Here is a 144,179-nt window from a genome sequence, read left to right on the forward strand (position 1 = left end):
GGCGCTCAAAATAGCCTAAGCACAACAATACAGAAAGATGTGTGAAACAAATCGGTATAGAAAAATTACATTTTGATAAATGGAAACTAAAATTTAAAGCAACAAACTAAATTCCCTGATATTCCATGACTTGGACAAAAAATATATAAAATTCCCTGACTTTCAATGTCTGGAATAGACCTTTTAAAATTCCATGACATTCCAGAAATTCCATGACCCATGGGAACCCTGTGAATGCTTAACTGGTGTGACAGGTGTAAGAATTGATAAATTAGGAAATTCCAGACAGTCTGTTTCGGGGGGTGACCAGACCCTGAGAGGACAAAAGGACCTCTCTGGAGATCTCTCATGCACCATCAAGACGAAAGTCTCACCTCCGAGTCATCCGAATCTACATCTCTTTCCCTCTCCCCTCACCCCCTCTCTCTCATACTCAGATGATCACCTGAAGTCACTCAAGAAAATGTATAGTTTAATGTGAATGATTATCACAGAGTATTTTCATGTTTGGTATCATTTAAAATGTCACAGTGCGACTGGTACAAATGTCCTATTTCCAAATAAGTAAAACAAAAGGTAATAAGGTTTTTGAAGGTTTATGGATAACTAGCATACAAGGAGGGGTTGGCCTCTAGACAGATGGTCTCCCTACACCCAGAGGTGCAACCTCTGAATGCAGATTTCTTTTGTTAGCACATGTTTCCATGTGAAAGAGGTCTGGCTATTTAAAGGTGGGGTATGTAATTCTCTTTTTTGGCCATTTTTTCAAAATCACTTAAAATCCTATTCCTAACCCACTTACAGCCACTGAGTTAGAAGCACTGAAATAAAAATTAAGCAATTTAATCATCTGTGGAACGGGCAGGACTCGAAAAACTCCAGCCAATCATTTCCAAGACCACCTAGAATCATTGGACAGTAAGTGCGTCAATCAAACGGTCGTACCATCCCCCCCTCCCCCCATCCATGTCCATGTTCTTTGAATGGGTGGAGTCAAAGGAAAGAAGGTAGGACCATTTGAGTTGTGTATTTTCAAAATCTGCCGGCCGTTTTGCAAATCACATACCCCACCTTTAATGAAATTCAGCAGGGAGTTCGGGGCCCTTTTCTGTACTTCAGATTTGCCCGTGAGGCTGAGAGAGAGATCTCTTAGCCTCACGTATTTCTTAAAGTTGGGTTTGCATCTTCTCTCTATTCCAGAGCATTTGATGTTTTGTATCGATTATCTTTGAATTGATTATGAAATTGGCATGATACATTTACCTGACATAATAAATTGTTACATTTGATTATTCTAACTGACTTTGATATTATTTTCATTGAAGAGTTAAACGGAATAGTCAAACATTCACTCATGATTAATGATCCACAGATATCATTAAAACCTTTTCATTTATGGAGTCAGATGAAATAACGAGAGAATACATAACTAAATGTATTGTAAATTTAACCAACCAATACTTTGCATGAGTGAGGACAGAACACGTGATAACCTTCCCCGTGTATTGGCGAACCGGCGTTGGACCAATATAGCGGGACTTACACAGGGTTCACAGTCAACAGCAGGAAAGGCGAAGACTACTCTGAACATTTACAACAAAATCACATACAGAATTATAGAAACAAAACTCAAAGTTGTTTTTTTTTAAACAAAACTTGTGAGAGCTTCAGGTCCTCTGAACATTCTTCAACTGAGACTGGAGATATTTCGACAGAAAAAGTAAAGCAACAAGCCCTGGGTCTGTTTACTCACACTCTCACACACTCACTCTCTCTCTCTCTCTCACACACTCACTCTCTCGCTCACACACACACTCTCTCTCTCTCTCTCACACACACACTCTCTCTCTCTCTCTCACACTCTCTCGCTCTCACACACACACACTCTCTCTCACGCACTCTCTCTCTCACACGCACTCTCTCTCTCACACGCACTCTCTCTCTCACACGCACTCTCTCTCTCACACGCACTCTCTCTCTCACACGCACGCACACTCTCTCTCACACGCACGCACGCACACTCACACACACGCGCACGCACACGCGCACGCACACGTTTAAAATGTGAACTAATGGAAAAGTCTTTAATAAGTGTTTAGACACTATGCAACATCTTAAAATGTGGCATTATTGTGTGAGACACGAAAAAACAATTCTGTCCATGATTCATGAAACAAACACCAGACCACCAGACTCGGGACCACCGGAACTGGGACCACCGGAAACGGGTCCACCGGAACTGGCATGGAGGAAGTCTTCCTTCTCCTCCTCCGTTTCAGGACCACCGGAACTGGGACCACTGGACTCGGGACCACTGGAACTGGGACCACCGGACTCAGGACCACCGGAACTGGGATCACTGGACTCGGGACCACTGGAACAGGGGCCACCTTCCTGGCCTCCCGCTCCTGAAAGCGAGCGAGACCCTCCACCATAGCCTCAAAGGTACACCCATCATACGCCCTCCTGAGAACCCAATCCATTGGCTCATTAAGAGCGTAAAAAAAAGGTCCTTAAGAGGCCCGTCATTAAGTCTTAAACCCTCCGCCGCTCTAAGGAATTCCCTAGCGAACTTCCTCAGGTCAGTTCCTTGTTGGCGGAGGGCACTTAATGACTGGAAACGTACAATGCGTTGGTAGTGGGGGCACGAGACAGGAGGGTCTGGTGGGTGACGTGACTCTTTCCGCTGAATCCTAGACATGGTCGGATCGTTCTGTCATGAAAACTAAGGGAAGGACTCAATTGCAGAAAAAGAATTTATTAACAAACTGAAACAGAAATCGAAACCAAAAACCCACAAGGGGGAAAACAAGAACTCAACAAAACAACAACTTTAGAACCAACACATACCAGGGTTACACATGAAGCGGGAGACGTAAACCAGACAACAATCCGACAAAGACTGCAAACACAAAGGAGCTTATAAAAGGGAACAAATCAGGCAGGATAATGAAGGAACAGGTGGGACAAATGAAACCAATAATGAGATAACAAGGAAGGGTGGGGTCAAAACAGAGACAGGAACACAAACACCACATGTGCTACACGAGACAGGACAGGCATGTGACACATCTTTACTACTCATATGAGAGAAAAGGAAAACAAACAACATGCTTACCTCACTGGCTAACCACATAACTGGAGAAAGCATGGTAAAAAATAAACAGATAAACAGGCACCCTTCTCACTACAAGGTGTTCACAACACACTGTTTTTCTTTTTTTTACATTGCCTGAACCAGTCACATACATTTAATAAGTTATGTATCAGGGAGATATTAAATACCATCTGGTAGATAAATGTAGACATCATTATGTGATTTCCTTTTTCAGAGCTTGAAGTGAATTATGTGAAGGTACTTCACCAAACGATATTCAGGCTTTTCAAAAATCAAGGGAAAAAACTGGAACAAACTGAACTACAGTTAAAGGCATCCAAGACTGACTTGGAAAGAGTCTTACGACAATTAGAAACAATCAGAGAAAAATCTGGTCTCCAAGAAAATAAAAAAGACCTTGATATGAAAGAATCACAGATGCAACAAATAGAAAAACAACTGCTACAAATAACCAAATACATTGAAGAGAAACAGAATCAGCTTGAGGAGAAAGACACACAACTGGAGGATATGAGCAAACAAATAAGCGAGAAAGAGAAACTGCTGGAGAGCGCAATCAAAGAGATGGAAACCAGTAAACAGCAACTACAGACACTGAGACAGGAGCAACTGAGACAGCAGGAAATGCTGGAGAAGAAAGAACATCTGAGGATTTCGAAATTTGATCGATATTTTACATTTTAAAATTTTATCAAGAACATATTAATATGGGTGTTTAAGGACAAAACCTTTCTGATCTAACATATGGGATTGTGTTTTTGCTTCTCTCAGAGTTTAATGAAAAATCCAAATGTCTTGAAGAAACAAAATCTCTTCTAGAAGAAAGAGATGGAAAGATTAAAAGATCTGGAGAAAGAGAAAGACAGACCTGATGAAGAACTTCAAGACAAAGACAGACGTCTTAAGGACATTAACGCCAAACTGATGCAAACAGTCAGAGAGGTTGAAAAGAAACAGAATCAGCTTCAGGGGAAACACACACAACTGGAGAACATGCACAGAATGATGAGTGAAAAAATGAGACGCCCAGAGAACTAATCGAAAGAGCTGGAAGCCAGTAAATGTCAACCAGAGGAACAGGAAACTAAAAGCACACATCTGGAGAAATAACAGCTGTGTTTGAGGCAGATTTTTTTTAAATACTACAGTGGCAGCTCTATTTTAAGGACATGCATTTGGGGTAGTGCTTTTTAAAATAATGGCAATAATTGCAATGTTTCTGGTTGTGTTTATTTTGATGGTATGTGTATTTCATTTGTGGGTTGTTTTCATATTTTATCTGCTACTGTGCCTTTCCTATAAAATCTCAGTAAATGTGGTGTATAAACATAAATGTGTGTGTGTGTTTCCCACTGATCTATATAAATGACAATGGTGCGCCTCGTTTTTTTTTACTTTTGTACATATAACAGGGTCAGATGACATTCCTGAGTTCAGGGCATTCCTGCAAGTCACTGGTTGTGTAAATGGGGTAGCTGCTGTTTAGTTTACTTATTAACTGTTTACTAGTTGACCCAGAAGTTGGCTATGCAAAAAGCAGCAAAAACTACAATTTGAAAATGGACTGAACCCTGAAATAATAATAATATTAGTTGCCAAGCATTTTATGGTGAACCCGATGAAAATTAATAACTAAGCATTTTTAAATGGTAGCACAGTAATATTGTGAAATATTATTCCAATTTAAAACTGTAAACTGTAATTTATTCCTGTGATCAAAGCTGAATTTTCAGCATCATTACTCCAGTCTTCAATGTCGCATGATCCTTCAGAAATCATTATAATATGATGATTTGATGCCAAATAAACATTTATGATTATTATCAATGTTGAAAACAGTTATTTACATTTTTTATTTCATGATGCTATGATGAATAGAAAGTTCAAAAGAACAGCATTTATCTGAAATCTAAAGCTTTTGTAACATTAAACACTATACCGTTCAAAAGTTTGGGGTCAGTAAGAATTTTATTTTTATTTAAAATAAAAATAAAAAATCTAAAATCTAAGGGGAAAGAAATAAATCAATACTTTTATTCATCAATGCACGAGTCTGTTTTTATCCTCCTTGCAGGGTCAGGTAGGATGAAACCAAATGTGCAAAATTGGAGGGTAATTCCCTTTGACCAAGTTAACTTGTTTTTAGTGTCATTCATTCCATATGTAACAGATGGCAACATCTAGGCCGATGCTTTATTATTCATATTAAATATTTCTCTCTCTATGCCCAATTTATTTAGTCTTAATAATTCATTTTAAAAATGCAGATGCTGGAGTCTGACAATCTGAAGACCTTTTTAACTGGATAAAAAAGCAAAAGCTACGTGTCAGTTTGCAATTGAAATAGTGCGTGGGAGGTGTTTAGCAGTTACAAGAAAGTGAAAGTGAAAGTTTTTTTCCTCTGCGATCAGACCAGTGTGACGGCTTGTTCCCATAGGGTTGTTCCGCTCAGAATCAGTTCAGCGCTGCACTTCAGCTGAGGCAGATTTGAAGATGGGTAAGAATGCTAACATACATGCTAACCATACACAACATGTCAATTAACAACCGAAATCTACAAGGTAACATTTATTGTAATTTATTTTTATTTTCGTTTCATCAACTGGTGTGACGATTTTAAAATACACTAGCCTACATCTGGCACAGTTTCATGGCAGCATCAGCCACTGAAGGTTTGGTCAATTAGAGAAGACCGTCCTCTTTATGCACAAATAGTCCTTCATAGCTCTATCTATCAACAGTCTCATGTAGCTGCAATGCCTAGGCCATATATGGCAATATGGGCAGCAAACAATAGGTCTAACAATACTTTCGATTTTCGATTAGCAATGTCAAATCGTTTAGATGAAACGTTTGACCGATTCACAAAACCTGTCTGAAGGATTTGTTCACGAATCGGACTGAATTATTACGAGGGCGTCGCCAGTCGTCAACAACTCAACAGTCAATAAGCGGGTCTCTGCAATGCAGTGTCTGCATGTGGTTTAAAGGTGCAGTCAGTCGACTGTTGATAGGCTATTTGAAATCGACTGTATAGTCCACATAAAATAACCCCCCAGCTTTCAATATCAAACGAAAACAATTTATCATCATCAAGTCCTTTATCACTGTATATTAATTGTTAATCATCAGAGATAAACCACTTAAAAGTAGTTTTTAACAATTCCATGTGCAATTGCATGTATTTGTTTTTATTAATTTGTTATGGGTCAGATGAGGTCTGACTGAAAATTTAGTGTCTGTCCTTTGAAAAATTAGAGTATGTCAGTTGTCAGTGTATCTGTGGCAAGTTCACATTGTTTGACTTTCACAGTGTGAAATGGTACTATTTTGATTGTTCAGTCTGTGTAACAGTAAGAGGTGCCTTTTAGAATTAGAATTCTATTCATAATAAAGCATACTGAAATTGAAACTGAAATGCCAAATCAATATGCTCATGTTAGAAATCAGGGCTTTGCACCCCTTCTCATTACCCTTCATGGCACTTAAAGCTTGAAGCTCATTCTGTGTCACTTTGTGTGTCATGTTCCTGTTTAGGAGAAAAAATGGAAATTGATAGCAACAGTAAGTTCTGTTAAAATTTATTTTATTTTATTTTCCTTTAAAATAAAAAATACAATTAATATAATATAAATATTAATTTATGTAAGTCCACATTTTTCTCTTTTTTTCTCAACACAGATGAGTTCAAGATAGTTTTGTCTGAGGCAGCTCAATCAGATGGCACCATTCTGTGTAAGCTGTCTCCTGAAATCAGTGCTGTGGACATGGAGATCAGGTGGTTTAAGGAGACAGACTGCGTTTGTTTCTATAAGAATAAACGGTTGATAGAGGGGGTGGGCTATGAGGGAGCGAGACTACCCAAGGAGGAGCTGAAGAAAGGAAATGTGTCTTTACAACTAAAGAAATTAGATGCTGGTGATTACCTGTGTCAGATTACCAGTGAAGACAGAACAGAGGAGATAACAGTAAGAAAAGGTGAGTGTTTCATATAACCTCATTCTACTGTACATAAGCTCTAATCTCCTGTCAGAATGAACTGAAATCTAGAGGATTGCTACAGTAAGTGTTGGTTTGTCACTGAACTGAGAAATGAGACCTATTGTTCGAGTTTATTTTTAAGACCAATGTGCTGAGAAAAACTAAAAAAACTAAAATGAATAAACCATCCAATCACATTTTTTTCTGATTACTCTATTACATTAAATTTTTAATTGTGATTTTACTGTGACTCAGCTGAGACTCATGAAGATCAGACTGTGCTGCCACAAACAAACAGACAAAGTTCCAAAAAGGTAACAGAAAATATACATTTTACTTTAAATACAGTATTTTTATTACAATATTTTTTATACATAAATACAGCCCCCCCCCCCCCCCCCAATATTTAAGAAACAAATAATAAATGAGCTCCAATAATAATTATTTAAATAATTTTCTTTCCTACTGTCATTGTAAAAAAAAAAAACTTCTATGCATTTCTTAAAGGAGACATATCATGCTTTTAAATTGTTCCTTTTTACATATAAATCATACATTTGTAGTCTATATAAAGCGGAACTGCAATGCTTGGGTCTGAATTCCTCATTATTATAGCTCCACAGGCCCCTTTTCTACTCCTTTTCTGATGTGCGTCTGAGAGCAACTCGTTTTGGTGCGGTCTCTTTAAATACAATTGAGACACTTCATACCCCGCCCCCTCTCCAGGTTGCAGAGGTGACACTCGATTCAACTCCACCCCGTTCGGCCATTTTTGTAGTTTGATAGCAGAGATACGATTATCTAGTGGCACAGAAACTTTTTATTCACACGTTATTAACAAAATGTCAACAACAGAAGACTTGTCCAGCCAGCCTTACATGTTCGAGCCAGAGTCGGAGCAGGAGCGAGATGAAAATGAAGACGACGAACCTGTAGAACAACGTCTTCATATGGATGTATCGCAATGGTGTGTACTGTATTTACACATGAAACTTTGGTCTTCCGACCTTTTACCACCGTGTCGATTTATTTTGATTAATATGTGCGAGGGAGAGAGAGCAAGACAGCGTCTAGTTTGGAGACGGTGATGTCTTGTTTACACTTTCGCCTGGCTCTGAACAGAGAGAGTGAGCGCGCGTGCGCGACCGGGTCTCTCTCTCTGCTCGTTCTTTCAGTTAAACATGCGCCCTGTAACAAGCGCGGCAGTTCATCTACATTAAACGGTGTAATGAAGCGTGTGGGTTACTACATCCAACAACCGAACATTTTAACTTACCCTCTCGTATCTTCTGCATCCTTTAGCTTGGACTACAAAATTGCAGCGAGAAATAAAAATGGCGGATTGCTCGAAGTGTTGGGGAAGTCAATGTCCTTATTTGGCAGTTCCGCTGCAAATACTGTGACGTAATAGTTCAAAAAACGTCATAGATAACAGAAAAATCGGAACAGGTTGAAAAATATGACCAAAACTGAATATAAAGATATCAACGAAGCACCTGAAGAGAATAATTTCATATTTTCTGTACTTCTAAACACTCCAAATATACAACAAAATGCATTTAAGGGCTAAAAAAGTGCATTTGGCATGATATGTCCCCTTTAATGCAAAACCTCAGAAGGTCCACACCTTCATTCAATGAGGATTTCTTTAATCTTGTTTTATTGTTTCTAATCATCCAGAGCACGTTAAGTACAACATTGTTATTGTTGTCCAATTTTGTCTTCTTAGTTTACTGTCAAAAACATTTGCAGTTACAGCTTACCACTAGGGCAGTACCCTTAAACGGGCAACTTTGTACATTATCTACACCTAAATGGTGCATATTAGTAGAGCTGTGTAATGGTACGCAATGAGCCTTTCAGGGGTAAAGCATTTACAAAGATGTACCTTTAAAGGTATTGCCCCTTTGACACGCTGTTGCACCCCTGAATGTAAAATCATTGCACTTTTTTTTCTGAGAGTGTTGGATCATCAAACCAAGTGGAATGTGATTTCTCACTTGTATAGTTGTTAGATTATATTCTTACTATATTCAACAATACTTGTATCATCAACCTAAACGGTCAAATGAGTATTTCACAGTTTATATTTCATAAAAGGTTGTTGGACAATGTTCTTCTCTTCAACGGAGCGACAGAGAATGGACTGATAAGGAGAGAATAAAAATGGCAAATTCTGCTTTATTGGCAGGTAAGATCTGTTTGGACTAATATCATATTTTTTTTGTCAATGATCATGACAGACACAAGGAACTCATTAGACTCCATCTGAAAAACAATAACAAAGCTTAAAGTAGTTTGAAAACAGGACACTTGATTTATTTATTCAATACAGAATAAATCAAATGTGGTTATCTTGTATATGAACGTTTATTAAACATGCTTGATTTTTTTTAATCGTGAATTGTGTGTATAGTTTTCTGTAATCTAGAAAAAAGAGATGCACAGAAAAAAGATCCTCAGAATATTAATGCTGCAGAGCTGCAGACAGAGAAAAAGCCACAGACTGAGGAGAACGACATGCAACAGGAGGATTTGAGCAAACAGATGAGTGACAACATGAAACTCCCAGTGAAAACAATGACAGGTATGGAAACCAGTAAATCAGAGAAACAGGAAACCAAACCAGAAAATAAAATAAAAGAGAATAAAAATGGCAAATTCAGAAAATAAAATAACAGATCAGAAAGAGTTCTGTTCAAATCAGAAATTACTGGAAAATGGTGGGTGTGTATGTCAATAAATCATTTTTGTGTATTCCAAAGTTAAATCTTTACATGAACATGCATATCCACAGGTCAGCCATGATCAAGGTTTCAGTTAAATCAGGACATATGGGATCATATAAAACTGATATGTTATTACTGTTAATTTAACTGATCTTCTAGACAGGGATTCAGGTAAGATTTATTTAGAACATCCATTTGTTGAAGACAATTCATCACTCTTCTGAGTGCCTTTAAATATTGTCTGATGATAATTTCATGAGGTTATTTCATGAGATTTCATCTTCAAAGACTGAAAGAAATAAGAGGTTTAAATTATAACGATTTAGAAATGCGGACTGTGCATTCAGAGTAGATAACAAACAATGTTGCAATGAATCACACATTCTAGAATGTATTTATCATATCTGGAACACTGTCATTTAAAGGGCAATCATCAGAGTAAATGATAATAGACAATGTTACAGATGTCTTCAGTCTCAGTCTTGACACGTTAACATAGACACTGATTAGCTAGTTATGTAATGTCATTTTCATGGGAAAGAAAGAACAGAAACTGTAATGTTGTTATGCATGTCATAATATAAGGTTAAAAGGCTGATACACTGTACATTTGGGTGAAAATGAGGACATGTGAAGTCAGAATATGAACTGCATATCCATAACGTGATTTTCTTGTCTCTCTCTTTTTCTTTTCTTTTTTTACTATGATATTAAATTTTCCAGATGTCAAAGTGTACATATATCGGAACAGTAAACCAAATGACGCTGATAAACAATTTACTGGCAAATTGGAAAGCAGAATTCTGAATCTGAGGAAAGTTGATACAGTGGAAGAGAGTAACATTATTTTGATTTTCTATACTGCTGTTTCCCGAACTGGAACCCGAACTGGAACTGATATTGATGAAGCACTTAAAATATTCAATGGCAAGACAGGTTGTTTGAGTATATTTTCACTTTATTTTAAGTAATAAATAATGTTTTTATTATTCAGAATATACATGAAGTTTTTATCGTGAGGACATTAGACAAATTTGTCTATTTCCTGAACAGACTCTAAGCTGGCTGTTCTAGTGGTGCTTCATCACACGTTTGACCCAGAGAAAACAGTACCAGACAGCAGCAGATATGTCAACAGGACAGACATTCTCACTGTGGACCTTCTATTCTATGAGGATACAGGATTACTGAGGTGTCAGAAGAATTCAGATGCAATTGACAAAGCTGTGAAATGGTTAAAAGATCAGGTATTTAACAAGATGCAACATAAAATATGCTCTGAACAATTAAATAAATAAAAAATGTCACTGTTTTCTCAGCAAGCTCATGTTGTAATCATTCTCTGCAGGGGTGGAAAGCAGGTGTCGAAATATCTCTACGTCAAAGTAGGTTAAAATCACTTTTTAACAGCAAATATAACCTATATGATTTAATAAGTATTATTTATATGTTGCTAATCATTTTACCTTATACAAAACCAATATCAAGCAATGGAAAGCTCACACGAATCAAATAAGGTAAATTTTAAACTGTTACATTTCTCTGGTAAACATCTTATACAGTTTTTATCCAGATACTGTGATTACATTTACCTTAAATTGTGTCTGTAGCATGAAGGTGAATTGCAGCAAGTGGTTATAAAGAAGCCGAGAACGGAGAACTACAGTTTTAATACAAGTACGTTTTTATCTTATGATGGATTACACAACTGCTTGTTTAGTCACACATTACATTCTTGACTTTTTGATAATAGATCAGAATAACTCATCTTTCAGGACAGCATTCCAGAGAATGGAATTGATTTTTAAAACTGTTGTTATTATCTTGCATTATTTTTATGATCTTATTTGTACATTCCCCTGTTTTACTTGATTCATCCCAATTCATTTTCCAGAGGGGTTCAAAGTGTTCTCCATTTTGTCTGGAAAGACAAATAACTGTGACAAGAAATTTATTGCCAGTCTGGGAAACCGAATTGAGAATCTGAAGGAAGTTGGTAGTGTGGACGAGAGCAACATTATTTTGATTTTCTGTCCTATTGTTTCTCAAACTGGAACTGACATCGAAGCAGCACTGAACAAATTCAATCACTCAGGTAACACAGGTTATAAAAATTATTTTATTTTTTTACTCAAGGTTATACATGTATAAGTATTTCAGATGAATTAATCTTCAATAGATTTGTCTATGTCCTTGAACAGACTCTAAGCTGATTGTTCTAGTGGTGCTTCATCACACGTTTGACCCAGAGAAAACAGTACTAGACAGCAGCAGATGTGTCAAGAGGCCAGACATTCTCACAGTGGACTGTCTGTTCTATGAGGATACAGGATTACTGGAGTGTCAGAAGAATTCAGATGCAATTGACAAAGCTGTGAACTGGTTAATAGTGCAGGTATTTAACAAGATGCTCTGAAATGTTCGAATATGTTACTGTTGACTAATTAAGCTCATGTTGCATTTTTTTTAGGGAAGGGAAAAAGGCATCCCAATACCTCCATTTCAAAGTAGGTTTACGTCACTTTCTATCAATAAATAAAACTATATTTAATCTCAAGAAAATGTAATTTTTTTGTTCTTCAATAAAGAAAATAGGACGCTTATGATTTTAGTTTTTTCTGCTGTATGTCCTAATTTATAGGAAAACAATACTTGTAAAACTGTTCTTTATTTAAAACAGACAAATGGAGAGTCCCCAGTCTTTCAAGTTTGTTTTCACGGGTAAGAACAAACTCACTTTTGCTTAATACTGAAATTTACTGTCTAAAAACAATTCTGTAAAACAGATCAAGTATTTCACAACAGCTTTCTGAGGTCCTAGTTTGGCATGAAGAACTGATTTGATTTAATAAGTTGTCATTTATAAGATTACATTTTAAATGAACAAAATAGAACAAATGATCTCACTAAATTAGCTTATTAATTTCAGACACTATATTAACAGATTGTGATTATGACTGAACAAAGACTGTCATAATAAACTGTCATTATCAATATCTAACTACACACTGCACAACGAATCTCTTATTTACGTTGTGTCTACGCTTTGCTTGTTATAATAAGAGGATTTATGAGCGTGTAGAACTCGATATTTTAAGATCAAAACAGCGAATTTCGCTGAAAGGGGACAAGCTTGCATCCCTATGAGAAAATGTCATGTGTGTCATCTCATTCATTTTTAAAACAAGGTGCTATTTTTTTGTACGTCATACGAGTGGAAATTCCCCCCATTACATGTTACTGAAATTTATCAAAAATAACCAATGAAAATAACTGTTCCTTTGTCTCTGGTAAGCAAAGAAAAATATCCATTTGCACGCAATGGACTTATGAGTGGTCTGAGGCTTTTTATTTTATTTATATCACACTCTTCTTCGATAACATGACTTTTGGGAAGAGATTAAGTGCAAACTTTCTAGTACAAAAAATGTCTGGTACAAAAATTCTACTTAGTGAAAACCTGACCCAGACAGGCTTCATAATAATATAGTGTGAACTAACAACAGGGGCTGTGTGAGTGGACCAGGTATGTATACAGTATTGTATTTACAGTATACTGTACTGTAACTCAGTGAGATGGAGTCAATTTGTTTAGCTCGGTTGACTATTGCATGCAACTGATATCATTGTATCATGGGTGTCTGGGGTCTTCACTGATGATGAAGGACAGTGAAATGTTCATCTTATTCAGTGGGACACAGAATTAAAAATATTTACTAGCAATTATCTGAAAAAAATCTAGTGAGGAAAAATCGAGTGGCTGCCAAATAAACAGAAATGAAATGTATGAAGTCTCAAACTTTCTACAGCAGATAAGGTGACCTGATTTTATAGAATAAGTATTACCTATTGCAGACTTTAAACATAGTATGTTTCAAATGATTAATCGTACATCACAATAACAGTAAAGTCTGTGCTTTGTATATTTTAGTGATCAAGGAGTGGGAGTAGAATGAGACTGAAGATAAATACACACCTATCGCTCCATCAACCATTCAGAGAGATCCTGTGCCTCTGAGAGCTACATACTGTACATCCTATGAAAAACTTTTTGACGAAAGAAAAAGGTTTTTATCAGATGTCATTGTCTCATTGTCTTTTGTTGACTTATAGCATGTGCTTAAAGTTGTATAGGCTACTAAAGTCCAGTGTATTGACTAGCATTTACAAACCATATATACTGCATAACGTCCTGCTGGTTACTAGTGCATGAAAATAAATAATTAGTTGAAATAAATGAGCTGACAATGACTGTACAAAAGAAGTTAAACTCTCGCCACCTTGCTGCTTGGCAAAGCTCTTGAATGACCATCAAACTAATGTTCAATTATTCTGTCAATGCAATGCTTTATGTTCATATGGAGGCAAATATATCTAATTGTTTTTGTTTTTTTGTATTTCATTGAGAGACTTTCATTGAAGTATCTCGGTGGTGTCCATTTTAATATATTGTATTTCATCTCTTTGGTGTATTGATAAATTCTATCTGCTAATGTGCATTTCCTCTAAATCTTTGCCTGTAATAATAATTAAAAAAAATACTGATCATTACAAATCACAGTAAATAAGGTGTATAACTGTAAAAACCTGTTTGCGTCTTTTGTTTAACTGTGGAAATGTACTAAGGTGTGTATTTATTGTGGTGGTTATAGTAATAATAATAATGTTTAAATTAATAATAGGTAGACCTAAAATGTACAGATATATTCTGACTTGCCATTTTTTAAAAGTTCTTTTATATCATTCTGTTTAGGAGCATTGCGTGGGTGTTGCTTTGTTTTGCCAATACAAGATGAAATTTGTAATGCAGACAACAAAAACCAAGGCCATTATTTTACACTTAAATACATTCTTGAATGAGACCGTATAGGGTGTAATTAATTAGACAATAATTTAATTTAATTTAAACCTCTATGCTATGAGACTAATTATGAAATCACAGCTAGAAAAAAAGAATGATTTTATATTTTACATACATTTAAGGCTAAAATCATATTCCAAAATTAATTTTTAAATCTGACCTAATTTTCAGAATCTTTTTTTAGGGTTTCGTCATTCATGACTTTGTCCTATTAGGGTAAATACTTTGACAAATTGTCTTAATCTTCACACACATTCAAATGCATTTTCATTATCTGAAAGGTAGTGAAAATGTATAGTGTTTCAAAAAACATTAAAAAGCTTTATTAACTGTTATGGATCTGTGAAGGAGGACTCAAATGCAGGATAACAATTAACAGCTTTATTGACAAACAGATGACACGATGAGGTGGGAGAAAATAGCAATCCAAACTATAGGTAGAGATGAGAAAATGACAACAGCTGAGCAGCAGATGTAATGAGGTATCCGTAGGCTGGAGTGTTGATATGGCAGATCAGAGAGAGACCAGAGGTTACCAGCTAAAGCCAGACAGGAACTTCTTACAGCTTGGCGCTCAGGTATCTCAGGCTCAGAACAGGGCTGCTTGGACAGGACTGGAACAGGGAACAAGACAGACAGAGCCAATGGCAGTAACCAGAGCACTAACAAACTTTTACAACAAAACAATTAAGAGAAACGATACTGAGACACAGTAGTACTCAGAGGTACAACATTTAACAAACTGGCAAATACAAGAGGGAAAGAGCAAACATATAAAGGGAGCTAAGAACATGAGGAACAGGTGCTAACACTCAAACACGGACTCAACTAAACAAGGGGGCGTGGTACCGGGAAACAAGGAGGAAGGGACAGAGGAGCACATGGCAAACACAAACAAAGACACCGCCATGTGTTTAAGCACAACATAAACATAGATACATTAAACAGAGACAACACAGACAACGCTGCCAGGGCAGAACCCTGACATTAACATTATATTTCATATTGTGCAACGTCTCGGTTATGTATGTGACCCTCGTTCCCTGAAGGAGGATAGCAAATTGACCCACAACATAATAGGAGTGTTAAGCTTATTGACTGGTAACATTCTAGCTGTTAAAACACATGCAATGGTAAAATATTTGATCAACAAAAAAAAGTACTGGTGGTGGTGGCTGTGCTCCCCCAATTTGTCCACTTCCCTCACACACAGGAGGAGCTCCAAGTGGTTGGGGATGGTTTTGCTCGCTTGGCTAATCACCAAGCATTTGGCAAGGCAGCAGGGGCAGTAGACAGCTGCCACATTAGAATAAAATGTCCCGGTGGCCCTGATGGTCACGATTACAACAACAGAAAGCTCTTCCCTTACGTTGGGAGTGACGCAAGGCCAAGATGGCGACGGCCGGCTCTGCCCACTTTAGGCTTCAAAAATGCTCTTCAGAAACCTACGGGTGACGTCACGGACACTACGTCCATATTTTTTTACAGTCTATGGTTTATACCATAGACAGTAAAAAAAATATGGACGTAGTGTCCGTGACATCACTCGTAGGTTTCTGAAGACCGTTTTTGAAGCCTAAAGTGGGCGTGGCCAACCGTCGCCATCTTGTCAGCGCGTCACTCCCGAATTTATTTATTTTTACAGTCAGACAATGAGCTGAGGTAATGTGACGGCTAACAGACAGCAGACAAACTGCTAATGATGACTAATGACCACAGCAGTGGGAATCCACTTGTCACTCAAAAGTGGACACACCCTTAACTATGCAGAAATTTAAGACATAATATAATTTAAACGGATGAGTTATAAAAAAAATTCACCCCCCTCACAGTTGTCATGAAGGGCAAAATTAGCTGTATAGACCAAAGCCACTTTTTGCTCCAGGCTGTAAACATGTTTTGTTCTGCTGTAAAGTTGGGCATTTCAACATGGGGGAGATGCAGATTTGAGTCACTTTTGCAGCCAGCCTCAAGCGGCCAGTTGATGAATTGCCGTTTAATTCACTTCCGTGTTGGTTTCAAGAGAGAGACAGGGAGGTTGCCGCTTGGTTTATACCCACGCTGCGGGGCGGGGCACGTGACGCAATTCACGCACGCCAACGTTCATTGGCTTGCTCTGTAGACACTTGAAGATGATGGGGCTCCCTGAAGTGATCCCAATTACGTCGTCACGTCGACTTAACGTCGAACATGAGCGACTGAAAGGGAACTGTATTTCATTTGGAACTCAAAAACTTGACACAAATTCAGATGCAACTTTGCTGCCTGGAAAGTAGTGAAACCATGTCTTAGTGATTTAAAAAATTGAACCTTGTTTTTTACTTTGAATTCCAAATCAATGATTGTAGCACAAGTGAAAACCAACAAGACTCTTCTTTTTCAGTGTACCCCCACACTTTCCACAAGTAACTTGATTCTGATTCTTGATTCCTGTTTAGTCATATTTTGATCATTTGCTTGTCAGTGTAGTGAGGCCAATAGGCAGTTGCATCTTTCCTGGCCTCTGGTTGTAGTATCACATCTTCCAAACTGGCATAATGTACCAAAATGCCTGACTTCCACAACAATCTATGACTTATAAGTAATATAAATATTAGAATATAGAATATAAATATTCTTCATCTCTGCCATCACAATCACTGCTTCCAGGGCCGTCCCAAACATGGGGCGCGGCCCAGTGCGAGGTAGTGGAAGCAGGGCCCCCCCTCAGTCTGTTCGCGATTGCATTCCTTGGGGAACTTATTCCGCCCGTTCACCGCGGGATCCACTGGTGGCACTGCCCTAAGGACGGCCTTCTTCCATTACCTTATTTTCTGATGCACTGCCATCACTATCATCAATACTTTATGGAAAATGTAAGTCTTTTATAAAATGTACTAACATTAACTTAAAACACAGGCAAAAAGGCTATATCCCGCCTGTCAGTATGAAAGGTAGACACAGAACACAGAATCTATTCCATTAAAGGGATACTTCACCTCTGGAAAAATGAATGTGTATTTAAAATGGGTCATTTATGTAGTAGAAATGTGAAATTATTTTTGAATTTGGAGCCTTCTAGACTGAGAAAAGCCAGAAAATGTATTTTTGGCTTATATGGATGAAAGACAACAACTCCCAGAATGCACTTGCTTCACTGCTCTACGAGGCCACTCCCAAGCCACGCCTACCGGTAAGAGCGCTCTGTGACAAGTCTGCCCGGATTTCGAGATCACCCAAAATGTCCGGGATTCGGCTTTTGTGTTCTACAATCACCATTCATTATGTTTACTGTGGCGAGCAGGACGAGGCTGAGGGCTGCAGGAGAACGGTGCGAGGCCGGTGGCGTGATTACTGATGAGCGACGGAGAAGCGAGAATTTTCTTAGCAATGTTAAAAAGCACATCAACCGATCACTTGCTTAGCGTTCATGTAAACTTTACATTCAGATTCACCAATCGGAATGAATTCAGTTAGATTGAAACAAAAGGTGTGCATGTAAACAATGAATGGCGACTGCAGAAAGCAAAAGCTGAATCCCGGACATTTTGGACAATCTCGACGGCCGGACATGTCCGGGAAAAAGTGGATGGTAACCCCTACTATTCAGCTTTCTCCTACTACTCGGCTTTCTCCATAGAACAAGAGCCTGCTAGCTTAGCTTCCAAAGAAAGACAGCTGACACTATGTGTACATTCTGTGAGTGAGATCCCACCCTCTATGGGCGGGTTGAAAACATGCAGAACAGCCCCTACTACTGGCTGTATTAGCCTCTAGCCAAAAAAATCCTTCTGAGACGAGAGATTTATGTATTTTTTGGCTGGAAAAAATCCTCCAATGACGCAAAAAACGTCATTTTGCGTCATTGGAGGATTTTTTCCAGCCAAAAAATACATAAATCTCTCGTCTCAGAAGGGCATGAGGGAGGAAAGCACGATAATTCGAAAACACTACGGGTTTTCTACTGATACAAAGCTTAATGCTAAATCCTGAAGTATCCCTTTAAGGACTTAGTCATTTAAGCATAACACACAGATTTTTTTGGTCTTTGAGTTGCTTACAGATCTAAATCAAAATGTTCACGCTTGCTTAGCCTACAGATCAGAAAATATTAACGCTTGCTTACAGATCTATCACAGGCTCAGCTCCCTCCTACTTTCACTCACTCCTACGAGTCTACATCCCTACCAGAAGCCTATGATTGGTCAACGAGCGATGTCTCGTGGTTCCATCACAGAGAGCCACAAAATCACTTTCCAGAACATTTACATTCACAGTTTCATGCTGGTGGAATGCTCTCCTCACCCTCATCCGGAATGCAGAATCCCTGACAACATTCAAAAGACAGCTGAAAACGTACTCGGTTACTAACGTAACCTCGGTTCTCTCTAGAAGAGGGAACGAGTACTGCGTTTGAAAAACGCTACGGGAAAAGTCTCTTTTCACGAAACACTGAAGCAAAAATTATCCTTTAATTTTCATATATGTAAAACGCGTTGCGGCAGCAGCAGACAGCTGAAGCAAGACGGCTTGTCCGCTCATTGGCTGCTCTGCGGCAACTGCATAAGCCTATCGAGCGCAGGCTGATGCAACATCAGACCAATGAGGGCGCTTCGCGCCCTCCTCGCCACTTCCCGCCGAGACGGGCGTGGCTTACCTCTATAAAAGGAGCTCGAGAAGGCTGATTCACTTGATTTTGATCGCCGAAGCGAACCAGAGTGAACCAAACGCACGGCAAGGGAACGCAGTACTCGTTCCCTCTTCTAGAGAGAACCGAGGTTACGTTAGTAACCGAGTACGTTCTCTTACGAGAGTTCTCTCGTACTGCGTTTGAAAAACGCTACGGGAACCCCTTGCAAAACGCCGTGCGTGCTGGGATAAAAACACTGATCACCGGAAGCTATTTCAGGCATACAGTGCATAATCACCAGATAGACTCACACAGAGTCAGGGAATAAGGGGGGGAGCCTTAATTCCCTATACTGTAGCGTCCGCGGGCTTAACATGACCTCACAGGGAGAGTCTAAAGACAGGAGGGGTTTCCTCCGTCCTTATATAGACATGTCCACAGACGCGAATATGACATCACATAGCCAGGGTAGGGAGCCTGCACTAATGTGGGAAAACGTGGGTCTTACACAGTTCTGCCCAGTATAGTCGGTAGCGCATTGCGCCTGTAAATAGATTACACCGACAAAAGCTTAGCCTGTAAGGCGGGAACCTCTAGGTTATAAAACCTGATAAATGTAGACGGAGAGGCCCAGCCTGCCGCCGTACATATATCCTGTAAGGAAATCCCGCTGGACCAAGCCCACGAGGAGGCAACGCCTCTCGTAGAGTGCGCTCTGACTCCCAACGGGCATTGAATGCCCTTGGCAGTATAAGCCAGCGCTATGGCGTCAACTATCCATCTGGATAGACTCTGTTTCGAAACAGCCGTTCCTTTGGAACGTCCGCTGAACGAGACAAAGAGCTGCTCTGTCTGTCTGAAGGCAGCAGAGCGGGACATATAAGTTCTTAAAGCCCTAACAGGGCAAAGAAAACTCGAGTCCCCTTCCTCACTCGACGCCGGCAGGGCAGCCAGGGAAATAACCTGAGCCCGAAAAGGCGTGTTGAGGGATTTCGGCACATAGCCGTGCTTAGGTTTGAGTATGACTTTAGAGTCATTAGGACCAAACTCCAAGCACGTCGGGCTCACGGAGAGCGCGTGCAGATCGCCTATGCGCTTCACTGAAGCGAGAGCCATCAAAAACACTGTTTTGAAAGACAAATGTTTGAGGCTGATTGACTGGATAGGCTCGAAAGGGGCACCTTTCATGGCCGCCAGGACCGTAGAAAGGTCCCACATAGGGACTGAAGGAGGTCTGGGTGGATTCAGTCTCCTAGCTCCCCTGAGGAAGCGGATGACTAAATCATTCCTTCCCAGTGACTGACCCAGCGTTGAACCGGAGAACGCTGAAATAGCCGCCACATACACTTTGAGCGTGGAAGGGGATCTGCCCTTATCCAACAGCTCTTGTAGGAAGGAGAGAACCTCCGCTACCTCACATTCGAGGGGTGAAAGGCTCCGAGCTGTACACCAGCCGGAGAAAACCGACCACTTTGAAGCGTAGAGCCGCCTGGTCGACGGCGCTCTAGCCTCCGTGATGGTATTCATGACTCCCTCTGCGAGACCAACGGGTATCCGTTGAGCGCCCACACATGAAGGGACCACAGTTCCGGGTGTGGGTGCCAGATCGAGCCCCTGGCCTGCGAGAGGAGATCTCTCCTCAACGGCACTGGCCATGGAGCGATGTCTGCTGACTGCATCAGAACTGGGAACCATGCCTGGTTCTTCCAGAACGGTGCTACAAGCAGCACTGGGCATTTTGTTTTCCTGACCCGTTCCAACACCTGAGGCAGGAGGGAGACGGGGGGAAAAGCGTATAGCGGGCAGCGCGGCCACCTTTGGGACAGCGCGCTGTCGGTCTTTGAAAAGAATGCGGGGCAGTGAGCGTTTTCGTGGGACGCGAATAGGTCCACCTCCGCTTTGCCGAATCTCTCCCACAACAGCCGGACTGTTTGTGGGTGTAGAGACCATTCGCCTGTAGGAACGTTGTTCCTGGACAGTCTGTCCGGGCCCACATTCAGAAGCCCGGGCACATGTACTGCTCTCAGCGAGCGTAAGTTGTGCTGAGCCCATAGTAGGAGGCGTTTCGCCAGCCTGTACAGGGATATGGAATTCAGACCGCCCTGGTGATTTATGTAGGACACCACTGCCATGTTGTCCGAACGGACTATGACGTGTTGGTCCTTGATGTGGGGACAAAAACGCGTCAGCGCGTTGTGCACTGCCAGCATTTCTAGGCAGTTTATGTGTTGGAGCTTTTCTCGTTCCGACCATAGGCCGAAGAACGGTCTGCCCTCGAGCAGCGCTCCCCATCCCGAGGTGGATGCGTCCGTAGACACCATCCTCACCCTCGAGGAAGTCCCCAGGCTTACACCTGATTGGTACCAGTCGTTCGCCATCCAAGGCACCAGGGCTGTGACACAGTCCTGATCGACCTTGAGGCGTAAATGACCGGACACCCACGCTCTGCGCGGAACCCGCGCTTTCAACCAGAACTGCAGCGGGCGCATGCGGAGCAAGCCCAGCCGGAGAACTGACGATGCTGAGGCCATGGGACCCAGCATCCTTTGAAATTTCCTGAGCGGGGTGAAAGCGCCGCGGCGGAAAGACTTCGCCGCGCGCTGAATGTTCAGCACGCGCTGTGGCGACAGCCGCGCTGTCATAGACTGTGAGTCCAGAACTATACCCAGAAACGGAATCATTTGACTGGGGTTCAGTGAACTCTTCGCCCAATTGACCGTGATACCAAGATTCTCGAGGTGATCGAGTAAAATGGCTCTGTGCTCTATGAGCTGAGATCGTGATTGGGCTAGGATCAACCAGTCGTCGTTTCACTAACACTCTGTTCAGTCGTCTTAGATCCAGAATGGGTCTGATACCGCCGTCCTTTTTGGGGACTAGAAAGTATCTGCTGTATATCCCCTGTTCGCTTTGAGCTCGGGGAACAAGCTCTATCGCCCCTTTGCTTATCAGTTTTGATATTTCGGCGCGAAGTAGGTGTGCTACTTTCAGCGGTACCGAAGTTTCGACGCGCGCTGTGAAGCGCGGAGGGCGTCGAAAAAAACTGTAGCGAGAAGCCTCTCTTTATAATGCCTAAGACCCAGTCCGAAACCCCTGGAAGCGCTGCCCATGCATCTGCATGGTTGGCTAAGGGCCGGATACAGAGCGCGCTCTGTTCGCCGTGCGACAGAGGTGCTATGGGGCTCACAAACGTAGGCGTTATGCCTGCGGCATTTGAGGCGGGGGGCGCGCTTAATACAGCGGGCGGAGCGCTCGTCCTCGACCTTACAACAGTGCTTGGCTGAGTGAGGGAGGGCTGCGCGAGTCCCGTGGGACTCATGTGTGCGAGTAGATGTGGGCTGGGAGCGGACACATTTACTGCTTTGGGCGCGCTGCCTGTGTAAGCAGCGCGCGCGCTCATAGGTCTCGTTTTTACAGAGAGCCTGTGATCTGATAGACATAGTGTTCGTGGGCACTGAGTAGTGGGCACTTTTACTATGTGGGGAGCGCAATCGACCTGAGTCGATTTTATTTGCGCGAGCCCTAAGTGCAGGGCTGTGCTTGTGTCTAGGGATGGGCACTGAGAAGTGGGCATCGACACTACATTTATAGCACCATCGGCCGTGGCCGGGACACCAGAAAATACCGTGAGTAAGTGTGGGCGCGGGAGAGCGGGCACAGTTACTGCAATGAGTGCACTGTCTGTCTGAGCAGAGTGAATGCACACAGGTTTCGTCTTTACAGAAACCACAAGGCATGCAGAACATAGTGTTTGTGGGCACTAGGCAGTGGGCACATTCACTATGTTGCGTGCGTGATCGACCCGAGTCGAATATATGAGCGCGGGCCCTGTGTGAAGGGCTGTGCTAGTGTGTAGGGATGGGCACTAGCAGTGGGCATCTTCTCTACACATATAGCATCATCGGCCGTGGCCGGGACTTCGGTAGAAGTCCGGCCATGTACCACGTGCTCGTGGGCAGCAAAAAACACGTCTGCAGTTGCCTCTCGGGGAACAAACAGAGTGATTTGCATTCGGCGGCATAATATTTTCTGCCGGCTGGCCTGGGGTTCGAACCTCCGATCGCCCGCGCGCAAGTCTAAGAATCTACCACTGGACCACAGTGAAGATACATAGACAAAGTCAGCGCGAGTATTATTCACACTGGCGTTTGCTTGCAGGCATGTACCACGTGCTCGTGGGCAGCAAAAAACACGTCTGCAGTTGCCTCTCGGGGAACAAACAGAGTGATTTGCATTCGGCGGCATAAATATTTTCTGCCGGCCGGCCTGGGATTCGAACCTCCGATCCCCCGCGCGCAAGTCTAAGAATCTACCACTGGACCACAGTGAAGATACATAGACAAGTCAGCGCGAGTATTATCCACACTGGCGTTTGCTTGCAGGCATGTACCACGTGCTCGTGGGCAGCAAAAAACACGTCTGCAGTTGCCTCTCGGGGAACAGACAGAGTGATTTGCATTTTCAGACGCCTGCAAAATGCCAGAATGTGAGAAGAGTGGAAATCGCCCAGTTTCAGCGGGGCTGAAAACACTCCATTCTCCTTTCGCCAGTGACGCGCGGGAACCGTAGAAACGGTGTTCGGTTGCAGGCAAGTGGGTACTACGCGCTCGCTGGCTGCAAAATGCATCTCTGCAGTCGCCTTCAGGGGACTTACAGAGCAAAGCATTGGCGGCATAAATATATATGCCGCTAGACCGGGATCCGAACCCCGGTCTCCCGCGTGGAAAACCTATAATTCCACCACTGAGCCACAGGGGGATACAGGCTTTTGAAAGCGGCGTCAACATGTATTCTTCGGCGTTTGCTGGCATTTCGCCGAACAGGGAACTGAGAAATGTGAGAGAAAAGAGGTCAGACCGACCAACGGTGGGACTAAGAACACTCTTTTCTCCTTCGCCGGTGAATGACGCGTGCAGAGGCAGGGTAGCTTTTCTTGTAACGTAAAGAAAAACTAATCCCGCCATCCGCTTCCAGGAAGGGCAGCCTCGGAAGGATGCCCGGCGAGTTCTCAGAGGCACCGTAGGCAATTGGCTCGGAGTGAAGGCGTTCGCCGTCAGCGAGCGCGAGCGCTGCATGAGAAGGCATCTTGAAAAAGACGCAGCTTTTTTAGGGGTGTGTGTTGCAAAGCGAACACACACACACACACATACACAGAACAAGAATGTAAAGGATATGGCGTCGGAAAGCGCAGCAGGTACGGCGGTAGAAGGCGGCGTTGGCCAGCGGCTTCAAGGGCTCGTCCCGCTGAAGTGCTTGCATCAGACGACGCGTGCTTCCTCGTGATCCAGCGATGCGTGCGCTTCGCTGAAGAGATTAAAATCAAGTGAATCAGCCTTCTCAAGCTCCTTTTATAGAGGTAAGCCACGCCCGTCTCGGCGGGAAGTGGCGAGGAGGGCGCGAAGCGCCCTCATTGGTCTGATGTTGCATCAGCCTGCGCTCGATAGGCTTATGCAGTTGCCGCAGAGCAGCCAATGAGCGGACAAGCCGTCTTGCTTCAGCTGTCTGCTGCTGCCGCAACGCGTTTTACATATATGAAAATTAAAGGATAATTTTTGCTTCAGTGTTTCGTGAAAAGAGACTTTTCATCTTTAATGTACTTTTATCATGTTGAAAAAGTTTGGTGTGAATAAAATAAACCACTTAGGAGGAGTAACTAAAAACTCAGAGTCTGACATATCCAAAAAATCCACATTCAAACCAAAATATCTGACTTCCTGTTGCTCGGAGCTAATGACTGTAAATTAGAAAGTTGTCCGGCTCGATGAGACCAATATGCGTACAGATTTTTGTAACTGTGGGTAAAAGTAACCCCCCCACTTTTGTCAAAAGCATTTTGAAAGTGACACACTTCCTGCTACCAGTTGGTGGCGCTATAACTTTGACTCACAATAGTTACATCCATCTGATCGGCCTCTTACCACGAACACACTGCTGAAGTTTCATCAAGATCAGTTAACGTATGCAGAAGTTATATTACTTCGTGTTTCTCTTTTCTCGCCATTGTTTCCTCGCCACGGCCAAACCGTTCGAGATATCAAAAATCCGTCCGGAATTTATCATCCTCAATGTCTTGACTTCATGCTGACCGAATTTGGAGGCGATTGGATGAATTCTCTAGGATGAGTACATTAAATTCCACAGCATGCATTTTTCAAACAACCCATAATAGCCGACTTCCTGTTGGGCGGAGCTAATAACTTAGAGTGCGGAAGTTGTTCGGCCCGATGAGATCTATATGTGTACCGAGTTTCATATTAATTCATGCAAGCGTGTTTGATATATGGACCAAGTTTTCAGACCGTGTCCAAGGGGGCGCTGTTGAGCCCCCCTGCCATGCCCGGGTACCAGCTTCAGCCCGGCTCTGATGACCGTGGGTTCTGACCTGTGTGGAAAGTTTCAAGAGTTTTTGAGCACGTTAAGGGCCCCAAAAGCCCCTGAAACCTTGAAAAACAAAGATTAAATGGAATAGACAAATCCCCCCCCCCCCCCCCCCCCCCCACACACACACAGACACACACAGACAGAGAGAGAAAATTCTCCAGAAAATCCACATTCAAACCAAACTATCTGACTTCCTGTGGGTCTGAGGTTATGACTGTAAATTAGAAAGGTGTCCTGCTTGATGAGAACAATACACCTACCAAGTTTTGTGATTCTAGGAAAAACTAAGCCCCCATTTTTGACTAAAGGTGGCGCTACTGAGCCATTCCACCACGCCCATTTCTGAAACTTTGCACATGTCTACTGTATAATAAATGTGATGTGTCTGTCGAGTTTCATGCATTTTCAAGCATGTGAAGAGTCTCAAAAGCATCCGAAAAGAATATTAAAGTTTGATGCGTTGCCACGGCAATAGTATCTAAGATATCAATAATCCTTTCACAGGTCTACATCTGCCGTGTGTCTACATTATACACATAAAGTTTGAAGCAAATCGGGTAAAAATAAGAAAGTGATTTCAAAGCATTTTGAAAGTGACACACTTCCTGTTGCCAGTTGGTGGCGCTATAACTTTGACTCACAAAGGTCACATCCATGTGATCGGCCTCTTACAACGAACACACTGCTGAAGTTTCAGCAAGATCAGATAATGTATGCAGAAGTTATAACACACTTCCTGTGTCCCATTATTCGCCATAAATTCGTTTCCTCGCCACGGCCAAACCGTTCGAGATATCAAAAATCTGTTCGCAAGAATTCATCCTCAATGTCTTGACTTCATTTACACCGAGTTTGGCGGCGATCGGATGAATTCCCTAGGAGGAGTATTTCACATTCCATTGTATGCGTTTTCCAAACAACGTATAATAACTGACTTCGTGTTGGGCTTTTGTAAAACTTAGAGCACGAAAGTTGTGCGGCCCGATGAGATCTATGTGTACTGAGTTTCATATTATTACATGCAAGCGTGCTTGATATATGGACCAAGATTTCGGACCCCATTCCAGGGAGCGCTGTCGAGCCCCCCTGCCACGCCCGGGTACCAGCTTAAGTCCGGCCCTGATGGCCGCGGGTTCTGACCTGTGTGCAAAGTTTCAAGAGTTTTTGAGCATGTTAAGGGCCCCAAAAGTGGCAAAAAGGCAAAAAAAAAAATAATGAAGAAAAAAAATAAAAAATAAAAAATAAAAAAAATAAAATAATAATCCTTACGAAAACAATAGGGCCAATAATTATTCTTTCCTTTTCCTTTAATCCTCCCTTATCGGGCTTATGCTACTCTGAACAATGCCTGTACTTCGTATTTTGAGCACTTCTTGCGTTGTTTTTGCCTCTTCACGATGACTCGCTTAATTTAGTCCTAATTTGTAAGTCGCTTTGGACAAAAGCGTCTGCTAAATTACTAAATGTAAATGCAAAATGTAAATGTAAATATAAATGTTCATTAAAAATGACCAAAAACTTTAGAAAACACATTTGGATGTACAATTATTATTATTATTATTTTTTTTTCTAGTCTAAAATGAACTCACAATGAAGCCAGCATGTGACCTAACATGTACTATTTTCTTCTTCACTTCCTTGTTGCCAAAAATGTCAAACACATAGCACATAGATTTACATTTTATTGGCTGAAGAGGATGTCATATAATACTAAAATGTATTTATTTTATTTTTTTGGTTGAATACTATTATTGAGTTAAAAGCGATTTTCTCAGCGTCATTTATAAATAGCCTTTTTATGAGAATAACCAGCATAGCTGATGGTTTGATTGATTTGTGAGTAGGAGGCATTAACTGCAACTAAAGTGAGAATGAAATAATACAGGTTCCTGGTTTTCAACTTACATGAGGCCTGCAGGCAAATCACAGCAAATTTGATAAAAAGGTTTTCAATGGGAAAAGACAGTGTAAGAATTTATTCATGAGTCTGATGTAAGCAAACAACGTCAAATTCTCTCCAACATGTGAATTCTTAAAGGTAGGGTAGGCCTTTTTTTTTTTTTTATAAACACTTTTTGTTATACTGGTTGAAACTCTCTTCACATCCTGATAGCAATCAATACTAGAAGTGGTCTAAATATTAAAACATTGTCTTCTGTGGAAGTCTCAGGACCAATCATTGCATTTCGTACAATAATAGGATGTCCTACCTGCCAACATGTATTTCCATACCTCCAGAGATTCTGGAACATAGAATGATGATCCAGCACGACCTCTGGCTTTCTTGATCCATCTGTGTATATTGGAAGAAATGCATAATAAACTGTTTGATATATTCTATTCTAGAGCTCTTGATTTTAATGTCATTCTGTCCTTTTTGAGAACTATCATGAATTTGTAAATCAAGCAGGTTGACTTAAAAATCAAGGAGGTATTGGGGAAATTATAACCATTGATGAAAACGATATATTATAGTGACATTCCTGCAGCTTATTCCTTTGCTTTCAATACAAACATGTTCCTATTGAGGAACTCCCCTCTATTATTTATTTTGAAGTATTATCTGATTATGAGTGAATCTTTATGTATCTAGAAGATGTTATTTGTAGAAAGAATGAAGTTGTTATTATGAAGAATTTATATTATCAAACACATGGGCCTGTTTCTGGGTGCCGGCCTTTGCCAAGGACAAGGACGAAACCAAATATTCAAGGTTAAATATGCCTATAGGCTATGCACAAATATACAGGACCAACCTGTTCTTAGTGTCATTCTTTCCTTTACAGATGGCAACACTTATATAGCTATACTGTAGCTATTCATAATCAACACCCCTCTTCTATGCCAAGTGTATATTAAGTTTATAAGTAAACTTAAACTAATAATTTAAACTATTTTCCTGGGGAGAAAATCCATATGTGGTCTGCTCAGGGGTGTAGCCAGAACTTTTTTTCAGGCGTGGCCAGGTAAGACCCAGTGATTTTATTGGGATAGCCTAGTAAAAAAATCCTGCTTCAAATCTAGAGAAAATCACTTAACATGCTTGTGGTCGTGTAAACCCTGCTTAAAACGGATGTGGAATGGAACACACATAAAACGGATTTCATGTAACTGCATCTAAAAAAAAAAACACTGGGTCATCGTTCCTATAGCCTAAAATTGCTGTAGGCTGCTGTGTGAGTTAGCGTGTATAACCATATAGCCTACCGCATGGCTTAACCTTAAAAATATTTACCCATTCCACTGCGCTACTTTTTCATTCTTTTTCTTTGTAAACATGCGCTTAAAGAATATGTTTTACCGTTGCGCATGCGTCTCGCTCTGCTGTGTTTTTGTTTATGCTCGTAAAGCTGCTTCTGCAAGCGTGCATTTGCAGTGTTGCCATGCCCATGTCCACTTATTCTAGGCATCTTTGTTTCCATTCTCCTGCAGGACTTCCGGTGGCATCGCCAGATGCCGTGGCAGCTGCCAGGTTTCTCCTGGCAGCTGCCAGAGTTTGTGGCAGCTGCCAGGTCTCTTCTGGCAGCTGCCAGATTTCGTGACAGATGCCACGGTTTTTTTCTCGCCGTTTTTGGAGCTGTTTAAAACTACACTGTTCATAGTGGCGATCGATTTTGTTTTAATAATGCAAAGTTCCCACAGGTGTGTTATTTATTATGATTTTTTTTTTTTATTATAATACATTTCTATGTATCAGCTGCCAGAGTTCGTATCAGGAGTCACAATCGTTTATCGCCGTTTCTGCTGTAAACTACACAGTTTTATTTTTAAATGAAAGATTTGATGATGCATATTACATACCAGCAAGCAGATGCGATCAGAATATGAACCCAATAAGCTAAACAGCATTTTCCCATAAAGAACACATAAGGAGCTGTATAGACAGTATATGCACGTGTATACTATACATAGCCAACATTTCAGAAGTGAGTGGGACAAAAATGTTATATATAGGAAACTGTTTATAAGAATATAGAAACTTTATTTTTTTTCTCTTATGTCTTTCTTCTAATTGGCTTAGAAATCAGATACACTGTTGGACAATAACCAATAAATGATTTGTTAATGTACTACAAACACTTTTTTTATTCATTTTTATTAAATATAAGACAATAGTTTTTGTACTGTAATAAATGCTATGTCAGGTAGCACTGAATTGTTCATAAACTTACCTGGTAATTTACCATAAAATGACCTGGAGATGATTGAAAAAAAGTACAAATAAACCATATGGTCGCAATCGTGTGTTTAATGCCTTCATGTTTCCAAAGGTTTCTGCCTTTTATTCAGATCATACAGTGATAGCTGGATGCTTTTGTCCATATTAGGGATTTCCTGGTACTTTGTAAGTTATTACTTCAATATGAGTCTGTCTTGCACTTTCTGTGCCTGGAACTGCAGCTGAGAAGCAGATGTTTCTAACAGAAGTGATTTTGCCTGAGGTGAGCTATAGAAGATCTGTACTAAATTAACAGTTATAAATTTCATTTAAAGCAAAAGTGATGGCTTTGACACCTCTAAAGCTATGGGTGTCAATATAATTTGAGGAGGAACAATCAGAGATTATATACCAAGTACAATAAAATGGAATCATGACTTCACACTTCTTTAATTGTTGGTTTCCAAACTGCAGTACTTCAATATAAGTAGCAACTTCAGTGAAAAGATTAAACTGAAACCTTAAATGTTGTTACAGTTGTCATTTATCACATTAAAATGAATACTGTACATTTCTTAGGTTCTGATTTATTGGTTGCAAACCAATGTCGATATGTGCCGGTATATGGCCGAATCTGTGCTTCTGAAGTGCACATCTTTCGAAGGAAAGAAAAGGTAGAGGAAATATTTTCATTGTGGGTGTTCATACTTATTCTTTGTATAACATCACTAAAGTACATTATACCTGTCATGGCATTAGGGGATTGCCATGTAAAGCCGATGCCATTGTAATTAGGTACCGATTTTATTTCTTTTTTTTCCCCAAGTGTTGCAGAGATCAGAACAGGTGATGACACAGAAAGCACCGAAGAGGTAAGAACAGGAGATGACACAGAAAGCACCGAAGAGGTAAGACATTTTCAACAACAGCCTTCCACCCCCCAAAAATTAACCTCACTTGATTTATTTAATGGCAACACCTTAATGGGGGAAGCCTATAACCCATTTACAAACATCAAAAATGAAGTAATCTTAAATAATGATCCTTGAGACTTTGCTTTGTATGTTTTTGCTTATGAAACTAATACAAATGGAGAATAATATAAACATGATTCATGAATGAAATAAAAATTTTGTAATATAAAATATCTGGCAAATATCTGTTGGATTCCTGATAAATGATGCATAACAGTTAAATTAATTAATTCTGAAGGAACATGATTTGATTAAGATCCATTAAGGTCATAAATGACACAAGAACTGATAGACAGCATTAAATTATAAGAAAAGATTTATTTCTTAAAAATGTTGTAAGAGCTTTATGTCGTCTACATGTTTGAAGAATTGGCATACATGAAATACTTTGAGCATATTTGTTATTTATTGCAGGATATCCTTCTGAGAGATGCCAGGACTGCAGCTGACTGGTGCAGAAATAGAAATTGGGATGGAGAAATACAATTTCCCAGTGTTAATTTTACTGGAAAAGGAGGCACAAATTGCATGCCGATGCAAATTGCAGAGCTGGATGGGTGACTATGATGAAAGTTCTCCGGCGGAATTTTTCACTTTTGTATTTTTGGAAAAAAAAGATTATGAAGTGTCCTGCACAGAAATGATTGATAAATCAAAGTCATAAATCATCAAAAATCTTCGCCATATTTGAGGAAGAATAAGTCATCATAAGTCTAAAATAAAAAATCAATAAAAACTTGAGTGTCTCAATTACAATGGTCTCATGATTATTTATATATATATATATATATATATATATATATATATATATACACTCACCTAAAGGATTATTAGGAACACCTGTTCAATTTCTCATTAATGCAATTATCTAATCAACCAATCACATGGCAGTTGCTTCAATGCATTTAGGGGTGTGGTCCTGGTCAAGACAATCTCCTGAACTCCAAACTGAATGTCAGAATGGGAAAGAAAGGTGATTTAAGCAATTTTGCAGTTCTGAAGGCAAAAGGGGGTCAAACACAGTATTAGTATGGTGTTCCTAATAATCCTTTAGGTGAGTGTATATATATATATATATATAACAATATATACACACTTCCTATATATTTGTCTCCATTTCTCACTATTAACTATTGACTTTTGCCTCAAACTCCTAATTAGCCTACTGTTCAGGTATACGGTAAAATGTAGAATATGGTCACGTATAATACGGCATTAGTATGTGCTTTATGAGTACTAATAAACAGCTTATATAGTAATATGCAAGCTACTAGTTAATAACTAGTGTTACATTAAATACATAAAAAAATATGTTTGTGTGTGCGAGCGCGTGTGCATATACAGTATTGGCTTGGCTAGCGGCAGCTGGGCACTGCTTATCTGTGTGTATGTTCATATGTTCTTTATTAAATACTTATGCAATTTAGCTTATTGGGTTCATATTCTGATCGCATCTGCTTGCTGGTATATAATATGCATAATCAAATCTTTCATTTAAAAATAAAAGGCGACAAATGATTGTGACTCTTGGCACTAACTCTGGCAGCTGATCCATAAAAATGTATAATAATAATAATAATACAACAACTACAACAAAAAACACCACCGCACGCCACTGAGAACAGTGTAGTTTTTACCGAGCAAACAGCAAAAACAGCGAGAAAAACCAGAAACGACTGGCAGCTGCCACGGCATCTGGCGATGCCACCGGAAGTGGCGCTACGACCTGCCACTGCCAGCATTTGCGCTTGCCCTCTCTCCCATATTAATAGGTGAAGTGACAACTTAGTTCAGCTTGAGTGTGTATATGGCCTATGTGCCAGTATCATAGTTTATTGAACGGAGAAAAGTCAGCTGTCAATGCGGTCACAATGCTTGCGCAACAGGGGTGTCCGGAGGGGTGGCCAGCCAAGTTTTAATCAGGAGTGGCACAGGCCACCCCGTAGGTGGAATTGGCCGTGGGAGGTATTTAACTGCAGTTACAGAGAACGTCAGTGAAAAGATTTGAGCAAGTGAAAGATTTGTCCTCCTCTGCGATCAGACCAGTGTGACGAGTTGTTCCGTTCAAGTTCAGCTCTGAGCTGCACTTCAGCTGATGAGGAAGGAGATTTGAATAATAAAGGTAAGTAAAATTCATCATGCTAACCATTCACAAATTGTCAGTTAAGATCAGAGCAGTGTGACGGCTTGTTCAACTCATATTTAATTAATATGGTTTATGATTTAATTGATATGTAGGCCTACAATAACAACTGCAGAAAAACATAAAAATAAATTAGCATTACAATGTCCAGAAATCAATTTCAATAGTAACCTACATTGAGTTGAATGTATTGACACAGAAGTCATTAATTGACACAGAAGTCATATTTGTGATGTTTCATCCTTACATCTATCTAGGCCTACAATGTTGTTAGTCTCGAGATTCTTCGCGTTAGTGAATAAATATTTGCATGGAATAATCGTGTTCTTTAATTGTCTGTGGAGAATCAGAGGTTTTGGATTCTAATCTGCCCTCGTATAGTTTTTCTTCTCATAAAAGGTGTTCATCAGTAGGCTAATTGTATATAAACGTTTGTGTGCATTTTGTTTTGTGACATTTTGTGAACAGAGGGTCTTCGCAACGGCGTTATTAGACAATATCTAGATTGAAGTTACGCCAAATGAGTGGCACTGGCAAAAAGACAGAGCGGCAGGAGAGGCTATGCATTGACGTCACTTTTAATAGAGAAACAGCGAAACCGCGAGTAAAACAAAAGATTATCAGTTTAAACTAAAGGTTGGACTCGATACAGTGCTATGCATAAGTTTAGACACCCATGCTAAATTTAACTAAAAAGAGGAATAAAAAATCATCTTTTGGAAATTGAACTTAATGCCTTAATTAAAAAAAATTAGGAAAAATCCAACCTTTAAGGACACCAATTTTCTTTGTGAATGAATAATGTATCGTAAATAAATAAATGTTCTTCTTTAAAATACAGGGTGCATAAGTCTGGACACCCCTATGTTAAATTCCCATAGAGGCAGGCAGATTTTTATTTTTAAAGGCCAGTTACTTCATGGATCCAGGATACTGTGCATCCTGATAAAGTTCCCTTGGCCTTTGGAATTAAAATAGCCCCACATCATCACATAGCCTTCACCATACCTAGAGATTGGCATGGAGTACTTTCCATAAGATTATCTCTCAATGCAAATCAAACCAGCTATTAGGCTAACTGAAATAAAACCATGCCAATCTCTAGGTAGGGTTAAGGCTATGTGATGATGTGGGGCTATTTTAATTCCAAAGGCCAAGGGAACTTTATCAGGATGCATAGTATCCTGGATCCATGAAGTAACTGGCCTTTAAAAATAAAAATCTGCCTGCCTGTAACTGATTGCTAATTTGCTTGAATATAAGGTCTGTACCGATTTATATGTTTAGTTATTTTGAAGGACTTTTATTATGATACGGCCTTAACGTGCACCAACACGTGTATAAAGCACGCTGTGTTTCCGCCTTGTGCAGTGCGCACACTTTCGTGAAGGATGCAGCTTAATGCATGACGGTTTTCTTCCCCCCCATGAAGTTTTGTGCATCCCATTTGAGGGTTATAAGGTAAACTAAGTGTAATGTTTATCATTTTTGTAACTGTATCGTTTTATTGTGATGTTGGTTAATGTGTTGGAGTGACAGTGTTTGTTTGTTTTATTGTTTTTGTTTTGCTGTAGCTCTTACGGTGTCTACATGAGTGTCACGAATAAAACGCTAATGGAAACATCAGTTTAAGGAGTAATTTGACCATCATTCAAGTGGGGTAGCTACAGTAAGAGCTTGGCCATTCGTCGTTCGACTCTGCTGCGTTAATGACTGGTGTCCATGCCGACGGGTCTTTAAGAAGTGGATGTTCACGGGCAGCAGGTCGATTTCCGATGGTCAAATGTGGTTCGTTTATGGATAACTACGGCTGAAATCAAGGATTAAACGATATACTACGGATTGCGAAAGACTGTGTTCTTCTTCAGGTGACATTTATCCCTCCACGCACTTCTACAGCAGTAAAAGGATATTAAGGTGAAACATTTAACCAACTATAGACATTTTCTTCAAGTTTAATACAAGGGTTGAAATGTTTAAAGCCTTTTGAAAGACCAAATCCTTTGTTGTGTTTGAAGAAGGGATATTTATACGAGTTTTAAAGGAAATATCTGTCTTTAAAAAGGGTTATTTAAAACACTTGATATTAATGTTTGAGGCTACATGATTACTGTTTTGTAATTTAAATGACTTTTTAACTGTGCTGGACATCTTATATTATTGTGTGTGTTAATCTGGTAATTTTAAAATGACTGAGTCAAATAATTGTGTTGATATTGTTGAATGTGAAGGGCTGATTAATAGTCTCCAACATGATATTGAAACCCTTAATCATGAATATCAAACATCAACAGAGAGTTTAAAGAGACAACAGATAATAGAGACAATTGAGACTAAAGAACAAACTTTGAGTGAACTTAAAAGTAAACTTCAAGAAGATTTAGCAGAATCTCAAGGTCCTCGACGTTCTGTTCGTCCACGAAATCCTACAGAAAAAATGCTTGCATTTCAAAAAGATGAAATTCAGAAGAGAGAAAGAAAGCTTATTTCCATGTACGAACAATGGAAAATGTCTGCACGTAAGGCTAGAAATCAACTCAAGTCTGATATTACTGAGAGCCAGCTAGCAACTCTAATTGACACCTTGGAAGAGGAAAAGGAGAAAGTTATGCATATCTATGTTGAAGTTAGAAATTATGTCACGCCATCTACTGAACTGAGACGTCGTATTGATGCTTGTGAGGCTGTGACAACAGAAATAATAAAAGTTGCTTATGAAAGAATATCAGGCATTGATGAATTTGATGTAGAACAAGTAAAACATCGCTTGAAGGATTTGCTTGAATCTAGCCATGCTCGTTCTATCTATGGCTCTACTGTTTCTCGAATTAGCCATAAGTCTAGTGCTCGGTCAAGTCATCGTTCTGCATCTTCATGTGTAGCATCAAAACATGCCGAAGCAGCTGCAGAATTGGCGGCAAAGGAAGTGGAGTACAAAATGCTGATGGAGGAAAATAAACGGAAGGAGAAAATTCACGAGTTGCAAGAGAGACAAGAAAGAGACCTAGATGCTCAAAAACGTGAACTAGAGCAGTTACAGGCGGAAAAGGATTTAAAAGTAGCACAGGCAAGGTTCGAGGTCTATAATCGGATAGCAGTGCAGGAAGTTGATAATCCTTCAATAAACCGGGTTATCAGAGAACAACATTGCCTGCCTCCAAGCTTTTCTAGCCAACCTGCTAATGACATATCTCCATCTCAAAATGAACTGCCTTTTCTTGTTCAAGCCCTACAAGACAGCATAAATTTGAACAGATTGCCAGCTCCAGAGCCCTTTGTGTTTAATGGTGATCCCATTCAGTATGTTGAGTGGAAGGCTTCCTTTATGTCATTGATTGATCGAAAGAGTATATCTGCTGCTGACAAACTTTATTATCTAAAAAGGTATGTGGGTGGATCGGCACGCAAAATCTTGGATGGTACCTTCTACAGGAGTGACGACGAAGCTTATAAGGATGCCTGGAGCAAATTAGATCAAAGGTATGGTCAATCATTTGTTATTCAACGTGCTTTTCGCCAGAAGCTTGCAAATTGGCCAAAAATTCAATCAAAGGATGCTATTGGACTTAGAGAATTTTCGGATTTTCTTAACGCCTGTCAAGATGCCATACCTCATGTTGCAAGTTTACAAATCTTAAATGACTGTGACGAAAACCAAAAGTTAGTTCAAAAACTACCTGAATGGGCTGCTTCGCGTTGGAATCGACAAGTTACACAAACCTTGAGAGACAATAAGGATTTTCCTGACTTTAAGACCTTTGCAGCATTTGTTTCGTTAGAAGCAGAGATTGGTTGTAATCCAGTCACATCATCTTACGCTCTCAGCTTAACATCTGTTAACAAACAAACTTTCAGAGAGTCCAAAGGAAATAAGGCTAATGTCTTAAATACTCAGACTGATTTGGGACTTAACAGACCAAAGATCATCAAGAAAAATGTCAAACCTCCCTGCGTGTTTTGTCAAGATCCTCAACATCAGCTCTATGATTGTTCCAAATTGATGACCAAGACACTAGCAGAACGACGGACATATGTGAAGGAAAACAATCTTTGTTATGGATGTTTGAAAACTGGCCATAGTGTAAGAGACTGTCGTCATCGCCACTCCTGTAACTCATGTAAAGGGAAACATCCTACTTGCCTTCATGATGATAACTTCACCAAAAGAGAAAGGCTAGTTCCATTAACTGCATCTGCTCCAAGGTTAGAAGATGAGTCGACAGCCGTTCTGTCTCTGAGTGTGGCCGGAAAGGGATCATCTTATACATCGATGGTTGTGCCAGTATGGTTATCATCAAGCAACAATGTGAGTACAGAAAAACTTGTTTATGCCTTGCTCGATTCACAGAGTGATACAACCTTTATCGACCAAGAAGTGAGCAATGTCTTGCAGGCAGATAAATTTCCTGTCAAGTTAAAACTGACCACTATGACTGGAAAGGACACCATAGTGAAGAGTGAAAGGATTTCAGGACTTCGTGTAAGGGGTTATAGTTCTGCTACTTATATTGAACTCCCCCCTGTTTATACTAAAGATTGTATTCCAGTCAACCATGCACATATACCTACGTGTGAAACAGCCAAACTTTGGAATCATCTTTCTGCAATTGCTGAGGAGATACCCTCTTTAAAGGACTGTGAAGCTGGTCTTTTGATTGGCTATAATTGTGCTAGAGCGCTGGCACCAAGACAAGCGATTTTAGGAGAGAATGATGAACCTTATGCTGTCAAAACTGATTTGGGTTGGAGCATTGTTGGACCTTCATTACCCAGGCTTGACTCTTCAGGTATCACTAGTCTTTGTCATAGACTTTCTGTTAAGGAAATTCCTTCATTGACTCCAGCAGATGCTATACGCATTTTAGAATCTGATTTTAAAGATGCTAATGATGATGAAAAAACTCTTTCTCAAGATGACATCATCTTTTTGAACAAATTAAGTGATGGTATAAAGAAAAATAGCTCTGGACACTATGAAATGCCTCTACCCTTTAAAGAGAGACCTAATTTGCCAGACAACAGACAACTTGCTCTTGTGAGACTTAACCATCTAAAGAGAAAATTGTTAAAGGACCAAAGGTACAAAGAGCGTTATGTGAAATTTATGGAGGAGGTCATTGACAGAGGAGAGGCAGAGGAAGTTAAAGATGGAGGGAGTCAAGGTGAAAAATGGTATGTTCCTCATCACGGTGTTTATCACCCGAAGAAACCAGACAAGCTGAGAGTTGTTTTTGATTGTTCTGCGAGGTATGATGGAATAAGTTTAAATGATCATCTTTTACAAGGACCTGACTTGATGAACAATTTGACCGGTGTTCTTCTCAGATTTCGCCAGCACCCTGTTGCTTTAATATGTGATATTGAGAAAATGTTTCATCAGTTCCATGTGCCTGAAGCAGACAGAGACTTTCTGCGTTTCTTGTGGTGGAGAAATGGAGATTTAAAAGAACAACCTCGAGAGTACAGAATGACAGTTCATCTCTTTGGAGCGTCTTCATCTCCAGGATGTGTGAACTATGGATTGAAGCATTTGGCTGAAGGTAACAAAGATCAGTACCCTTTGGGATTTCAGTTTGTAATGAATGATTTCTATGTAGATGATGGTGTTACAAGTGTACAAACAACAGAGGATGCAATTCAACTTGCTCAAGAAGCCCGAGACCTTTGTGCCATTGGTGGCCTTAGACTTCACAAATTTGTGTCCAATTATAATGCTGTGCTGGAAAGTATTCCTCCCTCAGAACGAGCAATCAATGTAAAGGAACCTGATCTCTCATTTGATTCCTTGACAGAGCGAACATTGGGGATTCAGTGGAACATTGAACGTGATTGTTTCAAGTTTGATATTTCTCTCAAGGAACAGCCAGCAACTCGACGTGGAATCTTATCTACGATTGCATCATTGTATGACCCATTAGGGTTCTTAGCTCCATTCATTTTTCATGGAAAGAAAATACTTCAGGAAGTATGCAGACATGGTACAGGTTGGGATGACACACTGAAAAATGAGTTGCAGCCAAGTTGGGAGTGCTGGAGAAGAGATTTGGGCAACTTGAAGAAAGTGAATATTCCCCGCACATATGCTCCTCCTGGGTTTGGAAAGGTAACAGAAGTAGAGCTGCATCATTTTTCAGATGCTAGTACTAGTGGCTATGGACAGTGCTCATATCTGAGGTTGAAGAATGAAAGTAAAGATGTCCATGTTGCTCTAGCCATGGGGAAGTCTCGTGTATCTCCTTTAAAGATTACAACTATTCCAAGGTTGGAGTTGACTGCTGCAGTCGTTTCAGTAAATGTTAGTAAAATCCTTAAGCAAGAACTTCGGTATCCTGACATCACAGAGTTTTTCTGGACTGACTCCAAGGTTGTTCTGGGATATATCAATAATGAGGCCAGACGATTTCATACATTTGTTGCTAACAGAGTACAAAGGATTCATTTAAGTACAGTTCCGCAGCAATGGCGGTATGTTCCAACAAGGGACAATCCTGCAGATCATGTCTCAAGAGGTCTCACTGTTGATGAAATGATTTCATCTGACTGGTTCACAGGGCCGAGGTTTTTATGGAATAAGGATATGGTTCTTCCCGCCAACGAGATTTCAGAATTACAACTAGGTGACTCTGAAGTCAGATGTTCTCAAACGCTTAACACAAAAGCAGTGGAACAGGAAACTATTGTAATTCGCCTGTCAAAGTTCTCGTCTTGGTCTCAGGTAATACGAGCAATTGCACGTATTCAACGATGGATTCGCAAGGATAAGTCAAACAGACTTTCTACAGTTGAGGAAAGAGAAAAGGCTGAGTGCCTCATAATCAAACTTCTGCAAAAACATGTGTTTGAAATTGAATTGAAAACATTAAGTAAAGGTATCCAATTGTCATCTCACAATGAATTGTGCAACCTTGATCCATTTCTTGATAGTGATGGTGTGCTTAAGGTGGGAGGAAGACTTCGCAATTCTTCTATTTGTAGTCTACTCAAACATCCTACAATTATCCCCAAAGACCATCACATTACAAAATTGATCATAGCTGACTGCCATGAAAGAGTTAAACATCAAGGCAAAGGATTTACCATCAATGAGATTCGTTCAAGGGGGTTTTGGATTCCAGGCATCAATCGTGTTGTAGCATCTCATGTGCGTAATTGTGTTACCTGTAGAAAACACAGGCGTCCAACAGAAGAGCAAAAGATGGCTGACTTGCCTTCAGAGAGAGTGAATCCTTCTCCACCATTCACTTACTGTGGTATGGATTGTTTTGGTCCATTTTCTGTGAAACTAGGACGAAAGGTGCACAAAAGATATGGATTGATCTTTACTTGTCTGTCTTCTCGTGCCATTCATATTGAGATGCTTGATTCAATGTCAACAGATTCCTTCATTAATGGCTTGCGCTGTTTTATTTCCATACGTGGAGCCGTGCGGCAGATTAGATCTGATCAAGGGAGCAACTTTGTGGGGGCTAAGAATGAGTTGGCTGAAGCACTCCAAGAACTTGACACTGAGAAGCTGAATAACTTCTTGGCTTTGAATCAGTGCGACTTTGTGATGAATGCACCATGTGCAAGTCATACAGGAGGTGTATGGGAGCGACAGATTAGGACTGTCAGAAGTGTCCTCCAGTCTACACTTTCAATTGCTTCTGAAAGGGTTGATGATTCATCTTTAAGAGCGTTCCTCTACGAAGCTATGTCAATCGTAAACAGTCGCCCACTCACTGTCAACAATTTAAGCGATCCAAATAGCCTTGAACCCATAACGCCAAATCATTTTCTTACCATGAAATCCACTATTGCTTTACCTCCTCCAGGCAAGTTCACTAAAGAAGATCTTTATGCCAGAAAAAGGTGGCGCCATGTCCAATATCTTGCTGAACAATTCTGGAGTCGCTGGCGTAAAGAGTATCTCTCAAATATTGCAGTCAGACAGCGTTGGCACACCCCTAAGAGAAATTTGTTAATAGGGGACATAGTGATTGTCAAGGACAACGATCTACCTAGACACAAATGGTTGTTAGGTAGGATTGTAGAAACAACCATAGATTCGGATGGACTTGTGAGGAGAGTTAGGGTTCATCTTGGTGACAAAGATCTTGGAAAGAAGGGAAAACGTCTAGGGAAGCTTTCTGTAATTGAACGTCCTGTTCAGAAATTGGTTTTACTGTTGGAGACTTGTTAAAGTTTTTTTTTTTGTTATTATTACTATTATTATTATTTTTTTTATTGTTTGAAGTGTCATTGTAATTTTGAAATCATTTGTTTATTATAACTCATGATTTGGTGGGAGTGTAACTGATTGCTAATTTGCTTGAATATAAGGTCTGTACCGATTTATATGTTTAGTTATTTTGAAGGACTTTTATTATGATACGGCCTTAACGTGCACCAACACGTGTATAAAGCACGCTGTGTTTCCGCCTTGTGCAGTGCGCACACTTTCGTGAAGGATGCAGCTTAATGCATGACGGTTTTCTTCCCCCCCATGAAGTTTTGTGCATCCCATTTGAGGGTTATAAGGTAAACTAAGTGTAATGTTTATCATTTTTGTAACTGTATCGTTTTATTGTGATGTTGGTTAATGTGTTGGAGTGACAGTGTTTGTTTGTTTTATTGTTTTTGTTTTGCTGTAGCTCTTACGGTGTCTACATGAGTGTCACGAATAAAACGCTAATGGAAACATCAGTTTAAGGAGTAATTTGACCATCATTCAAGTGGGGTAGCTACACTGCCTCTATGGGAATTTAACATAGGGGTGTCCAGACTTATGCACCCTGTATTTTAAGGAAGAACATTTATTTATTTACGATACATTATTCATTCACAAAGAAAATTGGTGTCCTTAAAGGTTGGATTTTTCCTAATTTTTTTAATTAAGGCATTAAGTTCAATTTCCAAAAGATGATTTTTTATACCTCTTTTTAGTTAAATTTAGCATGGGTGTCTAAACCTATGCATAGCACTGTACAGTGTTTCTTACAACTTACCAAAGATCCAGTGATCCATATGGTTATTATTGACATGCAGCCAGGAATCGGACATGATTTTGACACCTGGAAATATATTTACATTTATTAAGTGTGCCTGCTGAAAGCAGCACACTTATTGTTCTTCTTAAGTTTTCTTATTATTATTATTATTAAGTGTGCTTGCTGAAAGCAGCACACTTATTGTTCTTCTTAAGTTTTCTTATTATTACCCAGCAAGCAATTTTGCGTCTAATAGACGTCTAATAGCCGTCTAACCATAGCCCAAGAATAGACAATCAGACAGCTATTGAATGACTATATTTATACGTCTAATAGACGTCTAACCATAGCCCAAGAATAGACTAGTCATCAATTAGACAGCTATTAAATGACTACATATATACGTCTAATAGACAGGCAATATGGGTCTAGGCTAAAACAAGGCTGATTTTGGGCTGTCAGTGAAAATCTAATAGACGTCTAACCATAGCCCAAGAATAGACTAGTCATCAATTACACTACATATACATGTAATAGACAACAAAATGAGGCATAAGGATTCTTTTCACTCAAATATAACAGGTTCTCATAAATGAAAATCCATCCAAACTAATTGAATATAAAGGATTTATTTAGAACAATTCTATTAACAACTTAGACAACATTCAAACATAAAAATGAACAAATAAAATATTGGAAAATATGTAAAACAACTTAAGATACTAAAATTTTTAAGAATTAACTGTTAGCTTTATATCCATAACCACCACCCCCTGCTCTCCCTGGTGCTTGTTTAAAATTACCAGAAATTGCATTTTTTATTTCCCATTCAGTCGCCGAAGGAAAGTTGGTCATCACTGCGTCTGCCAAATAAGAAAAAAAAAAAATTATTGCTCAAGAAAAGCATTGTTGACAATCATTTTTAACTAATTACAGTCATTCACTTTTGCTAGGATGCACACTAGAGCTGGCCAATATAGAGCTAACGGAATATAGATTGAGACTATATAATTTATATCAATATAGACAACAATTTATATCAATATTATTAATAAATTAATATCAGTAATTGAAAATTTTTGCCTGCATAATGGTGATGCACTAATTATATATATATATATATATATATATATATATATATATATATATATATATATATATATACATACATACATGCATACATACATACATATATATATTTTAGGAGTGTAACGATACACGTATTGAACCATTCTGTACGAGGCTTTCGGTTCGATTTCAGTACGGATTTTTAAACAGAACTGTTCGTTAGACAATTTTTCCTGCTGACCAAAATGTTTTAATTACAAATGTAGGCACGTCAAAAAGCACGCTCAAATGTAAGAGAAATCATAACAAATCGTGACAACAATCGTGCTCTTTCAGGTAGTGACCATATAGACCTGCATTATATGACTGACTGACAGACAAGAACAGTTTGACCTAAAAATATCAAAATTGAAACTACTGCAGAAACAAAGACACCTACATCTTGGATGCCCTTAAGGTAAGCTAAAACATACCAAAATTTCAAAGTGAACTATCCATATAAATCATTCTTTATCACTTACTCGTATAACTCTAATGAACATAAAAATATACTTATAGGGGTAGTTCACTTAAAAAAAAAAATCAAAAAAAAAATCACGTAAGCATTTACTCACTTTCACTTGGTTCCAAACCTGTATGGCTTTCTTCTGTTGAACACACACAAAAAATATATATTTTGAAGAATGTTGGTAACAAGACATTTAATAGTAGTCATTGACAAGTGTTCTGTATATTCAATTGCTGTACTTTGTTGTCTGATTGCTGGATAATTTGCAATAAACAGTGTCTTTAAATCAAATAAAGTGGATTACATCACTCCAGTTCTGAGGTTTTTACACTGGCTATCTGTCTGTCAAAGAATTCATATCAAAATACTACAGCTGGTTATTAAATTAATTAACATTTTAAGGCCAAAGTAAATTTCTAATCTTCTGATACATTATGAACCATCCAGAGCAGACCTCTCAGGTCATCTGGGACAGTAGCCAGCTACTTTTATATCCCCAAAGTCAAAACAAAACATGGAGAAGCAGCATTCAGTTTTTATGCACCATATATCTGAAACAAATTCACTGAAAACTTAATGTATGCTGCATATTTTAATTATTTTAAATCAAGTTTAAAGACTTTACTGTTTGACACTACCTTTTATTAATCGGAAAGGATTTTTTTTTTGTTATAATTTCTTTTCATGTTGCTGCCCAGCAAGCAATTTTGCGTCTAATAGACGTCTAATAGCCGTCAAAACACAGCCCAGACGTCTAGGCTAAAACGAGGCTAATTTTGGGCTGTCAGTGAAAATCTAATAGACGTCTAAACATAGCCCAAGAATAGACAGCTATTGGATGACTACATATATACGTCTAATAGACGTCTAACCATAGCCCAAGAATAGACAATTAGACAGCTGTTGAATGACTATATTTATACGTCTAATAGACGTCTAATCATAGCCCAAGAATAGACTAGTCATCAATTAGACAGCTATTAAACGACTACATATATACGTCTAATATGGGTCTAGGCTAAAACAAGGCTGATTTTGGGCTGTCAGTGAAAATCTAATAGACGTCTAACCATAGCCCAAGAATAGACCTGTCATCAATTACACTACATATACATGTAATAGACAACAAAATGAGGCATAAGGATTCTTTTCACTCAAATATAACAGGTTCTCATAAATGAAAATCCATCCAAATTAATTGAATATAAAGGATTTATTTAGAACAATTATATTAACAACTTAGACAACATTCAAACATAAAAATGAACAAATAATTGTTAGCTTTATATCCATAACCACCACCCCCTGCTCTCCCTGGCGCTTGTTTAAAATGACCAGAAATTGCATTTTTTATTTCCCATTCAGTCGCCGAAGGAAAGTTGGTCATCACTGCGTCTGCCAAATGAGAAAAAGAAAAATATTATTGCTCAAGAAAAGCATTGTTGACAATCATTTTTAACTAATTACAGTCATTCACTTTTGCTAGGATGCACACTAGAGGTGGCCAATATAGAGTTAACAGAATATAGATTGAGACTATATAATTTATATCAATATAGACAATAATTTATATCAATATTATTAATAAATTAATATCAATAATTGAAAGTTTTTACCTGCATAATGGTGATGCACTAATTATATATATATATATATATATATATATATATATATATATATATATATATACATACATACATATATTTTAGGGGTGTAACGATACACGTATTGAACCATTCTGTACGAGGCTTTCGGTTCGATTTCAGTACGGATTTTTAAACAGAACTGTTCGTTAGACAATTTTTCCTGCTGACCAAAATTTTTTAATTACAAATGTAGGCACATCAAAAAGCGCGCTCAAATGTAAGAGAAATCATAACAAATCGTGACAACAATCGTGCTCTTTCAGGTAGTAAACATATAGACCTGCATTATATGACTGACTGACTGACAGACAAGAACAGTTTGACCTAAAAATATCAAAATTGAAACTACTGCAGAAACAAAGACACCTACATCTTGGATGCCCTTGAGGTAAGCTAAAACATACCAAAATTTCAAAGTGAACTATCCATATAAATCATTCTTTATCACTTACTCATATAACTCTAATGAACATAAAAATATATTATACTTAATAGGGGTAGTTCACTTAAAAAAAAATCATATAAGCATTTACTCACTTTCACTTGGTTCCAAACCTGTATGGCTTTCTTCTGTTGAACACACACAAAAAATATATATTTTGAAGAATGTTGGTAACAAGACATTTAATGGTAGTCATTGACAAGTGTTCTGTATATTCAATTGCTGTACTTTGTTGACTGATTGCTGGATAATTTGCAATAAACAGTGTCTTTAAATCAAATAAAGTGGATTACATCACTCCAGTTCTGAGGTTTTTACACTGGCTATCTGTCTGTCAAATAATTCATATCAAAATACTATAGCTGGTTATTAAATTAATTAACATTTTAAGGCCAAAGTAAATTTATAATCTGATGCATTATGAACCATCCAGAGCAGACCTCTCAGGTCATCTGGGACAGTAGCCAGCTACTTTTATATCCCCAAAGACAAAACAAAACATGGAGAAGCAGCATTCAGTTTTTATGCACCATATATCTAAAACAAATTCACTGAAAACTTAATGTATGCTGCATATTTTAATTATTTTAAGACTTTACTGTTTGCCACTATTATTAATCAGAAAGGAAAAATATGTTTTTATAATTTCTTTTCATGTTGCACTATGTTGCTGTTAAGTTTTATGTAAAGTATAGTTTGAAAATTTGCATTAAATCAAAAACTATTATTTCTTACTCTAATCTAAAAACAAAAATATATTGGTATCTTTAATAATAATAAAAAATATTAATGATAAGTTTCATAGTTTCATGCTTACCACCTTGAATTTAGATACATTTTAGATTAAGAGCACACAGTTGCAATAACACGTGCAGGTAACGTTAACTTGTTGGAGAAAAATAGTACTCTGCAATGGTAATGTTAAAATGTCACGGTTTCTACACATTATAACAACTAACTTTAAACAATGAACATAACAAAAATAACACGTATACTTACAAGATCGAAGTAGAAATTTGAAGGTTTTCAGAGTGTTGCTCGCCCGTTGCTCTCCAACAGTTGCCTCGTGTAAAATAAAATTGAAAATAGCGGAAATGTGTATCGCGAGATCTGGCTAAAGTGATCTAGTCGCGCAATGCCAGTAGTCCCAGTAGTCATGGCTGCGTTCGAAGCCGCATACTCAATGAGTAGGTACTTAATTTCAATAAGTACTTACTTAACGAGCGCTAAAAGAGTAGGTACTTTATAGCCAGATCTCGTTGAGTATGAATGAGAACCGGACATCTGCCATGTTGACGTTATCATGTGACCTACGACGCGTTATCACAAGCGCAACAACTTAAAAGATTTGAACGACACGTTTAATTAATCTGTCTGTAAATATCATGATATTGATTAAACTTGCTCCTTTTGTGGACTTTTTGAAGAAACTGCTGCCCATTTATTTTGTGAGTACATTTAGGGTTGATTTAAGTTCTTATACCCTACTAATGTGACCCACCGTTTTATCCTTAACGATATTTATTTTTATTACGAAATCCCAAAATTGTCATCTCTTAAATGTTGTTAATTTCTTTATTTTATATCCAAATATTTTCATCCATAAGCAAAAGTGGCTTACTGCTTTATGTTTTCCTCTTTTTCTTGTTAAATTTAACTCTCGTTTCATCCCTCAGGCCTATAAATAACAGAAAATGCATTTTTTAAATGTATTATATAATTAATTATTTAAGAAAATATATATTTAGATATTCAACCTTATAGGTTTTTTCCTGTGTATAAAATCTCATGTTTGCAAACCCATGAATGATATATATATATATATACATATATATAGGCCTATAGATAGATAGATATATATACACATATACCTCATAACATCAGTAACTCGACAGCCCTACCTAGAACGGTTTTCCTCAGCGTTTGTAATGTCTGCACAAAGGGCAGCTGTGCGAAGATTGGAGAAAACTGTTGATTTTATACTCGAAAAATTTAAGTATCATTATTAAAAATTAATATTACCCCAGAACGAATTGCATTGCTATCCCACCCCAAAACATACAATAATAACAACGATAAATGCTGACCAATTAATTATATTACTTTTTACTGAAAATGATATAATTCAATAAAACAAACAAAATGTAATGTATGTCATTTGAAATAGCTATGCATGAATACACTCTAGATGTGTATATAGCGAACATACCTACATTTTCATTCAAACAATAAATAAAGCATGAATTAATTGTATTTTATTTACTGACAACAATGAGAAATATTAATAAATTAGTTAAAGAATGAATCAAAGTCACCATCACACAATAAACAAATGCATATACAAGTCAACACATGAAACAAAGCTTTATTCAAACTACAATCATGTATGTAGACTACAGGCGCTGAACCCCACATCCTTCTGCCATCTCAACACAGCGGTTCCCATTCTGCGGCTTTATTCTGATGACTCAGCTGACCGCCAGAGGTGAGCCGTTCCCTCGTGCCGGAGGTTGTTGCGTGATGTGTTGTGCTTCACAATCTGAGGCAATAAGGGCAGGTGGAGTGATGGAGGGTCTCATGAGGGCAGGTGGAGTGATGGAGGGTCTCATCCATGGCACCATCTCCAGGATTCAGCTCTGGGCTCCTCATCCTCAGTACTCACACCAGTCTGCTGACATTTCAGATGCTGCAAAAATGCACAAACATAACACAAAAGCAGTCATTATTTTTAGAAGACAAAAATGCTTTTTTTCCACAAATGCCGCCATCATCTTTCCTTGCAGGTCCTGCTCCACCACAACAGCTGTGCAGCAAATGCACAGAAATCAAGAATCAGAAAAGTGCTGTAGTAGCTCAGTTTGAAATTACAATAATTTAAATAAACTACAACTTAATATTTAAATAGTTGTTGTTATTCATTTCTGTAATGTCACAAAGCCTTTGATGGCAGCATTCAGCTTCATGAGACTCACATACCTCTGTGATTTATGAGCTCAACACTACATTTACATGTTGAGGTTGTTTTAACTTTTTATCCTACATAAATGTTCCTTAATTTATCAACAGTACTAATGGACAAATAAAATAGATAACTTATGTTTAGTTACTTTATAGATTGGTTCTACATAATAGCACACATCACTCAGATGCCTATTTCATGTCTATTAGACGTAGTAATCTGCAATTCTTATAGAAGAGTTTCTTGCCAGATATTAAATAGACATTTAGTAATTGTATTTAAGATGTATACGGTTTAAAATGTATGCAAATCCACTTTGGAGACGTATGTGTCCTTACTGGAGCTTCTCTGTTAGCTATATGTAAGCTGCTCATCCTATCCCATAATAAAATGTGATTTACAGCAAAATCACAAATATATAGCGTCTTTACACCTTCAACAATTCAACAGTTTACTGTACAGTAGTTCAACACATGCGATCATTTGATTTGTAAAACTCACATTTGAAAACAGTCTCGTCCGTCATCCTTTCCGTCACGTTCGAGTATGACCTATCCTTCTTCTTCTTTTTTATGACGTATCCTCTCGCGTGGCCTCCTGGGATAGAAGAGTATCCATCGGTTGAGCACTCAAAAATCTGTCCAGAATCAGTAAGCCATCCGGGAACTTCTCGCCTACTCTTTTATGAATATCGATGTTTCGAACGTACTGCTTCCTTCACGTACTGTTTTCGCCTACTATATAGTAGGAAAGTAGGCATATTCGAACGCACTTAAGTCCGAATCTCGCGATAATTAGTACGTCGCCCAGGTAATTCTCGCCTACTCTTTTGGATTCGTACATACTTTTTCGCTCGCCTACTCTTTTTCCCATACTAAATAGTAGGGAAGTATGCGGTTTCGAACGCAGCCCATGTCTCAGTAGTGTTTCGATTGTGCCATCTAGCGGTTGAGAAATGCAATTGCATTTTATTTAATTGGAAATAATAGACAGTCATATCGTAGATTGTGTATGAATGTTATGTTTATGTGTGACAGCAAACATTAAGCTGTGTGAGCGAAAACATTTTTAAGACTAATATTCTTATACTATATCGCTGGTCTGAATCAGGGCTATAGCCGAGCCGTACGTAGACCAGATTGCCTTGATTTCGCCAGGTGGGTTAAAGCAGACCGCATATAGCCCGTCCAATTCGGAGCTAAATAGTGACTACAGATCGACCATGTCATGAAATGACACATTGAACCTTGTAGATATCATTACCAATGCGAACATGATGGAATATCAACCATTTCATGCACTGCCTGGCAAAAAACTACAATTAATCAGTTTTGACTAAAAGTGGGCTACAATAGCCGGGTCTGAATACGAGCTAAATCGTGGCTACGCACAGCCTACACATATAACATGTAAAATAAAGCAAACCAAACAACTTGTAATCACAGTTGACTTTGCTTACATGATGGAATATCATACATCTCACAAGTTATTTTGGGAAAAAAAAATATTTATCCAGATTAAATGTTATTTGGGCTAAAAGTGGGTTACACATAGACGGACTATATCGGGTCTATATTTAACCGAGACGTTGAAATGACGGCTATTGCTTGCTGGGTGTTAAGTTTTATGTAAAGTATACTTTGAAAATTTGCATTAAATCAAAAACTATTATTTCTTACTCTAATCTAAAAACAAAAATATATTGGTATCTTTAATAATAATAAAAAATAGTAATGATAAGTTTCATAGTTTCATGCTTACCACCTTGAATTTAGATACATTTTAGATTAAGGGCACACAGTTGCAATAACACGTGCAGTAAACGTTAACTTGTTGGAGAAAAATAGTACTCTGCAATGGTAATGTTAAAATGTCACGGTTTCTACACATTATAACAACTAACTAATTTAAACAATGAACATAACAAAAATAACACGCATACTTACAAGATCGAAGTAGAAATTTGAAGGTTTTCAGAGTGTCGCTCGCCCGTTGCTCTACAGCTGCCTCGTGTAAAATAAAATTGAAAATAGCGGAAATGTTTATCGCGAGATCTGGCTAAAGTGATCTAGTCGCGCAATGCCAGTAGTCCCAGTAGTCATGTCTCAGTAGTGTTTCGATTGTGCCATCTAGTGGTTGAGAAATGCAATTGCATTTGATTTAATTTGAAATGATAGACAGTCATATCGTAGATTGTGTGAATGTTATGTTTATGTGTGACAGCAAACATTAAGCTGTGTCAGCGAAAACATTTTTAAGACTAATATTCTTATACTATATCGCTGGTCTGAATCAGGGCTATAGCCAAGCTGTACGTAGACCAGATTGCTGTGATTTCGCCAGGTGGGACCGCATATAGCCCGTCCAATTCGGAGCTAAATTTTGACTACAGATCGACCATGTCGTGAAATGACACATTGAACCTTGTAGATATCATTAGCAATGCGAACATGATGGAATATCAACCATTTCATGCACTGCCTGGCAAAAAACTACAATTAATCAGTTTTGACTAAAAGTGGGCTACAATAGCCGGGTCTGAATACGAGCTAAATCGTGGCTACGCACAGCCTACACATATAACATGTAAAATAAAGCAAACCAAACAACTTGTAATCACAGTTGACTTTGCTTACATGATGGAATATCATACATCTCACAAGTTATTTTGGAAAAAAATACATTTATCCAGATTAAATGTTATTTGGGCTAAAAGTGGGTTACACATAGCCGGACTATATCGGGTCTATATTTAACCGAGACGTTGAAATGACGGCTATTGCTTGCTGGGTTTTTTCGTTGTTTCAAGTTTCAGTTTGTTTTAAATAATAAACCTGTTCTCCCGAAGAAAAACTCGAAGTGCTATTATAAGACATCCTGTCATAGCTTTTTGGTACATAATGGCTACCGTAGATGCAATGCGCATTTGAAAAAGTGAGGCGCTGTAGAGCATTATTCGTTTGAATGCAAAATAAAATTTCACCACTAGATGGGAGAAATTCCTACACACAGTCCCTTTAAGTCGTTTTCGTTGTCTAGGACATCTCTCCTCTAGCTAACTTCCCTCTTCATGCTTCTCTCTCCTCCACTCCCCTTCATGTGCATGCGCACTAACCCCCCAACCCCCACCCCCAAATCATTCTTGTCGGTTATTGGCTGGAACACTGTTAGTAATGTTTCGTGGTCCAGGCTGGGCCAATTTGTTTTTCTTGCCATTTGTGGAGTCTGGGCTGTCTACAGAGACCGCGTTTTTTTACAGTGTGTTCAGGGGACAGGCAGCTAGCGGATAGTGAGGTGATGTTTGCTGTATGTGACATGTGCTTCGGCCTAAAAAACGGGGGACATCGCTTAGAGCACCTTTAATGGACATGACTCATGACTGCTCAGGCTGTTTTCTCCTAGTCAGCGGGAAATGACTACCACGATTATTCAGTCCATCTTACATTTTCTAATACACATAAGCTAAGAGTGAAATGAATAATTTAAACCTAAAAGTATTTCTTCCAGAAAAGATGTTTCGTATTATAGTTTTGACTGTGATTGCAATCACTCACACCATTTAATATGCATCATTTGCATTTATATGACATACTTCTCTAGATTTCTTCTTTGTCCCCATCTGTCGAAGATGACAATGCATGCGCCCGGTTATAATCATCATTTAGAGCAGCGGAAACTGAGCGTTCTTTAGCACACATATAGGTCTCTGCATTCCAGTTTGTTTATAATGGGCTGCATTTAAATGATCTGCCAAATAGGAGGCTCTACACAAATAAACCCATAACAGCTTATTTCTCTCTAAATGCACCACTCTAGCACTTGGGGGTGTTTATATGTTGGTTTTTGGTTATTTTGGGGTATTTAATAGCACAATTAATGTCTGCTGTTCTGCTGATCAGACTCATACCTGGTCTCTATGTGAACATACCTGGTCTGTACTGCCATCTAGTGGTATGGGGAAGCATGAAGTTAAACTAATTCTTTGTGAATGATCACATATGGATTGGTATTGCAAAACCACCAGTGTGTTTATTTGTGTTTTATTTGGTTTAACCACAGCGCACATCATTGCTTCATAAATGCAATCCCCCCCCACATTTTCTTCATTCACAAATGAACCACTACTCTGTGCACCTATATGCTGCGAGTCGCCCAATGATCTGTGACTTTGCTTTAGAAGTTTAGCTGGCAGAAAAAAATAAAACATTGTTCTGTGTGACATTAATGTTAATACTCAGTGTTAATGAAATAAACTCAGTGTATTGCTCAAAACAACAGACTGCTGCTATGAACTTTACTACAATGTAAATACATTCTCTCTGCAGTGTGTTGCACAGTTTTGGTACACATATTTCAAGAGTTGGTCAGCTAAATAAAACAGGCGGTGTGCCAAATATGTAGGCTATGGGTAGTTGTGACAGCAGATGCCATGTAAATTATTATTGAATACGATAAATAATATGCTCTTCTCAGTAGGCTACTATCTAGATAAAGCCTCCAGCATCCACTGCGGCTTATCATAATAATGTTACTGTCATAATAATCAACCTGATGTCCATCCACTGTATTTACAACTGTGAAGTCAGGAAATCCTGGACTAAATGACACAATAATAACATGACACAATAATAACAAACATTTTATTTACACAATTACTCTGAATATAAATAAAATAAGATTCATCCTGCCTGAATTGCAACAGTTTTACATCTTTTTGCAAAAAGGGTCGAAGAGTTAGTGACACTCTAAAAACCACTCTGAAATCATTGGAACACATGATAGCCATGCAGGAAAAGGATGAGAAGTGTGTTTGACAGGTCTAGATTTAAACATAATTTGAGATCGATGAAGTTCACTACATCTGTAGTTTTTACCTTTTACTTTGTTCCTGGTGGTTCAAAAGCAAAGACAGGAATGTGCTTTGATGCATTTTTGGCAATGTTCACATTTTTAGGTTATGACACATCTCATGGGCCTAATCAATTGACGAATACCTTATTTTGGGGGTTGGACAGAGTGGAGAGATAGAACATGGATGTTGGATGTATAGAAGTCATACAAAGAATTAGGTAAACTTTGAAGTTTTTCAAGTTCAATCCACAAAACAGTTTCTGAAACATAAACTATCCAACAAGGCAAGCACACTGAAGATTAAGAAACATATCAAACCAGGCATCCAAATTCATTTTGAGTTGGCTAACGAAACCACTTTCATTCTGATGAAGGACATCCAAATAACCACAGATAAATAAAAAATCTCCTATAATGAATGTGAGGATATAAACAGCAGAAGCAAATTGCTGTTTTATATTCTGGGAGTGCAAGTGAAAGTAAGTGTACTTTCAGTAAAAGTGAAAGAGATTTGAATGCTTAACTGGTGTGACAGGTGTAAGAATTGATAAATTAGGAAATTCCAGACAGTCTGTTTCGGGGGGTGACCAGACCCTGAGAGGACAAAAGGACCTCTCTGGAGATCTCTCATGCACCATCAAGACGAAAGTCTCACCTCCGAGTCATCCGAATCTACATCTCTTTCCCTCTCCCCTCACCCCCTCTCTCTCATACTCAGATGATCACCTGAAGTCACTCAAGAAAATGTATAGTTTAATGTGAATGATTATCACAGAGTATTTTCATGTTTGGTATCATTTAAAATGTCACAGTGCGACTGGTACAAATGTCCTATTTCCAAATAAGTAAAACAAAAGGTAATAAGGTTTTTGAAGGTTTATGGATAACTAGCATACAAGGAGGGGTTGGCCTCTAGACAAATGGTCTCCCTAGACCCAGAGGTGCAACCTCTGAATGCAGATTTCTTTTGTATGCACATGTTTCCATGTGAAAGAGGTCTGGCTATTTAAAGGTGGGGTATGTAATTCTCTTTTTTGGCCATTTTTTCAAAATCACTTAAAATCCTATTCCTAACCCACTTACAGCCACTGAGTTAGAAGCACTGAAATAAAAATTAAGCAATTTAATCATCTGTGGAATGGGCAGGACTCTAAAAAAAACTCCAGCCAATCATTTCCAAGACCACCTAGAATTATTGGACAGTAAGTGCGTCAATCAAACGGTCATACCATCCCCCCCTCCCCCCATCCATGTCCATGTTCTTTGAATGGGTGGAGTCAAAGGAAAGAAGGTAGGACCATTTGAGTTGTGTATTTTCAAAATCTGCCGGCCGTTTTGCAAATCACATACCCCACCTTTAATGAAATTCAGCAGGGAGTTCGGGGCTCTTTTCTGTACTTCAGATTGGCCCGTGAGGCTGAGAGAGAGATCTCTTAGCCTCACGTATTTCTTAAAGTTGGGTTTGCATCTTCTCTCTATTCCAGAGCATTTGATGTTTTGTATCGATTATCTTTGAATTGATTATGAAATTGGCATGATACATTTACCTGACATAATAAATTGTTACATTTGATTATTCTAACTGACTTTGATATTATTTTCATTGAAGAGTTAAAAGGAATAGTCAAACATTCACTCATGATTAATGATCCACAGATATCATTAAAACCTTTTCATTTATGGAGTCAGATGAAATAACGAGAGAATACATAACTAAATGTATTGTAAATTTAACCAACCAATACTTTGCATGAGTGAGGACAGAACACGTGATAACCTTCCCCGTGTATTGGCGAACCGGCGTTGGACCAATATAGCGGGCCTTACACAGGGTTCACAGTCAACAGCAGGAAAGGCGAAGACTACTCTGAACATTTACAACAAAATCACATACAGAATTATAGAAACAAAACTCAAAGTTGTTTTTTTTGACACAAAACTTGTGAGAGCTTCAGGTCCTCTGAACATTCTTCAACTGAGACTGGAGATATTTCGACAGAAAAAGTAAAGCAACAAGCCCTGGGTCTGTTTACACTTACACTTACACACACACGCGCACGCACACAGTGTTCTGTAATTAAAATGTGAACTAATGGAAAAGTCTTTAATAAGTCTTTAGACACTATGCAACATCTTAAAATGTGGCGTTATTGTGTGAGACACGAAAAAACAATTCTGTCCATGATTCATGAAACAAACACCGGACCACCGGACTCGGGACCACCAGAACTGGGACCACCAGAAACGGGTCCACCGGAACTGGGACCACCGGAACTGGCATGGAGGAAGTCTTCCTTCTCCTCCTCCGTTTCAGGACCACCGGAACTGGGACCACCGGACTCGGGACCACCGGAACTGGGATCACTGGACTCGGGACCACCGGAACAGGGGCCACCTTCCTGGCCTCCCGCTCCTGAAAGCGAGCGAGACCCTCCACCATAGCCTCAAAGGTACACTCATCATACGCCCTCCTGAGAACCCAATCCATTGGCTCATTAAGAGCGTAAAAAAAAAGGTCCTTAAGAGGCCCGTCATTAAGTCTTAAACCCTCCGCCGCTCTAAGGAATTCCCTAGCGAACTTCCTCAGGTCAGTTCCTTGTTGGCGGAGGGCACTTAATGACTGGAAACGTACAATGCGTTGGTAGTGGGGGCACGAGACAGGAGGGTCTGGTGGGTGACGTGACTCTTTCTGCTGAATCCTAGACATGGTCGGATCGTTCTGTCATGAAAACTAAGGGAAGGACTCAATTGCAGAAAAATAATTTATTAACAAACTGAAACAGAAATCGAAACCAAAAACCCACAAGGGGGAAAACAAGAACTCAACAAAACAACAACTTTAGAACCAACACATACCAGGGTTACACATGAAGCGGGAGACGTAAACCAGACAACAATCCGACAAAGACTGCAAACACAAAGGAGCTTATAAAAGGGAACAAATCAGGCAGGATAATGAAGGAACAGGTGGGACAAATGAAACCAATAATGAGAACAAGGGTGGGGTCAAAACAGAGACAGGAACACAAACACCACATGTGCTACACGAGACAGGACAGGCATGTGACACATCTTTACTACACATATGAGAGAAAAGGAAAACAAACAACATGCTTACCTCACTGGATAACCACATAACTGGAGAAAGCATGGTAAAAAATAAACAGATAAACAGGCACCCTTCTCACTACAAGGTGTTCACAACACTGTTTTTCTTTTTTTTACATTGCCTGAACCAGTCACATACATTTAATAAGTTATGTATCAGGGAGATATTAAATACCATCTGGTAGATAAATGTAGACATCATTATGTGATTTCCTTTTTCAGAGCTTGAAGTGAATTATGTGAAGGTACTTCACCAAACGATATTCAGGCTTTTCAAAAATCAAGGGAAAAAACTGGAACAAACTGAACTACAGTTAAAAGCATCCAAGACTGACTTGGAAAGAGTCTTACGACAATTAGAAACAATCAGAGAAAAATCTGGTCTCCAAGAAAATAAAAAAGACCTTGATATGAAAGAATCACAGATGCAACAAATAGAAAAACAACTGCTACAAATAACCAAATACATTGAAGAGAAACAGAATCAGCTTGAGGAGAAAGACACACAACTGGAGGATATGAGCAAACAAATAAGCGAGAAAGAGAAACTGCTGGAGAGCACAATCAAAGAGATGGAAACCAGTAAACAGCAACTACAGACACTGAGACAGGAGCAAATGAGACAGCAAGAAATGCTGGAGAAGAAAGAACATCTGAGGATTTCGAAATTTGATCGATATTTTACATTTTAAAATTTTATCAAGAACATATTAATATGGGTGTTTAAGGACAAAACCTTTCTGATCTAACATATGGGATTGTGTTTTTGCTTCTCTCAGAGTTTAATGAAAAATCCAAATGTCTTGAAGAAACAAAATCTCTTCTAGAAGAAAGAGATGGAAAGATTAAAGATCTGGAGAAAGAGAAAGACAGACTTGATGAAGAACTTCAAGACAAAGACAGACGTCTTAAGGACATTAACGCCAAACTGATGCAAACAGTCAGAGAGGTTGAAAATAAACAGAATCAGCTTCAGGGGAAACACACACAACTGGAGAACATGCACAAAATGATGATTGAAAAAATGAGACGCCCAGAGAACTAATCGAAAGAGCTGGAAGCCAGTAAATGTCAACCAGAGGAACAGGAAACTAAAAGCACACATCTGGAGAAATAACAGCTGTGTTTGAGGCAGATTTTTTTTAAATACTACAGTGGCAGCTCTATTTTAAGGACATGCATTTGGGGTAGTGCTTTTTAAAATAATGGCAATAATTGCAATGTTTCTGGTTGTGTTTATTTTGATGGTATGTGTATTTCATTTGTGGGTTGTTTTCATATTTTATCTGCTACTGTGCCTTTCCTATAAAATCTCAGTAAATGTGGTGTATAAACATAAATGTGTGTGTGTGTTTCCCACTGATCTATATAAATGACAGTGGTGCGTCTCGTTTTTTTGTACTTTTGTACATATAACAGGGTCAGATGACATTCCTGAGTTCAGGGCATTCCTGCAAGTCACTGGTTGTGTAAATGGGGTAGCTGCTGTTTAGTTTACTTATTAACTGTTTACTAGTTGACCCAGAAGTTGGCTATGCAAAAAGCAGCAAAAACTACAATTTGAAAATGGACTGAACCCTGAAATAATAATAATATTAGTTGCCAAGCATTTTAGGGTGAACCCGATGAAAATTAATAACTAAGCATTTTTAAATGGTAGCACAGTAATATTGTGAAATATTATTCCAATTTAAAACAGCTGTTTTTCTATGTGAATATACAGTAAACTGTAATTTATTCCTGTGATCAAAGCTGAATTTTCAGCATCATTACTCCAGTCTTCAGTGTCGCATGATCCTTCAGAAATCATTATAATATGATGATTTGATGCCAAATAAACATTTATGATTATTATCAATGTTGAAAACAGTTATTTACATTTTTTATTTCATGATGCTATGATGAATAGAAAGTTCAAAAGAACAGCATTTATCTGAAATCTAAAGCTTTTGTAACATTAAACACTATACCGTTCAAAAGTTTGGGGTCAGTAAGAATTTTATTTTTATAAAAAAAAAAAAAAAAAAAATCTAAAATCTAAGGGGAAAGAAATAAATCAATACTTTTATTCATCAATGCACGAGTCTGTTTTTATCCTCCTTGCAGGGTCAGGTAGGATGAAACCAAATGTGCAAAATTGGAGGGTAATTCCCTTTGACCAAGTTAACTTGTTTTTAGTGTCATTCATTCCATATGTAACAGATGGCAACATCTAGGCCGATGCTTTATTATTCATATTAAATATTTCTCTCTCTATGCCCAATTTATTTAGTCTTAATAATTCATTTTAAAAAATGCAGATGCTGGAGTCTGACTATCTGAAGACCTTTTTATCAGGATAAAAAAGCAAAAGCTACGTGTCAGTTTGCAATTGAAATAGTGCGTGGGAGGTGTTTAGCAGTTACAAGAAAGTGAAAGTGAAAGTTTTTTTCCTCTGCGATCAGACCAGTGTGACGGCTTGTTCCCATAGGGTTGTTCCGCTCAGAATCAGTTCAGCGCTGCACTTCAGCTGAGGCAGATTTGAAGATGGGTAAGAATGCTAACATACATGCTAACCATACACAACATGTCAATTAAAAACCGAAATCTACAAGGTAACATTTATTGTAATTTATTTTTATTTTCGTTTCATCAACTGTTGTGACGATTTTAAAATACACTACATCTGGCACAGTTTCATGGCAGCATCAGCCACTGAAGGTTTGGTCAGTTAGGGAAGACCGTCCTCTTTATGCACAAATAGTCCTTCATAGCTCTATCTATCAACAGTCTCATGTAGCTGCAATGCCTAGGCCATATATGGCAATATGGGCAGCAAACAATTGGTCTAACGTTACTTTCGATTTTCGATTAGCAATGTCAAGTCGTTTACTGCCGTGCAAAGGCAAAAGACCGTAACTTCGTTTTTGGTCGAAAATGAGTTATTTATATTTTTGGCACATTCAAGACCTCCTTTATCATGTGGATAAGTATCTTGAATCAATTCCGTTGTTTTTTCGAGAAAATAATGAATTGTCTTAACAGTAACTTCCAAAAGCCCATAAGAAACAAAGGCAGAACACCGTAACATCAGTTACCGCTCTTTGGCTTTGTTTTGTAATGCTCGAAATGGAGTTACGGTTCTCTGCCTTTGTTTAGCCGCGCGTCAATATGAAGTTACTGTGCCGGTGTTACAATATATTCGGTTTCTGAAATATTTGGTTCCAATGGGTGGAGCTACCATGAATATTCACGAGACCATAGTGTGCATGGGCGGGGCATATACAAGCGAGTGGAACAGAAATTATTAGCGTGAGCGCCTCAGATCGCGTTTTCTGAGATAAAGCTTTTTAAATGTCTATTATTGCATGTTTAAATAAATATTTACAAATATATTATTGTGTTTTGATTCTGTCTCAAAGTTGTCTGTAGGATATTATTGAAATAGCTTTTATAGGATGATAGCTCAAGACAACATAGGCTAATTGGAGTTGCATGTTGTTGCATGCTTTGAATGTTGCTTTACACTCAACTGAAAATCTTTTTGATACACAACTGTCAAAGGTTATCATAAATGTTAAGTTTCAGTTGCTTTAACAGTTGTTTTCTCTAGCAATGCTTTAGAACAGTGGTCAAATTAAGTGATAATTATTTCAATTGTATTGATGTATACATAGCAAGGTCCAACTAAAGTAATTTTTTACTCAGTTTGCGCTATTTGTAGTTTTGAATGTACCATTCCATAGGTAAGTGCACTTAATTGTAATAAAACAGAGACAAAACTCTAGCAAATTGATTCATTTAATTTAGTTTTTTCTATTTTCAAAATTTCAAATTTTCTTTCATTGATATCATGCATGGAAGTACAAAATTAAGGGTGTTTGCATCTAGGGCAAATAAAAACCTCACTATAATATATTATAAGACCTCATTTAAAAGTAGTATGTTTTGATCATGAAGAGACAGAAATCACTAAGTGTTACTTAATAACTCACCTCTCATTGTGAAGTTCTGTGCCCTTCTAAGAAGGACATATCTTTCATTTATTTTAGAAACACCATGAGGAACCTTTCCAGATTTTTTCAATTCATACAAGGTTTTAAACATTTCCTTATCTATATTGACAGCCCAAGTGACAAATTCAACAAAGATGGGTAGGTTTATTTATATGAATTGTGGTTCACTGTAAAAAAAATCTATCCTCTCCAAGTCAAAATTTTCTAGTGACTGGTCACATCTAAATTTTTAATTTGGCCCAAGTGCAATTCTTGTTGCAATAGTCTGTTAACATTGGCTCAATGAGAAATAATACATCAGACTAATTGAAAAATTTAGATGTGACCAGTCACTAGAAATTTTTGACTTTGATTTTTTTTTTACAGTGTTGAGACTCGTTATTCTTTTAAAACATCACCATATCTAATTGGATGTTGAATGCTTCACAAACTATATGTACTGAACCAATTATTTATTGGCCAAAAATGTGTACAATAGTAAATTGCACAGACATAGAGGTCAGAAAAGAAGTTTCTCAGGTGTGGTGGGATATGGACATATAATTAAAAAGTATTCTCATTTAAAGAATATAATACATATAATTTTCATAATATAAAACTATATGCATAAAGTTATACCTATCCTAAATATGATCTAGACTGTTTAAATTTGATTAACAAAAACATCTGTTTTTTTTTAAAGCATTCATTCATTAATTCGGAATTATTTTTATAAGAAGATACAGTGTCTTAAAATTACATATTTTATTCATATTCAGCTGTAAAAACAAGAATGTTAGATAAGAGAAAAAATGGGATCAAGGACAAAATTAATACAGCAGGACTAATAAAATATTTACTATATTATTTAAATATGTATTTATAAATATACATTTTGGTATACCCATGCCTTCTACACCAGTGTGATTTTCTGTTCACATGTTTACAAAAAGATTACATAAGAATGATAACATTACTAAACTGATAAGATGTAGGCCTAATTTTTATGATTAATGGTTAGTCATTATTATCAATTAATTTGACAACTGTTCTAAAGCATTGCTAGAGAAAACAACTGTTAATGCATCAGAAACTTAACATTTATGACAACCTTTGATAAAGTAAAGGTTGTGTATCAAAAAGATTTTCAGTTAAGTCAGTATAAAGCAACATCCAAAGCATACAGCATGCAACTCCAAGTTCTTATGTCGCCTATAATTTAAAGGCTATTTTAATAATATGCAGACAACTTTGGAAGACAGAATAAAAACACAAGAATATATTTGTAAATATTTATTTAAACATCAATCACACACCTTTAAAAATCCCCAACAGTTCTATAATGTCAGCAACAACTAATCTGGGAAAATTTGGAGAAATATGCCTTTATTGTAGGTCTTGCAACGCTTCCTACAGGATTAGTTCAGTTCAGGTAAACTCAGAGTACTGAAACGCATGCTACAAAACGATGAATTATTTATAATATATATAGGAGTAGTTTAAGATTAACTTCGTTCAAATTAATTACCTGTTTTAAATAAATAATCCATAAAACAAAATGAGCAGGCGCTCACGATAATAATTTCCGTTCCACTCGCTTGTATTTGTCGTCCCGCCCACGCTATGGTCTCGTGAATATTCATGGTAGCTCCACCCACTGGAACCAAATATTTCAGGAACCGAATATATTGTAACACCGGTGTTCTATCAGATAATGCTACCTACCAGATTGTACGCTTATCAGTCCCTCTAACTTCTGATGTCCTCAGAGCTTTGTCCTGCACAGTTGCGGTCAGAACGTATGGTCTGAACCCGCCGTCGACAAACGTGCGATATCGATCGCGAAGGATTATGCAGAGTTGACAGAAAAACGTTACACATTGCCGTATCAGATGAATACAACCAAGAATTAAAGCCCCGCCCCACTCAGTTCGGGTACAGGACCTGGTTGAAACACACATGCATCTAGCTGGCAGAGTGCCAAAACTTCGCCGGCGCCTTCAGCCCCGCCCTAAACACGGTCGAGCCAATGCTGGACTAATATGGAGGTATTTTGTCATGTCAAATGTATTAATAATGCCATCAGAATGCAACCAAAGCCCATGATAGCAATAAGTAGATGGCTAAATAATTGTAAATCATACAAAATAAATGCCATGATCACTAGATTTTATACAGGTGTTACTATAATGATTTTGTTAATGGTGATCAGCAACCAAATATTGATAATGTGGAAGTTACTGCCTTTTGCCTTGGCATGACTTCTCACTTTTTGCTGACAATACAAAGGCAGAGTACAGTAACTTTAAAATAGTGGTCAAAAGTCAAGTTTGAGCTCAAGATTTTTTTATGTATATAATTTCCATTACTAAAACATCTATTTGCCAGATTTCCAGTGTCCTACCTATAATTAATTTGACGGGACAACTAAAAATCTTTAAAGTCATTTTTCTCAGTTCCACACTCTAGCGACTTAAGGTCTTTTGCCTTTGTAGGGCAGTTTAGATGAAGCGTTTGACCGATTCACAAAACCTGTCTGAAGGATTTGTTCACGAATCGGACTGAATTATTACGAGGGCGTCGCCAGTCGTCAACAACTCTACAGTCAACAAGCGGGTCTCTGCAATGCAGTGTCTGCATGTGGTTTAAAGGTGCAGTCAGTCGACTGTTGATATTTGAAATCGACTGTATTGTCCACATAAAATAACCCCCCAAACAGCTTTCAATATCAAACAAAAATAATTTATCATCATCAAGTCCTTTAACACTGTATATTAATTGTCAATCATCAGAGATAAACCACTTAAAAGTAGTTTTTAACAATTCCATGTGCAATTGCATGTATTTGTTTTTATTCATTTGTTATGGGTCAGATGAGGTCTGACTGAAAATAACTTACAATTCTGCAAAAAAAACAAAAACAAAAAAAACTTAGTGTCTGTCCTTTGAAAAATTAGAGTATGTCAGTGTATCTGTGGCAAGTTCACATTGTTTGACTTTAAAAAAAATCACAGTGTGAAATGGTACTATTTTGATTGTTCAGTCTGTGTAACAGTAAGAGGTGCCTTTTAGAATTAGAATTCTATTCATAATAAAGCATACTGAAATTGAAACTGAAATGCCAAATCAATATGCTCATGTCAGAAATCAGGGCTTTGCACCCTTTCTCATTACCCTTCATGGCACTTAAAGCTTGAAGCTCATTCTGTGTCACTTTGTGTGTCATGTTCCTGTTTAGGAGAAAAAATGGAAATTGATAGCAACAGTAAGTTCTGTTAAAATTTATTTTATTTTATTTTCCTTTAAAATAAAAAATACAATTAATATAATATAAATATTAATTTATGTAAGTCCACATTTTTCTCTTTTTTTCTCAACACAGATGAGTTCAAGATAGTTTTGTCTGAGGCAGCTCAATCAGATGGCACCATTCTGTGTAAGCTGTCTCCTGAAATCAGTGCTGTTGACATGGAGATCAGGTGGTTTAAGGAGACAGACTGCGTTTGTTTCTATAAGAATAAACGGTTGATAGAGGGGGTGGGCTATGAGGGAGCGAGACTACCCAAGGAGGAGCTGGAGAAAGGAAATGTGTCTTTACAACTAAATAAATTAGATGCTGGTGATTACCTGTGTCAGATTACCAGTGAAGACAGAACAGACGAGATAACAGTAAGAAAAGGTGAGTGTTTCATATAACCTCATTCTACTGTACATAAGCTCTAATCTCCTGTCAGAATGAACTGAAATCTAGAGGATTGCTACAGTAAGTGTTGGTTTGTCACTGAACTGAGAAATGAGACCTATTGTTCGAGTTTATTTTTAAGACCAATGTGCTGAGAAAAACTAAAAAAACTAAAATGAATAAACCATCCAATCACATTTTTTTCTGATTACTCTATTACATTAAATTTTTAATTGTGATTTTACTGTGACTCAGCTGTGACTCATGAAGATCAGACTGTGACTCATGAAGATCAGACTGTGCTGCCACAAACAAACAGACAAAGTTCCAAAAAGGTAACAGAAAATATACATTTTACTTTAAATACAGTATTTTTATTACAATATTTTTTATACATAAATACAGACCCCCCCCCCCCCCAATATTTAAGAAACAAATAAGAAATTAGCTCCAATAATAATTATTTAAATAATTTTCTTTCCTACTGTCATTGTAAAAAAAAAAAAAAAAACTTCTATGCATTTCTTAAAGGAGACATATCATGCTTTTAAATTGTTCCTTTTTACATATAAATCATACATTTGTAGTCTATATAAAGCGGAACTGCAATGCTTGGGTCTGAATTCCTCATTATTATAGCTCCACAGGCCCCTTTTCTACCCCTTTTCTGATGTGCGTCTGAGAGCAACTCGTTTTGGTGCGGTCTCTTTAAATACAATTGAGACACTTCATACCCCGCCCCCTCTCTAGGTTGCAGAGGTGACACTCGATTCAACTCCACCCCGTTCGGCCATTTTTGTAGTTTGATAGCAGAGATACGATTATCTAGCGGCACAGAAACTTTTTATTCACACGTTATTAACAAAATGTCAACAACGGAAGACTTGTCCAGCCAGCCTTACATGTTCGAGCCAGAGTCGGAGCAGGAGCGAGATGAAAATGAAGACGACGAACCTGTAGAACAACGTCTTCATATGGATGTATCGCAATGGTGTGTACTGTATTTACACATGAAACTTTGGTCTTCCAACCTTTAACCACCGTGTCGATTTATTTTGATTAATATGTGCGAGGGAGAGAGAGCAAGACAGCGTCTAGTTTGGAGACGGTGATGTCTTGTTTACACTTTCGCCTGGCTCTAATGAGAGAGAGTGAGCGCGCGCGCGACCGGGTCTCTCTCTCTGCTCGTTCTTTCAGTTAAACATGCGCCCTGTTACAAGCGCGGCAGTTCATCTACATTAAACGGTGTAATGAAGCGTGTGGGTTACTACATCCAACAACCGAACATTTTAACTTACCCTCTCGTAACTTCTGCATCCTTTAGCTTGGACTACAAAATTGCAGCGAGAAATAAAAATGGCGGATTGCTCGAAGTGTTGGGCCGGAAGTCAATGTCCTTATTTGGCAGTTACGCTGCAAATACTGTGACACAATAGTTCAAAAAACGTCATAGATAACAGAAAAATCGGAACAGGTTGAAAAATATGACCAAAACTGAATATAAAGATATCAACGAAGCACCTGAAGAGAATAATTTCATATTTTCTGTACTTCTAAACACTCCAAATATACAACAAAATGCATTTAAGGGCTAAAAAAGTGCATTTGGCATGATATGTCCCCTTTAATGCAAAACCTCAGAAGGTCCACACCTTCATTCAATGAGGATTTCTTTAATCTTGTTTTATTGTTTCTAATCATCCAGAGCACGTTAAGTACAACATTGTTATTGTTGTCCAATTTTGTCTTCTTAGTTTACTGTCAAAAACATTTGCAGTTACAGCTTACCACTAGGGCAGTACCCTTAAACGGGCAACTTTGTACCTTATCTACACCTAAATGGTGCATATTAGTAGAGTTGTGTAATGGTACGCAATGAGCCTTTCAGGGGTAAAGCAGGTACAAAGATGTACCTTTAAAGGTAGGGATGTCCCGATCAGGTTTTTTTGCCCTCGAGTCCGAGTCCGAGTCATTTGATTTTGAGTATCTGCCGATACCGAGTCCCGATCCGATACTTAATACATAAAAAAAGAATAAAGAAGAGCGAAAAAACAGATCCAGGATGTTCCTTATTTTTTATTTAATTCACCTTATTTTAACATTCAACAACTCTGTTAACAAACAGAGCACTTCTGTGAGGTAGCTTGAACAATCAAGTAATACATAAATTCTTCACTTTTGGACTTTAGTGCAACAGTAAATATAAAAAAAGTCTAATATATAAACAAATAGCACCTCAACTTAAAATACCCGGCAGGCATGTAAACAAATAAAAAATAAAAGTGCTACAGTGTTTGCAAAGCCAGTAATGTGCTTTTAGGAACTGCACTCCTAACTCTTACGCCGGTTTCACACTGCACTGTTAGCAGAGCGTGCAGAGGGTATTTTTTTCGCCGCCCATGTTAACAGATTAAACCAGGCTTTAGAGCATTCACACCGCGCGCAGAGGTGGCGCGGCAGTGCGTAGCAGAGCAGAAGTGCCGCGATCGTTTCGGCGCCGAGTCTATTTTTGCTGCGCCGCTTTTGCTGAATTAAAGTGACAATACATTGATCATGGCCATAATACACCGCAGTTTTATCCAAAAAGTGCATTGATGATATCTATTGTGTTTTAAACAGTCAATCAAATGACCAACAGCAATTTAAAAAGAAAACAAATGTCCAAAAACAAACTTGTTGCCAGAACAATAAAAACAAAGATGAACCAAAAGTTATATGAAATTATTAATAAAATAAGCTTCTTGACAAGTCTTTTTTCTTAAATGTATTTGAAAACGAAAAAAAGCAATGCCAACTTATCCATTATAGAGTACTCTGTCTGTAGCCTACACAACGTACTCGGTTACCTAATGTAACCTCGGTTCTCTCTAGAAGAGGGAACGAGTATTGCGTAAGTTGCTTACGCTACGGGAAAGTCTTCTTTCTTCGAGATCTTCGCGCCCTCCACATCCTTCTAACCGTCAAGATGGGTGTGGCCAGAGTGTATATAACGAAGGCTCACAGGCTGAATATCTGGTTTTCGTAGTCTGAAGCGCAAAAGCTCGTGGCGCGACACGGCAGGTTACGCAATACTCGTTCCCTCTTCTAGAGAGAACCGAGGTTACATTAGGTAACCGAGTACGTTCTCTTACGAGAGGTTCTCTCGTATTGCGTAAGTTGCTTACGCTACGGGAACCCATTGTCAACGCCGTGCGCGCCGAGCATCCAGCACTTGAAACCCAGGGAGACCGGGGAAAACATTCTGCTGGAACAGGTGGCCGGTCGGAGAGACGGGCCAACACAGTACAAAGCACTTCACTCAGTGTATAAAATAGAGCGGCGCCGCCGGTCTATAAGTATATATCAGTGCAAAACAGTGGGGCCGGCAGCGCGAGCCCACACAGTACATAAGCACACATTAGGGGAAGAAAAGAGCGACATCATCGGTCTTTTACGAAGAGAATAACCCCCCGCACAGCAGAGTGGAAGACGGGCGGCCAGCAGCGCGGGCCAGCACCGGTAAACAGCGCGTAACGGGGAATGAGAAACAGAGCGGACCAGCCGGTCTGAGTATAAAACACTTCACCCTAAGTAACATGCCAGAAATATCGTCAGCATGCGAACGTAGTCTGCACATGAGCGACTGGGCAGAGCATACATGTCACTTATACTGACAGCAATTTAGCCTGTAAGGCGGGAACTTCCAGGTTATAAAACCTCACGAATGTCGATGGGGAGGCCCAGCCCGTCGCCATACAAATATCGTGGATAGAAATTCCACTGGACCATGCCCACGAAGAGGCCATGCTTCTAGTAGAGTGGGCTCTGATACCCAGAGGGCACTGCAGGTGTTTGGAGGCATAAGCTGCTGCAATCGCGTCCACTATCCACCTGGACAGACTCTGTTTCGAGGCGGCGAGACCCTTGGTGCATCCGTCATCCGTCTGGCTCCTCTGAGGAAGCGGATAATAAGCTCGTTCCTTCCTAATGTCTGGCCGCGCGTCGTCTCAGCGAACGCTGCAATAGGCACATACACTTTGAGCGTGGAAGGGGACCTGCCCTTGTCCAACAGCTCTTGTAGGAAGGAGAGCACCCGTGGGACCCCACATGCACGTGGATCTAAGCTCTTAGTAGCGCACCATTTAGAAAACACCGACCACTTAGACGCGTAGAGCCGTCTCGTGGAGGGGGCTCTAGACTGCGTGATCGTGTTCACGACCCATTCTGGCAGGTCAACGGGTATCCGTTGATTACCCATGCATGCAGAGACCATCGTTCTGGATGGGGATGCCAGATCGATCCACCGGCTTGAGAGAGGAGATCCTTTCTCACGGGGATCGGCCATGGGGATGAGTGCGACAGCCTCACCAGCTCTGGGTACCAGGTTTGGTTCTCCCAACGCGGGGCTATAAGAAGCACTGGGTGGTGCGTTTCCCTGATCCTCGCAATGACCTGTGGTAACAGGGAGATCGGGGGAAAAGCGTACAGTGGGAGGCTGGGCCATGTCTGGGACAGCGCATCCTCGCTTTTCGAGAAAAATTTCAGGCCGTGAGCGTTGTCTCTTGACGCAAATAGATCGACCTCCGCTCTGCCGAATAGGCGCCAGAGAAACTGGACTGATCGGGGGAAAAGCATACAGCGGGAGGCTGGGCCATGTCTGGGACAGCGCATCCTCGCTTTTCGAGAAAAATTTCGGGCAGTGAGCGTTGTCTCTTGACGCAAAGAGATCGACCTCCGCTCTGCCGAATAGGCGCCAGAGAAACTGGACTGTCTGGGGGTGCAGGGACCATTCTCCCGGGGGAATGATGTCTCTGGACAGTCTGTCTGGACCGACATTCAGGTGGCCCGGCACGTGCGCGGCTCTCAGCGAGCGCAACGAGCGGTGAGCCCACACGAGAAGGCGTTCTGTCAGCTTGCACAGGTTTCTGGATCTGACGCCGCCCTGTCGGTTCACATAGGATACCACTGACATGTTGTCCGAGCGGACTAGCACATGGTGATCCTGTATAAATGGGAGGAAGCGTTTATGTTTATGTGGAGGCATTTCTCCTGGTCTGACCACAGGCCAAAGACCGGTTTGCCCTCGAAAAGAGCGCCCCAACCTGAGGTGGAAGCGTCCGTCGAGATAACTTTGCGGTGCAAGATGGCTCCCATTGTCACTCCTCGCTGGTACCAGTCGGCCGCTAACCAGGGCTTCAGTGCTGAAACGCAGCTCTGAGTCACTCTGATTCGAATGCCGCCGGAAGCCCAGGCTCTGTGAGGCACTCGGGCATTCAGCCAGCGTTGTAGCGGGCGCATACGTAACAGACCCAGCTGAAGCACTGCTGCAGCTGAAGCCATACAACCCAGCATCCTCTGAAATGTCTTGAGAGGTGCGGTGCTGCCCGGCTGGAAAGACGCGGCCAGGCGTCGAATGCAGCGCGCGCTCTGCGTCGACAGGCGGGCCGTCATTGCCACAGTGTCCAGATCCAAACCCAGAAAAGAGGTTGATTGACTGGGCACTAATGAGCTCTTAGTCCAGTTGACCGTGAGCCCCAGGCTGTCCAGGTGGCTTAGAAGCACTGTTCTGTGGGCGATGAGTTCAGCCTCTGACTGCGCTAGAATTAGCCAATCGTCCAAGTAGTTCAGAATTCGCATTCCCCAACAGCCGTGTCCATGCACTTCGTAAATGTACGGGGTGCCAGCGACAGGCCGAAAGGCAGGACGGTGTACTGATATACCTGACCGTCGAAGGCGAATCTCAAGAATGGCCTGTGACGGGGTATTATCTGGATCTGAAAGTACGCGTCTTTTAGATCGAGAGATATAAACCAGTCCCTCGGGCGAATTTGCGCGAGAATTTGCCTGGTTGTGAGCATTTTGAACGGTCTTCTCATAAGAGTTTTGTTCAAACGTCTCAGATCCAAAATTGGTCTGAGAGCTCCATCCTTCTTGGGAACGAGGAAGTAACGGCTGTAAAAGCCCGACTCGCTCATAGAAGGGGAAAACCGGTTCTATAGCCCCTTTGCACAGAAGTGTAGCTATTTCTGCTCGAAGTAGATGTGCTACTTCCCCATTCACTCTGGTCTCGGTACGCGCTTGAAAGCGCGGAGGGCGGCGAGCGAACTGCAGAGTATAGCCCTGTTTTACTGTGCTTAGCACCCATTCTGACGCGCCTGGAATAGCTTCCCACGCTTTCGCGTGTGCAGCCAGGGGCAGAATGGCCTCCGAGCTCTGATTGCCGCGCGTCGCGGGCTTGAGAGCTCGAAACTGCGCCCGCGCTCTTGGTGCTTAGATACGGCGGCTCGCATGCAGCGATAGCTGGCCGTTTTACACACAGTATCCCAGTGGCTTTGGACGGGGAACATACAGTGTGAGGTGCGACGCGCGAGGGCGGCGTCGGGGCGAAATGTTTGTTAGTATGTGTGAGCGCTCGAGGGCGGGCACGGGACTTACATTTAAAACATGACCGGTCGTGAGAGGCCGTGTGACAGAGCGGGCAGTGAGTAGGTGTGGGCACGGGGAGGTGGACACGTGACCTACTTTTAACACTCGAGCGGCTTCTGCCTGCTTTATGAGAGTGGGCTCTGTGAGAGACACGGGATTTATAGTGCTTGTGTGCAGGGGTGAACACGGAAACGTGGGCACATTCACTGCATTTGAAACACATACAGCGTGAGCCGTGCAACCAGACATTATGCTCATTTGAGATTTCTCTGGGTCGCCGTGAGAACGGTGGTTGCGCGCAGGCGAGCGGGTAGATATACCGGCTCGTTGGCTGCGAGGTAAACATCTGCAGTAGCCATGGCAATGGGGACTGACAGAGCGTGAAGCTTTGACGGTGGTCCAACCGCAGCGGGACTTAACCGTCTTTTCTTCCCTCGTGTATAGAGGCTCAATAATAATCGAGCACCATGAGTAGGAGGGGTGCGAGAGGCGGGTTCACTTTCTGTATGTAAGAAAAGCTGGCCGCGAGCTCGGAGAAGCGAACAGCATAAATTTTATCTGTTGCAAGAGCCGGGATTGAACACGGGTCTCTGGTGCGAGAGCCTATAATTCTGCCACTGTACCACAGGGGAGAACACAATAGCTTTCGGTTAGCGCGAGCATATAAGTGAGCGACCTCAAGTTTGTTTGCAGGCGTGCGTGTAATAAAAACAGGCTCGTTTACTGCAATAGTAATATTTCCAGCCGCCTGAACTTAAGAGCGGACTGAGAAATGTGTGAGAATTGGCGGTTTGTCCGGCCACAGCGGGACGAAAACACTCTCTCTCCTCTTTTCGCCGGTGAGTGAGGCGCGCGCTGAACGTTGCTCGTGACCGTCCGCTCTGTCATCCCTTGTGAACGGCGCAATCTGCGCGGCCCAACAAGGGGGAGAGCGGGTTCGCTTTCTGTAAATAAGAAAAGCTTGCCGCGAGTTTGGAGAAGCGAACAGCATACATTTTTATCTGCCGCGAGAGCCGGGATCGAACCCGGATCCCTGGCGCAAAAGCCTAAGATTCTGCCACTGAGCCACAGGGGAGAATACATTAGCTTTCGGTTAGAGCGAGCATATAAGAGCGTCATGTCTTGCGACGGCGTTTGCTTGCAGGCGTGCGTGTATTTATAACAGGCTCGTATACTGCAATATGAACAATTCCAGTCGCCTGAACTCAAGAGGGGACTGAGAAATGTGTGAGGAATGGAGGTAGGTCCGGCCAGGGCGGGACGAAAACACTCTGTTCTCCTTTCGCCGGTGAGTGACGCGCGAGGACGGAGTAGCTTTCTTGTAACGTAAAGAGAGCTCCAGGACCGTCCGCTTCTGCCATCCCTTGTGAGCGGCGCAGTAGCGCGGCTCGAACAAAGGGAGAGGAAGCTCGCTCCGAGACCGTCCACTTCTGCCATCCCTTGTGAGCGGCGCAGTAGCGCGGCTCGAACAGAGGGAGTGTATCTATCTCATTCGCCTCATCCCCTGACGCGGCGGCGGCGCGGGCGAGAGCCGGCGGTTGAACGGCCGGGAGGGGGGGCGGAGAGGGCGAGAGAGAAGCTCGAGGGAGAAGTTCCGGCGAGCTCCTCAGTCACATCAGTGTCCGGAGGTCTCTGCGAGCGGCGCTTCTTCTTGCGCGGCCCGGCAGGGACAGGCGGAACGACAGCTTGGTCGAAAACTTCAAGTCGAGCCCGCAGGGTCGACATTGAAAGTTCTTCGCACTCGGGGCAGCTGCCCGTAGAGTGCGGTGGCGGCGTGCTCGCGGCCCAGGCAGAGAGCGCAGATGAGGTGGCGGTCTCCGTTGCTGAGCGGGGCGCGGCACAAGCCGCAGGAAAAAACGAGGCATTTTTAGAAAAACGCCTCGTGCTCTTTTAGAATGAGAGAAAGTATGTGTCGCAGTAGGCGAACACACACAGCAGTAAAAGGATATGTCGCCGGATAGCGTAGCAGGCACGGATGGCTGAAGGCGGCGAAGGCGGCCGGCTTCTTCAGGCGCTGTCCTAGGCTTGCTGGTCGCTGGTTTCAACGGCGGCGGCTCTCAAGATCCAGCGATGCGAAGAGCTTCGCTGAAGACAAGAAAAACAGATATTCAGCCTGTGAGCCTTCGTTATATACACTCTGGCCACACCCATCTTGACGGTTAGAAGGGTGTGGAGGGCGCGAAGCGCCCTCATTGGAGGCCACGTTTCACGAGGCTCACTGATAGGCTTAAGCAGTTGCCGCCGAGCAGCCAATGAGCACGCTTATACAGCCTGCCTTGGTCTGCCGGCTGCCGCACTGCGTTGACAATGAATACAAAATTAAGGATAATTTTTTGGCTTCAGATCTCGAAGAAAGAAGACTTTCCCGTAGCGTAAGCAACTTACGCAATACGAGAGAACCTCTCGTAAGAGAACCTGCGGTTCAGCCGCGCGTGACAAACGCTGCCAGTGTGAAAGCAAAACGCGCGTGTCCTGCTCCTGCTCACCATACGCACTGCTCCTGCGCTGCTTATGCTCTGCTAACGCGTGCAGTGTGAAACCGGCGTAACTCTGTGCCACCGCATAACTATAGATGTGTTAAAAAATAATGAGAATATATATACATATATATCCGAGTCCTGATCGGGAGGTAACGTCCGATTCCGATCGAGTCTGAAAACACGTGATCGGGCCCGATTTCCGATCACGTGATCGGATCGGGACATCCCTAAGGTATTGCCCCTTTGACACGCTGTTGCACCCCTGAATGTAACATCATTGCACTTTTTTTTCTGAGAGTGTTGGATCATCAAACCAAGTGGAATGTGATTTCTCACTTGTATAGTTGTTAGATTATATTCTTACTATATTCAACAATACTTGTATCATCAACCTAAACGGTCAAATGAGTATTTCACAGTTTATATTTCATAAAAGGTTGTTGGACAATGTTCTTCTCTTCAACGGAGCGACAGAGAATGGACTGATAAGGAGAGAATAAAAATGGCAAATTCTGCTTTATTGGCAGGTAAGATCTGTTTGGACTAATATCATATTTTTTTGTCAATGATCATGACAGACACAAGGAACTCATTAGACTCCATCTGAAAAACAATAACAAAGCTTAAAGTAGTTTGAAAACAGGACACTTGATTTATTTATTCAATACAGAATAAATCAAATGTGGTTATCTTGTATATGAACGTATATTAAACATGCTTGATTTTTTTTAATCGTGAATTGTGTGTATAGTTTTCGGTAATCTAGAAAAAAGAGATGCACAGAAAAAAGATCCTCAGAATATTAATGCTGCAGAGCTGCAGACAGAGAAAAAGCCACAGACTGAGGAGAACGACATGCAACAGGAGGATTTGAGCAAACAGATGAGTGACAACATGAAACCCCCAGTGAAAACAATGACAGGTATGGAAACCAGTAAATCAGAGAAACAGGAAACCAAACCAGAAAAAAAAAAAATATATATATATATATATATATATATATATATATATATATATTATATATATATATATTTTATATATATATATATAAAAGACAAATTCTGCTTTATTGGCAGGTGAGATCTGTTAGGACTCATTTCATATTTTTTTGTCAATGATCATGACAGACACAAGGAATCATTAGACTCCATCTGAAAAACAATAGCAAGCTTAAAGTAGTTTGAAAACAGGACATTTGATTCATTTATTCAATACAGAATAAATCAAATGTGGTTATCTTGTTTATTAAAGATATAATATGCTTGATTTTTTTTATCGGGAATTGTGCGGTTTTCTTTAATCTAGAAAAAAGAGATGCACAGAAAAAAGATCATCAGAATATTAATGCTGCAGAGCTGCAGACAGAGAAAAAGCCACAGACTGAGGAGAACGACATGCAACAGGAGGATTTGAGCAAACAGATGAGTGACAACATGAAACCCCCAGTGAAAACAATGACAGGTATGGAAACCAGTAAATCAGAGAAACAGGAAACCAAAACAGAAAATAAAATAAAAGAGAATAAAAAGGGCAAATTCTGTTTATTGGCAGGTAAGATCTGTTAGGACTCATTTCATATTTTTTGTCAATGATCATGACAGACACAAGGAACTCATTAGACTCCATCTGAAAAACAATAACAAAGCTTAAAGTAGTTTGAAAACAGGACACTTGATTTATTTATTCAATACAGAATAAATCAAATGTGGTTATCTTGTATATGAACGTTTATTAAAGATATAATATGCTTGATTTTTTTTAATCGTGAATTGTGTTTATAGTTCCCTTTGTAAAGGGAACTCCCGCTGCATCGATACTCGATACTTTGGGGAATGCCTTCGGCATGAAGCGTCTGAAGTCAACTATGGAACTATTCCAATCTTGATTGGTGCAACGTCACCCGTGACGTCGCATGTGACGGTGATCCGGAAGCTATAAAACGGTCACAGGAACCAGGAAATGTTAGCTTCTGGTCTTCAGCAAGCGCTCTATGTCATCTTGTCTGTTCTATTTGGTGTTGTTTGTCCCGTGAAAAGAGTATTATTTATGGCGAATAAAGAGAAGCTATTCAGGCAGTGTGCGTCCCCTTGCCCACGTTATTTAAGCGAGGGTGACACACACTCGCTTTGTGTAGTTTGTCTGGGAGTGGAGCATGCACGGGCGGGGCTCGAGGGCGCTGTCTGTGCAAACTGTTTTCAATGAAAAAGCTCCGCTCCCGTTAGAGCTTGTTCGATCAATTAGATCAGGCTTGCGTTTCCAGTGCATTAGGTCCCGCGGCTGTTGAGGCAGCGCGCCGCTTGTATGCATGGGATTCGCACGTGGGGCTGGCATATAATACTGAGACGGTTGTGACCCTTTCTCAGCGTTTATCAACCAGCCCCACTTGTCTCGCGCACGGTTCGGAAGCCCGCGCTGCGGCTTCTTCCGACCGTGTTAAAGACACAGCGTTTGATTTATTTGGCTCCGAGGAGTTAGATATTATCTATCAACACTGAATCACGTGGATATGGGGATTCGCCACCCCATATTCCCGTTAGTGAGGAGTTGCTGGAGGTTGTAATCAGGGCAGTGGTTAAATTATATGTTAAATGGCCATATAATAAGCAGGAAGCGACTAAGAAAAATAAAATGAATGAGCGCTTCCTGCAGACCCAGTCACAATCTTCGTGTCAGAGCCTTCCCTTTTTCACTGATCTCCATACTGAGGTATCAAGATCGTGGAAAAATCCATTATTTTCCCCGCATGTATATATTTACTCATCCATTTGGGAATCTAATGAAAATGGTTATGAGGTGATGGCTCGGGTTGAGGAATATTTTGCGAAATATTTTCTCCCCGACATTGCGTCACCCCTGATAGCTCAGACACTTCCCTCCAAATCTCGTACATCGAATTTGTTAGGGAAAGCATATATGACGGTGGGTCGAGCCGGTGCATGCCCACACATGATGGGGTTATTACAGGCATACCTGGCTGACCTCCTCAAGCAGGTGGATGATAACTGGGAGGTCTCACTCAATGGATATTACTGAATTTCGTAGAGTAGCTGACTTATCTCTCCGTATTATTAAAGAGACGGCCCGTGCTATTGGCCGTTCTATGGCAGCACTAGTCGTCTCAGAGAGACATTTATGGCTTAATCGCTTGGGGATCGGGGAGAAAGACAGGGCTTTCCTTCTCGATGCCCCCCTTTCGCCTTCTGGCCTCTTTGGCGACGCGGCAAGAACCGTTGTCGAGAGGCTTCAGGAGGCAGAGCGACAATCAGCTATCCCCAGTTGTCAGTCCAGGTCTCATGGGGTTGCTGCCAGGGGGCAGCCTCATGGGACAGCCGCCAGCTCCTGATTTTTTGAGAAGGTTTCCTCTCGTGCCCCCCCTTATAAGGCTTGGGGCCAGAAGAAACATTCTCGCACGAAGCCCTCCATACCGAGGACAGGTCTGAGGACTGTCTCTCGGGTTAAGATGGCTTCAACTAAGAGGTCTTGTCGTAACACGCAGACCCTTATGGGCGTTCCCCCAGGAGAGCGAGTACAGGAGTCTCGCCCCCTTATGCAGCCCTTAGGAAATCGATGTTCGCTTCACGCCGCCGATGGCGCTTTGGGACACATCGGCTTCCAGCGAACACAAATCGCAGTATCTGCCCGAAGACGTTGCGGCCCTGTCGAGTTCGCCGCCTCTCAGGAGGTCTGTAGAGAGCATATTTCGGTTAGTTCCTGCCAGTTAGCTGCTTCAGGTCACCGAAGCCATTTGGAAATTTATAGCCGAGGCCAGTCTCGAGGGACTGGTCCCCATAATGGCATATTTAGACACCCCGAGGGGTCTTCAAAATATAGCCTAGGGGGTCCTGCTTACAGTGGAGCTAATATACAAATATTATCTACTAAGGGTGGTTCACATGTCGGCCAGCCCCGGGCAGGGTCGGTTTTTGGAACAGGAAGTCTAGTCCCTCTTAACACAGGAAACCTCAAAGTGGGCTTTTCCTTGGTTACGGGAGCCCGGGTTCTACAGCTGGCACTTCATAGTTCCTATGAGGGGGGGAGTTAGGCCTTATTTTGGATCTCATGGTACTGGATCAACCTCCGAGGGGGTTCAGGTTCAAGTTACCGACTGTCAGTCAGACCAGCTCCGAGGACTGGTCTGTCTTGATAGATCCACAAGCTCCTTAACTCCTCTTTCCCTTCTAACCCCATCACAGGAAGTTTCCGAGATCGGCTTTTGGGGGGAAAAGCACATCAGTTCTGGACTCTTCCAGTCGGCCTAGCCTTATCCCCTCGCACCTTCACTAAATGTATGGACACGGCCCTTGCTCCATTGAGACTTCAGGGGGTCCGCATCTTATAGAGGACTGGCTCATTTTGGCTCAGTCGAAAAGAACTAGCAATTCAACATCGAGATGTTGTTTTGCGTCATCTGAGGTGCGTGGGGTTGAGACTCAATGTGAAGAAAAGTTCCTTAACTCCTCTTCAGAGGATTACGTTCCTGGGAGTAGAGTGGGACTCAGTCACGATGCGGGCACAATTGTCTCCTGCTCGTATAAATACTATCTTAAACACAATGAAGAGTATTAGGTTTGGCCAGGCTATCACTGTCAAACACTTTCAAAGAGCTTTGGGTCTTATGGCTGCAGTTTCCACGGTAGTACCCTTTGGTCTGCTCCATATGAGGGCCTTGCAGTGGTGGCTCAGGAACAAGGGATTTTCTCCTCTAGGAAAACCCTTTTCGTACGATCAGAGTTACGCGCAGATGCCTTCGTTCTCTTGTCGTAGGGAAGAAACCATGGTTCCTGTCTCAGTGCCCGGTTTTGGGAGCACCATGTGAGAGAAAAACTCTGACCACGGATGCGTCCCTCACGGGCTGGGGTGCGGTTATGGAGGGCCGTTACACCCAAGGTACTTGGAAAGACCATCATCTCACATTGCATATTAATCGCTTGGAGATGTTGGCCGTATTTTTTGCCTTGAGGCACTTCCTTGTAGACCTCAGAGGCCATCATGTTCTGGTTAGGACAGACAATATGTCGGTGGTCTCTTATATCAACCGCCAAGGAGGTTTGAGATCTCGCCCTCTTTGTAGACTGGCGCATCAAATTCTTCTTTGGTCCCAGGACAAATTTCTCTCTGTCAGATCTATTTATATTCCTGGGGTTGAAAATATGGGAGCAGACATCCTGTCGAGGCAGGGGCTGAGGCCCGGGGAATGGCGGCTCCACCCTGAAGTGGTTGAGCTTATATGGAGAGAGTTTGGCCGGGCGGAGGTTGACCTGTTCGCTTCTCATGAGAACTCTCATTGCCCGCTCTGGTACTCTCTCTCACATCCAGCTCCTTTGGGCTTGGATGTCATGGTACAGATGTGGCTGAGGTCACATCTGTACGCTTTTCCCCCGATTGCTCTGCTCCCGGGGGTTCTAGAAATGGTCAGGAGGTACGGAGTGAGACTACTCCTTGTAGCTCCGTACTGGCGGGCCCGAATTTGGTTTTCGGACCTTATTAGTCTCTTGGAGAGTCCTCCATGGAAAATTCCTATTAGGAGAGGTCTTCTGTCTCAGGCTGATGGTACATTATTTCATCCCCGACCAGAGTTATGGAGACTATGGGTCTGGCCCCTGAGGGGGTCCCACCCATAATTAGGTTGCCCTTTCCACCGAGGTGGTCAGGACATCCATACTAGAACCCCACTCTACTAGGAACTAAACAATTAAGTTAGGGAGGGCATTGAACCCAGTTTATTACTGCCCACTGGCTTCAGTACTGGTGTTCCATCCCGCTCTCTAACGGGATCTCCTGTTCATGCTTAGGGCCTCTGTGGCGGCCTCAGTGCCCTCCGCAAGCCTCTAAGGGTGTTCTCGAAAGGACGTTCCCACGGAAACTCCATGTTCCTGTAGATTGGAGGATGAATCCTTTTCATCTAGCCTATTGGCATCAGGCTGATGGGTTATCCCTGGCACCCATCATGTCCTGTGGGTGAGGTATACGAATATATATTTGAGATATATAAGTATATATAGGAGAATCTATTGAGTCTGCTTCCTGCTCGTCTTACTCCCTGGAAGAGTGGTGGTGCTGCCCCCTCTTACTTGCTAGCGTGGGAGCCACTCAACGTTATTTTTGCCCGGTACTGAAGTACCTGTAGGCAATGTTAAGATTCTTCGGGTATTCCATCCTCCATCGCATGTGTCGGATGGTCAAGGTCGTAGCCTTTGAGGTTCCTACATTAGGCCTCAGGCTGAGAAGTCAGTCCATCTAGTTATGCATCAAGGGTTAGGAGCTATTCCCTTTATTAAGAGCACAGTTGGTTATCTAAAACCACTCATATCTGAAGTACAAGGTGCGCTTTTGCCTTCACCTCTCATCTAATATTTTCTACTGTCTGGGGCTCCCATCCATGAGGTCAGTTGAGCCTCCGGCTCCAGACCTCCCCTTCTTGCACCAAATCTTATGACAAGCTAGTTTGGATCTGCCCTCTACTCATTTTATCGTCCGTGAGTGTACCAGATGCTTTATACCAGGGCGTTTTTTCTCTCAGTGTGGCGGCGTGGGTATTCGTTCCCCAAAGTATCGAGTATCGATGCAGCGGGAGTTCCCTTTACGAAAGGGAACGTCTCGGGTTACTAATGTAACCCTCGTTCCCTGAGTAGGGAACGAGACGCTGCATCCCTCGGCCACACTTTTCGCGCCCCTGAGAACGACTTGCTTTGACCAATTAGAAGCTAACATTTCCTGGTTCCTGTGACCGTTTTATAGCTTCCGGATCACCGTCACATGCGACGTCACGGGTGACGTTGCACCAATCAAGATTGGAATAGTTCCATAGTTGACTTCAGACGCTTCATGCCGAAGGCATTCCCCAAAGTATCGAGTATCGATGCAGCGTCCTACTCAGGGAACGAGGGTTACATTAGTAACCCGAGACGTTTTCTTTAATCTAGAAAAAAGAGATGCACAGAAAAAAGATCCTCAGAATATTAATGCTGCAGAGCTGCAGACAGAGAAAAAGCCACAGACTGAGGAGAACGACATGCAACAGGAGGATTTGAGCAAACAGAAGAGTGACAACATGAAACCCCCAGTGAAAACAATGACAGGTATGGAAACCAGTAAATCAGAGAAACAGGAAACCAAACCAGAAAATAAAATAAAAGAGAATAAAAATGGCAAATTCTGCTTTATTGGCAGATAAGATCTGTTTGGACTAATATCATATTTTTTTGTCAATGATCATGACAGACACAAGGAACTCATTAGACTCCATCTGGAAAACAATAACAAAGCTTAAAGTAGTTTGAAAACAGGACATTTGTTTCATTTATTCAATACAGAATAAATCAAATGTGGTTATCTTGTTTATTAAAGATATAATATGCTTGATTTTTTTTATCGGGAATTGTGCGGTTTTCTTTAATCTAGAAAAAAGAGATGCACAGAAAAAAGATCATCAGAATATTAATGCTGCAGAGCTGCAGACAGAGAAAAAGCCACAGACTGAGGAGAACGACATGCAACAGGAGGATTTGAACAAACAGATGAGTGACAACATGAAACCCCCAGTGAAAACAACGACAGGTATGGAAACCAGTAAATCAGAGAAACAGGAAACCAAACCAGAAAATAAAATAAAAGAGAATAAAAATGGCAAATTCTGTTTATTGGCAGATAAGATCTGTTAGGACTCATTTCATATTTTTTTGTCAATGATCATGACAGACACAATGAATCATTAGACTCCATCTGAAAAACAATAACAAAGCTTAAAGTAGTTTGAAAACAGGACATTTGATTAATTTATTCAATACAGAATAAATCAAATGTGGTTATCTTGTATATGAACATTTATTAAATATATAATATGCTTGATTTTTTTTTTTAAAATCGGGAATTGTGCGGTTTTCTGTAATCTAGAAAAAAGAGATGCACAGAAAAAAGATCCTCAGAATATTAATGCCGCAGAGCTGCAGACAGAGAAAAAGCCACAGATTGAGGAGAACGACATGCAACAGGAGGATTTGAGCGAACAGATGAGTGACAACATGATACCCCCAGTGAAAACAAAGACAGGTATGGAAACCAGTAAATCAGAGAAACAGGAAACCAAACCAGAAAATAAAATAAAAGAGAATAAAAATGGCAAATTCTGCTTTATTGGCAGATAAGATCTGTTTGGACTAATATCATATTTTTTTGTCAATGATCATGACAGACACAAGGAACTCATTCAATACAGAATAAATCAAATGTGGTTATCTTGTTTATGAACGTTTATTAAAGATATAATATGCTTGATTTTTTTTTTATCGGGAATTGTACGGTTTTCTTTAATCTAGAAAAAAGAGATGCACAGAAAAAAGATTCTCAGAATATTAATGCTGCAGAGCTGCAGACAGAGAAAAAGCCACAGACTGAGGAGAACGACATGCAACAGGAGGATTTGAGCAAACAGATGAGTGACAACATGAAACCCCCAGTGAAAACAACGACAGGTATGGAAACCAGTAAATCAGAGAAACAGGAAACCAAACCAGAAAATAAAATAACAGATCAGAAAGAGTTCTGTTCAAATCAGAAATTACTGGAAAATGGTGGGTGTGTATGTCAATAAATCATTTTTGTGTATTCCAAAGTTAAATCTTTACATGAACATGCATATCCACAGGTCAGCCATGATCAAGGTTTCAGTTAAATCAGGACATATGGGATCATATAAAACTGATATGTTATTACTGTTAATTTAACTGATCTTCTAGACAGGGATTCAGGTAAGATTTATTTAGAACATCCATTTGTTGAAGACAATTCATCACTCTTCTGAGTGCCTTTAAATATTGTCTGATGATAATTTCATGAGGTTATTTCATGAGATTTCATCTTCAAAGACTGAAAGAAATAAGAGGTTTAAATTATAACGATTTAGAAATGCGGACTGTGCATTCAGAGTAGATAACAAACAATGTTGCAATGAATAACACATTCTAGAATGTATTTATCATATCTGGAACACTGTCATTTAAAGGGTAATCATTAGAGTAAATGATAATAGACAATGTTACAGATGTCTTCAGTCTCAGTCTTGGCACGTTAACATAGACACTGATTAGCTAGTTATGTAATGTCATTTTCATGGGAAAGAAAGAACAGAAACTGTAATGTTGTTATGCATGTCATAATATAAGGTTAAAAGGCTGATACACTGTACATTTGGGTGAAAATGAGAAAATGTGAAGTCAGAATAGACATGAACTGCATATCCATAACATGTGATTTTCTTGTCTCTCTCTTTTTCTTTTCTTTTTTTACTATGATATTACATTTTCCAGATGTCAAAGTGTACATATATCGGAACAGTAAACCAAATGACGCTGATAAACAATTTACTGGCAAACTGGAAAGCGGAATTCTGAATCTGAGGAAAGTTGATACAGTGGAAGAGAGTAACATTATTTTGGTTTTCTGTACTGCTGTTTCCCGAACTGGAACTGATATTGATGAAGCACTTAAAATATTCAATGGCAAGACAGGTTGTTTGAGTATATTTTCACTCTATTTTAAGTAATAAATAATGTTTTTATTATTCAGAATATACATGAAGTTTTTATCGTGAGGACATTAGACAAATTTGTCTATTTCCTGAACAGACTCTAAGCTGGCTGTTCTAGTGGTGCTTCATCACACATTTGACCCAGAGAAAACAGTACCAGACAGCAGCAGATGTGTCAACAGGCCAGACATTCTCACAGTGGACTGTCTGTTCTATGAGGATACAGGGTTACTGAAGTGTCAGAAGAATTCAGATGCAATTGACAAAGCTGTGAAATGGTTAAAAGATCAGGTATTTAACAAGATGCAACATAAAATATGCTCTGAACAATTAAATAAATAAAAAATGTCACTGTTTTCTCAGCAAGCTCATGTTGTAATCGTTCTCTGTAGGGGTGGAAAGCAGGTGTCGAAATATCTCTACGTCAAAGTAGGTTAAAATCACTTTTTAACAGCAAATATAACCTATATGATTTAATAAGTATTATTTATATGTTGCTAATCATTTTACCTTATACAAAACCAATATCAAGCAATGGAAAGCTCACACGAATCAAATAAGGTAAATTTTAAACTGTTACATTTCTCTGGTAAACATCTTATACAGTTTTTATCCAGATACTGTGATTACATTTACCATAAATTGTGTCTGTAGCATGAAGGTGAATTGCAGCAAGTGCCTAAAAAGAAGCCGAGAATGGAGAACCACAGTCCTAGTACAAGTAAGTTTATCTTATGATGGATTACACAACTGCTTGTTTAGTCACACATTACATTCTTGACTTTTTGATAATAGATCAGAATAACTCATCTTTCAGGACAGCATTCCAGAGAATGGAATTGATTTTTAAAACTGTTGTTATTATCTTGCATTATTTTTATGATCTTATTTGTACATTCCTCTGTTTTACTTGATTTATCCCAATTTATTTTCCAGAGCGGGTCAAAGTGTTCTCCATTTTGGCTGGAAAGACAAATAACTGTGACAAGAAATGTATTGCCAGTCTGGGAAACCGAATTGAGAATCTGAAGGAAGTTGGTAGTGTGGACAAGAGTGACATTATTTTGATTTTCTGTCCTATTGTTTCTCGAACTGGAACTGACATCGAAGCAGCACTGAACAAATTCAGTCACTCTACAGGTTATTTTATCTTTTTTTTTTGACTCAAGGTTATACATTTACAAGTATTTCAGATGAATTCATCTTCATTAGATTTGTCTATATCTTGAACAGACTCTAAGCTGGCTGTTCTAGTGGTGCTTCATCACACGTTTGACCCAGAGAAAACAGTACCAGACAGCAGCAGATGTGTCAACAGGACAGACATTCTCACAGTGGACCTATTCTATGAGGATACAGGATTACTGGAGTGTCAGAAGAATTCAGATGCAATTGACAAAGCTGTGAAATGGTTAAAAGATCAGGTATTTAACAAGATGCAACATAAAATATGCTCTGAACAATTAAATAAATAAAAAATGTCACTGTTTTCTCAGCAAGCTCATGTTGTAATCGTTCTCTGTAGGGGAGGAAAGCAGGTGTCGAAATATCTCTACGTCAAAGTAGGTTAAAATCACTTTTTAACAGCAAATATAACCTATATGATTTAATAAGTATTATTTATATGTTGCTAATCATTTTACCTTATACAAAACCAATATCAAGCAATGGAAAGCTCACACGAATCAAATAAGGTAAATTTTAAACTGTTACATTTCTCTGGTAAACATCTTATACAGTTTTTATCCAGATACTGTGATTACATTTACCATAAATTGTGTCTGTAGCATGAAGGTGAATCGCAGCAAGTGGTTATAAAGAAGCCGAGAACGGAGAACTACAGTTTTAATACAAGTACGTTTTTATCTTATGATGGATTACACAGCTGCTTGTTTAGTCACACATTACATTCTTGACTTTTTGATAATAGATCAGAATAACTCATCTTTCAGGACAGCATTCCAGAGAATGGAATTGATTTTTAAAACTGTTGTTATTATCTTGCATTACTTTTATGACTTATTTGTACATTCCCCTGTTTTACTTGATTCATCCCAATTCATTTTCCAGAGGGGGTCAAAGTGTTCTCCATTTTGGCTGGAAAGACAAATAACTGTGACAAGAAATTTATTGCCAGTCTGGGAAACCGAATTGAGAATCTGAAGGAAGTTGGTAGTGTGGACGAGAGTAACATTATTTTGATTTTCTGTCCTATTGTTTCTCGAACTGGAACTGACATCGAAGCAGCACTGAACAAATTCAATCACTCAGGTAACACAGGTTATACATTTATTTATTTATTTTTTTACTCAAGGTTATACATGTATAAGTATTTCAGATGAATTAATCTTCAATAGATTTGTCTATGTCCTTGAACAGACTCTAAGCTGGCTGTTCTAGTGGTGCTTCATCACACGTTTGACCCAGAGAAAACAGTACTAGACAGCAGCAGATGTGTCAAGAGGCCAGACATTCTCACTGTGGACCTTCTGTTCTATGAGGATACAGGATTACTGGAGTGTCAGAAGAATTCAGATGCAATTGACAAAGCTGTGAACTGGTTAATAGTGCAGGTATTTAACAAGATGCTCTGAAATGTTCGAACATGTTACTGTTGACTAATTAAGCTCATGTTGCATTTTTTTTAGGGAAGGGAAAAAGGCATCCCAATACCTCCATTTCAAAGTAGGTTTACGTCACTTTCTATCAATAAATAAAACTATATTTAATCTCAAGAAAATGTAATTTTTTTGTTCTTCAATAAAGAAAATAGGACGCTTATGATTTTAGTTTTTTCTGCTGTATGTCCTAATTTATAGGAAAACAATACTTGTAAAACTGTTCTTTATTTAAAACAGACAAATGGAGAGTCCCCAGTCTTTCAAGTTTGTTTTCACGGGTAAGAACAAACTCACTTTTGCTTAATACTGAAATTTACTGTCTAAAAACAATTCTGTAAAACAGATCAAGTATTTCACAACAGCTTTCTGAGGTCCTAGTTTGGCATGAAGAACTGATTTGATTTAATAAGTTGTCATTTATAAGATTACATTTTAAATGAACAAAATAGAACAAATGATCTCACTAAATTAGCTTATTAATTTCAGACACTATATTAACAGATTGTGATTATGACTGAACAAAGACTGTCATAATAAACTGTCATTATCAATATCTAACTACACACTGCACAACGAATCTCTTATTTACGTTGTGTCTACGCTTTGCTTGTTATAATAAGAGGATTTATGAGCGTGTAGAACTCGATATTTTAAGATCAAAACAGCGAATTTCGCTGAAAGGGGACAAGCTTGCATCCCTATGAGAAAATGTCATGTGTGTCATCTCATTCATTTTTAAAACAAGGTGCTATTTTTTTGTACGTCATACGAGTGGAAATTCCCCCCATTACATGTTACTGAAATTTATCAAAAATAACCAATGAAAATAACTGTTCCTTTGTCTCTGGTAAGCAAAGAAAAATATCCATTTGCACGCAATGGACTTATGAGTGGTCTGAGGCTTTTTATTTTATTTATATCACACTCTTCTTCGATAACATGACTTTTGGGAAGAGATTAAGTGCAAACTTTCTAGTACAAAAACTGTCTGGTACAAAAATTCTACTTAGTGAAAACCTGACCCAGACAGGCTTCATAATAATATAGTGTGAACTAACAACAGGGGCTGTGTGAGTGGACCAGGTATGTATACAGTATTGTATTTACAGTATACTGTACTGTAACTCAGTGAGATGGAGTCAATTTGTTTAGCTCGGTTGACTATTGCATGCAACTGATATCATTGTATCATGGGTGTCTGGGGTCTTCACTGATGATGAAGGACAGTGAAATGTTCATCTTATTCAGTGGGACACAGAATTAAAAATATTTACTAGCAATTATCTGAAAAAAATCTAGTGAGGAAAAATCGAGTGGCTGCCAAATAAACAGAAATGAAATGTATGAAGTCTCAAACTTTCTACAGCAGATAAGGTGACCTGATTTTATAGAATAAGTATTACCTATTGCAGACTTTAAACATAGTATGTTTCAAATGATTAATCGTACATCACAATAACAGTAAAGTCTGTGCTTTGTATATTTTAGTGATCAAGGAGTGGGAGTAGAATGAGACTGAAGATAAATACACACCTATCGCTCCATCAACCATTCAGAGAGATCCTGTGCCTCTGAGAGCTACATACTGTACATCCTATGAAAAACTTTTTGACGAAAGAAAAAGGTTTTTATCAGATGTCATTGTCTCATTGTCTTTTGTTGACTTATAGCATGTGCTTAAAGTTGTATAGGCTACTAAAGTCCAGTGTATTGACTAGCATTTACAAACCATATATACTGCATAACGTCCTGCTGGTTACTAGTGCATGAAAATAAATAATTAGTTGAAATAAATGAGCTGACAATGACTGTACAAAAGAAGTTAAACTCTCGCCACCTTGCTGCTTGGCAAAGCTCTTGAATGACCATCAAACTAATGTTCAGTTATTCTGTCAATGCAATGCTTTATGTTCATATGGAGGCAAATATATCTAATTGTTTTTGTTTTTTTGTATTTCATTGAGAGACTTTCATTGAAGTATCTCGGTGGTGTCCATTTTAATATATTGTATTTCATCTCTTTGGTGTATTGATAAATTCTATCTGCTAATGTGCATTTCCTCTAAATCTTTGCCTGTAATAATAATTAAAAAAAATACTGATCATTACAAATCACAGTAAATAAGGTGTATAACTGTAAAAACCTGTTTGCGTCTTTTGTTTAACTGTGGAAATGTACTAAGGTGTGTATTTATTGTGGTGGTTATAGTAATAATAATAATGTTTAAATTAATAATAGGTAGACCTAAAATGTACAGATATATTCTGACTTGCCATTTTTTAAAAGTTCTTTTATATCATTCTGTTTAGGAGCATTGCGTGGGTGTTGCTTTGTTTTGCCAATACAAGATGAAATTTGTAATGCAGACAACAAAAACCAAGGCCATTATTTTACACTTAAATACATTCTTGAATGAGACCGTATAGGGTGTAATTAATTAGACAATAATTTAATTTAATTTAAACCTCTATGCTATGAGACTAATTATGAAATCACAGCTAGAAAAAAAGAATGATTTTATATTTTACATACATTTAAGGCTAAAATCATATTCCAAAATTAATTTTTAAATCTGACCTAATTTTCAGAATCTTTTTTTAGGGTTTCGTCATTCATGACTTTGTCCTATTAGGGTAAATACTTTGACAAATTGTCTTAATCTTCACACACATTCAAATGCATTTTCATTATCTGAAAGGTAGTGAAAATGTATAGTGTTTCAAAAAACATTAAAAAGCTTTATTAACTGTTATGGATCTGTGAAGGAGGACTCAAATGCAGGATAACAATTAACAGCTTTATTGACAAACAGATGACACGATGAGGTGGGAGAAAATAGCAATCCAAACTATAGGTAGAGATGAGAAAATGACAACAGCTGAGCAGCAGATGTAATGAGGTATCCGTAGGCTGGAGTGTTGATATGGCAGATCAGAGAGAGACCAGAGGTTACCAGCTAAAGCCAGACAGGAACTTCTTACAGCTTGGCGCTCAGGTATCTCAGGCTCAGAACAGGGCTGCTTGGACAGGACTGGAACAGGGAACAAGACAGACAGAGCCAATGGCAGTAACCAGAGCACTAACAAACTTTTACAACAAAACAATTAAGAGAAACGATACTGAGACACAGTAGTACTCAGAGGTACAACATTTAACAAACTGGCAAATACAAGAGGGAAAGAGCAAACATATAAAGGGAGCTAAGAACATGAGGAACAGGTGCTAACACTCAAACACGGACTCAACTAAACAAGGGGGCGTGGTACCGGGAAACAAGGAGGAAGGGACAGAGGAGCACATGGCAAACACAAACAAAGACACCGCCATGTGTTTAAGCACAACATAAACATAGATACATTAAACAGAGACAACACAGACAACGCTGCCAGGGCAGAACCCTGACATTAACATTATATTTCATATTGTGCAACGTCTCGGTTATGTATGTGACCCTCGTTCCCTGAAGGAGGATAGCAAATTGACCCACAACATAATAGGAGTGTTAAGCTTATTGACTGGTAACATTCTAGCTGTTAAAACACATGCAATGGTAAAATATTTGATCAACAAAAAAAAGTACTGGTGGTGGTGGCTGTGCTCCCCCAATTTGTCCACTTCCCTCACACACAGGAGGAGCTCCAAGTGGTTGGGGATGGTTTTGCTCGCTTGGCTAATCACCAAGCATTTGGCAAGGCAGCAGGGGCAGTAGACAGCTGCCACATTAGAATAAAATGTCCCGGTGGCCCTGATGGTCACGATTACAACAACAGAAAGCTCTTCCCTTACGTTGGGAGTGACGCAAGGCCAAGATGGCGACGGCCGGCTCTGCCCACTTTAGGCTTCAAAAATGCTCTTCAGAAACCTACGGGTGACGTCACGGACACTACGTCCATATTTTTTTACAGTCTATGGTTTATACCATAGACAGTAAAAAAAATATGGACGTAGTGTCCGTGACATCACTCGTAGGTTTCTGAAGACCGTTTTTGAAGCCTAAAGTGGGCGTGGCCAACCGTCGCCATCTTGTCAGCGCGTCACTCCCGAATTTATTTATTTTTACAGTCAGACAATGAGCTGAGGTAATGTGACGGCTAACAGACAGCAGACAAACTGCTAATGATGACTAATGACCACAGCAGTGGGAATCCACTTGTCACTCAAAAGTGGACACACCCTTAACTATGCAGAAATTTAAGACATAATATAATTTAAACGGATGAGTTATAAAAAAAATTCACCCCCCTCACAGTTGTCATGAAGGGCAAAATTAGCTGTATAGACCAAAGCCACTTTTTGCTCCAGGCTGTAAACATGTTTTGTTCTGCTGTAAAGTTGGGCATTTCAACATGGGGGAGATGCAGATTTGAGTCACTTTTGCAGCCAGCCTCAAGCGGCCAGTTGATGAATTGCCGTTTAATTCACTTCCGTGTTGGTTTCAAGAGAGAGACAGGGAGGTTGCCGCTTGGTTTATACCCACGCTGCGGGGCGGGGCACGTGACGCAATTCACGCACGCCAACGTTCATTGGCTTGCTCTGTAGACACTTGAAGATGATGAGGCTCCCTGAAGTGATCCCAATTACGTCGTCACGTCGACTTAACGTCGAACATGAGCGACTGAAAGGGAACTGTATTTCATTTGGAACTCAAAAACTTGACACAAATTCAGATGCAACTTTGCTGCCTGGAAAGTAGTGAAACCATGTCTTAGTGATTTAAAAAATTTAACCTTGTTTTTTTCTTTGAATTCCAAATCAATGATTGTAGCACAAGTGAAAGCCAACAAGACTCTTCTTTTTCAGTGTACCCCCACACTTTCCACAAGTAACTTGATTCTGATTCTTGATTCCTGTTTAGTCATATTTTGATCATTTGCTTGTCAGTGTAGTGAGGCTAGTAGGCAGTTGCATCTTTCCTGGCCTCTGGTTGTAGTATCACATCTTCCAAACTGGCATAATGTACCAAAATGCCTGACTTCCACAACAATCTATGACTTATAAGTAATATAAGTATTAGAATATAGAATATAAATATTCTTCATCTCTGCCATCACAATCACTGCTTCCAGGGCCGTCCCAAACATGGGGCGCGGCCAAGTGCGAGGTAGTGGAAGCAGGGCCCCCCCTCAGTCTGTTCGCGATTGCATTCCTTGGGGAACTTATTCCGCCCGTTCACCGCGGGATCCACTGGTGGCACTGCCCTAAGGACGGCCTTCTTCCATTACCTTATTTTCTGATGCACTGCCATCACTATCATCAATACTTTATGGAAAATGTAAGTATTTTATAAAATGTACTAACATCAACCTAAAACACAGGCAAAAAGGCTATATCCCGCCTGTCAGTATGAAAGGTAGACACAGAACACAGAACCTATCTATCCCATTAAAGGGATACTTCACCTCTGGAAAAATGAATGTGTATTTAAAATGGGTCATTTATGTAGTAGAAATGTGAAATTATTTTTGAATTTGGAGCCTTCTAGACTGAGAAAAGCCAGAAAATGTATTTTTGGCTTATATGGATGAAAGACAACAACTCCCAGAATGCACTTGCTTCACTGCTCTACGAGGCCACTCCCAAGCCACGCCTACCGGTAAGAGCGCTCTGTGACAAGTCTGCCCGGATTTCGAGATCACCCAAAATGTCCGGGATTCGGCTTTTGTGTTCTACAATCACCATTCATTATGTTTACTGTGGCGAGCAGGACGAGGCTGAGGGCTGCAGGAGAACGGTGCGAGGCCGGTGGCGTGATTACTGATGAGCGACGGAGAAGCAGGAATTTTCTTAGCAATGTTAAAAAGCACATCAACCGATCACTTGCTTAGCGTTCATGTAAACTTTACATTCAGATTCACCAATCGGAATGAATTCAGTTAGATTGAAACAAAAGGTGTGCATGTAAACAATGAATGGCGACTGCAGAAAGCAAAAGCTGAATCCCGGACATTTTGGACGATCTTGACGGAAAAAGTGGATGGTAACCCCTACTTACTCAGCTTTCTCCTACTACTCCGCTTTCTCCATAGAACAAGAGCCTGCTAGCTTAGCTTCCAAAGAAAGAAAGCTGACACTATGTGTACATTCTGTGAGTGAGATCCCACCCTCTATGGGCGGGTTGAAAACATGCAGAACAGCCCCTACTACTGGCTGTAGTCTTTAGCCTCTAGCCAAAAAAATCCTCCGATGATGCAAAATGACATTTTTTGCGTCATTGGAGGATTTTTTCCAGCCAAAAAATACATAAATCTCTCGTCTCAGAAGGGCATGAGGGAGGAAAGCACGATAATTCGAAAACACTACGGGTTTTCTACTGATACAAAGCTTAATGCTAAATCCTGAAGTATCCCTTTAAGGACTTAGTCATTTAAGCATAACACACAGATTTTTTTGGTCTTTGAGTTGCTTACAGATCTAAATCAAAATGTTCACGCTTGCTTAGCCTACAGATCAGAAAATATTAACGCTTGCTTACAGATCTATCACAGGCTCAGCTCCCTCCTACTTTCACTCACTCCTACGAGTCTACATCCCTACCAGAAGCCTATGATTGGTCAACGAGCGATGTCTCGTGGTTCCATCACAGAGAGCCACAAAATCACTTTCCAGAACATTTACATTCACGGTTTCATGCTGGTGGAATGCTCTCCTCACCCTCATCCGGAATGCAGAATCCCTGACAACATTCAAAAGACAGCTGAAAACCCATCTCTTCCGTGAGCACTTAACCTCATAAAATAATAATAATAATAATAATAATAATTCTTTCCTTTTCCTTTAATCCTCCCTTATCGGGCTTATGCTACTCTGAACAATGCCTGTACTTCGTATTTTGAGCACTTCTTGCGTTGTTTTTGCCTCTTCACGATGACTCGCTTAATTTAGTCCTAATTTGTAAGTCGCTTTGGACAAAAGCGTCTGCTAAATTACTAAATGTAAATGCAAAATGTAAATGTAAATATAAATGTTCATTAAAAATGACCAACAACTTTAGAAAACACATTTGGATGTACAATTATTATTATTTTTTTTTTTTTTTTCTAGTCTAAAATGAACTCACAATGAAGTCAGCATGTGACCTAACATGTACTATTTTCTTCTTCACTTCCTTGTTGCCAAAAATGTCAAACACATAGCACATAGATTTACATTTTATTGGCTGAAGAGGATGTCATATAATACTAAAATGTATTTATTTTATTTTTTTGGTTGAATACTATTATTGAGTTAAAAGCGATTTTCTCAGCGTCATTTATAAATAGCCTTTTTATGAGAATAACCAGCATAGCTGATGGTTTGATTGATTTGTGAGTAGGAGGCATTAACTGCAACTAAAGTGAGAATGAAATAATACAGGTTCCTGGTTTTCAACTTACATGAGGCCTGCAGGCAAATCACAGCAAATTTGATAAAAAGGTTTTCAATGGGAAAAGACAGTGTAAGAATTTATTCATGAGTCTGATGTAAGCAAACAACGTCAAATTCTCTCCAACATGTGAATTCTTAAAGGTAGGGTAGGCCTTTTTTTTTTTTTATAAACACTTTTTGTTATACTGGTTGAAACTCTCTTCACATCCTGATAGCAATCAATACTAGAAGTGGTCTAAATATTAAAACATTGTCTTCTGTGGAAGTCTCAGGACCAATCATTGCATTTCGTACAATAATAGGATGTCCTACCTGCCAACATGTATTTCCATACCTCCAGAGATTCTGGAACATAGAATGATGATCCAGCACGACCTCTGGCTTTCTTGATCCATCTGTGTATATTGGAAGAAATGCATAATAAACTGTTTGATATATTCTATTCTAGAGCTCTTGATTTTAATGTCATTCTGTCCTTTTTGAGAACTATCATGAATTTGTAAATCAAGCAGGTTGACTGAAAAATCAAGGAGGTATTGGGGAAATTGTAACCATTGATGAAAACGATATATTATAGTGACATTCCTGCAGCTTATTCCTTTGCTTTCAATACAAACATGTTCCTATTGAGGAACTCCCCTCTATTATTTATTTTGAAGTATTATCTGATTATGAGTGAATCTTTATGTATCTAGAAGATGTTATTTGTAGAAAGAATGAAGTTGTTATTATGAAGAATTTATATTATCAAACACATGGGCCTGTTTCTGGGTGCCGGCCTTTGCCAAGGACAAGGACGAAACCAAATATTCAAGTTTAAATATGCCTATAGGCTATGCACAAATATACAGGACCAACCTGTTCTTAGTGTCATTCTTTCCATATGTAACAGATGGCAACACTTATATAGCTATACTGTAGCTATTCATAATCAACACCCCTCTTCTATGCCAAGTGTATATTAAGTTTATAAGTAAACTTAAACTAATAATTTAAACTATTTTCCTGGGGAGAAAATCCATATGTGGTCTGCTCAGGGGTGTAGCCAGAACTTTTTTTCAGGCGTGGCCAGGTAAGACCCAGTGATTTTATTGGGATAGCCTAGTAAAAAAATCCTGCTTCAAATCTAGAGAAAATCACTTAACATGCTTGTGGTCGTGTAAACCCTGCTTAAAACGGATGTGGAATGGAACACACATAAAACGGATTTCATGTAACTGCATCTAAAAAAAAAAACACTGGGTCATCGTTCCTATAGCCTAATTTTGTGATTTTTTGTTGTTGCATGGCATAAATTATTTTTCATAGACAACTCTCCGACTCCGACACAAACGCGATCAATACCGTAACCGCTAGATCTCCTTGAGTAGCCATAACCAATCAAACGGATTATAGTTGTCACTTAAACATCTCAAAATAATGTTTAAAAGTGTTAATTTATTGAATGTTGTGATTTTTTCATTTATATGCTCGTTGCAAAGTACAAATGCAAATGGCTGTGCATTTTTGTGTGCTGTAGGCTGCTGTGTGAGTTAGCGTGTATAACCATATAGCCTACCGCATGGCTTAACCTTAAAAATATTTCCCCATTCCACTGCGCTACTTTTTCATTCTTTTTCTTTGTAAACATGCGCTTAAAGAATATGTTTTACCGTTGCGCATGCGTCTCGCTCTGCTGTGGTTTTGTTTATGCTCGTAAAGCTGCTTCTGCAAGCGTGCATTTGCAGTGTTGCCACGCCCATGTCCACTTATTCTGGTGCTGCGTTCCAGTCCACTTTTAGACACGCACTTGCGAACTTCCCTAAGCACTTCCCCTCGGGGGAATCCCCGCCGCCATTTTGAAGTGTGTTCCACTTCCTGAAGTGGACGAGGGAAGTTTAGATGGACAGACCCTCGTTCCCTCGATTTTGACCGAGGGAGCGAGTCTACTTCATATGTACACTTCAGGCACCTATATGTCCCACAATGCAGTACGATTGTGACGTTACCACATATATCGTCTAATCACCACCACAACAAACAACTCTATATGATATATTCATTCCATTTTTTTTAATTGAAAACAACCCAAACACCATATACATTTGGATGCTGCATTAAACAAATTCTTAAAGGGAAAACAAATGTAAATAATAAATCAACTAAGTTACATAGCTGATTCCAAGTGATCAAGGGCTTAGGACGTTCCAATTCAGCCCATTGCAGTTTCCGCCAGTAGTGGGCACTCGCAATGACGTACATCCGAGTGAACGAGACGGAGGGAAGTTAGCAAGTGAAGGGCATGACAATTTTGGACTGGAACGCAGCATAGGCATCTTTGTTTCCTCTCTCCCATATAAGTGAAGTGACAACTTAGTTCAGCTTGAGTGTGTATATGGCCTATGTGCCAGTATCATAGTTTATTGAACGGAGAAAAGTCAGCTGTCAATGCGGTCACAATGCTTGCGCAACAGGGGTGTCCGGAGGGGTGGCCAGCCAAGTTTTAATCAGGAGTGGCACAGGCCACCCCGTAGGTGGAATTGGCCGTGGGAGGTATTTAACTGCAGTTACAGAGAACGTCAGTGAAAAGATTTGAGCAAGTGAAAGATTTGTCCTCCTCTGCGATCAGACCAGTGTGACGAGTTGTTCCGTTCAAGTTCAGCTCTGAGCTGCACTTCAGCTGATGAGGAAGGAGATTTGAATAATAAAGGTAAGTAAAATTCATCATGCTAACCATTCACAAATTGTCAGTTAAGATCAGAGCAGTGTGACGGCTTGTTCAACTCATATTTAATTAATATGGTTTATGATTTAATTGATATGTAGGCCTACAATAACAACTGCAGAAAAACATAAAAATAAATTAGCATTACAATGTCCAGAAATCAATTTCAATAGTAACCTACATTGAGTTGAATGTATTGACACAGAAGTCATTAATTGACACAGAAGTCATATTTGTGATGTTTCATCCTTACATCTATCTAGGCCTACAATGTTGTTAGTCTCGAGATTCTTCGCGTTAGTGAATAAATATTTGCATGGAATAATCGTGTTCTTTAATTGTCTGTGGAGAATCAGAGGTTTTGGATTCTAATCTGCCCTCGTATAGTTTTTCTTCTCATAAAAGGTGTTCATCAGTAGGCTAATTGTATATAAACGTTTGTGTGCATTTTGTTTTGTGACATTTTGTGAACAGAGGGTCTTCGCAACGGCGTTATTAGACAATATCTAGATTGAACTTACGCCAACTGAGTGGCACTGGCAAAAAGACAGAGCGGCAGCAGAGGCTATGCATTGACGTCACTTTTAATAGAGAAACAGCGAAAACGCGAGTAAAACAAAAGATTATCAGTTTAAACTAAAGGTTGGACTCGATATAGTGTTTCTTACAACTTACCAAAGATCCAGTGATCCATATGGTTATTATTGACATGCAGCCAGGAATCGGACATGATTTTGACACCTGGAAATATATTTAGGCTACATTTATTCATTTAGCAGACGCTTTTATCCAAAGCGACTTACAAATGAGAACAATAGACAGTGGCGGATTTAGCAAATTGGGGGCCCAAGGTGAAGGTATGGAGTCCCCCCATCCAATCTTTAAAAGAGAACGAAAAAAAATATACTGACTGAATGGTGGATATAAAGCTAATCTAAGGGGAAGTAAAGGTTGGAGAGGAGAAAAAAAACTTCCCTTTTAAACCCCACATACACTTCTTTACTCCAAAATGAAGATGGAAAGCAGAGAGTACACAAAGTGTAGCACTACACAAACTAATAGTCACTATGGAACCCAAGGTTTCAGATAACATCTGTCTTTGCCAAAATGCCAGGAAAACAAGCACTGTTTATTCTTTTTATAAGATCAGGGTAAACCCCCACAAACAGTCAAATACTTAGTAAAACATCACAAATAGCCATATAACAAATATTGCCAAGATGAATAATTTACTTTGAGTGAGTGAGTGAGTGAGTGAGTGAGGTTGCAATTGGCTTTGCACTTGAGATTGACATTTCAAACATTCTACAAACAAACCCATATACAAGATACAGGATATTGTAAGTGAATTGACATTACATTTGAGATTGAACATTGAAGACTGCAGAGCGCAAGTTTCTGGATGGCACGTAAGCCTTAAGTAATGAGTTTAGGTAAAAGGGAGCAGAGCCAGTGGTTGTTCTGTTGGCAAAAGTCAGTGACTTGAATTTGATGTGAGCAGCAACTGGCAACCAGTGTAAAATTATACCTGATTTCTTGTCAAATCTAGCTGTACAGTCAATCGCAAAGCTCTTTCCTGTTTTAGATGTGTTTTGTGTGTTTTTCGCGGCATTCAGCTACAGAACACACTAAAGAAAAAGGAAAACATGAAAACACATGACATTATGTCATACACAAAACACGGTTTTGCTTTGAAAAACGTGAGACGCTGGCAGTGTTTATAATGGGGAAAATACGCAAGGCCTCCAGATGCGTTTAAAAAAATTTTTTTTTACTTGAGCACCACATCATGCGCGAGACAGTGCAAAAGATGTGAGACACGAGCACAATGGTCAGACCTGTCCATCTAGCGCGTGTTTACTTTGAAAAATAATAAAAAAGTAGCGCAGTGGAATGGAAAAATGCGTTCTGTGTGAACGGCCCCAAAAGCTGTCAAATGCGGCTTAGCCGAGCTCAACAGCTCTGGCCGTGAGCTGAGATATAAAGGAAAGCTTTTGGCAATTTGTTTTAAAGGAGAGGAGCTGGTAGATATGTCCCGCCCTGTCTTCCTGTTACAATGGAAATTATGTCAAACACATTTAATAACGCTGTGCATTTCAAGGCACTTTAGTGGGCCTGTAAGTTCTGCACTGCTCTTCAGATAAGAGATGTGAAACAAGTTAAAATGTAAAGTTCGTGTGAACACACATGCGAAATCATACACAAAATGTTAATTAACAAAATCAGATAATATGTGGTCAGAGGAGACTTGATGTATATGGAGTATCTGGAAATGTGTCCCGCTGGACTACTTTTTATACGATCGAACATGGACCACATTATTAAGTAATTGAAAATACAGATTCGACATTTCTCTTTACTAGTGCAAGTCTCATTTTGCATAGCTATTGAAAGAAAAGGTGAAATTAAAGCTCAAAAGCTTATAGGTCTGATTATATTAGGCTACTTGTTCAAGCTGTGTGGGCTAACAGTGAAAGGTGTTTTTTTTTTTTTTTTTTTAATATTACACATTTTTTAAACAAAGCATATTAAAAACTGAAACTATAGGCTTTATGAATGTGCTCGTGTCAGTTCCGCGACCCCTAGCCTAAAGGTGTTCTCACAAATGAAAATTTGTCAGGGCACAGTCCAAAGTAGCAGACATCATCACATCAGTAATGAAACGAAAAGAAAAGCTGCTTTTTAAAATGATAGACTACAAAGGTTATAAATATTCATGTTTTTCTGAATGTTGTAACAAAAGAATCTTGTGGAAATGTCAGTTATTAGGTGATGATGAGGTGTAAGTTTAAAATCATCCTGTTATCTCATTAGAAGTCTTGTGTCCCTGTTTAGGAGAGAAAAAGGGAACTAAAGGTAATAGTAAGTTCTGTTAAAGTGCCTTTGTGGGTTGTCATCAAAGATCAAAGATGACTCTTCCTTTAAGATAAATCCTATAAATGATCAAAATTGTATACTACATGAAATATAACTGCAAATTCATAACCATTTTTTCTTTGCTTTTGAATTTTCTAGAGGCAGTAAAAGTGTTCACTCTTTTTACTGGGAACACAAATGAATTGCATAAATTATATGTGGATTTTATTGACACTCTGCAAAACCGAATTGAGAATCTGAGGGAAGTTTCTACAGTGGAAGAAAGTGACATTGTTCTGGTTCTCTGTCCTATTGTTTCTCGAACTAGAACTGACATTGAAGCAGCAGTTAAAAATGTCAAAGACAACACAGGTTGTTAGAGTTCACTGACACTGTTTGCTTGTTAAAGCTAGCTATGTTTATGTATTTTTCAGAATATTTTGGAGTGAAAAAATTATATTAATCATATGTTAGACAGATTTGTCTAATATAGATTTGTCTATATCCTGAACAGACTCTAAGCTGGCTGTTCTAGTGGTGCTTCATCACACATTTGACCCAGAGAAAACAGTACCAGACAGCAGCAGATGTGTCAACAGGACAGACATTCTCACTGTGGACTGTCTGTTCTATGAGGATACAGGATTACTGAAGTGTCAGAAGAATTCAGAGGCATTTGACCAAGCTATGAACTGGTTAATACAGCAGGTATATAACACAAGATGCTTCAAAATATGAAAACTGCCATTAAATGTATAATTTGAAAAACGTCACTTGTAAGCTCATGTTGTAATCATTCTCTTACAGGGGAGGAAAACAGGTGTCAAAATATATCCACGTCAAAGTTGGTATAGCTATGATTTACATATTATTTAAAATCACTAAACTTAATAAAAACGGATGCATATGATTTCTGTTTGCTGTATGTCCTAATGCTCAGTAACACACTTTAAACTTTAAAACTCTTGTCTTTTTTTAACAGACAAGGGGCAAATTCCAAAAGGAAGTGAGCATGCCCCACTCCCTTCGAAGGGCTGGTTGGAACGCATACAGCGATTGGTGCAACGAAAGACAACGTAATTTCCTCATTATTTACACCTGTGATGTTCCCATGACAATGCAGCATGGTGTCCATCAGCTGATTAGCTGTACTTACAACAGACATTTCTTATTATTGCTGTTAACAAAACTGTTGCAAATAAATATACATTTAAAAAAATAATAATAATAATTTAAAACTTGCCTTCTCATCTTTTGACCCTGCATAACGTAACATTTCTTACCTATGAAACTTATTTAAACATAACATGACAAAAATGTGTGTATCACAAACAAAACAAAACAACTTGAATTGCTGTTTGTAAATTAACTCGAACTCTTCCGCCATCTAGCTTTAAAATGAATCATGAGTATGGGTCACATGACCATAAATGATCAAATTACTTCCTTGAAGCGACCATCGCATGTATCCTTCACTAACGGCCTTGTGGAAGGGCCCTTCGTGAAGGGATCCAGTTGTTCTATTTCATTTGGAACACACCTACAAATGGCGTCCCCTTCCCGAAGGGCCTTTCAAGGGCACAAAAATGCAGTTTGGAATTTGCCCAATGTAGCCAGAAAATCAAGTTTAAAAAAAAAAAACATAATAATAATTAGACATTGAGGATCGGTACACACCTGTCACTCTGTCCACCACTACTTACTGCAATGCTAAATGATTATTTTAAGTGTGCTTTTAAGTGTATAGGTTTAAATTAAGTGTGCAAATAAAAAAATAGTCTGATTATAATAAACCATTCATGTGATATGAATGATGAATGAAGTAACAGTCTACTCTATAGATGTCATGTTAAGTACAGATGAATTATGTTTCTGCACGTCCTCTAATATTTTATCTGAAAACTAAGAGATATAAAACATTATTATATCAATAAATAGGGTGTATAAGTATGAAATCAATGTTTTATTGCTTTATTGCAAATTTTGCCTATGTGGTCAAAGGTGTTTGTTCCACCAGTTCAAAACACATACATTTTCTAACTATTGTGACTCCAGACTTTTACTTTTGTCTTTTTCATATAGAGGTATAGAGCTGTATCTAACACAGCTTTTGTAGATGGATGCTAAATTGAATATAAATGCTGACAATATAGAAGTCAGAAAGTGAAATCATTTGAGAAGTTACACCGTGGCTAGATGTTAGATTTAAAATGTAACTTGGGAGACACCGTCTCTGTAAAAAAAAAAAAACTTAATCGTTAGTAAACGGCCAATTTTTGCAGTTAATTTTTTATAGATGAATATAATATAAATAGCTTAATATAATTTAAACAGACCTGCAAATAAGACACAAAGTCACCAAAATCAAAACACCACAGCACACTGATATATACAACCTGTATTTATGAAGTAGTGCAGATATCAGTACATAAATGATTTAATGTCTCATTTCAGCTATACAAGTGATCTGCTCATTCCACTCATTTCTCCATCTCCATCATCATCATCATCATCATCATCATCATCATCATCATCCAAACCCAGTGCTTTGCTGAAGATTGAAACCCTTTTGATAAACATGCACAGCTGTTGCATAGAAATCACCTCTATATTCTCTTTCATGCAACTTAATAGTTTTTCTTTAATTTAATGTGTGAAACAACTGACTTTGAATAAAGAAGGGCAACCCACAATCTCTCTGTCTATTTTAGGGCTTGATTTTTTTTTTTATTTTTTTTTTTTATTCTTTCATAAATGAATTAAAATATAGACTTGCTGGTGAGGTCAAGCTGGGGAGATAAGCGAGTAGCACTGCTAAAGAAAAAAAGAACGGCTTGGCAAACCAAAAACTGACCACACGGTCTAAAAATCACAGATAAATATGCAGTGTAATTATGACCCTGTCTGTCAACGTTTCTGGGTTAAAAAAAAAAAAAAATCAGTTCAAATAAGGTATTTTAGCTCTGCAATGACTTTGCAACACTGACCTCATGTGGCAACTTTAGGAAATGCAGGGGTCATGGTGTAGGGCAGCATCCAGTGTCTTTTAATACTCCAGATTGTTGTTTGGGGAGAAATTGTGCTTTTTGCAGGTAGACCATAGTCAAGGTCACACTGAAACAAATGTTGGTTATGTAGAAGAGTCCGAAAGTGAAGTCAGATGATTTTTAATAGTTTTTGGCTATGCTTTGGGAGGGGGAGTTGGTTGACTGGTTGTCAGGAGTGAGTTTGCTTCAGCAAAGATTAGACGGAGACATACAGACATTCATTCAATCACATTTATCAGTCACAGATACATAGTGCAAAACAAGTGTAGTCCCCATTTATGCAGTTTCTATGGCATTATAATCAAAGACGCATCCAATCAGAACCAGATTTGATTCCATCACACTAAGTCTAAGCCAGTCTGGAGTGGGCATGGCTGTTTTCTGCTGCCATAAGGGGTTGTGTTGTGTCATGTGACAGCAATATTGCATGTTTAACTGGATCTGATCAGGGGTCAAGTGTCTGTAAGCAATGCTTTCAGTGATCAAAACTAATTTAATTCATAAATGCATGTTTTATCTGGAACATAATACTGGAGGAAGTGCCTGCGTCTGCTTATTACATGCATTCATAAGGCACCCACAGTGAGAAAAAACTGTCACAAAAATCCATCAGATGAGTCCTAATGTTGTTGATCTTCCAAGCAGAGGTTTGTTGACAGTGTTGAATTATGAATGTGATTATTCACAGATTTAGATTCACAGGACTAGTTTGTTGCATAGACAGTGAGGCCAGTTAGAGTTAAAGCTTAGAAGATAAGATTTGTGTGGTGAAAACAGAGCCAGAGAGGAAAAGCTTGACCTCACCAAAATGATTTGTTTACTTTGATATTTTTGTTTGTGTAAATCTAATTTGCACATATATATATTTTAACTATTTTAGGGGGAATATCATTGTCTTTGTCAATATTAATTGCAACTGCTGTCAAGAGACAGTTCTCGTAACATCTAAATTAAACACAAAACAGTTTCGGATGAGTATTTTAATGGTCATTTTTCTTTTTACAAGAATCCTGATCTTTCGCCCTGGCCAAAAACAAACCGTAAACAGTAAAAGTTGCGTTTCCATATGCAAGAGATCTCGGAAAAGGCGGCTAACGCGCATGTTTACCGTCTAAATTCAGCCAGGGGCACTTTAAAACAACTTTTAACTTGTTACATTTTCATAAGTTGATAAAAATGATATATATTTTTTTGTAATTAGACGCTGCAGTTCATAGAAGTAAATCTCGTTTACTAGTATATATACAAATATATATATATACAATCTTTTTCTTTATAGCATGACAAAATCACAGACACCCTATTTTATGTGTACTAATTTTACAATCAAAGAGTGATGTAAGGGGGCAGAGATGATAAAAAGCAGCATATTTGTACACGTACAGGGGGGTGTTTGATCGTACTTCCTCTTAGTTCAGGGAAGAATAACCTTGCACTTTAAATTCGTATCACGATAACCTAATAAATACGATCAATGAGATTATACATAGTACATTTGAGCTCCTTCTGGTTGGAGCTGTATTCACACACACACTGCCACATTATATTCACGTATTGTGACTGAGACTTCGTCGAGTGTAGTTTGGACTGAATCACGCACACCTCAGCACTGTGAAGCGTCTCACACATGATTAAAACCATTACTACGAGCAGCAGGTGGAAGACGTGTGCGGCCTCAGGTGAGAGAATGGTGTTCCATACCGAACATTTTCCCATAATGCACCGTGCGTGTGCGTATGCATGTGTGGGGCTGTGTAAGGATGTCGATCTTAATACCGCACCAGATTTCTCTCTCGGAAAGTCCTCTCTGTCACTTTCTCTCTCTCTCTCTCTCTCTCGCACTCGCTTGGAAGAGCAGAGCAGAGCAGAGCAGCTAAAACAAGCGGTATCGGTTACTACATACAATATATTGCTTCAAGAGAACGCTTCTAAAATATTAAGGGCTATAGTCATCCTCAATAATCTAAAGTGCCTTTTCTGTGAGAGTCGAGCAGGGCGGCTGAACGGGCCCTCTGATGCTGGGATACGTTCATATACTGATTCTTTCACAGATGTTCTCTTCAACACATTGGCACACGCACACAGACACACATCGACACATTCAAGGGACATAATCAATTACATCTGTCCTGGAATCAGGCTGTCAGGACAAACAGAGCGACAGAGACAGAGAAATGCAAGTCCTGTCTTCTCTCTGGAAAGATGGAGGGATGGATGAGTAAATAAACGTGTCGAGAGATGAGTCATTTGCTTTTTCCCGAAGTGCTGGAACCCCTGGAACCCCTGGAACCCCTGGACGCCCGGTCTCCTCCTTCACCCCTCTCTCTCTCCTCCCTTTCACCTCTATCTCCTCTCTCTTTCTCAGACGCGTCCCTCTTTTCTGAGCTTTTGTCCGATGCCTCTATTTTATCTGATCGGTCTGAACGCTCAGACTTCTCTGACCTCTCTGATCTCTCCGCCCCATCCAATGGCTCCGCCCCTTCAGAACGCTCCTTGCGCTCTGATTTGTCAGGGTCAGTTGAGGAGTTTGTGGCTTTCTCCCACTTGGCAATGTCCTCGATCTCTTTCAGGCTTGCGTTGATACTGTTGACCCAACCTTTCAGATCCTCCTGCGAGACAGAACATACACACACACTTGTAATAGGGCCACAATAGACAAAATACTCTGATTTTTTTCACTCAGATGGGGCTTTGTCTTTACCTCATCCTTAGCCAGGAAGATGTAGTCCCCTTCAGCAGTGGTCCTGAAAATAAGAAACACATAAATTAGAAACACATAAATATATGGAAAAGGTGTTAAAAGGGGAAGATCATATGAAGTTAAGAGTTTGTGGCTTTGACATACGGTACTGTACACTACCGTCCAAAAGTTTGGAGTGGGTTAGATTTTTAAATGTTTCGTTTGTACGTTTTTTATCTATTTTATTATATTTTAAAATGTAATTTATTCCTGTAATGCAAAGCTGAATTTGTCTTCAGTGTCACATGATTCTTCAGAAATCATTCTAATGTGCTGATTTGCTGCTCTATAAACATTTCTTCTTATTATTATCATTGTTGAAAACAATTGTGTTGCTTAATATTTTTGTGTAAACTGTGCAACATTTTCCCCAAGATTCCGTAGAAAGAATAAAAAGTTCAAAAGAACAGCATTTATTTGAAATATAAATTATTGGTAAAAATATAAATGTCTTTACTGTCACTTTTAATCAATTGAATGCATCCTTGCTGAAATAAAGTATTAATTTGTTTAAAAAAGATTCTTACTACCTTTTGAAAAGTAGTGTAATAAAGCCTAAAAAAAAAAAAATATTAAAGGTGCAGTGTGTGATTTTTAGCGGCATCTAGTGGTGAGATTTGCGAATTGCAAACAGTCAGTCACTCAAGGCCAATCCTTCAAATTGCAAACTCGAATGAGAAGCTACAGTGGCCGACGTAGGATCGGAAGATGTCGTCGTCTGAGTCAGCAGAGAGTAGCAAGTCAAGCAATGAGGTTTCTTTATATTTTATTTTATATTAAATTATATTTACTTAATTATTCAGTAAAACCACATGTTATTGCGATTATTTTTACTTGTTCATCATTGTGTTAGTCTTTTATTCACTGACTTTACCATAGCCTGTTTCCATGCTAGTTAGTATAAGATAAGAGCTATGGATAAGAGCATCAAAGCAGCTAGGTAAGGGGAAATAGCTAACGTTACGATGTCCGAGGCGTCGTTCAGACAGCATGTTTTTCTCCACGTTTGCAGAGTCAGGGACAACCTGAGTATTCTGCTGCGTCTTTTTCTGCTGCTTCTCATTCAAGTTAGTGACGAAACGCGCTCTGTAGCGCTGTTTGTTCGCTGTCGGCTACGGTAGAAACATGATGTCACAATATGTCGACCTTCATAGAAGGGGGTGCCCGCGGTTATGTAGATATAAATGACTCATTCTAAGGTAATACAAACATAACGGTTCATTTAGTAAGGTCTTTATACACCACTGAAAACATAGTTATGGATCTTATATTGCATTTCTGTCAATAGATCCTCAGAAATATCACACATTGCACCTTTAAGTCAATCCTTCAGTATGTCCTGCCCCATATCTTTCTGTTTCAATAGAAAATAAATCAACACAAAAACAGGTCTTTAATGGAATGTTTACTGAAAGTACATTTCCTGCATAGTTGTCTGCCATTGTTTTTTGAAGATTAGCAGGCAAAGCAGCATTATTAAAGATCAGTTGTACCTGAGAATGAAGACATTCTTCTTCTTTTTGTATCCGTTGGTAGTGTCAAATTCGCAGATGGCCAGGTTGAGAAGTGGCTCATCGTTGAAGGGTGTGGTCTTGTGTCGTGCGTCCTTGTAGAAACCGATCTCCCCTTGTTTGAGTACGCAGAACATATTAACCCACGACTTGCTGCAGGAGGTGCAAAAGGTTAGAAATAACTTTGTGAGTTATTAGGCCATACCAAGGCATTTAGTATTGTTATTATCAGACAAGCATTACTACTATTCACAGGGCCATGACCACCATTGACCCCAAGTCCCCAATATTCAGAACAACAGTTGATCAGTATGGGTTTTAAATTACATAAAAATAAATTTGGTCCCACAATCTTGAATATTACATCTTTGACTATTCCTATTACATTTGAAATGAACCTCAGTATGCCGTACGTAAACGGAACCCTATACTGCACGTAGTATATTTTAAGTATGTAAAAAGGGTTAATATCACACTGAATTCATCATATTCAGTGAGAGCTCATTCAATGTACATCATTAACTGTACCAGAATGTAATCTACCTCTAGCTTTTAGAGTTGTAGGTTGAAGGTCATGCAGCAACAATTTAATGTACATCAATTAATGTAATTCATACTTGCAGACTGTGTTTCTTTACTATCTAACAATATGCATGATATTCTGAACACATTGTTATTTGTGGATAGAATTAACATAATTAGCTAATAGCTAGGTAACATGATTTCTATTGTATTAGCAGTAGCGATGAAAAGCATTTAGATTATTCATAAGATTATAATGATCAGAATAAAGCTAAAGATCATTTCAGGACATTGCAATCAGTTACTAGTCATTAACAGCTAGTAAGAAACAAACCTGTTTGGGCTCCTCTCTTTCCCCTCCTCTTCGTGTTTCCTGTACAAGAAGCCCTCGTGTGAGACAGTGTGGGTAGGAGGCTGAGGTGTGGATGGGGCACCCTGAGCGGGCGCAGAACGGGACCTCCGTGGCTCTTCGGGTTCTTTTGGACGAGGTCTTCGCCGTGGTTTGGGGCGGTCACGAGCTCGAGGGCGATCCAGACGGCTCCCTGGTGCAGAGAGGCTACTGGATGGTCTGTACGCCTCTCCCTTCGCCTGAAAAAGAAGATATTCTTTGTGCATGTACGAACCGTTTGTTGATACTGAATGCGTGTATATGAAAATTAGGTGTGTTTTGCATGACATTCAAGTGCTTCCTTTGCTTATAAAAATATATGCACATACTGTACCACACTTTCACTTATATCTGCATACAGCTAAATCAAAGTTTGCATAAGATCAATCTAACTAATTAAATGTATAAAGATGCTTAAGAGTCTGAGCTGAGATCACAATTCTGCTCTATCACCACTGTGCCCTTGAGCAAGACCAAGATACTCCAGAGGCACTGTACCTGCAGTAAGTCTACTCTTATTTCGACTTTGAATGATACAAATGGCACAAAATCCCTAAACCTTTTAATCAGTGGTGTGTGAACTGATTTAAAAGTAAAGAGAAACCTGAACATACACTACCAATCAGTTTGGGGTCAGCAAGTTTTTTATAAAGCAATTAATACTTTTATTCAGCAGGGATCCAATACATTGATAATATTGAGCTATTTTCTTGAGCATTAAATCAGCATATTAGAATTTATTTCTGAAGGATCATGTGACAGTGAAGACTTGGAGTAACGGCTGCTAATAAAATCAGATTTGCCATTAAAGAAATAAATTACATTTGAAAATGTATTCAAAGGCGAGCCTTGGAAAAGACTTCTTTCAAAAAAGAACAAATCTTACCAACCCCAAACTTTTGAACGTAGTGTATTACTAATTGTTTAGAGGACGCATTAAAATGGTGATGGGGAATGGGATGTATGATGTGAATTAAATTTATGACAAATATTAAATTCAGTACAGACACATGACACATACATGGCAAGCTTCTCTCTCCTGCACTTGCTCAACAATCTCAGCCATAGTGGAACGCTTCTCCCTAAAAAAGATGAGAAAGCCAACTTAGAAGTTAGATACCCATATACAGATAAGAACACACACATTGACAGATTTGTTATTTTTTCATTGTAGGGACTTTCTTTTAACTTCATGCTTTTATATTGAATTAATTATAGTTTCTAAATCTTAATCATAGACATTATAGTTTCTAAATCTTAACCATAGACATAACCCTCACTGCAAACTTTCAGTTTTTTTATATTTTCATTATCATTTATATTTCATTATTCAGTATTATATTGTACACATTGTTATAGAAATATTTATATTTGGTTTAGCATTTGTTTTTATATTTTTTTTTCCGTTTAAGTTTTTGTAATTTTGTTATGTCATTTTTATTAGTTTTTATATTTTTATTTCAGTTTTAGTTGTAGTAATTTTTTACAAAGGAAACATTTCTAATTTTAGTTTTCCATCTAATATTTATATACTTTACTTTATTCCCACTTTATTTCAATTAACAAAAAATATTTTTAATATTTTTAGTTAACAATTACAGCACTGCTCATTACTTGGTTTGTTTATTAAGCTTCATTGAAACTGTTGGCTGACTTCAGGTTTTACTCTCCTCGTGGGGATCTTTAACATTAACCCAAACCCTAAACACACCTCTAAAAGCTAATGCATTTTAGAATTTAAAAAATGTACATTTCCTTTACTTCATTTATGAATTCTTTTTATCTTTAAGGACATCACAGAAAGGAGGTTTTGGTCCAAACTATAGCCAAACAAACACATATACACACTCACCCAGATGGTTTCTTGTCGGACGGCTCTTTCCCAGATTCTGCATCGCTGGAGTCATGTTTCTGTACTCTTTGCCTACCACTGGCCTCCTGCTCACTGGACGACTGTCTCTCCAGTCTTCGACGGTAACGCTCCTGCCTTACAATCATCGGGAGCTCGTTAAGTCGCGCCTGGATCTCCTGCTCGCTGGAGGTCTGTCGGCCAAGCCGGTACTCTCTCTCCCGCCGCAGGTGATCCATCTGCGGGTCGGAGCGGCTTCCCCGGGGGTCTCTTTGTAAACGGCTGTGGATCATCTCCAGGGAGGGGTCCAGGCCCATAGGAGGAGCTGGGACGCCTGCTCCTCCACTGGCGAGCTGAGCTCGGTGAGCCTCCAGTAAAGGTGGAACAGCTTTGTGAATGTGGTTGATTTTGGGCTGAAAGCAGTCAGCTTTCAGGTGTTGCCAAGCATATCCTGTTTTGGGCTCTACCACCCCCACAGCACCTAAATGGTTCAGGCTATGGTAGCTGGAGCCATCCTCTCCTAAAACACCCTGTTGGTTTAGTCCAGTGTAGCTGGAGCTGTTCACCCCCAAGACACCAACTTGTTGGTTTAACCCCTGATAGTTGGAATTATCCAACCCTGAAACACCCTGTTGTTTTAGCCCATGGTAGAAAAGCCCCTCCGCCACAACCCCTGGTGGCTGGTTTAGCCCGTGGTAGGAGGAGCCATTCATAATGGGCGTGTAGGGGTTCAGGGTGGACCCGAGCCGCTGAGCGAGTGTGTGTGCCACCATGTGTTCTGTGCCGTGCATGAGGTCCGGCCCAGGCTTGGACTCCAGAAGTGAGTCCTGAAGAGGGTTACGGAAAAGAGAGGAGGATGAGGATGAGGAAGAGGAGCTGGGCACAAGACAGGAGAGAGGGAACATCTGCCTGCTGAGGAGAGAGGAGGTAGAAGGTGGCTTGTTCAGTTCCTCCTTCATCTTCTCTGCCTGCAGATGGAGGAGAAAGAGAATGTTAAACAAAGAGTCAATGAGTGTTTAGTTCTTCATTTTATATTATTTATAAGTCTTTGTTTCCATAATGACCTGTCGTAATGAGCTGAAATGGTCCTTCCATGTGGCTGCGGCTTTCCTGAATGCTTCATGCCGGCGAATCAGCTCCTCTACCTCGTCTGTCCCGCCCCCTGTCTCACGAGTGTTTGGAGTGATTGGTTCTTTGATTGTGAGCCAGGACTGCTCTGCCAATCCTGGCTGGGTAGACTGCAGCCTCTGCTGGGCTGGAGGGCACAAATAGAGCTTATGGATAACTCTGAAGGAGGATTAAACTGGCAGACATTTGACGTGATGTTACAACAAAGTTATCACTGACCTTGCTGAAGCTTCTCCCAGTGCTGTTCCCATCGCTCATTCAGGTCTTTCTGCTTTGCCATGACATATTCCAGCTTTTCCTTTACCTGGATCAGAGGGTATAGATATTATAATCATTTATGAGCAGAACACGGATGGCAAATTATCCATGTTTTATGCAGGGGCACAAAATGGGTGTAGCCTATTCAATGCAAAGGTGCGCCACGAAGGAATAGCACCAAAACAATGGCTTTTTTTTAAACCATGTCTTTCAAAATGTATTTAATTTGACTGTCACATAACAAAAAGAAGAAAATTATATCCTTAGATCTTTACACTACTGATTTTTTTTTATTAAAATGATTTCAGAAGGATCAAGTGACACTTTAAAAAAACATTTTTTTAACAATAAAGTTTTAAAATACATAGTGATTAAAACACAGTAAAGTTTTTTGGTACTTCTTTGGTTTTCTCTGGTTTTATGTATGTGTTAAATGAGATTAAATGAAAATTCTGTCATTATTTAATCACGTTGTTCCAAAACTGTATGAGTTTCTTTGTTCTGCTTTACACAGAAGATATTTTGAAGAATGTTTGTAACCAAACATTTGTTGGTTACAAACATTCTTCAGAATATCTTCATTACCTTCATTCTTCACAAAGAAATTCATATAGGTTTGGAACAACATGAGGGTGAGTAAATGATGACAGAATTTTTGGGTGAACTATCCCTTTAAGGTGTGCACATAAATGGTTCAGTGTTTGAGTATGTGTCTACCTCTTCAGCTGCAGGGTTGCGTGCAGCGAGCAGCATCTTTCCCATCTCCACGCAATGCACAAAGTTCTTGCTCTTGTTATCTATCTTGCTCTTCAAAATCTGATGTTGGGACATCATGCCCTCCAGCACAGAGAGGTCCCTGACACGTACACAAGGACCCACCCAACACCGAAACCCACGCCCAGACACAAACAAGAAACATGCACACACATTATCCTGATGAACATTGTCTATCGTGATTGGTTTAAAATTTAAATCCAACGGTATATTCAGGATGATTCCGATAGTTCTATAAATGATCTGGTACCTGGCATCGTCATTCGAGCCAATCTGTCCCATGATTCCATCCATCCACATGCTCAGTTCTCGCACCACAGCAAAGAACTGGATCTTATCGGTTACAGTGGTAACCTGCACACGGCTGCCCTCACATGCAACGAGGAGCTCTTTCCAGGCCTGCATCACTTCCTGCTCACGGCAAAAAATGGCATCTGCCTTCTCCCCGGCGTAAATTGCACGCAGCTGAGCTGCATTTTCTTGTAGTTGGCGCACCTGAGGGGGCAAAGGTAAAAACAAAGGTATTTGTTATTAAGCAAATGCTTTTATTACAACTTGACTTAAAACTAAAACTAACCATAATTTAAATTTAATTGAATTAAAAGCTACTTGTTTCCCTCTTAACTTATTCTGATTGGTTAAAGTAATTATGAAATATTATTTTTTACAATTTTTATTTATTTATGGAATTTTTATGGAATATACATGTAGGAATATACATTATTAAATGATTTACCTGTACACATTTTTATTTTTTAAATCATGTGCCTTCATAATCTTTAATCAAAATAACTTCCCTCTCCCTCTTCTCTCCTCCGTTGTTTACTTGTTTACTGGCATGAGAGCGCAACCTGTCACTCACATGAGATCACAGCAATAGCAAACTACAACAATCCAATCAATTCCCAATAGACAATATGAAGTCCCATCCTACATTTTTTCTTGTTCGAGAAGCCGTTTCACTCCGTTTCATGTCGACTTTAAAGTATTCAGCACTCTGTGATGGTTGTAACTGTGTTTATTGTGCTCATTGGCTGAAATGGGAACCACCCCTTGCTGGGTCAGGAGGACGAACCAGTTGAAACACTTATTTATCGTGGCGGCTGCACCTGGTCAGAACAGGTGTTGTTGTTTTGTGTGAGTGTGTGTAAGTGTGAGTCTTACCTGCGAGACCAGCAGCTGCAGGGAATGCTCGAAAGAGTGCAGAAGTCTCTGCAGTGTGCCAGGGTTGGCCGAGCTCACCTGACAGGACCTCACCTCTGGCAGCTGTCTCATCTTTCCCTCAATCTGGACCAGCACCTACAAAACACAGATACATTGATGATCCTTCAATATGTCAATTAACTGTGAATGTGTTTAAAAAACATGCTTTATGGTTGTATGTGTGCTTGTATACCTCCTGACAGTCAGTGAAGAACTTGTGCAACTGGTACGAAGCTGCGAGCATCTGCGCTCTGGTCTCCATGAGCTCCAGAAGATCCGCCCAGGACTCGTTCAGTCCGTCCTTCCACTCGGCGATGGTGGCAGCATCAGAGTGACTGCAGTCAATCATCTCATTCACCATCTTATTGACAGAATCCATCTGTTTCTGACCCACTGCACGTGTCTCAGAGGAGAACCGAGTAAAGCTGCCCTGCAGAACCTGAGAAAATTAAATAACACAAAAACAACATGTCAGAGATGAGCTCAAAGAAATTGAGACATTTCTGAGTGAAACAAAATATTCAATGGGGAAAGAAGGGACATTTTTTATTTTTTTTATAGTAGCTTAAAACACTGCCTAAACAGCCATTTGTTTATTGGTTAATATTATTTCCTGTCTAAGGGACATCAGCAGGAAAGGAAAATTCTTTCAGTGGAAAAGCAAATTCATTTTGGGTTCATTTTGATTTCATCTTGACTGGAAGTCAGTATATTACATCCCTGAGTTAAGTGTGAGCTGGTTATACCGTAACATGCTCCAGGTCCTGGCCTAACTCAGTGGAGCTGGCAATGGCCTCCTTCTCAGAGATCCATTTCTCCAATGCCTCCACCTCTCGCTTCAACTGATACAACCAGTACTGCTGCTCCAGCTTTGTTTTCCTCTGTTCCACCAGGTCTTTCAGAGACACATACAGCCGGTCTATGTGAGCCTGCTGTTTGGTGATTTGCTCACTGAGAAAGAAAAAGATAGACTGAGAGAGGGCCACACTCCATTTATTGCAAATCGATAAATCTACCATTTAAAAGTTTGTGGTCGGTTGTTTTTTCATGTTTTCAAAAGAAGTATCTTATGCTCACCAAGGTTGCTTTTTTTATCAAAAACAGTAATAACAGTAATATTGTAAATCCTTATAAAAATGTCAAACTGTTTTCTATTAATATATTTTAAAATGTAATTTATTCCTGTAATGGCAAAGCTGAATTTTCATTAGCCATTCCTCCAGTCTTCAGTGCCACATGATCTTTCAGAAATCATTCTAATAGGCTGATTTGGTGCTCAAGAAACATTTCTTATTATCATCAATGCTAAAAACAGCTGCGTTGTTTAATATTTTTCTGGAAACCATTATACATTCTTTTTCAGAATTCTTTGATGAACAGAAATGTTTTAAATGTCTTTTCTGTCACTTCTGATCTAATTAATGCATACTTATTGAATAAAAGTTTTCATTTCAGTTTTCACCACAATAATGGTAGTGTATGTATAGTATGCCAGAGCCTGATGGACAGCGCAATCAAATATTTGATTATGCAAATCAGAACAAGTGATTGACATATGTAAAATGCAGCTTCTGGCTATGTAATTTTGGACCAATTAGTTTTTACTGTGGGAGGGGCTACACAGAACAATACAACAGAAATAGAAACCAAGAAACCGACAAAATGTAGAGCCTGCCACTGTCGTGGCTAGTTAGGCCAAAAACTCAGATTAACATGGAAGAGATTTGTTGCAGTGTGCTTGATTTGGACTTGGTGTAAATGAGACATTTATATTTACCTGTCTGGATGTCCCAACTCAAGCATTCGACGGCACTGCTGGGACAGTGAGCCCACTGTCTCTGCATAATTCTCTACTGTTTGCTCTAAAGCCAACTGCTCTTTCAGTAACCTAAGAGTGCTGGTCTCGTCCTACAAAGAGGAGAGAGAGAGAGAGAGAGAGAGAGAGAGAGAGAGAGTATATCTTGGTTTACAAAGTGAAAGACAAACAGACCACAACGTATCAACTACAGTTTACAACCCTTCTATAGTCTCTATTCTGAAAACTTTTAATAAACACACACATACACATGCCAGTGTATTAACACACTATAATACCTTAACTAAATGATGCTGAATAATGACGTATGAAAAACAGCAAAAATTAAGTCAGGGGATTTCAATCATTTAGATTCCATGGACCCCCAAAATATGATTATTCTCATGAGAGGGTCCCCCATCCTAAAATTGTAAAGGCATCTATTTAGTTTCTTGCATAAAGGCCCAATTTATATTGTGAAAAATGTATATAATAAATGTCTAAATATTATTAAAAAAAATATCTATTTTCTATTAAGTTAATTGTTACTTTTTACTCATAGCACTGTACTGTTAGATGCATTATTTATTTATTCGCTCTTTTATTTTCTTTATTATTATTAGAATTTTTAAAAATATATTGTAATCAAAATTTCATTTATTTTTAAATACAATTAATATTTTTTATTATTATTATTATTTTTTTTTTTAAATGTCCACAGATTCCCTAGCACTCCCTTGCGGCCCCCTGGGAGTTCCTGGACCCCACTTTGAAAACCCCTGATTTAAGTGATAGATGGATTGAGTTTTAGGTACAGTACATACGTTTCCGTTTTCCTCATTGAGGACCTGAAGCTTCTGTCCACTGAGCCAAGACTCGGCTTTCGCTGCCTGGGTATAGTACTGCTGGGCGTGACTCACAGCATCCAGCATCACTGTGCGACGTTCCATCTCTACCTGGAGCACCTCCCAAAGCTGCCTCACGTGCCCCGCCCCCTCCCGCACAAGCTCCACCTCTGGGGTCCTCAGGGCAGCAACGGCCTCTGCCCTGTCCAGCACCTCCTCGACCCGCCCTCTCCGAGCCTGCATCTCCATCTGCAGCGCCTACATGTCCAATATATGTATATAATATATACCATATACCATATCCTCAGTCTTAAACCACAACAATATCCAGAAATCTGCAAAATGACTAATGATGTATCAAAAAACAAGAAGAAGGTAATAATAAATGAATAGTTTGGCTTTTAATGCAAGTTCACACCAAAAATGATTACTATAACAATAACCATATTAGCATCCATACCAACGAAAAATAACAATCTGTTTATTATAAGTACACGCTGCAGTTATCTTGTCTGCTGTGGGCATCCCTGTTCTCATAGAATTAAAAAGATTATAAAAACTCATAGTTATCAGTACAGTTATCGTCCTTGGTGTAAATGGCCCTTTTTCTTTAAATGTAGCTGATAATCGATCCAAATTGACTGACAGACTCCACAAGCCATTTATATATTATTTGGCTGTTGGCCTGCAACACAGCACTGAGATAAATAAGTTCCCAGACCTCTTATTTATTTTATTTATGTTATTTATTCCGCTTCTCTTTATAGTCTTATAGTTATGGAATGTTGTCAGGAAATATCCTCTTACATCATTTTATGAACGTACAAATAACATACATGATTGTTCAATGTAGAAGTTACAGAAGTTGGTATCCCAAAACAAGGCAAAAAGTATCAAAGGAAAGAGCAGCATTGACTGTTTAATCACTGTGATCAAAGCTAAACTTTCAAATTGTTTAGATGGACACTTTCTCCCAAAAAAAATGTGGGTAGGTGATTGAAATTTTGCGTCCATTCTTTGGCATTTATAATGACTTCAGGCTTAAAATTAAAGATGTTAATTTAACACATTACTTTAGTGTGACTAATTGTAAAAACGGAGCATATCCCACAGTGATTGTCTTTATTCTTTATCACACTACCTGTCTGAGAATGTCCCAGAATTGTGTCCAACATCAGAGTTCAGAAAAGGAGACAACAGTTTTACTGACAACAGGTTTGTAACTCCCACCTCATGGTTTTTGAATAAATGCTGGACACTCTGCAGATTGGTCCCATATTCTGTAGATGAGGCCAAATGTAACCGCTCCTGAATCCATATCTACAAAAAAAAAAAAAAAAAAATAGAGAAATAGAGGCCTTTAGGTATAGTAAAAGTACATACAAATTGTTTCATGAACTTGTGAGTAGTTACCAAGGAATAGCTATGCAGTTGTTAAGGTTTTCTGACAGGGTTGAAATAAAAACGTCTTTTTCTCAAAATAAAAGCTTGGGCATTTAACGTTTGAAAATTAATAAATGAAAACAGACATAATTTTAGTACTGTAATTTTACAGTTATATTGTAAAATAAAATTATTATATTTTTCTTAAATAATCTATTTTTTATTTCACAGTGAAATATATATTCACAGCCAAAGTAAAAACAAGCACAGCAAACTTGGAACTTTTTTAAAATTGCAATCACAATTTTTTTCAGAAAAATCACAATTCGATTTTTCCCAAAATCGTGCAGCCCTATGTTCTTAAGTTTGTTTAGAATGTCCTTATGCAATTGCAAGGATTTGAGAGTTAATAGCTAACTTACGAGGGAGTAACTAAGTGATTATTAAGCTGGACATTTTTTTACCTTTTTCTGCTCTTCTATTGCTTAGAAAAGTAATAACTTCACTCCTTAACAAGCAGAATAATTTAAGATATGCATTATGTCCAAAGCACAATATGTGCAAATCTTAATACTTAAATGAGCAATGAGCAAATAGTAATAGGAAGCACCACAAACTAAATGGAGAAAAGAAAGAAACACTCACAATCTCTTCCTCCAGGTCCTGGGTGATTTGGTGCATTTCTTTTGAGGCAAGAAGGATCCGCCTCCTTTCCTTCAGAGGCTCAATAAGACGCACAATTCGGGTCTCCACCACACCTCCTTGCTCTTCTACTTCTGGTCTCCGGGGATCAGTATTGCCCCTGACTTCACCAACACCATGATAAAGCTGCATTTGGGCTTCCAACGACTAAGATATGTGGATAAAGTGAAATTACAAATGGACATGCAATTTGCCAAATCAAGAAATATCATTTAGTGGCTGTTTCTGGTCTCACTTGTATCCTCTGGAGCTGCTGGCTGAAAGTGGGCCGGGGCTGAAGGAGGGTGGGTTGAGTGGTCTGGGCGGAGCTTAGTGTGGGCGGCTGCTCCTGTATGACGTTGAGATGCTGGTCCAGGTCGCTGAGGTTGTTGGTGGGGAGGTCGATAGTGCGGTGGTTCTGGGTTTCAAAGAGCTGGCGAGCCTTGACTTTGGTGGTGTTCTCCAGGTGAGACCAGCACTCTCTGATTTCCTTCAACTTTACCTCCACCACCGATCGCAACTCAGGCTGTTCCTGGATCAGCTCCTCGCCCTCCTACACACACAAATGTAACATAATCCATGGACTTGTTACTGCTCTGGCCCTCAACCATCATCCTTGCCTGAGTGTGTATGTGTAAGATGGAAAGAGATCAAAGTAAAGAGAGTATCTGTCTCTTCAGAGCCATGGCTGAAGTCCAACCTCTTAAAATAGGGCGGGCACACACATCAAGCGTAGCGTTAGTTCTGGCAGGTCACGTTAGTCAAGCTCGCATCAGCTGACCCTCAGCTGATCCACATCTACCTATAGGAATACGACGCCTATCACCATACGTATATAAGCTCCTTCAGTATTATCAGCAGCTATCGCGTTCTCAGGAGCTAATTACCCTCCTCCATCCCCAGCTCCTCCTCTCGCCCAGTCAGGATTTGACATTCTGATTCCCCTTGAATCAGAATAATTATTGAATAATGTTGTACTTTAAAATCTTGAATTAAATATATTTGCAATCATTCATGTTGGTTCTGTTCTGTTTACCCCAAGGGGGATTATTGCTGCTCTCCCTGCTCTTATCCATGCTAGGCTGCATGGATGCGCAGGGAGTTCTCGCCCAGAACGGAACCATTCCGCCAATCCAAACTGTATGCTAATTGTCAATCATATTTGACGGTAGTGGTCCTGACAGAAACACACACACACACACACACACATATATATTTATACATATACATACACGCATACACACTCACTGTCTCTCTCTCTCTCTCTCTCTCTCTGCATCAGTGTGTAAAGGTTCATTCTTCCCTGCAGTGACACATGAAATTAAATTCACTCCTGAATCTCTTTTCAAAGCGATCTACATCCCTCTTTCCGTCACAGAGCCGTCACTGTGTGTGTGTGTACACGTGTGCGTGTCCACACGTGTGTGCATTTGTGTTTCATAATGCAGTGCAGCATTTCTCCTTTTGGCACAAGTCGCCTGCTCCCCTGTACTGCAGAGTGTGTGAGAGAAGGAGAGAGAGAAGGCAGAGAAACAGATGGAGAAACACAAAGACAGATAGAAACGGGGAGAAACAAAAAGATAGAGGGAGCGGAGAAAGAAACAGGAAAAATCGGATGTTTGGATGGAAAACACAAAGATGAAGGAGAAGGGAATGAGTATGAAGATGGAATGAAAAACTAGATAGATGGTCCTAGCTGGATGCTAAGGTATTCTGACTGGTTGTTAAGTATTGCTAGGGTGTCTTAGCTGGCTGCTAGAATTTTCTGGCTGGTTGCTAAGCGTTGTTAAGGTGATCTGGCTGGTTGCTAAGGTGTTTGAGCTGGTTGCTGGGGAGTTCTGACTATTGCTAAGCATTGCTAGATTGTTCTAGCTTGTTGCTGGGAGCTGCTAAGGTGTCCTGGCTGGTTGCTAGGCATTGCTAGGGTGTCTTAGCTGGCTGTTAGAATTTTCTAGCTGATTGCTAAGCGTTGCAGGGGATCAGCACTAGCTGATTGAGCTGGTTGCTGGGGAGGTCTGACTGGTTGCTGACAGACAGACAGACAGACAGACAGACAGACTAGATAGATAGATAGACTGACTAGATAGATAGATAGATAGATAGATAGATAGATAGATAGATAGATAGATAGATAGATAGATAGATAGATAGATAGATGGATGTCCCGTGACTGGTCCAGCTGTCTGTCATTGAGGATGCTGAGCTGGGTGAGTCTGGAAGTGGGGGAAGGGGAGGGGACCGGATCTTTTCCAAAAAAGTTCTCCAATCACAGCGGGACATGGTGTCATTGCTTCTACTGTTTCTCAGGTCTCAAGAGATTCTACATTCAAGAGATTAGATTTGAACAAATTCTGAGGAATGATTAAGGATAATATGAAACTTGTGAACTTACGAATTTGAGATAATTAAGCTTATAATAATGTTTTATTATGTTTCTTAAATTCTGTGGATTTAGCTCACAATTCAATAGTAAAAAATTAAAACATTTGGTTTAGGTATGGGCACAAGTACCCAAGTACTTGAAAGTGACAGCAGTGATTGATCATAAAAAAACGATGATCGGGTAAAACAATAAATAAATTAATGAAAATACAATAAAGTGCAAGCCGTGCCAGTCTGTCATTTACATAACAGTATAATCAGAACATTCTTGTAATAGAATTTTGTAGATTATTTGTGATTCAGTTGCCCTTTTTGTGCAGTTTTTGATAAGAGCGCATTTACAATGGGAGTTGCAAATTCTGACTTGCACAGTCAAGCTAATTTGTGCAAATGTAATTTGTAATATTGAGTTTATTATGTATACTGTATATATATTAGGGGTGTAACGGTACATGTATTCATCTTGAACCGCCACGGTATGGACATCACGGTTCAGTGCATACAGTCAGAGGACGAATACAGTCAGTCACAGCCGATCCACACTCTAATCAAGAAGGTGGCTTGCGTGGTAATGCAACGCTGTTTGCTAACCGCCACAACAGGAAAAAGAGCAGAAGAAGAAGAGACAATCTATGCACCACCAACCCAAAACAGTTCAGATGGCAAGCAAGAGCTTGCTAGTAGCCTATAGGTCTTATTCACAGCAGCGCCATCTTTGATTTTTAACGGGAATGAAAGAGAGGCTGTGAGGGATAGACATATATCTCTTCAGTGGGTTGTACTGTTTTTTAATGTGTTTTTGAACACTGCAAAAATATCTTTCCAAGCAGATGCCATTGAAAACAAGGTAAGTCTATCCCTCACAGTCTCGCTTTAATACCTGTCATGGCGCTGCTCTGAATAAGGTCTATACGATAAGTTACGATTATTTTTTGTGATGCGCTCCACAAGCTTCACGAAAAGGAAACCGGGACGGCAGAAAGCAGCGTCCTGTTTGTTTTCTTTATTTTACAAAAGCACAATGTTTTTTTGTTTTTTTTGTGAGTGTACACAAATAAAAACCTTTACAGTTTCGAATGATGTCTTGCATTTATCTGTATGACAATAAATGACAGAGTATTTTAAGTTGTTTATAACGAGACAAAATAATTTGGCATTGTGCTGATTTATGTTGTGTAAGTCTCACTACAGTCCAGTAATGAAATGCGTATCCTGGAAATGGGAAGCCTTGGGTGCCGGACATGTAAATGTACCGAACTTGTATCAAACCATGACCCCAAAACCGAGGTACGTACCGAACCCTGAACTCTGTGTACCATTACACCTATATATACGGTATATATATATATATATATATATATATATATATATATATATATATATATATATATATATATATATATATATATATATATATATATATATATACACACACAGTAAAACTTTGTCCGGACCCCCTTAGATGGACCGAGATCCACCCACCACAGTTTCACAAAATCCTGTGGGAAACACTGATATATAGACAGCGCTTCAGTTTATCGTTGTTCATTCACTCTTCAGCTTCAACTCACACAGCTCAAACAGCAATTGATTTGTTGAATATTAATGAAAGATTTCAACATCATCAAATATAATTTTTTTATTTGAACCAATCATATTCCTTTTAGATTAATTGTTTATTTTTTCAAAAACATTGGATCATTATTAAAATTAGACATCTAGAAATCTACAGAATAAAATGCCAGAATTCTAAATTCTAAAATGACCTGTATAACTGTAAAACAGATCCAAGAGTTCTGACACAGCTGTAGTCCTGAAACAAAATCCTGAAGAACAGAGAGAGAAAAGGAAGCATGTTCCAGATTGCACAGAAAGCAGAATTAGACTCTCCGTCTTCAAATTGAACAGAACAAGCAAACGTCTGACAATTCAAAGTCAAATGCACAATGCATTCAGACAAAAACTTACACAGAATAACACAGAATATTCAACATATATACGTATTCCCTTGCATCTGCTGGTGAATCTAATTCACTGCAGAATTCAGATTATAAAAAGCTATTTCACTCATGAGATAGGTTTGCATGTTTGATATGGTCTACTGAAATCGGCCGAACAGAGGTTTGAAAACGTTGGCAGTACCAGAACAACATTAATCACAAGTTTCACAAAAGGCCTGGAGATACATGTGAGTGACTCACACCCACATAGAGTAGCCAAGAAGCTACTGATTTCCACTGGCATTTACAGATCAAGAGCAGAAAGAACCATGCCATTTATTATAATTGAAGATATTATCTCATACTATGACATTAGCTTTCGCAACCCATGATATAGCACTGATCCAGATTACATTAGGGCTGGGTGACCCATTGAATATTCACAATATATTCACAATGACTTTGCTATTGATAACAATTTACATGACATAGAAACAGTGAAGGATGATGATTTTAATTTGCTTTTTATTTGCAAATTACATTTCTTACAGAAAGTGTCCTTACACTAGTAGACTAGCAATCCTTTTGTGCGAGTAAGGAGAGTTAAGACAAAGATGTTTTAATAGCAATGTTATCAAAGGGATAGTTCACCCAAAATTTTAAATTACCCCATGATTTACTTAACCTCAAGCCATCTTAGGTGTATATGACTTTCTTCTTTCAGACAAATACAATCGGAGTTATATTAAAAATATATCATTTCTCTTCCAAGCTTTAAAATGGCAGTGAATGGCTGTCCTGATTTTGAATTCCAAAAAAGCGCATCCATCCATCCATCAAAAAAGTACTCCACACGGGGGGGGGGGCGTTAATAAATGCCTTCTGAAGCGAAGCGATGCATTTGTGTAAGAAAAATATCCATATTTTAAACTCTATAAACTAAAAAAACTGGCTTCCGACAGACGGCCGTATGCATCAATTTATGGACAAAGAGTGACCTCTGACCTGACGCATGACGTATTGAGGACAGAGCAAAACAAAACACCAGTTAAAAATTAGAAATCTAAAATGAGAATTGTTAAAGAGAAATGTTGGAGGATTTCGGTTTAAGAGAAGAGGAGCTTGAGTTTGTTGACCAGCCCTATTTGTTTGAAGAGGCGTCAAAGCTTACGATACTCCTACATCCTACATCGTATCAGTGGTTACTCTTTTGGTGTAAGTCGACTTGAGCTAGTTATTTTAGTTGATAAAGTTTAAATTATGGATATTTTTCTTACAAAAAATCATTGCTTTGGTTCAGAAGGCCTTTATTAATCCATACAGTCATATGGATTACTTTTATGATGGATGTATGCACTTTTTTGGACTTCAAAATCAGGACCGCCATTTACTACCATTATAAAGCTGGGAAGAGCCAGGACATTTTTGAATATAACTCCGATTGTGTTTGTCTGAAAGAAGATAGTCATATACACCTAGGATTGTTTGAGGATGAGTAATTAATGGGTGAACTATCCCTTTAAGTCTCATTGTACTGGATTAGAAAGTTGCAGTAAAAAATGTTTAACAAATATTAACATGTAATATTTATTATATGTAATATTTGATTTGTGTTTTATAAGGTTATAAAGTAGTGCTGTCAATCGGTTAAAAAATTAGCTAATTAATCACATATTTTTCAGTAATTAATTGCACCTAACATTAAAGTTTTTAATATATTTTTATATTGTATTCCTTTCCTTTCATCCTTTCACAAGTACTGATACTGATGTCTCTATTAAATAGATTTTTTCTCAATTTTAGCCATTAATTAAAGCCATTCAACATTACAGTATAACTGAAAGCTATCAATTTTAACATTAAATAGGCTTTAAAAAATACTATAAATTTACTATAATAAAAAACTTTATTAAGTGAGCTTAAAACAGTCTTCACATAAATTGTACACCAATTGTAATAAATGTCACATTTACCTGTGCCTTTAATATATATATGGGGTTTTTTCTACCCATTTAAGACTTATGAGGATACTCAACAAACGGGAATTTTGACATAACTTGTGTTTTTGTCCGTTCGAGTGCTGAAAGAGAACTCAAAGTGGCACAGGCACGCTGTCTGAAGCGGCATTCAGTGTGCGTTTCATTTGTTTGTTCACAGAAAGCCGCTTCACAGACAGCGCATCTTTTCACACTTGAATGGTTTAATAGCACTTGAATGAAAGATACCGTGATCATGTAGCCTACTGTAGCGCAGCCAAAGGATGACAGAAAAAAAAACGGATGCTGCATTAATTGCATTGAATATTTTAATATATTCATATTAAAATATATCATCATCAATATATTTTATATATTGTCATATTAGATGTCATATTTTTGGCTATATTTCCCAGTCATATGTCCCATACATTAAAAAATATCTCTATTAACAGAAGTTTTTTTTGCCTCATGAAAATATTTGTAAGGGCATAAACCAGCCTGATTGCTGCCTGAAAACTGATTGTTGACTTTAATAATTCCTGTAAAAGGGCTGCTCCTCTAGGCAAGCTCTGACACAGAAGTACCAGAAAATAAACACAAGTGACATTTAAAATCAGCTTGAATAAAGATTAGCTTAATTATTACAAAGTAGTACAGTCAGCCTAAAGGCTACAGAGTTTAGCATCTTACATCATCTATTCCTTGGTGAACTGTAAATAGTAGCAAACTTCAATAGTAATAAATGGAAAGAAATATGAGAAGAGAAAACAAGGCCAAAACAGAAATATAGCAGGCCCACAACATCTAATAAACTATTCAGAGTACTGTAATTCAAACATGTGACACAAATCCACCACAAGCAATCAACAAGGCATTTGAGTTATTATTCATCAAATCATCTATGCAGCAAAACGCATCTGAAATTTCTGGTCATAGTTGGATTGTTTAGCACATACAAACACACTATTCAATCAAGACAGAAAAACCTTTAGCAAAGCATCTTCACTTATGGCTTCACAACCTTGCTTTGACCAACACTACGTGCTTGCATCTTTGTCCACACAGCATGTACATCTACCACAAAAACACACACGCCAAACCATGGACCTGAAATATCAGCATTTAATGGATTCATATTCTGGTAACTCTTGGTTTTGTACATACTTTTGAGACAATTTATAATTTGGGAAACATTCAGCTCATGCCTGTACATCAGCTTTTCACCCACTGTCAGCATGAAAAAAGAAGTAGCAGTAGCAGCATTTATGCAGTCATACAGCAACACACGATGCACCATGTCACATGGTTCCTTGCTATTTTCTGTGATCAGCAATACTAGGAGATATCTTACTAATACCCATTATACCTTTAGACTGATTTACATACTAATCATATTAAAGTCCCTGCCATCCCACAAGATGCCGTATGGTTTCAGACACTTCACAGTGCCATTTAAAACCCAACCATGACCAATCAGATGCACCAGGATGTACTGTTGTGTATCAGGTCATGATAAGCAATCTTTCAGGACAGCATGTACCACATAAGAACAGGTCATCTGGGATCAAATATTGTATTGCAGGGCATCATAAAGCACCATAGACTAACTGAAACAGAACATGTAATTTAACATGCTATACAGCATTTAATGGCAACTGATATTAAAAATAAGATGTGAATATACATGTAGATGTAAAGACAGTGTGGTTGCATCATGATCTTAAGGACAGCAGAGGATCCTTCTTTTCCACTGGCCTTGTCTATCCACTACTGCTCTTCATTTCCACTATCAAGCATTCCATGACCATTATCACCACCAATGTTTCTTCTCGTTGTTGTTTTTTTTGTGAGAATATCAGCTTGAGCTTGACACTAAAAGCTAAAATGAACAGCTGTTTTCAATGTCAAATGCTTAAGTGAATGTAAGAAGCATCACAACATTAGAATGTACAGTATGAAATGTGGATAACCATTCATTTTAAGATTAAGACATTTTCACTAATAAAGGTGAGAAAGTGCCCTTCAAGAAATTGTGCTGTCTTCAGCTCATCTTGAATCAAATAATCTTTTCTCAATACATCCTCAATCAGGACCAAATGCCCTCAACTAATCCACAACCAATGTTAAATCTGTCCTCGACCTATCCACAAACAAAACCGAATCTTTCCTCAATTTATTCTCAACCATTCCTGAATATGTCCTTAACAGATCCTCAATCTGTCATTAACCCAAACTTAGCAAATCCTGAATCTATCCTCAATATATCTTCACTCATCCTTAACACAAGTCTTATTTTTTCTGTCATACTTCTTATGCAATCTGCTTTTTACCCACAATCCCTCTTGGCTCTGTATTAATTTCCATACATCCCAGAGTAAAGGTAAGGTCTGACAAGCATTTATATTTATTATCTAAATATTGTAATCCAATTTTCTTTTGCTCATCAAGCCTGCATTTATTTGATCAAAAATATAGTAAAAACTAATATTGTGAAACAGTATTACTTAAAATATATATTATCTGTTTTAAAATATTTTAAAATATAATTTATTCCTGTGATGGCAAAGCTGAATTTTCAGCAGAAATTACTTGAGTTTTCAGTGTCACATGATCCTTCAGAAATCATTCTAACAAGCTGATTTGGTGCATGATAAACAACATAAATTTTTTTTATCAGTGTTGAAAACAGTTGTGCTGCTTGCTATTTTTGTTACATATAACATATTTTTGTTTGATACATTTTAAAAACAAATCTTTGATGAATAGAAAGTTTAAAAGAACAGAATTTATTTGAAAATAAATCTTATGTGTCTTTACTGCTACTTTTGATCAATTTAATGCATCCTTGATGTATAAAAGTTTTAATTTCTGTTTTCTTTGTTTAAACCTTACTGACCCTAAACCTTTGAGTGCTAGTGTATACACGTCCTTATATTTTCATTCTTATATATTTATATAAATTTACAAAGTAACTGTGGTCATGTATAAACTAGCCAATGTGTTGAAAAGTATTGGAGCCCATGGAGTTACCTGAAAAGCACCTTGTGTAAGTAGCATCTACCTGAAAAAAAAAAAAAAAAAACTGAACTCACCTGTTCAATCTTGGCAAGCCATTCTTTGTTGCGGGCCAGTTCAGCCATGAAGGCCTGGTGCTTCATCCATTTCCTGTGCAGCTTCTGAGCTTCATCTCGAGCTCCATCGCGAGCTGTCAGCATCCTATCGGCCTCTGGGAGCTCTGCTCAGCTATACCATACACACATGCACAGAGCAGTCAGCAGACAGCTACGACACAGACACACTCTGTCACAATCTTTTACCCATCATTTACACACACACAGCACTAGGCCCCGTATATTCAATAGCAAAGCAACATTGCAGCACCCCGAAAAACCTCTTCCCCTCCACCACCAACACAGACACTTCCCAAAAATCTCCAGAGCAGAGGAGAGAGCAGCACCTCAGCAGAATGTGCAGCAGCAGTGGGTTCTGGTGCTTAGGGGTGGGGGATCCACTGGGTCTTCATGTCCTCCAGGTTAGCGTCCAGGCCCCTGCAGTTCTGCTGCAGTATCCGTGCGTCAGTCCAACGGCTCAGAAAAAACAACCGGTACGCACGCACACGTAGGACAGACACCCACCAAAAGCGTTCAGTCTCCTAGAGAATCTTCAGCGGCAATGACTCCAGCAGTTTCCTGCATAAAAACACTGCATGATAATCCCTCAGGCGAGACAAGGACCAAATGCCGCGTCTTTGCCTGCCTGTATACGTCCGCGTCAGGGCGAAGCTCTGGTTTCAGCGCTGCGTCCAGAATCGCTACGCCGTCCTGCTGTCGACCTGGGTGGATGGGGGTTCGTCGGAGGAGTGGGAGGAGTTGCCGATGTGCGTGTATGTCGGGGGCTGGGGGGGGGGGGGGGTTGGCGGATAGCAGATTTAGACACGTAAAGACACAAGTTACCCTCTTTGAATGAGCTCACGCACTCACAAACATCGTGCTGCGGAGGATCCGACGGCTGAATGGATACACACGTGTGCTTTTGTGGGCAGATTCTCATGTGCTCTAGTGTGATTGCAATGCAGCATGCTGCAGTCTCTCTCTCTCTCTCTCTCTCTCTCTCTCAGCGCAGAGAAAACCACCTCAATCCTATCAACACACTTTACTGCAGTGCCTCAGAGTGAGGGAGGGAGTGAGAACAAGAAAGAGGGAGAGGCAGTGAGAACGAGAGAGAGACAGGGAAAAAAAGGGAGGGGGTGGTAGATGATGAAGGCAAAGGGGGGTGGCAGAGACGGAGGAGAGAGAGAGAGAAAGGAAAAGACGAGGCATAAGGATGGAATGTTGGCTACAAAGGGAGATAGAAATACTGTAGGAGAAACACACCTCGTAAAGGGCAAGGAAAAAGAGAAAGGGAGTGACAGGTGTAAAGGAAAGGAGAGAAAAAGAGGGAACATTTTTCAGTGTCACTAGGGACGTTTAGCTGCACCGCGGGGGCAGGAGGGTGTGTGTGTGTGTGTGTGTGTGTGTGTGTGTGTTAGGGGACAGTAAGGAAAAGAGAACAGATTGGTTTAGAAAACAACCACAGGGATGCTGAGGCATTGGAGGTCACAGTCTCAGCAGTAGTGTTGGGCAGATGCCACACAATGTGTGTGTGTGTGTGTGAGGACATTCAGAAAGGAAGATGTGTGTATGTTACATGTGCACTGAGAAAGATACTGGCCAGATTAACTTGAGAGGTGGATTGTGTCATTACAGAGGTCAAAAGGGAAACCTGAAGGTTCAATGGGAGATATCTTGACTGTGTGTCTACAGTTTCTGTAAGGCATCTGTCATCAATTCAAACAGCTGAGTGAGAGCAGAGGAAAGGACACACACGTGTCACTGTAGCATAGCTGCTTCCGATTTAAAGGGATAGGCACATGTTTTAGAAATGCACACACCCAGAAAATAGAGGTTTGAACTGGAATATTTCTGAAGAAACTGACAGATTAGCTTTCAGAAGCAATTAAACCTTAAAATTAACTGCAGGATTTGGTTTAAGAGGAAACTAGAGGCAAGGATTGTACAATGTGAATAACAGAATCTGTATGATACCCTGGGTGCTTGTTATATTTTGGGCCATGGTTTGCACAATAATTAAATTAAACTGCATGGTATCAAAACCAGAGCTTTGTAGCTTTAAATGTTATATTTGAGATATGCTAGTGCAGGGGTTTTCAAACTGGGGGTTGCAGGAAATTTGACAGTAAAAAAATACATAGTGTACAAGTATTGGGTTCCAATCACTTTCATGGCCACAGTTGTATAAAATCAAGCACCTAGACATTCAGACTGCTTCTACAAACATTTGTGAAAGAATTGGTCGCTCTCGGGAGCTCAGTGAATTCAAGCGTGGTAACTTGATAGCATATCCATAGTAAATATTCCACGGTCAACTGTTAGTGGTATTATAATAAAGTGGAAGCAATTGGGAACCACAGCAACTGAGGCCATGTAAAATCACAGAGCGTCGTCAGCGCATGCTGAGGTGTAAAGTGCGCAGAAGTCACCACTTTTCTGCAGAGTCAATAGCTACAGACCTCCAAACTTCGTGTGGACTTCAGATTAGTCTAAGAACAGTGCGTGGAGAGCTTCATGGAATGGGTTTCCATGGTCGAGCAGCTGCATCCAAGCCTTACATCACCAAGTGCAATGCAAAGCGCCAGATGCAGTGGTGTAAAGCACGCCGCCACTGGACTCTAGAGCAGTGGAGACGTGTTCTCTGGAGTGACGAATCATGCTTCTCTGTCTGGCAATCCGATGGACGAGTCTGGGTTTGGCGGTTTCCAGGAGAACGGTACTTGCCTGACTACATTGTGCCAAGTATAAAGTTTGGCTCCCAACTTTGTGGGAACAGTTTGAGGATGACCCCTTCCTGTTCCAATATGACTGTGCACCAGAGCACAAAGCAAGGTCTATAAAGACATGGATGAGTGAGTTTGGTGTGGAGGAACTTGACTGGCCTGCACAGAGTCCTGACCTCAACCCGATAGAACACCTTTGGGATGAATTAGAGCAGAGACTGCGAGCCAGGCCTTCTCGTCCAACATCAGTGCCTGACCTCACAAATGCGCTTCAAGAAGAATGGTAAAAGGTAAAAAATTAAACCTAAACCTTGAGGAAAGCCTTCCCAGAAGAGTTGAAGCTGTTATAGCTGCAAAGGGTGAGCCAACTCCATATAAAACCCTACGGATTAAGAATGGGATATCATTAAAGTTCATGTGCATGTAAAGGCAGATGTCCCAAAACTTTTGGCAAAATAATAGTGAATTTATATTATATATATACTGTATATATATATATTGCTCTGCCTGGAGCAGAAGGACCAGACACCAGCACACCAGAGATTTTTGTATTTGGAATGAATGTAAAAGGAAAGAAATGTATTTGCTTTTAAAGAAATTGTTTTTTAAGGACTACAAATGGCTGGTAGGGACTACACGACATTCCTCCCGGGTTAGTGACATCACTAACCCTAACATTTACATAAACCCCGCCCCCGGAACACGATTTATAGATTATCATGACAGAATATGCTAATCAATGACTAGAAGATTGTTAACTACACATAAGCTACATACATTCATCAACTAACCATTCAGAAATGTCCTGTTGCTTGTTCTGTTGCATGTTGTTAACATGTTGTCACTTCTTCTTGAGTCTCTCCATTATTGTCTCACTCCGGTTTGAACATAAACATTGACATTTTCAGTGTGTGTGTATGTGTGTGAGGTAAAAGGACACAAGCTCTTGTAGCTCCGCCCCCTGTACCAGGAGCAGCAGCTCGTTTGCATTTAAAGGGACACACACAAAAACGGCGCGTTTTTGCTCACCCTCAAAAAGTGACCATTTTAAAATGCTATATATCTGTGGTGTATTTTGAGCTAAAACTGCACATCTAGGGACATCAGAGACTAATTTTACATCATGGGAAAAGGGCATTATACCACCCCTTTAATTTTAGTTTGTGTCAAAAATCAAAAAACATTTGATGAAATAAATATTTGTAGTAATATATGCATTAAAAAGGAAAATGTACAAAAAAATACATAAAATATGACTGACTCATCTTAGCAGGGATATATAAAAAATTACAGCCACAAAAAGGCTGGTGGTGAGAAATCCTTAAAAATGAAATGAAACGTGTCCTCTGTGGGATTACAAATTTAAGAATCTGTTTAAGATCTGCTGATCCTACGTCCTGACCAGTGGTTAAACTGGCTTTTGTAGGGAGGGGGAGCCCTTATCGCATCGTAAAATGACTTAATGTGTTGAGAAATGTGGTGATCAATGTATAATTTCACTGTAATAAAGGTATTATCACACTTTAATAAAGGTATAATTACACATTTATATTACACTGTAATAAAGGTATAATTACACAATGTATTACATTGTAATAAAGGTATAATAACTAGGGCTGTCAATCGATTAAAAAATGTAATTGCGATTAATCGCATGATTGTCATGAGTTAACTCGCGATTAATCGCAATTCATCGCACATTTTTTTATTTGCTCTAAATGTACCTTAAATTAAAACTTTTCAAGTTTGTAATAGTCTAAATCAACATGGGCATGGATAAATATGGATGCTTTATGCAAATGTATGTTTATTATTGAAACCATAGTCAACATAGAGCATGAAGACGAGACATGTTTCAAAGGTCATAGATGTTTTTCAAAGAACTTGTTCATGTCTATTAGACACATGTAGAAAGAACAAAGAAATACCAGATTCTCATTATTCTCTTTCTTTGCACTGAGCAATTTACCAACACAAACATGTTTAGATTTTTGCATGACAGGGCAGCTCTTCTGAAAATGCTAAATGTACATTTATTATTTATTATTACATTAGTCTGTCTCTCTCTGTGCCCATTTTAATGAAGCTAAATTCTGAATAAAACTGTTTTCATTGGTATATTTTACTGTTTCTTTTGTCAAACAACGGAATGAATATGATAGTGACTGAAATGCGACCCAATAAACATAACCAGAGAGAGAGAGAGAGAGAGAGAGAGGTGCGTGCTGGGAGAGCAGTACCGGCGATTCTCAGAAACTAAATAAGGTTTGGCAGCTTTTTTGAAGGGAAAAAATGTAAGTTGGCAACACTGTGTATCTCCATTTCTCCAACTAGGGGTTGGGCCACGGGTCAAACAGAAAATACGCGCTGCGTTAATCGGCCGTTAAAAAAATTAGTGCCGTTAATATGATTTTGCGTTAACGCGTTATTAACGCGCTAACTTTGACAGCACTAATAATAACACAATGTATTATTACACTGTAAAAAGCTATAATTACACAATGTATTATTACACTGTAATAAAGGTATAATAACACTGTAATAAAGGTATAATTACACATGTATTATTACACTGTAATAAAGGTATAATTACACATGTTATGTATGTTATGCATTATTACACTGAAATGTATTTAAAACACTGTAATAAAGGTATACTTGCACAATGTATTATTACACTGTAATAAAGGTATAATAACACTGTAATAAAGGTATAATTACACATGTATTATTACACTGTAATAAAGGTATAATTACACATGTATTATTACATTGTAATAAAGGTATAATAACACAATGTATTATTGCACTGTAATAAAGGTATAATTACACATTTATTATTACATTGTAATAAAGGTATAATTACACATTTATTATTACATTGTAATAAAGGTATAATTTCACAATGTATTACATTGTCATAAAGGTATAATAGCACAATGTATTATTTCATTGTAAAAAGCTATAATAACACAATGTATTATTACACTGTAATAAATGTATAATAACACAATGTATTATTACACTGTAATAAAGGTATAATAACACAATGTATTATTACACTGTAATAAATGTATAATAACACAATGTATTATTACACTGTAATAAAGGTATAATAACACAATGTATTATTACACTGTAATAAATGTATAATAACACAATGTATTATTACACTGTAATAAATGTATAATTACACAATGTATTATTACACTGTAATAAAGGTATAATAACACAATGTATTATTACACTGTAATAAAGGTATAATAACACAATGTATTATTACACTGTAATAAAGGTATAATACTCAATGTATTATTATACTGTAATAAAGGTATAATAACACAATGTATTATTACACTGTAATAAAGGTATAATAACACAATGTATTATTACACTGTAATAAAGGTATAATAACACAATGTATTATTACACTGTAATAAATGTATAATAACACAATGTATTATTACACTGTAATAAATGTATAATTACACAATGTATTATTACACTGTAATAAAGGTATAATAACAATGTATTATTACACTGTAATAAAGGTATAATAACACAATGTATTATTACACTGTAATAAATGTATAATTACACAATGTATTATTATACTGTAATAAATGTATAATAACACAATGTATTATTACACTGTTATAAATGTATATTACACAATGTATTATTACACTGTAGTAAATGTATAATAACACAATGTATTATTACACTGTAATAAATGTATAATAACTAGGACTGTCAATCGATTAAAATTTTTAATCGCGATTAATCGCATGATTGTCATGAGTTAACTCGCGATTAATCGCATTTAATCGCACGTTTTTTTATTTGTTCTAAATGTACCTTAAATTAATACTTTTCAAGTTTGTAATACTCTAATTAACGTGGGCATGGATAAATAGATGCTTTATGCAAATGTATGTTTATTATTGAAACCATAGTCAATATAGAGCATAAGGAGGAGACATGTTTCAAAGGTCATAGATGTTTTTCAAAGAACTTGTTCATGTCTATTAGACATGTAGAAAGAACAAAAAAATGCCAGGTTACCACTACTTCTCTTTCTTTGCACTGAGCAATTTACTAACACAAACATGTTTAGATTTTTGCATGACAGGGGCAGCTCTTCTAAAAATGCTAAATGTAGGCTACATTAATTATTTATTATTACATTGTAGTTTGTCTCTCTCTGTGCCCATTTTGATGAAGCTAAATTCTCAATTAAAATGTTTTCATTGGTATATTTTACTGTTTCTGTTGTCAACGGAATGAATTTGAAATGGTGACTGAAACGCGACCCATTAAAGGGTAACTAAACCCTAAACCAACTTTTTTTAGTTAATGATCTGTAAGAAAGGGGCTTTATTAGTGCTGTTCATTGATTCGAGTAACTTTTTTAACATTTGGGTATAAAGTGTTTTAATTCTACAATATATGGTGTAAAAACGTCTGAGTGCTGCCCTCTTAAGGTTGAACGGTGGCTACTGCAGTTGAATTTTCCTATTGGATGTTGCGGTACTGCGTGACGTAAGCGGTACTGCGTGACGTAGGCAGGTTCCAGCTCACCACGCCCTCCCTTGGTACGAGCTCACCACGCCCTTGGATGAGCTAGCGTATATTTATCTGTATTTAGTACAGTGGTAGTAGGTGTAGTGTTGCTAGTGGCAACAGCACTGCTGGACTGCATAGCTTAGGCGCCAGTGGTTGCATGCACTTGGCCTGGAAGACCGTGAGTGTGAAACCTGCATTTTACGCGGAATTGCTTTTCCAACGCAATACAGGTGGAAATGGGCTTCTCCACAAAGCTCGCGGTGAAAAGCGACGCAGTGCCAAACGCTGCTCCTCCTGCGAGGACTCCACCACTGCAGCGGCATCTTGATGTGAGTGATCATATATATAATCACAGTTTATGGTTAGGCTAAAGTTAATCCTCTGGAGTCGACAAACGCGATCAGCGCATTTTACTGGATTTTTTCAAATAGCGGCAAAATATGAAAATGCCTATAGAGAGCGCGCGCTATTGACATCAACTCGATAAAAATCATCAGATGCATGTACTTTACGTCGTCTTGCGACCCTGTGAGTCACTCTCCATTTTAGAGAGTCTGACAGCAGGTATCAGGTGCGCAACCCCCCCCCGCTCACGGTTCGTCCCCTCTATCTCCGCTGGGGTCTGCCCACTTTTCTAGCATTTTTCAAATATTGCCAGTGGGTGGAGTCAGGCTCTGACCAGGGGTTTAGTTACCCTTTAAGACATAACCAGCTCTTCCTTCTAAGATGATAAGTTAATCTGCACAAAAATTCTGATAATCGAGCCGTCGTCTGGTGAAATCAAATACACATAAGATAAAGACAATATCTGTGCTCTGATTTCAGCTATACTTGTAAAATTAGAGAAGCAACATAATATCTGTGAATTAAAGAGCTGCTCCTCCGCGCGAGACGCAGAGAGAGAGAGAGAGAGAGAGAGAGAGAGAGGCGCGCGCGCGTGCTGGGAGAGCAGTACCGGCATTACCGGTAGATTCTCAGAAACTAAATAAGGTTTGGGCGCTTGTTGAAGGGAAAAAAAAATCGCTAAAGGGGTCTGCAATGTCGCTAAGTTGGCAACACTGTGTATCTCCATTTCTCCAACTAGGGGTTGGGCCACGGGTCAAACAGAAAATACGCGCTGCGTTAATCGCGCGTTAAAAAAATTAGTGCCGTTAATATGATTTTGCGTTAACGCGTTATTAACGCGCTAACTTTGACAGCCCTAATAATAACACAATGTATTATTACACTGTAATAAATGTATAATTACACAATGTATTATTACACTGTAATAAATGTATAATAACACAATGTATTATTACACTGTTATAAATGTATATTACACAATGTATTACACTGTAATAAATGTATAATAACACAATGTATTATTACACTGTAATAAATGTATAATTACACAATGTATTATTACATTGTAATAAAGGTATAATAACTCAATGTATTATTACACTGTAATAAAGGTATAATAAAACAAAGTATTATTACACTGTAATGAATGTATAATAACACAATGTATTATTACACTGTAATAAATGTATAATTACACAATGTATTACATTGTAATAAAGGTATAATAACTCAATGTATTATTACACTGTAATAAATGTATAATAACACAATGTATTATTACACTGTAATAAATGTATAATTACACAATGTATTATTACATTGTAATAAAGGTATAATAACTCAATGTATTATTACACTGTAATAAATGTATAATAACTCAATGTATTATTACACTGTAATAAATGTATAATAACTCAATGTATTATTACACTGTAATAAATGTATAATAACACAATGTATTATTACACTGTAATAAAGGTATAATAACTCAATGTATTATTACACTGTAATAAATGTATAATAACACAATGTATTATTACACTGTAATAAATGTATAATTACACAATGTATTATTACACTGTAATAAATGTATAATTACACAATGTATTATTACACTGTAATAAATGTATAATAACACAATGTATTATTACACTGTTATAAATGTATATTACACAATGTATTATTACACTGTAATAAATGTATAATAACACAATGTATTATTACACTGTAATAAATGTATAATAACTCAATGTATTATTACACTGTAATAAATGTATAATAACACAATGTATTATTACACTGTAATAAATGTATAATAACACAATGTATTATTACACTGTAATAAATGTATAATTACACAATGTATTATTACACTAATAAATGTATAATAACACAATGTATTATTACACTGTAATAAATGTATAATTACACAATGTATTATTACATTGTAATAAATGTATAATTACACAATGTATTATTACACTAATAAATGTATAATAACTCAATGTATTATTACACTGTAATAAATGTATAATAACACAATGTATTATTACACTGTAATAAATGTATAATAACACAATGTATTATTACACTGTAATAAATGTATAATTACACAATGTATTATTACACTAATAAATGTATAATAACACAATGTATTATTACACTGTAATAAATGTATAATAACACAATGTATTATTACACTGTAATAAATGTATAATTACACAATGTATTATTACACTAATAAATGTATAATAACACAATGTATTATTACACTGTAATAAAGGTATAATAACACAATGTATTATTACACTAATAAATGTATAATAACACAATGAATTTTTACACTGTAATAAATGTATAATTACACAATGTATTATTACATTGTAATAAAGGTATAATAACACAATGTATTATTACACTGTAATAAATGTATAATAACAAAATGTATTATTACACTGTAATAAATGTATAATAACACAATGTATTATTACACTGTAATGTATAATTACACAATGTATTATTACATTGTAATAAAGGTATAATAACTCAATGTATTATTACACTGTAATAAATGTATAATAACACAATGTATTATTACACTGTAATAAATGTATAATTACACAATGTATTATTACACTGTAATAAAGGTATAATAACACAATGTATTATTACACTGTAATAAATGTATAATTACACAATGTATTACATTGTAATAAAGGTATAATAACTCAATGTATTATTACACTGTAATAAATGTATAATAACACAATGTATTATTACACTGTGATAAATGTATAATTACACAATGTATTATTACATTGTAATAAAGGTATAATAACTCAATGTATTATTACACTGTAATAAATGTATAATAACACAATGTATTATTACACTGTAATAAATGTATAATTACACAATGTATTATTACACTGTAATAAAGGTATAATAACTCAATGTATTATTACACTGTAAGAAATGTATAATAACACAATGTATTATTATACTGTAATAAAGGTATAATAACACAATGTATTATTACACTGTAATAAATGTATAATTACACAATGTATTATTACACTGTAATAAAGGTATAATAACAATGTATTATTACACTGTAATAAAGGTATAATAACACAATGTATTATTACACTGTAATAAATGTATAATTACACAATGTATTACATTGTAATAAAGGTATAATAACTCAATGTATTATTACACTGTAATAAATGTATAATAACACAATGTATTATTACACTGTGATAAATGTATAATTACACAATGTATTATTACATTGTAATAAAGGTATAATAACTCAATGTATTATTACACTGTAATAAATGTATAATAACACAATGTATTATTACACTGTAATAAATGTATAATTACACAATGTATTATTACACTGTAATAAAGGTATAATAACTCAATGTATTATTACACTGTAAGAAATGTATAATAACACAATGTATTATTATACTGTAATAAAGGTATAATAACACAATGTATTATTACACTGTAATAAATGTATAATTACACAATGTATTATTACACTGTAATAAAGGTATAATAACAACGTATTATTACACTGTAATAAAGGTATAATAACACAATGTATTATTACACTGTAATAAATGTATAATTACACAATGTATTATTATACTGTAATAAATGTATAATAACACAATGTATTACACTGTTATAAATGTATATTACACAATGTATTATTACACTGTAGTAAATGTATAATAACACAATGTATTATTACACTGTAATAAATGTATAATTACACAATGTATTATTGCACTGTAATAAAGGTATAATAACACAATGTATTATTACACTGTAATAAATGTATAATTACACAATGTATTATTACACTGTAATAAATGTATAATAACACAATGTATTATTACACTGTTATAAATGTATATTACACAATGTATTACACTGTAATAAATGTATAATAACACAATGTATTATTACACTGTAATGTATAATAACTCAATATATTATTACACTGTAATAAATGTATAATAACACAATGTATTATTACACTGTAATAAATGTATAATTACACAATGTATTATTACATTGTAATAAAGGTATAATAACTCAATGTATTATTACACTGTAATAAAGGTATAATAACACAATGTATTATTACACTGTAATAAATGTATAATAACAAAATGTATTATTACACTGTAATAAATGTATAATTACACAATGTATTACATTGTAATAAAGGTATAATAACTCAATGTATTATTACACTGTAATAAATGTATAATAACACAATGTATTATTACACTGTAATAAATGTATAATTACACAATGTATTATTACATTGTAATAAAGGTATAATAACTCAATGTATTATTACACTGTAATAAATGTATAATAACACAATGTATTATTACACTCTAATAAATGTATAATTACACAATGTATTATTACATTGTAATAAAGGTATAATAACTCAATGTATTATTACACTGTAATAAATGTATAATAACACAATGTATTATTACATTGTAATAAATGTATAATTACACAATGTATTATTAAACTGTAATGTATAATAACTCAATATATTATTACATTGTAATAAAGGTATAATAACACAATGTATTATTAAACTGTAATAAATGTATAATAACTCAATGTATTATTACACTGTAATAAATGTATAATAACTCAATGTATTCTTACACTGTAATAAATGTATAATTACACCGTAATAAATGTATAAATACACAATGTATTATTACATTGTAATAAAGGTATAATAAAACAATGTATTATTACACTGTAATAAAGGTATAATAACATAATGTATTATTACACTGTAATAAATGTATAATTACACCATAATAAATGTATAATAACACAATGTATTATTACACCGTAATAAATGTATAATAACACAATGTATTATTACACTGTAATAAATGTATAATAACTCAATGTATTATTCCATTGTAATAAAGGTTACCACAATGTATTATTACACTGTAATAAATGTATAATAACTCAATGTATTATTACATTGTAATAAAGGTATAATTACACAATGTATTATTACACTGTAATAAAGGTATAATAACTCAATGTATTATTATACTGTAATAACTGTATAATAACACAATGTATTATTACACTGTAATAAAGGTATAATAACTCAATGTATTATTACACTGTAATAAAGGTATAATAACTCAATGTATTATTACACTGTAATAAAGGTATAATAACTTAATGTATTATTATACTGTAATAAATGTATAAATACACATTTATTATTACACTGTAATAAAGGTATAATAACACAATGTATTATTACACTGTAATAAATGTATAATAACACAATATATTATTACATTGTAATAAAGGTATAATAACACAATGTATTATTACACTGTAATAAATGTATAATAACACAATGTATTATTACACTGTAATAAATGTATAATAACACAATGTATTATTACACTGTAATAAAGGTATAATTACACAATGTATTATTACATTGTAATAAAGGTATAATAACTCAATGTATTATTACACTGTAATAATTGTATAATAACACAATGTATTATTACATTGTAATAAATGTATAATTACACAGTGTATTATTACACTGTAATAAAGGTATAATAACACAATGTATTATTACACTGTAATAAATGTATAATTACACAATGCATTATTACACTGTAATAAATGTATAATTACACAATGCATTATTACACTGTAATAAATGTATAAATACACATTTATTATTACACTGTAATAAAGGTATAATAACACAATGTATTATTACACTGTAATAAAGGTATAATAACTCAATGTATTATTATACTGTAATAAATGCATAAATACACATTTATTATTACACTGTAATAAAGGTATAATAACACAATGTATTATTACACTGTAATAAAGGTATAATTACACAATGTATTATTACACTGTAATAAAGGTATAATAACTCAATGTATTATACTGTAATAAATGTATAAATACAGATTTATTATTACACTGTAATAAAGGTATAATAACACAATGTATTATTACACTGTAATAAATGTATAAATACACATTTATTATTACACTGTAATAAAGGTATAATAACTCAATGTATTATTAAACTGTAATAAATGTATAATAACACAATGTATTATTACATTGTAATAAAGGTATAATAACACAATGTATTAGTACACTGTAATAAATGTATAAATACACATTTATTATTACACTGTAATGTATATCACACAATGTATTATTACACTGTAATAAACGTATAATAACACAATGTATTATTACATTGTAATAAAGGTATAATAACACAATGTATTATTACACTGTAATAAATGTATAATAACACAATGTATTATTACACTGTAATAAATGTATAATTACACAATGTATTATTACACTAATAAATGTATAATAACACAATGTATTATTACACTGTAATAAAGGTATAATAACACAATGTATTATTACACTAATAAATGTATAATAACACAATGAATTTTTACACTGTAATAAATGTATAATTACACAATGTATTATTACATTGTAATAAAGGTATAATAACACAATGTATTATTACACTGTAATAAATGTATAATAACAAAATGTATTATTACACTGTAATAAATGTATAATAACACAATGTATTATTACACTGTAATGTATAATTACACAATGTATTATTACATTGTAATAAAGGTATAATAACTCAATGTATTATTACACTGTAATAAATGTATAATAACACAATGTATTATTACACTGTAATAAATGTATAATTACACAATGTATTATTACACTGTAATAAAGGTATAATAACACAATGTATTATTACACTGTAATAAATGTATAATTACACAATGTATTACATTGTAATAAAGGTATAATAACTCAATGTATTATTACACTGTAATAAATGTATAATAACACAATGTATTATTACACTGTGATAAATGTATAATTACACAATGTATTATTACATTGTAATAAAGGTATAATAACTCAATGTATTATTACACTGTAATAAATGTATAATAACACAATGTATTATTACACTGTAATAAATGTATAATTACACAATGTATTATTACACTGTAATAAAGGTATAATAACTCAATGTATTATTACACTGTAAGAAATGTATAATAACACAATGTATTATTATACTGTAATAAAGGTATAATAACACAATGTATTATTACACTGTAATAAATGTATAATTACACAATGTATTATTACACTGTAATAAAGGTATAATAACAATGTATTATTACACTGTAATAAAGGTATAATAACACAATGTATTATTACACTGTAATAAATGTATAATTACACAATGTATTATTATACTGTAATAAATGTATAATAACACAATGTATTACACTGTTATAAATGTATATTACACAATGTATTATTACACTGTAGTAAATGTATAATAACACAATGTATTATTACACTGTAATAAATGTATAATTACACAATGTATTATTGCACTGTAATAAAGGTATAATAACACAATGTATTATTACACTGTAATAAATGTATAATTACACAATGTATTATTACACTGTAATAAATGTATAATAACACAATGTATTATTACACTGTTATAAATGTATATTACACAATGTATTACACTGTAATAAATGTATAATAACACAATGTATTATTACACTGTAATGTATAATAACTCAATATATTATTACACTGTAATAAATGTATAATAACACAATGTATTATTACACTGTAATAAATGTATAATTACACAATGTATTATTACATTGTAATAAAGGTATAATAACTCAATGTATTATTACACTGTAATAAAGGTATAATAACACAATGTATTATTACACTGTAATAAATGTATAATAACAAAATGTATTATTACACTGTAATAAATGTATAATTACACAATGTATTACATTGTAATAAAGGTATAATAACTCAATGTATTATTACACTGTAATAAATGTATAATAACACAATGTATTATTACACTGTAATAAATGTATAATTACACAATGTATTATTACATTGTAATAAAGGTATAATAACTCAATGTATTATTACACTGTAATAAATGTATAATAACACAATGTATTATTACACTGTAATAAATGTATAATTACACAATGTATTATTACATTGTAATAAAGGTATAATAACTCAATGTATTATTACACTGTAATAAATGTATAATAACACAATGTATTATTACATTGTAATAAATGTATAATTACACAATGTATTATTAAACTGTAATGTATAATAACTCAATATATTATTACATTGTAATAAAGGTATAATAACACAATGTATTATTAAACTGTAATAAATGTATAATAACTCAATGTATTATTACACTGTAATAAATGTATAATAACTCAATGTATTCTTACACTGTAATAAATGTATAATTACACCGTAATAAATGTATAAATACACAATGTATTATTACATTGTAATAAAGGTATAATAAAACAATGTATTATTACACTGTAATAAAGGTATAATAACATAATGTATTATTACACTGTAATAAATGTATAATTACACCATAATAAATGTATAATAACACAATGTATTATTACACCGTAATAAATGTATAATAACACAATGTATTATTACACTGTAATAAATGTATAATAACTCAATGTATTATTCCATTGTAATAAAGGTTACCACAATGTATTATTACACTGTAATAAATGTATAATAACTCAATGTATTATTACATTGTAATAAAGGTATAATTACACAATGTATTATTACACTGTAATAAAGGTATAATAACTCAATGTATTATTATACTGTAATAACTGTATAATAACACAATGTATTATTACACTGTAATAAAGGTATAATAACTCAATGTATTATTACACTGTAATAAAGGTATAATAACTCAATGTATTATTACACTGTAATAAAGGTATAATAACTTAATGTATTATTATACTGTAATAAATGTATAAATACACATTTATTATTACACTGTAATAAAGGTATAATAACACAATGTATTATTACACTGTAATAAATGTATAATAACACAATATATTATTACATTGTAATAAAGGTATAATAACACAATGTATTATTACACTGTAATAAATGTATAATAACACAATGTATTATTACACTGTAATAAATGTATAATAACACAATGTATTATTACACTGTAATAAAGGTATAATTACACAATGTATTATTACATTGTAATAAAGGTATAATAACTCAATGTATTATTACACTGTAATAATTGTATAATAACACAATGTATTATTACATTGTAATAAATGTATAATTACACAGTGTATTATTACACTGTAATAAAGGTATAATAACACAATGTATTATTACACTGTAATAAATGTATAATTACACAATGCATTATTACACTGTAATAAATGTATAATTACACAATGCATTATTACACTGTAATAAATGTATAAATACACATTTATTATTACACTGTAATAAAGGTATAATAACACAATGTATTATTACACTGTAATAAAGGTATAATAACTCAATGTATTATTATACTGTAATAAATGCATAAATACACATTTATTATTACACTGTAATAAAGGTATAATAACACAATGTATTATTACACTGTAATAAAGGTATAATTACACAATGTATTATTACACTGTAATAAAGGTATAATAACTCAATGTATTATACTGTAATAAATGTATAAATACAGATTTATTATTACACTGTAATAAAGGTATAATAACACAATGTATTATTACACTGTAATAAATGTATAATAACACAATGTATTATTACACCGTAATAAATGTATAATTACACAATGTATTATTACACTGTAATAAATGTATAATAACACAATGTATTATTACACTGTAATAAATGTATAATAACTCAATGTATTATTCCATTGTAATAAAGGTTACCACAATGTATTATTACACTGTAATAAATGTATAATAACTCAATGTATTATTACATTGTAATAAAGGTATAATTACACAATGTATTATTACACTGTAATAAAGGTATAATAACTCAATGTATTATTATACTGTAATAACTGTATAATAACACAATGTATTATTACACTGTAATAAAGGTATAATAACTCAATGTATTATTACACTGTAATAAAGGTATAATAACTCAATGTATTATTACACTGTAATAAAGGTATAATAACTTAATGTATTATTATACTGTAATAAATGTATAAATACACATTTATTATTACACTGTAATAAAGGTATAATAACACAATGTATTATTACACTGTAATAAATGTATAATAACACAATATATTATTACATTGTAATAAAGGTATAATAACACAATGTATTATTACACTGTAATAAATGTATAATAACACAATGTATTATTACACTGTAATAAATGTATAATAACACAATGTATTATTACACTGTAATAAAGGTATAATTACACAATGTATTATTACATTGTAATAAAGGTATAATAACTCAATGTATTATTACACTGTAATAATTGTATAATAACACAATGTATTATTACATTGTAATAAATGTATAATTACACAGTGTATTATTACACTGTAATAAAGGTATAATAACACAATGTATTATTACACTGTAATAAATGTATAATTACACAATGCATTATTACACTGTAATAAATGTATAATTACACAATGCATTATTACACTGTAATAAATGTATAAATACACATTTATTATTACACTGTAATAAAGGTATAATAACACAATGTATTATTACACTGTAATAAAGGTATAATAACTCAATGTATTATTATACTGTAATAAATGCATAAATACACATTTATTATTACACTGTAATAAAG

General features: G+C 37.9%; 3 protein-coding genes and 3 long non-coding RNA genes across 17 annotated transcripts; 2 read left to right on the plus strand and 4 right to left on the minus strand.

Annotated features, from left to right (window-relative positions):
* Nucleotides 1-5,496: 5,496 nt before the first annotated feature.
* On the plus strand, nucleotides 5,497-87,337 carry LOC311082754 (uncharacterized protein). 11 transcript variants are annotated; one of them, XM_084113824.1, is made up of 31 exons: nucleotides 5,497-5,615; nucleotides 6,656-6,682; nucleotides 6,800-7,096; nucleotides 7,355-7,413; nucleotides 9,200-9,290; nucleotides 9,516-9,686; nucleotides 63,719-63,745; nucleotides 63,863-64,159; nucleotides 64,418-64,497; nucleotides 73,484-73,574; nucleotides 73,799-73,969; nucleotides 74,353-74,508; nucleotides 79,971-80,126; nucleotides 80,449-80,604; nucleotides 80,941-81,096; nucleotides 81,363-81,518; nucleotides 82,353-82,553; nucleotides 82,671-82,864; nucleotides 82,966-83,002; nucleotides 83,106-83,134; nucleotides 83,228-83,294; nucleotides 83,510-83,713; nucleotides 83,807-83,997; nucleotides 84,099-84,135; nucleotides 84,239-84,267; nucleotides 84,361-84,427; nucleotides 84,644-84,844; nucleotides 84,953-85,146; nucleotides 85,222-85,258; nucleotides 85,432-85,472; nucleotides 86,683-87,337. In XM_084113824.1, exons 1-31 carry the CDS (start codon nucleotides 5,612-5,614, stop codon nucleotides 86,683-86,685), a joined length of 3,627 nt encoding a protein of 1,208 aa, XP_083969950.1. In that variant the 5' UTR covers nucleotides 5,497-5,611; the 3' UTR covers nucleotides 86,686-87,337. The 11 variants fall into 11 exon arrangements, with proteins under 11 accessions (XP_083969950.1, XP_083969954.1, XP_083969953.1 ...); XM_084113828.1 differs by having other exon boundaries at nucleotides 80,941-81,029; nucleotides 81,428-81,518; XM_084113827.1 differs by having other exon boundaries at nucleotides 64,439-64,497.
* On the plus strand, nucleotides 34,194-41,685 carry LOC311083033 (uncharacterized protein). The gene is made up of 3 exons (XM_084114283.1): nucleotides 34,194-34,416; nucleotides 34,530-41,475; nucleotides 41,589-41,685. Exon 2 carries the CDS (start codon nucleotides 35,144-35,146, stop codon nucleotides 41,135-41,137), a length of 5,994 nt encoding a protein of 1,997 aa, XP_083970409.1. The 5' UTR covers nucleotides 34,194-34,416; nucleotides 34,530-35,143; the 3' UTR covers nucleotides 41,138-41,475; nucleotides 41,589-41,685.
* On the minus strand, nucleotides 44,780-46,709 carry LOC311083930. Its single transcript, XR_014606386.1, has 3 exons — nucleotides 46,588-46,709; nucleotides 45,684-45,716; nucleotides 44,780-44,895 (listed from the first exon to the last, which is right to left on the minus strand). It is a non-coding gene; the product is annotated as an uncharacterized lncRNA (long non-coding RNA).
* LOC311083925 lies at nucleotides 47,937-49,460 on the minus strand. Its single transcript, XR_014606385.1, has 2 exons — nucleotides 49,049-49,460; nucleotides 47,937-48,274 (listed from the first exon to the last, which is right to left on the minus strand). It is a non-coding gene; the product is annotated as an uncharacterized lncRNA (long non-coding RNA).
* Nucleotides 87,338-87,987: 650 nt separating the features above from the next.
* On the minus strand, nucleotides 87,988-94,500 carry LOC311083820. The gene is made up of 3 exons (XR_014606364.1): nucleotides 94,213-94,500; nucleotides 92,873-92,955; nucleotides 87,988-88,226 (listed from the first exon to the last, which is right to left on the minus strand). It is a non-coding gene; the product is annotated as an uncharacterized lncRNA (long non-coding RNA).
* A 6,338-nt stretch (nucleotides 94,501-100,838) lies between these two features.
* On the minus strand, nucleotides 100,839-126,318 carry sptbn4a (spectrin, beta, non-erythrocytic 4a). 2 transcript variants are annotated; one of them, XM_084113822.1, is made up of 20 exons: nucleotides 126,003-126,318; nucleotides 125,638-125,788; nucleotides 116,501-116,797; nucleotides 116,209-116,412; nucleotides 115,411-115,500; nucleotides 114,160-114,438; nucleotides 113,318-113,448; nucleotides 112,287-112,491; nucleotides 111,734-111,979; nucleotides 111,502-111,636; nucleotides 110,588-110,832; nucleotides 110,281-110,419; nucleotides 109,525-109,609; nucleotides 109,242-109,432; nucleotides 108,181-109,145; nucleotides 107,350-107,410; nucleotides 106,275-106,528; nucleotides 105,401-105,571; nucleotides 103,869-103,911; nucleotides 100,839-103,776 (listed from the first exon to the last, which is right to left on the minus strand). In XM_084113822.1, exons 2-20 carry the CDS (start codon nucleotides 125,758-125,760, stop codon nucleotides 103,411-103,413), a joined length of 4,230 nt encoding a protein of 1,409 aa, XP_083969948.1. In that variant the 5' UTR covers nucleotides 125,761-125,788; nucleotides 126,003-126,318; the 3' UTR covers nucleotides 100,839-103,410. The 2 variants fall into 2 exon arrangements, with proteins under 2 accessions (XP_083969948.1, XP_083969949.1); XM_084113823.1 differs by lacking the exon at nucleotides 126,003-126,318 and having other exon boundaries at nucleotides 125,638-125,888.
* Between the last annotated feature and the right edge of the window lie 17,861 nt (nucleotides 126,319-144,179).

The sequence above is a fragment of the Abramis brama genome (assembly GCF_963993115.1).
Source record: "Abramis brama genome assembly, chromosome: 5".
NCBI lineage: Eukaryota > Metazoa > Chordata > Actinopteri > Cypriniformes > Leuciscidae > Abramis > Abramis brama.

Excerpts from the sequence above, each read along its gene's own strand:
- LOC311082754 (XM_084113824.1), top strand. Across the intron at positions 64,160-64,417 it reads CGAGATAACAGTAAGAAAAG|CTGTGACTCATGAAGATCAG; the intron begins GTGAGTGTTTCA and ends ACTGTGACTCAG. Across the intron at positions 81,519-82,352 it reads CCCAGTGAAAACAACGACAG|ATGTCAAAGTGTACATATAT; the intron begins GTATGGAAACCA and ends TACATTTTCCAG.
- LOC311083033 (XM_084114283.1), top strand. The coding sequence starts at position 35,144 with ATGACTGAGTCAAATAATTGTGTTGATATTGTTGAATGTGAAGGGCTG.
- sptbn4a (XM_084113822.1), bottom strand. The coding sequence starts at position 125,760 with ATGCTGACAGCTCGCGATGGAGCTCGAGATGAAGCTCAGAAGCTGCAC. Across the intron at positions 112,492-113,317 it reads GAGTTGGGACATCCAGACAG|TGAGCAAATCACCAAACAGC; the intron begins GTAAATATAAAT and ends TTTCTTTCTCAG. Across the intron at positions 103,777-103,868 it reads TCTTCCTGGCTAAGGATGAG|GAGGATCTGAAAGGTTGGGT; the intron begins GTAAAGACAAAG and ends TCTGTCTCGCAG.